The sequence below is a fragment of the Erythrolamprus reginae genome, unplaced genomic scaffold (genome assembly GCF_031021105.1).
Source record: "Erythrolamprus reginae isolate rEryReg1 unplaced genomic scaffold, rEryReg1.hap1 H_19, whole genome shotgun sequence".
Lineage (NCBI taxonomy): Eukaryota > Metazoa > Chordata > Lepidosauria > Squamata > Dipsadidae > Erythrolamprus > Erythrolamprus reginae.
This window is the reverse complement of record NW_027248472.1, coordinates 129,324-273,502: the sequence shown is the minus strand read 5'-3', so window position 1 is coordinate 273,502 and position 144,179 is coordinate 129,324. Positions and strand designations below refer to the sequence as shown.

At 41.6% G+C, this 144,179-nt stretch overlaps 1 protein-coding gene and 1 pseudogene across 2 annotated transcripts; one reads left to right on the top strand and one right to left on the bottom strand.

Moving 5' to 3' along the window:
• The first annotated feature begins 3,729 nt into the window (after positions 1 to 3,729).
• Positions 3,730 to 6,633, top strand: LOC139155442 (SS18-like protein 2 pseudogene; annotated as a pseudogene).
• A 25,614-nt stretch (positions 6,634 to 32,247) lies between these two features.
• LOC139155441 (transmembrane protein 108-like) lies at positions 32,248 to 138,364 on the bottom strand. Of its 2 annotated transcripts, none has more exons than XM_070730573.1 (4): positions 138,154 to 138,364; positions 83,981 to 85,075; positions 44,638 to 44,792; positions 32,248 to 32,516 (listed from the first exon to the last, which is right to left on the bottom strand). In XM_070730573.1, exons 1-4 carry the CDS (start codon positions 138,164 to 138,166, stop codon positions 32,394 to 32,396), a joined length of 1,386 nt encoding a protein of 461 aa, XP_070586674.1. In that variant the 5' UTR covers positions 138,167 to 138,364; the 3' UTR covers positions 32,248 to 32,393. The 2 variants fall into 2 exon arrangements, with proteins under 2 accessions (XP_070586674.1, XP_070586675.1); XM_070730574.1 differs by having other exon boundaries at positions 138,196 to 138,364.
• Positions 138,365 to 144,179: the final 5,815 nt, after the last annotated feature.

The window sequence follows — 144,179 nt, the reverse complement described above, 5'->3', positions numbered from 1 at the left end:
TGGGAGAAAGCCATTCTGGTCTACATGTATTCTATTATTTAAAATTGGTTTTAATCTGTTTGCCATGATGTTCATGAATATTTTATAATCTACGTTGAGTAGGGATATGGGTCTGTAATTTTGTATTTTATGTTTTTCTGAGTCACCTTTTGGTATTAGACTCACCGTTGCTTCTGTCCAGAATTTGGGAATTAGTCCTTTTTCTAGTACCTCATTATATAAAATTAGTAGTATTTTTCCTAAGGAAGTTTTAAATTCTTTGTAAAATTCGCTAGGAATGCCATATGGTCCTGGCAATTTATTGTTTTTCTGGTTTGTTATTCTAATTCCATCAGAGTTATTTCCTTATTTAATATTATTCTATCCATTTCTGCTAATTCTCTTATATCTGCTTTATTTATATATGTTTTTAGATGTTCTTCTATTTTATCTTCCTTTTTTTATAGTTCCTTGAAATATTTGATAACGATCTGTTTTTTTGGTTCTATTGTAGATTGTTTCCTTTATTGTCTTCTAAGGAATGTATGTATCACTCCTCTTCTTCCTTTTTTAATTTATAGGCTAACCATCTACCTATTTTGTTTGCATTTTCAAAATAGTTTTGTTTAGCAATTCTCATTTTAAAGGCTATTTCGTCTTGTGTCAGCAAGTGAATTTTATGTTTAATTTTATCTCTTTCTTTTAATTCTTCGTTTGATATGTCTTCTTGCATGTCTAGTTCTATTTGTTTAATTTTACTTTGGTATTCTTTTAACTGTTTATTTTTAATTATCTTTATTTTGGCCGAATAAGATATTGTTGATCCCCGGACATATGCCTTCATAGTGTCCCATAAGTTTTGTATTGTTGTTTCCTTGTTCCAGTTATTCAAAAAAAAAAAGTTTAATTCATCTTTTATATATTCTATATATTCTTTTTCTTTAATCAATGCCTGATTTCCACGTTATCAAAAGACCCTCCGGTATTAGCCATCTGAATGGGATTTCTCTTCTCAACAATTTGGCAGTTAGATAATGAAAGTCTCTGCGTCTTTCTCTAATTCTCCTTGGGATTTGTTTTAATATGGTTATTTCTTTATCTTTAAACATTATTTGTTCATTCCTTGTGCATCTATAAATTTCATCTCTAACTGCTTTCTTTGTGAAACAGATGTGTACTTCTCTCGGTACTCGGGTTTTTTTTTTGCATAGTTGGTTTGGATTCTATACACTTCATCTATGTGGGTCCTCACCTCTTCCTCCTCTATTTGTAGGTTTTCTGTTATTAGCTTCACTATCTTACTGGGTAGGGCTTCTGCCGTTTCTGGTACATTTTTGAAGTGGAGGAAGTATGAAGACTTCTCCATTTCTAAAACAGTGATTGCGCCCTCTAGCTCTTTGTTTGCGGCTCTAAGTCTTCCCTCTGCATGTTCGATCTTATCATCTGTTCTAACTATGTTGGTTTCTATGCTTTTAATCCTTTGTTCATGATTGGTGATGACCTCTTGTACGCCTTCCTTTCTGGCTTCGAGTCCTTCAATCTTTTCTGCCATTCTTTCAAAGTTTTTGTTAGTCTCCTCCTGGTTTTGTTTCATTGTCTCTTGTGTCATGGCCGCTGATTCTTGGCTTCTTACCATAAACTCTTGTATTAGCTCTAATGAGGCCTGTATCAAGTCCAGAGTAGGTGGCTGACCCTGTTTATCTGTTGCTGCCATCTCAGTATTTAATTTGGTGCTTGAAGTGTTCGGGGTTCTGGATGACGCTTTTTTTTAAGGTTCTAGTAAAGGTTGTTGACAGGTTAAAAGTAATTAGAAAGAGATTCCACAGTATCTTGATATCTATGTTTGTTACTGTAGTAATAACTAAACAATACTGTAGTAATAACTAAACAATAACTGTTCTGCATGTCCCAACCGCCCGTAATTACAGGGTAATTAGTCCAAAAAGACACGCACCACACTTATCTCCTGTAATAATTCTTCAATTGTTCTCTCCTATGCATCACTCTCCACATGTGTGGGTCTGTCATAAGTCCTTGTTCAGAATCCAGGGATGATAAGGAAGATTGATCTCCTCCTGGGCTGTCTGCCAAACTCCCCTCTTCCTTGTCACTCACACTTCCTTGGTCAGAGGAGATTTCGTCAGCAGATTCTATCGGGAGCAAAACAGGCCTGTGGCATGTGGATGTTTCCCCCACATCCACATCCATATTCCTTGGGGCAGGAGCTGGGCCAGAGCTAACCAAAACAGTCTGCATGGAGATCCACCCTATTAAGTCTATTTAAATCTAACATCTTGCTATTTCCAATCCCATTTGTTAATTGCATATTAAAATCTCCTGCCAAAAACATTGTGCCCTCCATAAAGTTATCCAACTTCCTCTTTGTATTTATTATAAATTGTTTTGTTTTTGCATTCGGGGCATAAATTGCCACCAATGTCAATTTCTTTTGATTTATTTTCCCTTTAACAAACTACCACCTCCCTTCTCTATCTTTCTGAACTCCAACCTCCTCAAATAGAACCCTCTGATGAATAAGAATCGCAGTATCTCTACTACTTTGCATTCCTCAGATTCATATACCCATTTCCAATTTCTATCATTAACCAATTTATCCCTTCCTCCACATCTTTTATGCATTTCTGTCAAAATCATAATGTCTACTTTATTTTGCTTAGCCATCCTTAATATTCTGTAATGTTTCAAGTCTGATCCCAAACCATTCACATTTAAAACCATTATAATGCACTCATAATATAAGAAAATAACCCTTTTTTCTTCTTGTTTTGCTCTTGGTTTACTTATTTTCCCCTTCCTCCCCCTAATTCCCCCCAAAGTGCCTCCCCCCATGCTCCCCCCACAAAGGAGGGGGAGGACAAGAATTTCCCAATCATGAGGCACTTCTGCTGGTTACGTTCCTATGTCACTGAGCTCCCCTTTCAACCACTTTTTAATATATTTTGGGGGGGAAATACCCCCTCCCACCCTCCTTTATTTAACCATTGAAAAAATACCTTATTTTACTTTTTTCCCATTTCTCCCCCAAAGAGAATAAAAATTGACAATAATTTCTGAAAACATCTCCAAAAAGAGGAGACAGAACCAGCTTCAACTCTTCACTTCTTTGCTCTCCTCTCACACTGGGCTCTTGGTTTTCTCTTCTGCTCCCTTCTAATGGCCTCCATCTGCTCCAACAACTCCTTCAACTGCTCCTCTCTTTGCCTTTCTTCCTCATCTGGGGTACCATGACCATTGGAATAATCTTCTCTTTTTCTGCTCCTTGTGGCTCTCCAACTGCATCGCTTTCTCCAAACTCGATACCCAGTTGGTTCAATAATACCTTCCCCTCCTCCAATTGTGCCTTAAACATCTTATTTTCCTGGAACACCAGAATAGCAGCAGGGAAAGCCCAAGTAAACTTTACTCCACTTTGATATAAATGGCTTGAAAAGCAGCTCTCTTTCAAGGTTTCCCGGGAGAGATCTCTGAGGACTCTTATCCGTTTCCATCTTGATTCAGACCAGCACAACTTTTCAAATACTTGTAGATCATCTCAGCTTTCTTCTCACTGGCCACTGAGGCAGCTTCACTCCAAGCGCCCTCCAACCTGCCCACCCCTTCCTCAGATGAGCCGGTCAAGTAGCTGTGGCAGGGGCTACCTCTCCCTGGCTGAGGCAGCTTCCCTGCTGAGCAGCTTGACAGCTTTAAGGCAAGTCTTTGGTGCATGAAAGCGGGCTTTCCGGCTGCGCCATGTTGGTGCCAGACAGCCTTTGTAGCAAAGCTGAGGTGAATCAGAAGACACTGCAATGGCTGTTGGATGAAAATGATCAGCTGATCCGCTGCATTGTGGAGTGTCAGAATAAAGGAAGAGTTGCAGAATGTCTCCAACACCAGCACACTTTGCACAGAAATCTTATTTATTTGGCTACTATTGCTGATGCATCTCCTTCCCCAAATGTAGAGAAGATACCAGAGTGATACCATTCTCAGCACATCTGTATTTACAGAAAATGATTAAGTGGAGGAAGGGACAGCCAGCTGCACCTGAAGAATCTCAGAACTGAGCTTCCTGTAAAAGGACATGCATTTGCATGATCAGTGAATACTGTTCGATTTCTCTCAGATAAAGAAAATGCCATTTAAGTCAGTTGTAATAACATTTCATTGCAGGAAGTCTTGGAGTCATAGTTTACACAGGCAGAAGTTTTTCATATTTCTTCATTTTGTCTTATGCCAAGAATGCTAAGCTTTGATTATAGACTATAATTTATTTATTTTTAATCTGGAATTATCTTAAATCCTTATGCATTTGGCAATCTAAAAATGTAAATGAGCTTTCAAGTGAAACTGGGATTGATGCAAAGAACAGAGTAACCTGCTTTCCAAGTGGCTTTTTTGTTGTTCTTTTTAGATCCATTGCAATCAAGTTTGAAGATCCTGAGTTAGGGGTTAGGAGTGCAAGGATCTTCAAACCTGGCAAGTTTAAGACTTGTGGACTTCAACGCCTATTCCTAAGGACTGGTGGAGGAATTCTGGAAGTTGAAGTCCACAAGTCTTGAAGCTGTCAAGTTTGAAGTTTGTAAAAAGTATACAGGGTTTTTAAAAGTATACATGTTTTTAAAAGTATACATGGCTGTAAAAAATATTCTGCTACACTGGTATTTTATTAAACAATATAATACTACACCATTTGGTTTAGAATACTTTTTTCCTTGTTTTCCTCCTCTAAAATCTAGGTGCGTCTTATACACCAATGCATCTTGAACACTAATAATATGGTAGTCCTAATTTGTCTAATTGGAAGAAATCCATTTTAGTCTGAATGTATTATCTGATTCAATTTTTTTTGTTTCTTTCTGCCAAGATGTCCATTAAAAATTGTAATCAGTGTTTAGCAGTGAGAAGTGCTGGTAATTTTGTATTAAATTTGAATCCGTACCTACTTTCAACAATGTGTTGATATGTGACATGCTCCATGATTCTGGTATTTTCCCCTTTGACAAAGCTTCATTGTATAATTCTATTTGCAAATTTAATATTGATTGGCTGTTTTATAAAATTCCACAGGGAAGCCATCTGCCTCTTAATTGCATTTTAAAACTTTTCTATGGTTATTTCTCTGTTTAACATTAGTTTATCTCCATCAGTTATCTTAGGAATAGTTGCTTGATGCAAGTAATCTTGGATTATATCCTTCTTCCTCTCTTCTTGTTTATATAGGTTTTCACAATACTCTGCTATAATATCCCTTATCTTTTCTTCATTATTTTGTGAAATCCCTGTTTTATCTTTTAACTGGTGTATTATCTTACTTCCCCTCTCCTTTTTAATTTTATAAGCGAGCCATCTACTGTCGTGTTCGCATTTTTGAACTATGTGTTAGCGAACCAAATAGCATTCTGAGAAATAAATCATTTCCACGCCTGTGCTTCTCTCAGTGTACGATTTATTAACAGCCAAGTCTGGATTCAACTTGGATCATTCCAACTCTGAGTCCCTTAGATTACATCCGGTCAAAACCCCATACCACATCACCATACCCACAAGTGCTGTCATGAGGACCAATCCTATGCAGGATTCCTGATTCCTTTCTGTGTTCATTTACTATGCATCTGCAGAAAGGAATGTGTGGTGGCATATCTCTCTCTCACTTCTCCCCATTCCTCTATCACTAGCAAACTGTGTCAGACCAACCTTTGACTTCACATAATTACTTTGGGCCTGACACTATGTTTGTTTTGCCAATCTTATATTTCTCACATATTCCTTTTACTCCAAGATGTTCAGTTTATGATTCGCCTCCACTAATGATTCCTTTACCTTTCTATCACCTGCCTTAGTTTGTAATGTACCTACCAGTTGAGTAATTTCCTTTAATATGTTATTATATTAACTCCTTTCCCTCCTATTTTTCATTGCCATATATGATATTATTATACCCCTAGCATATGCTTTCATTGTGTCCTAGAGATTCTGTGTGGATGCAGGTTGCTTCCTATTTTCAATATTAAAAAATCTAATTCTTTCTCTATCATTTGTAAATATTGATAATCCTGGGTGAGTTGTGTGTTGTAAATCCATATTCTAATGTTTTGTTTTGTGTTTTTCTAAGTTATTTTATGGGATTGTGATCCGACCATATGTTAGGGTTTCTATTGTTTCTATATTTTTACTAAGTTCCCTGGATACCCATGCCATATCTATTCTAGTAAATGTCTTGTGTGGATTAGGATAAAATGTATATTGCTTAGTTCTTGGGTGAAGAGTCCTCTATTAATCTATTAAATTAAATTATTCCACCATATTAAAAAAAAAACCCACCAACTTTTGGTAAGGTAGCTTTCCCTGTCTTTTTCTTTTTCTCCCCCACACGATTCTTTTTCCTGTCTATTATCCTGTTAAAATCTCCAACACATTCTTTTATGGTTCTGGTGGCAATGTGAGGTGAAGCAGCTGTAAGGAAGGGATCTCTCCCTCCTGAGGTTGCTTTTTCCTTAGATCCCTGAAATCCTTCAAGACACAGATCATTTGGAGGACAACGTGGACAAAGAGCGGACAACCAGGCATCAGTTGGCAGAAGGCATTCGCCTGCCAATGGGAAGGACACCCTCCCTATTGGAGATCAAAGGCGCTCGTTGTTGCCTGAAACCTTAACGGGCCATGAAAGAAGGAAGCATCTGAGACTGACTGATCAACCCGTTTGCAGTATGTTCATATCTACATCTGGATTTTTATAAGGGTGTTCATAAGGACAGACTTTTTATTATAACAACAGTTAATAATTTGATTAAGAAAAAGATCATCCAATTAGGAGATTAAGGCCATTATAATATTGTTTTTATCATTGTTGTGAGCCGCCCCGAGTCTTCGGAGAGGGGCGGCATACAAATCTAATAAATTGAATTGAATTGAATTGAGAAAGAGACTCACGAACAAAAGAGGCAGCAATAAGTGTGAGTAAGAAAGACTGTTTACCCTTGAGAGACATTCCACAAGAGAATTGTGTTGACTCCTAAACTGGGATAATATTTCATCCCTTTAGGAATTCCGGGACGGTGCGAAGCCCGTGCGACGTGCTGATTAGGGGCTCCTGATCTGCACCTGAGATTTTTCGCTTGTAACCGTTTAAACAGTGACAGTTCTCCGTGGAGAGGAGAACTAGCTTAAGGGGAAGTCTTGAACACTGGGTGGAGGTGCAAACCCCCACTGTAAAGGTCAGGATCCCCATGAACAAGTGACTCTCGGCCCATAGGCTTAGTGCGCCGATTGTGACAACTGGGAAGCAAAGGAGAGTAAGCAGTAGCAACTACAGGTTTGCCTGGTGCACCAGTTGCAGCCCTATTTGGACCGGGAGTCACTGCTCACAGTCACTCATGCCCTCATCACTTCGAGGATCGACTACTGTAATGCTCTCTACATGGGGCTACCTTTGAAGAATGTTCGGAAACTTCAGAATATGCAGAATGCAGCTGCAAGAGCAAACATGGGCTTTTCCAAATATGCCCATGTTACTCCAACACTCCGCAGTTTGCATTGGTTGCCGATCAGTTTCCGGTCACAATTCAAAGTGTTGGCCATCACCTATAAAGCCCTTCATGGCACCGGACCAGGTTATCTATGAGACTGCCTTCTGCCGCACGAATCCCAGCAACCGGTTAGTTCTCATAGAGTTGGTCTCCTCCGGGTCCCGTCAACTAAACAATGTCGTTTGGTGGGACCCAGAGGAAGAACCTTCTCTGTGGCGGCTCCGACCCTCTGAAATCAGCTCCCTCCAGGGATTAGAATTGCCCCCACCCTCCTTGCCTTTCGTAAACTCCTTAAAACCCACCTCTGTCGTCAAGCGTGGGGGAAACTGAAACATCTCCCCCTGCCTATGTAGTTGTCGGTGTATGATATGAATGTATGTACAGTAATACCTCATGATACGAACTTAATTGGTGCAAGGAGGAGGTTCGTAAGACGAAAAGTTCGTAAGACGAAACATTGTTTCCCATAGGAAACAATGTAAAGTCAATTAATCTGTGCCACCAAAAAAACCCCCCCACAAAAAACCGGCTTTCTGGCTGTTTTAAAAGGTGACAGCCGGCCTGGGGTGCTTCCCAGCACCCCCCCGAACCGGGGTTCGGGGGGGTGCTGGCAAGCCCCCCAGGCCGGCTGCGACCTTTTAAAACACCTGCGCCGCTTCCCATCTGTCTCCTGAAGCCGAACAGCAAAGCCGAACTTCCGCGTTCGGCTTCAGGAGACAGCTGCGAAGCGGCGCGGGTGTTTTAAAAGGTCGCAGCCGGCCTGGGGGGCTTACAAGCACCCTCCTTCCTTCCCACCCTCCGTCCATCCATTCACCCATTCCTCTCTTGATCGCCCCTTTTACGGCGCCACTGACAGCTAGCTCCCCCCCCCCACCGGGCCATGGAAAACTGGTCTAGCTTAAAGCCGGTCCCTGGTGCAAAAAAGGTTGGGGACCTCTGTTTTAAAAGGTCGCAGCCGGCCTGGAGGGCTTGCAAGCACCCCCCCGAACCCCGAACTTTTGCCGAATTTCCAGGTTCGAGGTTCGGGGGGGTGCTGGCAAGCCCCCCAGGCCGGCTGCGACCTTTTAAAACACCCGCGCCGCTTCCCATCTGTCTCCTGAAGCCGAACGGCAAAGCCGAACTTCCGCGTTCGGCTTCAGGAGACAGCTGCGAAGCGGTGCGGGTGTTTTAAAAGGTCGCAGCCGGCCTGGGGGGCTTGCCAGCACCCTCCCGAACCCCAAACCCGGAAGTTCGGCAAAAGTTCGGTGTTCGGGGGTGTGCTGGCAAGCCCCCCAGGCCGGCTGCGACCTTTTAAAACACCCGCGCCGCTTCATAGCTGTCTCCTGAAGCCGAACGCTAAAGCCGAACTTCCGCGTTCGGCTTCGGGAGACAGCTACGAAGTGGTGCGGGTGTTTTAAAAGGTCGCAGCCGGCCTGGGGGGCTTGCCAGCACACCCCCGAACCGAACCCGGGGTTCAGCAAAATTTTGCCTCTTCTTACGAACTTTGTTCGAGTTACGAACCGGTGTTCAGGAGGCTTCTGGGAAGCCCCGCCGCCCGGCTGTTACCTTTTAAAACAGCCGCGCAGCTTCCCAGCAGTCTCCAAACGCAGGTTCGTAACTCGAAAAAAGTTCGTAAGAAGAGGCAAAATTTTGCTGAACCCTGGGTTCGTATCACGAGTTGTTCGTAAGACGAGGGGTTCGTATCTTGAGGTACCACTGTATGTTTTTTATATATTGGGGTTTCTTGTTTTTTGGACTTTTTAAATGTATTATTGTTATTTTAGATTCTAACTATTAGATTTGTCATTATATATTGTTTTTATCATTGCTGTAAGCCGCCCCAAGTCTACGGAGAGGGGCGGCATACAAATCTAATTAATAATAATAATAATAATAATAATAATAATAATAATAATAATACAGCTAGATCCACTTACCCAGAATGAACGAAGGTGAAAATATTGGTGATAATTTAAAAAACTGTGAGTCTCCTGGTTGAAAAAAGCGGCGATCGTTGTGTGCGGAGCAAAGTGAGAGAAAGAAGGTGAAGGAAGTTGTTGATGGTGAGTGGAAGTGAATGGCAGACGGCCTGTGAGGAAGAAGACATGTGGAGAGTGGTGAACGGAGAGAAACCCAAAAAGGAGACCTGCGATCTAGATTGAAGCAATAAAACCAGGTTGGTGATTCCCTATAGAGGAGAACTTGTGGAGTGGTGGAGTGTGCGATAGTGTGGACAGAGGGAGAACCGACACCAGAGAGCAGTCAACGAGGGCGGATTTGAGGACAACAACGTGAGGGGAGTTACGGAGGCTGTGTTCGAGAGTGAGGCTGTGTTCGAGAGTGAAGAAAGACATTGAGGCTGGAGATCGTGGTTGGCGAGGTTTGCGATCGAGGCAATAGAGGCTGGAGATCGAGATAAGGCTTGGGGAAGCGTGAAGGAGCAATGATCAGAGGGGAGAACGGAGACAAACGGAGGCTAGGAGACAGAGGTGATAGAGGAACGGAGAGACTAGAGACATCATTGACACGTGGAAAGCTGAAGATCTTTCTTTTCTTAGTAAACTAAATCAACTTGATTTCAATCATTGCTAAAGGTTTGAACTAAATGAATTTGTGAACCGCTGATTTTTCTATCTACCCTTATTTACTTATCAACCCATCAATTGACTACCCCATTAACATTTAAACTGTCAATTTTAATGGGTGGGGCTGCTGTAATTAGTGCTAAAGATAAAAAGAGCAGCGTGATGGTTTAGCCTCATGGAAGTTTATCTGATTCATAGTTCGTCAAGATCGTGGTTTGTTGTTTCCCTGTTCAAAACTGTGTGTGGAATTTCTGGTCTTTTGGAATTGGACTCAATTTCCCAGTTACTGGGTGAGAAATTGGATTGCATTTAGCCTGTGCCTTGTGTGTATCAGAAAATCCTTTTGACATTTAAAAAGGGAGTTTTTTCTGCTTTTCTGTTGATAAAGACTTTTAGTTTTCCTTCTATCGTGTGATGTGTGTCTTTCTGACTAATTACCCTGTAATTATGGGAGGTTAGGACACGCTGGCAGAACACAGACATACCAAATAGCCACTCCGAGTCTTCGGAGAGGGGCGGCATACAAATCTAATAAATAAAATTAATTAATTAATTAATTAAATAAATAAATAAATGAATGAATAAATAAATAGAGGTACTTACTATTTAGCAAAATATCATTCATTTAGCTGCATTGATTATATATTAATGAATAGGGTGGGCAATATACAAGTTTAAAAAGTAGATATAAAAAGCATTTGGTTGTCAGATCATGCACCACTATTGGCAGAATTGGAAAGAGGTCAGGAATGTAATCAAAGAATTTGGAGATTCAATGCAGTGGTAACTTCTAATGAATAAGATAAAGATATACTGCAGACAGAGTTATAGAATAGAATAGAATAGAATAGAATTTTTATTGGCCAAGTGTGATTGGACACACAAGGAATTTGTCTTGGTGCATATGCTCTCAACGTACATAAAATAAAATATAAATTTGTCAAGAATCATGTGGTACAACACTTAATGATTGTCATAGGGGTCAAATAAGCAATGAAGAAGCAATATTAATAAAAATCTTAGGATGTACGCAACAAGTTACAGTCATACAGTCAACATGGGAGGAAATGGGTGATAGGAATGATGAGAAAAACTAGCAGAATAGAAGTGCAGACTTAGTAGAAAGTCTGACAGTGTTGAGGGAATTGTTTAGTAGAGTGATGGCGTTCGGGAAAAAACTGTTCTTGTGTCTAGTTGTCTTGGTGTGCAGTGCTCTGTAGAGACATTTTGAGGGTAGGAGTTGAAACAATTTGTGTCCAGGATGTGAGGGGTCAGTAAATATTTTCCCCGCCCTCTTTTTGACTCGTGCAGTATACAGGTCCTCAATGGAAGGCAGATTGGCAGCAATTGTTTTTTCTGCAATTCTGATTATCCTCTGAAGTCTGTGTCAGTCCTGTTGGGTTGCAGCACCAAACCAGACTGTTATAGAGGTGCAGATGACAGACTCAATGATTCCTCTGTAGAACTGAATCAGCAGCTCCTTGGGCAGTTTGAGCTTCCTGAGCTGGCGCAGAAAGAACATTCTTTGTTGTGCTTTTTTGATGATGTTTTTGATGTTAGGTGACCATTTTAGGTCTTGAGATATGATAGAACCTAGAAATTTGAAGGTCTCTACTGTTGATACTGTGTTGTCTAGTATTGTGAGAGGTGGAAGGGTGGAAGGATTTCTCTTAAAGTCTACCACCATTTCTACGGTTTTGAGTGTGTTCAGTTCTAGATTGTTCTGGTCACACCACAAGGATAGTTGTTCAACTTCCCGTCTGTATGCGGATTCATCATTGTCTCGAATGAGTCCGATCACTGTTGTATCATCTGCAAACTTCAGTAGTTTAACAGATGGATCGTATGAGATGCAGTCATTAGTGTATAGAGAGAAGAGAAGTGATGAGAGTACACAGCCTTGGGGGGCACCTGTGCTAATTGTACATATATCTGATGTGATTTTTCCTAGCTTCACCTGCTGCTTCCTGTCTGTCAGGAAGCTTGTGATCCACTTACAAGTGTGTTCAGGTAATGCTAGCTGATTTAGTTTGGTTAAGAGAATGTCCGGTACGATGGTATTGAATGCTGAACTGAAGTCCACAAAGAGGACCCTGGCGTAGGTCATTGGAGATGTGAATATTATGTGAATATTTTAGATGTAAGCAATATTCAACAATCAATTGTTTGGGATGCATGTAAAGCTTACATGAGGGGACAATGTATATGTATGGAAGCAGATATAATAAAGAGAAAGGGAGAGTAAGATAAGGGAAATAGATTTGATACAAGAGCATTTGAGATTAACTAAGAGCAGGGAATGGCATATCCTATTAAAATTGAAAAGGACACAAATTGAATTGCTTTTAGGGAGTTTGACGAGATCCAATGGAATAAAATGAGAATGACAATGCGATACAAAATATTTAGCAGGGGGACAAAGTCAATGCAACAAATGGCAAGATATTTGAAGAAGAGGAAAGAAAAATAATGTATATTGGCATTGAGAGACCCCAGTGGAGTGGTAGATATGGCAAAGAGCAGCTAGAGAAGATAATGAAAAAATATTATGCGGATCTGTATAAAGAGGAGCAGGTATGCTAAGAAAATAGTAAGTGAAGAAGATAAACAAATATTGAATGCAGAAACTACACAAGATGAAATTGCTAGAGTAATTAAAGGGTTAAAACAAGTCAAAGCACCGGACCCTGATGGCTTCAGAAGAGAATTTTATAAAACCTATATGAATGAATTGTTGCCGCATTTGGGGAAATTGTTTAATAATATATTGCTGACTCATGATATTCCGCAGACATGGAAGATTTCAGAGATTGTTACCATCCCAAAGATTGACCGAGATCCAAGAGAGCCAGGGTCCTACCGTCCTATTAGTTTGGCAAATCAAGATTACAAAATATTTATGAAGATACTGGCAAACAGACTTGAAAATATTTTACCAAAAATAATGGAAGAGGATCAATATGGGTTTGTGAAGGATAGGAAGATAAGTGAACCATTAGAAATGTAGTAAATGTGATGCACCATGCTACTGTTACTAAAAGGAAATTGGGAATTTTGAAATTAGATGTCTATAAAGCTTTTGATAAAGTCAACCACAATTATTTAAATAAATTATGTAAGGAATTAAACATGGGGGACAAATTTTGCGGAACTATAAAAGAGATTTATAAGAGTGAACGGACAAAGAACACAGAGAATCAAAATTCAAAACGGCTCCAAGCAGGGATGCCCATTATCTCCAATACTATTTGTAATAGCAATAGAGACATTAGCCAATAAAATTAAGACAAGATAACACTTGGGTAGAATATAAAATAGGGGATTTAGAGCTTAAATTAAATCTATTTGCAGATGATGCAATTATACTGACCCAGACCCAGACATGATTAAAGGTATAAGAAAATTTTTGCAAGAGTTTAAACAGGAATCAGGATTATTAGTCAATATAGAAAAATCAGAGATTATATGTTTAAATACAGGTCCAAGAGAGCAGATAAAAATTAGGAAGAAATCAGGGTTGAAATTAGGATTAAATAAAATTAAATACTTGGGAATTTGGTTATTGAGAGATCCAGTAAAATTGAGGGAGTTAATTATGGACAAATATGGAGGAAAATGTTAAAACAGATGAGGAGCTGGAAAGAGAAAAGGTTAAGGAGAAATAAGAGCATTAAAAATGATGATAGTTCTCAAGATGATGTATCTGTTTCAGATATTGTCAGGGGGCTTATCAGCATCAAAGTTCAGGGAGTGGGACAAAAAAATTAATTATTGGGTTGAAGAAGACAAAAGGCCAAAAGTAAGGAAAAAGTGTACAGAGAAGCATTTCAAATTGAAAGATTAATGGACAATGCAAAACTGGTACCAGTACATGGTGGATCACATTCAATTCGAGATTATGGATAAAAGGATGAATTCGGTTAATGAAACTGATTTGCGACAACTGATGGGACATTAGGACAAGGTAAGACGTTATATGGTTAGTAGAATCCGAGACCAAGCTGTAAGGAATAAATTGTAATCACTTTATAATATGTAAATACATATTTTGCTCTTGAGTTAAAATGGTATATATAAGAAACACCCACATTTTAGTGGTGGGCTGTGAATGGTTGTCTGGTGTTGGGCACTGATCACTGAGCACTTGTTTTATGTTGTGTGAGAGTTTTATATTCTATTTCTAAAAATTAATTCAATATAAAAAAAACCCTAAAAATATGACAATTCAACAATAAAAGAATTTGGAAGAAAAACTGGGTTTACAAATAGTTAAAAAAATTAAATATTTAAGTATTAAATTGACAAACAAATGCTCAACAATAAAGGACAACAATTATTAAAAATTTACATGTATCCTTTCTGGGTCGTATAGCAATCATTAAAATGAATATTTTCCCAAAAAATTATTTATTTATTTATTCATTTATTTACTTACTTACTTACTTAATTACTTACTTATTGTTTTGATTTGATTTGATTTGTATGCCACCCCTCTCTGTAGACTCTATACCTATTTCAAGTAGTTCTGGTTAAATTAGACAGATTTTTTTTTACAAATTTAGATAAAATAATCACAAGACTTATTTGGCAAAACAAAAAACCAAGAATAAATAAAATAAATAAATATAATAAAAGCAGAGGTGGCTTTGGACATCCGGATTGGAAACTTTACCAACAATGGTAACACTAATTTGGATAAGGAATTGGATTAATCTGGATGGTAAACATATTTTGACATTAGAAGGTCATGACCTATTATCGGGCTGGCATTCCTTTTTACGGAATAAAGAAAAAATTCCCAATTGTTTTTTAAGGCATTTGGTGAGAGAAACATTGATTATAACATAGTTGGAAATTAAAAAAGAAACATATTAAAGTTCCAAACTGGCTGTCAACTATGGAAGCTATGTTTTACCCGAATGCATTTAACAGGAACAAAATGTTGAAATACAAGGACATTTTAGATAAAAACAGGAAACTCAAAACAGAGAGGAATTAATCAACCAAAACATGGAAATAGACTGATGGCCATATGGCCAGATACATTCTTGCTACTGTATAAGACAAATATGAAGAATAATGGAATTGGAACAGAATCAAGTATATTAGACAAACTTTTACAGGCTCGGAAAACAAAAGTACCATATTTTCCGGCGTATAAGACGACTGGGTGTGTAAGACGACCCCCTAACTTTTCCAGTTAAAATATAGAATTTGAGATATACTCGCCGTATAAGACTACCCCTCTTCTGACTGTCTAGGTCTATGATGTACTTGCATTGAGAAAAAAATCATTTCTGAACATGATAACACAATATTTTAATTACTAATGATGAAGATCTTATTGTTAAAATTATGAATGAATTATTTAGAGAGAGAGAGCCAAGTGGGAGTACTCTTCTGTCTATCTCTCCATATGTCTCTGTCTATCTGTCTTGTCTGCCTCTAATATTTCTCCTCACCACAATTAAGTTTATTATTATAACTCATCATAATTTGTCAACACAAAAAGGTGAACCTGGCTATTTTTCTTTCTCCTACCATCTATTCTGTAGGTATCTTTCAGTCTAACATGCAGCATGCTGACACCTAGGTGAGAATCTATTATGGAATGAGAATCTGTATGTGATATCATGATATGGCAATCCAAACAGCCCATCCATTTTTTCCTCTTTCCGCACTTTCTGTCTTTATCCTCTTGCAATGTCACTTAAACAGATTTTAACTTGTCGGGTTTAATTAGTGACCCTGCCAATTTTCAGTACTGTGCAGTGTGCTATGATACAGAGCAGGGTGAATAATATGACCTCAGCTTTTAAAGTTATTTTAAAATGTTGCCTAAGAAATATGAAAAGATGATTCTTTTTGGAGGAAAAGTACATTTTCAATGGTTAAACATAAGAACAAATACAAACAGGCAGAAATAAATGCATCCAGTTTAACATTCAATCATTTCCCTGGCTCTTTTTATTGAAATGAACAAGTTCATACATTCAATTTTGCAACCACTAATAATGTTGGTCAAGTAGGTACAAAAATACCTGGGGAAATGATCAAAGTCTTTCTCTCTCCCCCTCTCTCTCCCTCTCTTTCTCTCTTGCTATCTCTCTTTCTCTCTTTTTTTTTTGCTTTCTCTCTTTCTCTCCCCTTCTCTTACTATCTCTTTCTCTCTTTCTTTCCCCCCTCTCTCCCTCTCTCTTTCTCTCTCTCTCCCTCTGTTGCTATCCCCCCTCTCTCTTTCTCTCTCTCCCTCTCTTGCTATCTCTTTCTCTTTCTTTCCCCCCTCTCTCCCTCTCTCTTTCTCTCTCTCCCTCTGTTGCTATCCCCCCTCTCTTTCTCTCTGTCCCTCTCTTGCTAACCCCCTGTCTCCCTCTCTTGCTATCTCTTTCTCTCCCCCCTCTCTCTTTCTCTCTCCCTCTCTTGCTATCTCTTTCTCTCCCCCTCTCTCCCCCTCTCTTTCTCTCTCTCCCTCTCTTGCTATCTCTTTCTTTCTCTTTCTGCCCCCCCTCCCTCTCTCTTTCTCTCTCTCTCCTTCTCTTTCTCCCTGTTGCTATCCCCCCTCTCTCTTTCTCTCTGTCCCTCTGTTGCTAACCCCCCCTCTCTCTCCCTCTGTTGCTATCTCTTTCTCTCCCCCCCCTCTCCCTCTTTTTTTCTCTCAGCAGCGGCAGCAGGGTGATCAGCTGTGAGGCGGAGCTACGGAACCGAGGCACGGACGGCGGCGGCTAGACATATCGCGTGTGGGCGAGCCTGGCTTGCCCAGCTGGGAGGCGGTGTTCTCGCCCCCCCCCAGCTGAAACTGACGTCCGGCCGGGGCGATTCTTCCCCGGCCGGACAGGCACGCTTGTGCTGCCAAAGGCAGCGTGTGGGCGAGCCTGCGCTCTGCTCAGGCTCGCCCAGCTGGGAGGCGGTGTTGTCGCCCCCCCAGCTGAAACTGAGGTCCGGCCGGGGCGATTCTTCCCCGGCCAGACAGGCACGCTTGTGCTGCCAAAGGCAGCGTGTGGGCGAGCCTGCGCTCCGCTCAGGCTCGCCCAGCTGGGAGGCGGTGTTCTCGCCCCTCCCAGCCATCGCAAATATCAGCGCCACTGTCCTATATCCGGCGTATAAGACGACCCCCCACTTTGGAAAAGATTTTCAGGGGTTAAAAAGTCGTCTTATACGCCGGAAAATACGGTATATCAAAATTTGACAATTATCTTCTATAATAAGAAAGAAATGAAGATCTAGTTAAAGGGCCCATGATAGCCTGGACCCAAAGTATAAGACATCATATCCACTTGGTGGATTGCGAACAGCTATAGAACAGAAATCTCAAATTATCTAAATCAGTATCATATAAAGAGAATTATTATAAAATGTGCTAGAGATGGTATTTAGCTCCAACACGTTGGCAGTGTAAAAAAAATTAGGCATCTTCTTTCACATGTGGTGCTTGTGTCCTTATACAAAAAGATTTTGGACTTAGATACACAAATGGATACAAAAAATCATCCAATTACAAGTAGAATTTACACCAGAATTCTTCCTCTTGGGAATATTTAGGAAAAATTACATGTATCAAGTATTTAATACTCCACATTACCACGGCAACTAAGATTACCTTTGTTCAATTTTGGAAAGAATCAGAACACACACCCACACCTGAGAATGTAATAATTTAAAAAATATACAAATGCACCAAAATGGATAGGCTAACAATTTGAATATTTTGAAATTTGGGACAGATGGTATCGATGGATCAAGCATAGAAAAACAAAAATGAAAAGAAAGAACTAAAATAGAAATATAATATATAAATAGAAATGCACAAGCATTTTAGCTATATGTAAGTATAATGTGATTAAATGTATATAAATGTATAAAATGTGATAACGTTCAAAGGAAAAATATGCAACAATGCAACAATACAGAATTACTCATTGTATTACTGTTTTTTGAAGAAAAGAATGGAAAACCAATAAATTCTATTTTTAAAAAATTCCAATTTTTTAAAAAAAAATTGTTAAAAAACAATACAGAATTACTCATTGTACTTATTGTATTACTGTTTTTTGAAGAAAAGAATGGAAAATCAATAAATTCTATTTTTAAAAAATTCCAAACTCAGTTAAGGAAATACTGTACAGTAATACCTCGTCTTACGAACTTAATTGGTGCCGGGAGGAGGTTCGTAAGGTGAAAAGTTCGTAAGACGAAACATTGTTTCCCATAGGAATCAATGGGAAAGCGATTAATGCATGCAAGCCGGCTGCCACCACCGAAGGAGGCTTGAGTGTCCCGATCCTCCCCGCCCCTTTGCCATGCATATCATCCTGGGTGAAGCACTGGGGAGAGGGAGTCAGGAAGGTCCTCCTGCTCCCCCCCCCAGCCAAAAACACAAAGGCAGTCTGCTGCTGCCCGCAGAGCAATGGGAAGCTGAAGCCGCCGGCAGTTGGAGTCTCCCTTTGCTGCATGCTGCTTCGCCCTGCCTGTGGTGCTGGGTGAAGTGCTGGGGGGAGGGAGTTAAGAAGGTTCTCCTGCTCCCCCCCAGCCAAACACAGAAAGGCGGTCTGCCGCCACCCGCGGGGCAATGAGAAGCTGAAGCCGGCGGCGGTTTGAGTTTCCCATTCCTCCACACTGCTTCGTCCTCCTGGCTCAAGCGGACGGTGGCAGACCGGCTTTGTGTTTTTGGCTGGGGGGGGAGAAGTAGGACCTTCCTAATTCCCCCCCCAGCCAAAAACCCAAAGCCTGTCTGCTGCCGCTCGCTTGAGCCAGGACAGGAGGGGCGAAGTGAGGTGGAGGGATGGGAAGCTGAATCTGGCGGTGGTTTGAGCTTTCCATTCCTCCACACCGCTTCTTCCTCCTGGCTCAAGCGGATGGTGGCAGACCGGCTTTGTGTTTTTGGCTGGGGGGGGGAGAAGTAGGACCTTCATAACTCCCTCCCCCCAGCCAAAAACACAAAGCCAGGCAGCCCCCAGCCGCCAAAGGAGCCTCCTGATTCTCCCCACCCCTCTGTCCCACTCATTGCCCGTGTCTGGCAGAAGCTGCTGCCCGAGTGCTCTTGGCCGGCGGGATGCAAAGTGCTGGGGTGGGGTTGCCAGGCCGGCCCTCCTGCCTCTCCCCCCAGCCAAGAACACAAAGCCAGGCAGCCCACAGCCACCAAAGGAGCCTCCTGATTCTCCCCGCCCCTCTGTCCCGCTCATTGCCCGTTTCTGGCAGAAGCTGCTACCCAAGTGCTCTTGGCCGGCGGGATACGAAGCGCTAGGGTGGGGTGTGTCCTGAAAGCCCCCCATCCCAGTGCTTCGCCTCTCGCCGGGCAAGAGTGCTCGGGTGGCAGCTTCTGCTGGATACAGGCGATGGGTGGGGCAGAGGGCGGGGTTAAGCCTCCTTCGGCGGCTGGGGAACTGCCCGGCTTTGCCTTTTTGGCTGCAGTGGGTGCTCTGGTGGGGACCTTTGGGTTTTTGGATGGAGGGGAAGGTTAAGCGCTGGGGTGGCCAGACCTCCTGCCTCCTCCCCCAGCCAAAAACCCAAATGTCTCCGCTGTAGCAGCTGCTGCAAGAGGCTTCCCCGCCCCCGTGGCCGGCAGAAGAGCGCTCTTGCCCAGCGGGAGGCAAAGCGCTGGGGGGGTCAGGACACTCCCCCTACCCCAGCTCTTCACCTCCCGCTGGTCAAGAGCGCTCAGAAGGCAGTTCTGCCGGCCACGGGCGAGGAGGATCGGGAGGCTTAAGTCTCCTGCAGCGGGTGCTGTGGTGGGGACCTTTGGGCTTTTGACTCTGGGGGGGAGACAGGTGGGTCGGACTGACACCCCCCACCCCAGCGCTTCATCTCCCGCCAGGCAAGGGGAATCGCTCTGTCAGTAAGAGAACCCACGAACCCGGGCTCAGGTTCGTAAGACGGAAAGTGTTTTTAAGACGAGGCAAAAAAATCTTAAGCCCCGGGTTCGTATCTCGAAAAGTTCGTATGACGAGGCGTTCGTATCTTGAGGTACCACTGTACCATCAATATAATCAATACCTGTGCATTTGCAGTCATGAGATACACAGCTGGAATAGTGGACTGGACTCAAGCAAAACTAAAAGCCTGGATAGGAAGACCAGAAAAATAATGACAATTAATTTTTCTCCTCACAGCAATATTGGCAAACTTTATTTACCAAGGAAAATAAGTGGGCCAGGAATGTTGCAAGTAAATTAAACAGTTGAAGAAGAAAATGGCATTGGAAAAATATCTTACTGAAGAGGATGCACTCAGTATGCCAGGAAGGCTTACTGAGTATTGATTGGAAAGACCAAACTGTTCCACAATTAAGACCAAATGAAGAAAGCAAAGAGATATGGGAGGACAAAGTGGCCAGAACATTTTTTTAAATTGGAGACAATAATAGATAATAAAAAGATAATAAAAAGACCTGGCAAACAGAGGGGCTGATTTTGGATGCACAAGACCAAATCTTAAGAACAAATGCATACAAAACCAGAACTGATAAGACAACAACACACAGCAAGTGCCACATTTGCAAAGAAGTTGAAGAAACAGAGGATTGTCTGGTTAACTATTGCAAGAAGACTGTACAGACTGATTACAAACAATGATAAGACAAAACAGCAACAATAATACATTGGAAGATCTGCAAGAAGTACCAGTTACCTTCAGGGAAGAACTATGGGGCCATAAAATAGAAAAAGTCATAGAAAATGAAGACTTTAGAATTCAAAGACAGGCACCTGCGACTTAATAGCAATAGCTTTAACACTGAATAGTGGATTTGGCAGACGGCAGAATAGAAGGAAAAGAACTGAGAAAAATTACAAAATACAAAGACGTAAAAAAAAGTAGAATCATAAAATGTTATATAAAGTCATATAATGTCATATAAAGTTAGAGGGAGTAGGAAGCAGCAGCAGTAGTGCGAGAAAGAGCTCCGGAGTTTTAGAACGAGAACAAAAAAAATATATAAATAACCAGGGAGAAAGACTGCAAACCGGGGAAAGAATAAAGGGGGGGGAAATGACAGATATCCTACCTTCAAGCTGCAAGGAGAGTCAAACTGCAAAGTAAGTCTTGATAACTTTCGGGGGAAGCAGGAGCGGCAGCGGGTAAACAGAGACAGTGGAGACGGTCGCGGCGGGAAGGGAAGGAGGGAGCGTCAACCTCAATATTACAAGAGGCAGGGGACTTAATCCAGGCGATCGAGGCCAGTTGGAGAGGAAGAAAGCCCCTGACGCCCTGGCTGATTCCTCTCTGAGCACCCGACATCACACAGACCCCTCCATCCCTTCATAACCCCTCAGAGGTCCCTCCAGCAACCCTACACCCTGCTTCATCCACTTAAGAGTGGTGGAGCCTCTTAAGGCCAGTTGGATCCCCTTGGAGCCCCTCAGCTACCTCCTCAGAACCCCTCCAGCCCCAACGTGACTTTTACGGACCCCAGGGAGTTGACTGGTCACCATTACGGGCAAACAAACCATGTGGCCGTCCAAGGACAAAAGCGATCACGTGACCAGAACCCGATAGAGCAAACCAGAACCCCCCAACCCATACAAAACTTTTCCTGAACCCACTAGCGCCCCCACTTACTCAGCGTTAGGAATCCTGTCAACAGCGAAAGGAATGAATAAATATTAAAAAGAATCCAGCCATTGCAAAAGGACTTCAGAAGATGCCTAACCCCCAGCTGTGCAGAGCCATAATTAATTACCTGACCTCAGCAGTAGGAGCCCAGCCTGCAGCAAAAGACCCTGCTAACGCCAGAGTCTAGCTGCTAGTGAAGGACCCTGGAAGACGCCTGATCCCCAGTAAAACGGAGGACTCTGAAAAAGCATTCCTTCCAACTTTAAAACTGCAAACTGCAATTAACTCTTACCTTACCTTGTAAGAGAAGAAACCCTCAAGCATCTCTTGCCATTCACATTCCACCGCCCCCTTCCCCAACCAGAGTGATACAAAACAATAAAGCTACAAGTGGCAAAGCAGTAAACCAAGTGAATTACCTGACCTCAGCAGTAGGAGCCCAGCCTGCAGCAAAAGACCCTGCTAACGCCAGAGTCTAGCTGCTAGTGAAGGACCCTGGAAGACGCCTGATCCCCAGTAAAACGGAGGACTCTGAAAAAGCATTCCTTCCAACTTTAAAACTGCAAACTGCAATTAACTCTTACCTTACCTTGTAAGAGAAGAAACCCTCAAGCATCTCTTGCCATTCACATTCCACCGCCCCCTTCCCCAACCAGAGTGATACAAAACAATAAAGCTACAAGTGGCAAAGCAGTAAACTAATCAATGCAAGAAGTATAATTAACAAGTTGTCTGAATTCCTCCTCTTTCTTGACACCAACTTATTGTGAAACATGGCTAAATACATCCTATCCTGACTCCATCATCACATCAAGCAACTACCTTGTCCTTTGGTCTGACCGTGAATCCCGCAGAGGAGGCAGTGTAGCTATATTCTATAAAAAATCACTCAATCTAAAAAACATCCAAGTTGCACATGATCTTATCCCCCCAGAAACCATTATATGTGATCTTTCCCTCAATACCGCACTTCACTTCCTACTATGCTACAGAGCTCCTGACTCCAACATCACTCATGCAACCAAATTAACCTCATTGCTAACATGGGTAACCTCCTGCCCTTACCCCATTATTTTCCTTGGTGACCTCAAACTATCTCACATTAACTGGACCTTAAATGAATGCAGCATGGAACCAATCCACACTACCTTATACAATGCTGTCACCAGCCTGGGACTTGAACAATTAGTATTAAACAATACTAGACTTAACAGCTGTCTTGACCTCATATTCTGTAATAGCAAAAGTGCAATCTATGGTCTGCATGTAAAAGAATCTTTTTCCAACAGTGATCATAGTATGATTAACTTCAATCTCAATCTACACCAGGATAACTGTCACCTGTATAATGTGTCACCTAAGCACAATTTTAGGAAAGCCAACTACGAACTCATACATGCCAATCCCTCAATTCTCAACTGGCGAACTATATTTTCTAACTGCAATACTATTGATGATTTCTACAACACATTGTTACTACAAATTAAAAGTCTTATCAGACTACATGTACCACTAACTTCAACCAGAAGTAAAACAAAAAATAACTTACCTGTCTCGATAAGGAAACTACAAACCCAAAAAAGATCTCTCTGGCGTAAAAATAAAAAGGGCCAAGTAACCAACTTCAAAAGATGCTATAAAAGCATTTGCCAACAAATAAAAGCAGAATGTCTCAACTACCACAGCAAACAGGAGGAAAATCTCCTTCGCACCAAATCTAACTGAGCCTTCTACAACTTTGTCAACAACAAACTCAAAGACTCTAAACCTATTACACCTCTCATTGGACTCAACAACAAAGAATACCATGATGATCCATCCAAAGCTAACCTCTTCAACTCTTTCTTTGGCACTGTCTTCGTTAAAAGTAATGGCTCCTCCCCCATCTTCACAAATCGCACCTCAAACTCTCTCAACGACTAAACCCAAGTAGACTTCACTATAGACCGTGTTGAAAAAGCAATCCGAGACCTCAAACCTTCTCTATCAGTCGGACCAGATAGTCTTTGCGCATACTTCCTAAAAAAACTTTCTTCTGCTATAGCTGAACCACTAAGCATCATCTTTCAAAATTCCTTCAGGACCAGCACACTCCCTAAGCTATGGTCAAAAGAAGTAGTCATCCCCATCTTCAAAAAAGGAGACCCTTCTCTCGTTGACAACTACAGACCAATTTTGCTATGCTGCATCCTTTGTAAAATCATGGAATCAATTATAAATCAATCAATCACCCTTTACTTAGAATCTAATAACCTACTCTCTAACAAATAATTTGGATTCAGAAAGAAATGATCCTGCAACCTTCAACTACTTCACTGCAAAAACATATGGACTACCCACCTAGATCAAGGAAAATCCATTGATGCAATTTATATTGACTTTTGCAAAGCCTTCGATTCAGTGGTCCATGACAAACTACTCCTAAAACTCAAATCCTATGTCATCTCAGGATTCCTCCACAGCTGGATTACTGCATTCCTGTCAAACAGGCAACAAGTTGTCAAAATTGGAAGTGCCATTTCCATCCCCGTCCCTGTTAAAAGTGGTGTTCCCCAAGGCAGCGTACTAGGACCTACTCTATTCATTCTCTACATCAACGACCTCTGCAATCATATCACAAGCAACTATGTTCTTTTCACCGACGATGTAAAACTTTTCAACACCACGGACAATATACCCACTCTCCAAAAAGACCTTGACTTTGTCTCAGATTGGTTTGACACCTATCAACCAGCAAAAGTTCTACCCTCCACATCGGCAAAAAGAATCCGAACCTCATATATAAACTGAATAAACAAAATCTCACAGCCAACCACCACTCAGTAAAAGACCTTGGAATACTAATATCAAATGATCTAAGTGCCAAAGCCCACTGCAACAATATCGCCAAAAAGGCTTCTAGAGTTGTTAACCTGATCCTACACAGTTTCTGCTCCGGCAATCTCACACTACTCACCAGAGTCTACAAAACTTTTGCCAGACCCATCCTTGAATACAGTTCATCTGTCTGGAATTCATACCACATCTCGGACATCAACACCCTTGAAAATGTCCAAAGATATTTCGCCAGAAAAGCCCTTCACTCCTCCACTCGAAACAGAATACCCTACGAAAGCAGACTATCAATCCTAGGTCTAGAAAGTTTAGAACTACGATATCTTAAACACTATCTAAGTATTGCCCACAAGATCATATGCTGCAACGTTCTACCTGTCAATGACTACTTCAGTTTCAATCGCAACAACACAAGAGCACACAACAGATTCAAACTTAATATTAACCACTCCAAACTTGACTGTAAAAAATATGACTTCAGCAACCGTGTTGTCGAAGCGTGGAACTCATTACCTGACTCAGTAGTGTCAACCCCTAACCCCCAACATTTTCCCTTAGACTATCCATGATTGACCTCTCCAGATTCATAAGAGGTCAGTAAGAGGCGTGCATAGGTTCACCAGTGTGCCTTCCATCTCCTCTCCAATTGTCTCTCCTTATTTCATTTATCTTTTCTTCCTTTCATATATGTTCTCCTATGCTTTTATATCTTTTCTTCTGTCCTTTTCTTTATTTATATTACTACATATCTATTCTCTTCAATGTGTATTATGTATTGGACAAAATAAATAAATAAGTAAAATAAAAATATGTGGAAAACTCTCAAAAACATCACCGGCTACAGCAAACCACCTTCCCAAGATGAAGGAGGTCAGCAATTGGCAGATGACCTGATTGTGTTCTACTGCAGGTTTGAAAAGAAACCACTACCACTTATCTGCACAACCTCCATCCCAGACACACAAACAACAAATTATTCAAAAGAAGAACCGTTGAACTTACCTGAATGGTCTTCTCGATACACTGCAAGGAGAGTCCAATGTGGGTTATTCTCTAGTCTCATTGGTAGGGACTGAGTTCAATTTGAATATTAGGCAGGCCCCGCCCCCTAGTACCTCAGTCAAAAAACAAACGAAGGAGCAGTAATCATGAAACCTTTTTCTTTTACTAAATTACCAAAGGTAACAACCAAGATAACATTAAACTCATGAACCAGATAATGAAACAAAACTAGTGGTCCCAGACCCAGCCGGGTGGGTTTGGACTCTCCTTGCAGTGCATCGAGAAGACCGTTCAGGTAAGTTCAACGGTTCTTCTCCAATGCACTTGCAAGGAGAGTCCAATGTGGGATATACCCAAGTTCCAGATCAAAGGGAGGGAGAAGGCTGGACCACGGTCGCTGGAGTTGCGCATACCCGTTGCAGCACTCGCCTCACAAAGGCTGCCTCCGTAGAGGCGAATGAGTCAATGCAGTAGTGTTTAATGAAAGTTGATGGCGAGGCCCACGTGGCCGCCCTGCAAATATCCTCAAGTGACGCTTGTGTAGCCCATGCTGCTGATGTTGCTGAGCTACGGGTAGAGTGTCCAGTTATCCCTTGCGGGATCTGCTGACCCTTGGCTCTATATGCTTCTGAAATATAGTCACGTATCCATCGACTGATGGTCTGAGACGAAACTTTAGAACCCATAGCTTGTGAGGAAAAGGACACAAACAAGGATTCGGAGGTTCTAAATGGTTGTGTTCTGCGAATGTATATTTTTAAAGCCCTTCGCACATCTAACTTGTGCCACCTCAATTCTGAGGGGTGCGTGCCATGAGTACAAAAATCAGGAACCACTATCTCTTGTGCCCTGTGGAACCATGAATTTACCTTAGGTATAAAAGATGGGTCTAATCTTAATGTGACTCTGTCTGGGTAAAATTGACAGAGATCCGGGCGCACTGACAAGGCTGAAATCTCCGACACCCTCCTGGCTGATGTGATCGCTACTAAAAAGGCGGTCTTGATATAAAACATAAGGAAATTGATCTGATTAAAGCCTGTAATACTAAAGTCAAGTCCCAAGATGGAAATCTATGTATTTTCGCTGGACGAATATTTGAGGCCCCTCTTAAGAAATCTTTGATCCAAGGATGTCGTGTTAGGAGGCGGTCGAAGTCCTGGATTAAGATGGTAGATAAAGCCACCACATGTCTCTGCAAGGTATTAGGGGCAAGCCCCTTGTCTAGTCCTGTCTGTAAGAAAGTTAAGACTATCTCGGGTGAAGCCGTCTGAGGATCTATTGCTTGTCCTTTGCAAAAGTCACAGAAGGTGGACCACGTGGCTTGATAAATACGGCGAGTAGAAGGTCTGCGCACCGCTTGTATGGTGGCAATGACTGTGTCTGGCAACTGATGACGTCTTAGGCAATCCCCTTCAAGTGCCACACGGTCAGTTGCCACCACTGAGGATCCGGATGAAGGATGTTCTCCTGTCTGAGGGAGATCCGATGGTTTGGGATTCTCCAGCATGGGGAGACAGACAGTTCGATCAAGTCCGCAAACCAAGCCCGGCGAGGCCAATATGGGGCTATTAGTAGTACCTCGGACTGTTCTTCCAGGATCTTTCGAATCACTCTGTGTATGATGCGGATTGCTGGAAACACGTAAAGTAGATTTGTTGGCCAATGTAGACGAAGCGCATCCACCCCCTCTGCTCCCGGAGAAGGAAAACGGGAGAAGAATCGGGGAAGTTGTGAGTTCTGGGGTGTAGCAAACAAGTCCACTACTGGAGTGCCGAACCGGTTGCATATTTCCCAAAATAGACTGGGTTCCAGATGCCATTCCGCTGGATCCACCGTCCTGCGGCTCAGCCAGTCTGCGCAAACATTCTCTTGACCACAAATGTGCTCTGCCGTGAGTGAGGCTAGGTTGGATTCCGCCCAACGAAACAGAGACTCCGACTCTCGCATCAACCTCCGGGATCTTGTCCCTCCCTGGTGATTGATATGAGCTCTTGTGGCTACATTGTCGGTCCATATCAACACATGTTGCCCTTGAACTAATGGAGCAAAACTGCGAAGTGCTAGAGAAACAGCTTTGAGTTCTAAGAAGTTGATGTTCACTTCTTGTAGATCTTGATATTCCCATAGACCTTGGGTCATGTGAGAAGATAAATGGGTTCCCCATCCCGTCAGACTGGCATCTGTTGTTATAGTCAGAGGAACAACGTTCTGGAAAGAGGAGCCGCGTTGTATCATCGGCGATTTCCACCATCGTAAGGAGTTCCTGATCTGTGGTCTGAGTGTTACCTTTCGCTGTGTATGTCTGGACTTCCTTCTTTGAAATGGAAGGAGTAACCATTGAAGTGGGCGCAGGTGGTGTCGGGCCCAAGGGACTATGTCTATACATGACACCAAGGTTCCCAACAACCTTGATAGGAAGGCCAGAGAAGGTTTCCTTTGGTCCTCTAGAGTTGCTAATAAGTTGAGAATGTTCTGTTGTCTTTCCTGAGAGAGAAAGACCATACATGACTCTATGTCGATGATTGTCCCTAAATGAGCCAAACGAGTCGTTGGGTTCAGATGACTCTTGCCCCAATTGACTGTGAAGCCGTGTGATTGAAGGGTAGTTAAAGTCTCCAATACATCTCGACGAGCTTGTGTCACTGATTTTGATAACACAATTATGTCGTCGAGATACGCCATGAGGCATATAGATCAATGTCTGAGGCTCGCTGTAGTGATATCTAGCAATTTTGTAAAGGTTCTCGGTGCCGAAGATAGGCCAAATGGCATTGCTCTGAACTGGAAGTGCGAACCGTCGATGCAGAAGCGTAGGAATTGTCTGTGCCAAGGATGGACTGGCACATGGAGGTAAGCTTCTTTGAGATCTATTGATGTAAGTAGATCGTTGTGACGTATGGCTGACAGGATTGATCGAAGTGAATGCATTTTGAACCTCCTGTATAGTACATAGAGGTTCAATTGGCGCAGGTTTAAAATTAAGCGACACCCCCCCCCGAGGTCTTGGGGACCACGAACACGATCGAATAGAAACCTCTGCCCCGCAGTGAACAAGTTTGATTGCCTCTATTTGTAGCAGGTGAGTAATTTCGTGGTATAGTAATGTCCTCTTTTGATGGTCGACCACTAGGGGACACATCAGAAAACGGTTCGGTGGAAGGTGGGTAAATTCTATTCGAAGGCCTTGTGACACCGTAGCAATAGCCCAGGCGTCTGAAGATGTAGTTTCCCAGACACCTGCGAAATTCTGCAGTTTGCCCCCAAGTAGGTATAGGCCCGCTGAGTCACTTGGTATGCTTGAACCCTTTATTGTTGGTTCCTCTAAAGGGTCGTCGTCCTTGCTGGTAAGGTCTACTACGGTCTCCAAAGTATGGCCTGTCTGGTCGGTAGTTGCCTTGATTGAAGGAGCCCTGGAAATATGGCCTCGAACCCTGGACCCCGGTTGAGGAGGGCTCAGACCGAAAGGGCTGCCGTCGGTTGAACGGGGTAAAGCGTCTCTCTGGTCTCTTGTTTGATTTTGGCATAACTTTCTTTTTATCTTTGTCCTCAATGAGGACATCTTCTAACACCTCTCCGAATAGCTTCCCCCCATGGAAAGGTGAGGCTGCTAAGGACCACTTTGATTTTATATCGGCCTGCCAGCTCCGCAGCCAAATTAACCTGCATGAGGGCACTGATGAAGCCATTGCCCTGGAAGCAAACTTCGCTGCGTTCACTGTGGCATCCACGGAATACTCTGTAGCAGCCAGAAGCTTGTTCAGGTCCTGGCGGAGACGAACATCATTTGGGTCCACTCTGGCTTGTATCTCTTGGATCCATAATATCGTGGCCCTATTAAAAAAAGAGGCAGCTGAAGCAGCTCGCAGTGCCCATGCCGCCATCTGATGAGTCTTCCTCACCACGTTCTCAGCCCTCTTGTCCTCGGCCTTGAGACCATCGGAAACCTCAGAGGGAACCAAGGCAGTAGACACTAGACTTGCCACCGGCTTGTCAATGGTGGGGAAGCCCAACAGTGTCTCCATATCTTCTTCAAAAGTATAGAGCCACCAGTGAAGGGCCTGGTGCTGCTGTTGGGTTTTCCCATGGGCGCTTTATGTTTTCTAAGAAAATTTGAGAAGATGGGATATGTTCTGTTTGTTTCTTTGGAACAGTAAACAAAACTCCAGGTGGAACAGCGTTGGCTGCGTTATCCATCTGCTTCCCCTCTCCCGCTTGTTCAATGGTCTGTTTGGCCTTATTTAGAAGAATTCTGAATAGAGAGTTCTTAAAAAGGCCCGAAAAGGCGGGAGGTTCTGGTGGCTGGTCATCACCAGATAAATCATTATCAGCATCGCTGTTCTCATCTTGGAAGGACATGGGTTCCCCCAGGGACTCTGGTGCTGACTGAGGGGCTGGAGCTGACCATAGATCTCTGCTTTTAGATGCGGTAGCTGTCGGTGGAGCATAATGTTGTGCTCCCGCAGCTATGCCTTGTGAATAGGCATTTGCTATGAGATCTTGCAAGGAAGAGGGCAAGTTCTGCCATGTATCTTGAGAATTGCGAAATCCTGAGAAGGTGTAAAGGTTGCTACAGGTATATGTCCAAACTGCGGTAGATTGGTCATGTGGATATTAGGGGAATAATTAGGCCAGTTAGGTATCTGTCTAAGAGTATCGTTGGGATCAGGCCTCAATACAGGTGTCAGGAGAGTAGACCGCTCTGGAGACCAATCTTTATCTGTAGCCGAGCCTACTACCCCTTCACTATTCATGGGGGAGGCCAGTGGAAGAGTAGACCCTGGAATTGTGGTAGTTGGTAACAGTTGTTTTTGTGCCTCTAATTGTTTTTCCAGTGCCCTGATTTTTTTCTCTGCCTCTCTTAGTGAAGATGCCTGAGAGGTCTTAGATTTCCCCTTTTCAGCTAAGGGTTTCCCTACTGGTGTAACAGGCTTAGCTGAAGTTGATCCTTCTGTTATGGGGATCATCGGATCTGCCATTATTCTTTATAAAACTCCTTGTTTTCACCACTCACTGTTAAATGTAAAAGGGAGTAGATTTTCCCTCACAGCCAATATCATCCGATATCTGTGCTCAGATTAGTAGGCTTCAACATGCATGCGTGTTGCCTGGGCAGAATTTACCGTTTCATTGCTGAGCTGATCTATAAATAGGGCAAAAAAATGGCATTCGTAGCCATAGTTGCCATAGTAACCAGTGAGGTTTCTTGCATAGCCTTGCTCTGCTTAACTAATAGTAAACAAAATGGCTGTGCCTCGTTGTCTAGGCAACCTTTTGGCAACAACAGTAAACTGAAGATCCTCTTGGCTGCCTGCCCGATCTGAGGCTCAGCTAAACATTTTGAGCTGATAGCCCCGCCCTCCGTCCTCTCGGCTCTGCAGTCCTTCTCCTGAAGCTTTTAAATCGGGCCTGCCATCTCTTTTAAGGGCCTCCGATGTGTCATCCGGCTGGCGGTATATTCAATGGAGCGGCGGACCCCTCCGATGTCAACCGCCTCTGTCTCTCTGGGCGAGACCACGGAGGTCAGCAACCCGGAGGCTCTCTCCCGCCCTCATTATTCCAATCTTCAAGATGTGAGTTGAGGGCTTCATGGGGGAGGAGCGGTAGTTTTGAGGGCGACCCCACGGAGGGTGTCAGCCCCCTTCTACCTTAGTTGCTTGAAGGTCTTACCTGTTAAACAGAAGAAAGAAGAAAAATTATTTTATTGTATATTAAATATGTGTGAAATTAACAAAATTATTGAGAGAAGAAACTAAAAGTCCCTATACTGCGACTGAGTTTTTTTGACTGAGGTACAAGGGGGCGGGGCCTGCCTAATATTCAAATTGAACTCAGTCCCTATCAATGAGACTAGAGAATAACCCACTGGACTCTCCTTGCAAGTGCATTGGAGAATGGAAATATTGCCTTGAATGCAATCCCAAAATATCTAAAGCACCACACATCACTGATATAGACAAAATGTCAGCTGGTCAGTTGCAAAAGACAGATTTACTTTACTTGGAATAGCTTACATATTGTGACAATATCTTTAACGCCATCAATATCTTTAACACTGTCTAACCCAGGGTTTTGGATAAAAATACATAAGTCAATCTGAACCTCTTGCAACCAGCCATAATGCCAAAGATGACAAGTGCTGGGAGTTGTAGCAACATCAGGAATTATATTCAGAAAGCCCTCTTAAAATTAGCAGGTTTGAAGAGCCAATTACTAAATAATTTGCTCCTATGAACCTTTATCAGTCACATTATATAGCAAAAAAAAGCTGATCTTACACTGAAATCAACATTATATATCATCTTTGAATATTCAGAGAAACCTTGGAAATAGTAATAATGCAACCTAACATTGCATCTAATGCACCTATAATATCTCAGGCTCACTTCTACATATCTGTACAGTAAATGTGTAATGTGCAAGTCCTACCTACACATATACTCTAAATATCTATTATTCTTGTTCACCACACAAACAAAATTTCTTTATAATTTAGTTTGTGATAATTATATGAACTCTATCTCTGCATTTTTGTCACCTCAAAGTTTTTGTATCTTATTTACTGAAAAACCTTTTTTTAATCTGCTGGCAAATTCAGTAGAAATAGGTATTTTCACTAACCACACTTGTACAGAGCAGTATAGAGAAAAAACAAAGATGTGCCCAGACTGATAGCTTGCCTAAATACAAAAATTTAAATGTAAAATGGGGGGAGGGGGACAAAGCTGAATAATAGAGGTGAGTTGCTTAGAAATAACTTTTATTTTATAAAGCTGAAGTTTGGTCTGTAAACATTTTAGTCACACTTTTAAAAAAGAGGAGGGAAGCTGAAAATGTTTCTTATATTGCATGGCTACACAGATTATATTTATAATATACATATATATTTATATTCAAAATTTGGAGGTCATAAAGATAAAATGAAGAACTGGAGCAAGGTTCATATTTCAGACACATGTTCATGTCCTACAAAGAGTGTCTCTTGACAGAAAGGGTTCACAAGAACCATACCAGTGTCCCTGTAATCCCCATTGGCTGGAGAGCGTGGCTCAGAAAGGTGGTCCTGGAAAACATTGAGGGAAGGAGAAAAAAGATATTTAAAAGTTTCATTACATATTAACTTTCATAAAATGAAATGTGTTATATTAATTCTTGCCATGTAATGGATTATAGCATTGCTTTATATAAAGAACTATATAATTAAGATTTGTATATAGATTAGCTGATTCTGAACTAATGCCCTCCAATTAGAACTTCTTCATAACAAAGCAGCTTGAGATTAAGGTAAAGGTACTTCATATACGACTGAAGGACAAAAGCCCAAATTTTATATACTATCAATGCTAACTACAGTATAGTATTGCCATTCCCATGTCTTTAAAAAATAGATAGGTTTTTGTATCATTGATAAGGGTGGAAGGTTAGGAGTTGCAAGACCAACTTTTTCATAATATTACTATCATGATAGAAACTAATTGTTGGGTATGCTTTCTGTTAAAATGTCATTGAATCTTCCTGAATTCTCTAGCCACCAAACATTCAGTAGAATGTTTACCAACAATCAAGTTGAGATGGAAAAGGAAAAGATCCAGTTGTGAAGATTGTGATACAGATATAAAAAGTGCTTTCAGATCAGGCTGTTCTGAAATAGATCCTATTTCATACATTAGTGCACTAATCTCCCATTTGTATCACTCCCCCACTTTCCCATTTTCTTTCTTTTTCACCTTCCCCTCTACTACCGAGTGTTATGGAAGAAAATGCTATAGCTACTGTATGTAATCATAATAATCAGATCATTAAGATGATAAGTATGCTTATCATCTTAATGTATCACTATGTTGCATCACATGCAAAGTCATGGAATCAAATATAAACCAATCAATTACCCTCCACCTAGAAACTAACAACCTACTCTGTGAGAATACGTGGGAACTGGTGTTGGGGTGTGCATGCAGAAAGCATAGTCTCCTTGAGCATGACATGTAAAGACACCAGTTCCCTGGCCGTTCCTCTCCTCCCTAAAACTCCTTATCTTTTTTTCCGCTTCTTAGCCTGGAAAAGTTTGCAACACTTTGCATCTTGAGGTGGGGTGATGAGGCCCCTCTCCCTTTCCTCCTTACTTTTTATCATGAATTAACACTTTGAAAATTGTTGCATATTTGTGTGGCTTTAATTGGTTGCACCAGTTGCGGCCCTATCTGGACCGGGACTCATTGCTCACAGTCACTCATGCCCTCATCACCTCGAGGTTCGACTACTGTAATGCTCTCTACATGGGGCTACCTTTGAAAAGTGTTCGGAAACTTCAGATCGTGCAAAATGCAGCTGCGAGAGCAGTCATGGGCCTACCTAGGTATGCCCATGTTTCACCATCACTCCGCAGTCTGCATTGGTTGCCGATCAATTTCCGGTCACAATTCAAAGTGTTGGTTATGACCTTTAAAGCCCTTCATGGCATCGGACCAGAATATCTCCGAGACCGCCTCCTGCCGCACGAATCCCAGCGACCGATTAGGTCCCACAGAGTGGGCCTTCTCCGGGTCCCGTCAACTAAACAATGTCGGTTGGCGGGCCCCAGGGGAAGAGCCTTCTCTGTGGCGGCCCCGGCCCTCTGGAACCAACTCCCCCCGGAGATTAGAACTGCCCCTACTCTTCCTGCCTTCCGTAAACTCCTTAAAACCCACCTTTGCCGTCAGGCATGGGGGAACTGAAACATCTCCCCCTGGGCACGTTTAATTTATGCATGGTATGTCTGTGTGTGTGACTGTTAGCATATGGGGTTTTTTAAATATTTAAATATTTTAAATTTGTCTGATTGCTTATGATTTGTTTTTACATGTTGTGAGCCGCCCCGAGTCTTCGGAGAGGGGCGGCATACAAATCTAAGTAATAAATAAATAAATAAATAAATTTTGTACGCATTTTGTATGCTTAATACGTTGTGAGTTTGATTTGGTTTTAGGGACCCATGTGAAATGTAACATCACATAACCCTGCCTTTCTTTGTTGTTTTCAATAAAAGAGGTTTCCTGGATTTGATCTGGGTTGTCTCATCCTGAAAAAATGCTTGTCCAAAGTTTTTTCTCTCATTTGGAATTTCATGAGAAACTCGCAGTTAGCAGCGCGTAATTATAACTGGTGACCTCCGATGTGATGAGTTGTGGTCTTCTCCTCAACTGATTGCGTTCCTTGACACCTCCGTACTCTTTCGAGCAGAGATCTCCCGCACCCAGGGCTGGTCGTCAGAGCACGAAGTACCCTCCCACGTGTGTATGGGGCCAGAATTCTCTAAGCCCCAGGTCGTGCACCTACAAGAACTTAGGGAATTAGTCAACGCATCAATATTTTTAAAACCTAATGGGAAAAATTCACACATTCCCTCTAAAACTGACCTTATAAGCCTTCTCAAATATATTTATAAAAATTGTCCTGCATATCCTGAGAAAGGCTCTCTTAAATCTTTTGTTTGGGCTAAATTGGGAACATATCTTAATGAGCCACCTAGGGCGCCACCAAGGGTATTGTTCACCTGGTGGGTGGTCATGGACTGTCTTCGATCTCATGAGAGTGCCATGACTGGAGGATTGGACTCTCCACCACTGTATCAATCTGACTCCAAATCTGATTCTAAATTGTCCCCTGCAACTGAAAGCTCCCTGATAGCCTCTGTAACTGCTGCTGCTCCGGAGGGAAAAATAAGAGAGGCCCCTGCAGGGGCTTTCCAACAGGCAAAGGAAAAGGGGGAGCTGTTGGGGGTTGAGTATAGTCATTGTTTTCCTGTGTTTTATGACAGCCAGGGAACTGCTAACATTGAGCCGCTTCCAATGAAATTAACTAGAGATCTTAAGCAACCATTATGTCTCAGGTCTTATTGAAACTGCTGCAAATACTTATCATATGCTACCTAATGATTGGAGAGATTTGTGTCACATGATATTAACTGGAGCTCAATATGTGGTATGGGAATCCGGGTACAAAAAGGAGGCTGAACGTAATTTTCATTTATTGGGGAGACGAATTACTCTTCAACAATTAATTGGCCCAGGTGCTTTTTCTTCATCTCTGGCTCAAGCGAAAATGCGTCCTTTAGTTTTTGGTTATTTGAGCGTGGCAGTGTGTAATGCCCTTAAAAAATTGGATGATTCTCCTTCTTCTGGTACTGCCTCTTTTGTTAAAATTCATCAACATGCCAACCAGCCATATTCAGATTTTGTAGATGAACTCCAAAAGGCTGTGTTGCGTGAGGTATGGAACCCCATAGCACAGCTAGAGCTTTTGAAAAAAATTGCTTATGAGAATGCTAATGAGGATTGTAAGTGCATAATTCAACCTTTGCTTAGTAAAACCGATGCAGGCTTGGCTGATTATATTTAGGTGTGCCGTGTAGTTGGAACAACTGTTTATAATATGGAGATACTTGCATTGGCACTGCAAAATGTGGGGAATTCGAAACATGGTAATTGCTTTAACTGTGGTAAATCGGGTCATTATAAATCTCAATGCAGAGCTCCCAGGGGGGCGCTGCTAAAGGCACTTTAAGAGCTAGCAAGCCAAAAACTGTGTGCCCCCAGTGTAAAAAGGGTTTTAATTGGGCTAGAGGGTGGGCATGCAACCAGCCCCACTCCAAAGGTTGTTTCTGTTATGTCAAATGAGCCTTTTTTTGTCTCTGTTCTGTTTGTAGCTAGTGAGACTGTAGAAGCTTCGTTGCCAGGTACACCTTATTTTCTGTCTATTGAGCCTGGTCAACCTGTCTCCTTCCCTCCTGCTTTGCCTTTACTTGTTTACCCTCATAGTGATTTTATATCAAGGGGGATTTTAGCAGCGCCATTTCTCACAGATTCTGACAAATTTTCCTCTGTGGGGTTGCGTTTATTGTGGGCAGCCCTATCTGAGTCAAGGAGGGTGACTTGGTGGCAACTGCCATCCCTGTGCCCACTGAAATGGATCCCCAAGATTACTATGATATTGACATTATTCCAGAGAACTCAGATCTGTTTACTATTGAAACAATTTTACATGAGAAGCACCCTTACTCTGAACAAACATTCTTTTTCTGGTATATTATATACCAGGCTGACGTCTCGGTTATCTGTGAAAAAGACTGGCCTGCGCATTGGTCGACAGAGTCTTTCCTAGCAGTCCAAGGAGTGGGCGGAATTCAATTTGCAAGGGTCAGTAAAGATTGGCTGTCTGTAACATGAGCTGGGGTGGCGCAGCAGGTAGAGTGCTGTACTGCAGGCCACTGAAGCTGACTGTAAATCTGCAGGTCAGCGGTTCAAATCTTATCACCGGCTCAAGGTTGACTCAGCCTTCCATCCTTCCGAGGTGGGTAAAATGAGAACCTGGATTGTGGGGGCAATATGCTGGCTCTGTTAAAAAGTATTATTGCTAACATGTTGTAAGCTGCCCTGAGTCTAAGGAGAAGGGCGGCATAAAAATCAAATAAATAAATAAATAAATCTCCTAACATTTCTGAAACTGCCTACATTAAACCTATTGTTCTGCCTTTGCCTATTAACCTGTGGAGGCGAGATCTTTTGTCTCAGCTGAGAGCGAAAGTGATTCTGCACTAATCCTGCATTTTAAAAGGGTTTCTTTTATTTCTTGTGTTTGTGGATTGTCTTAACTATGTTGCGTCTTACCTTAAATAATACTGCCCCTGTGTGGGTGGATCAAGGGCTACTCACTCATGAAAAATTAAACGCACTTGCAAAATTATTCGAAGAACAGCTTTTGCAAGGGCACATTGAACCCTCTATTAGTCTTTCACAATCTTTGTGATAAAAAAGAAATCAGGCAAATGGCGCCTCCTACAGGACTTAAGGTTCGTGAACCAGATATTAGAGCCCATGGGCACGCTCCAATGCGGCCTGCCCAATCCAAATTTAATCCCACGGGACTGGGACCTGATTAGTTGACGCCCCGAGTTCACGGAGAGGGGCGGCATACAAATCTAAATAATAATAAATAAATTATTGATCTCCAAGATGCTTTTTTCTCTATTCTATTGCATCTTGCTGACCGGAAACTTTTTGCTTTCACAGTCCCAGAATTAAATAACTTCCAATGAACCTGCGTTTTCAATGGACAGTGCTGCCTCAAGGCATGCTTAATAGCCCTACCATGTGTCAACAGTTTGTAAGCACAGCCTTGGAGACTTTTCGTAAGGCTCACCCTACCTACGTAATTTACCACTATATGGATGATATCCTCATGGCAGGTCCCGGGCCTCCTGGCACAGTATAGCAAACCTTAGAGGAATTAACAGCCATATTACATCAGCAGGGTTTGCACATAGCTCCAGAAAAAATCCAAAAATCAGAACCTTTTTCTTATTTGGGTCACAAATTGCTTGCTTCTCATGCTTCTCCTGAGTTACCTTGTTTGAAATTAACTTTGCCCACTACTTTGGTTAACTTGCAACAATGTTTAGGCACATCCCTATATGGGACTTACCACCTCTCAATTGGCTCCTTTATTTTCTGCGCTCACTTTGGGTTCAGCACCTCATGATCTCATTCAGTTAACTGCTATTCATTTAGAGGCCTTGCAACAAGTCAATGCTGCTTTGCAGCACATGTGGGTGGACAGGATGGAAGCCAATCTTCCTCTTGTCATGATCCTATTAAACACTCTGGATCTCCTCACGGCAGTTCTTGCACAAAAATCCTCAAAATTATTAATTCTGGAATGGATTCATCTTTCTCATACCCCACATAACATTGTCTCTCAGAGGTCTCATCTTTTTGCTACACGCATTGTCAAGTGTTGGCATCAGGCCAAATTGTTGGCTGGGATTGAATCTTCTGTGTTATATGTACCTCTGTTTTTATCAGTGTGGGACCCTTTGTTTGCAAACTCTGATCATCTTCAGTTTGCGCTGGCTGACTGGCCTGGAGAGGTTTCCTGTCATGCACCTCCTGACCCAAGACTGTCACTTGTTAGGACAGTCCCTTTTCAATGGTGCTCCCCGATGTCCCCTGTTCCCATTTCTGACGCTGTCACTGTATTCGCAGATGGGGGTAAAACTTACGGGGCATATGCCTGGCTACATAAGGGTCAGTGGTCAACGAAAATTACTCCCCCTCAGACCTCTGCTCAGAGGGCTGAATTGGCTGCATCTATTTTGGCATTTACATTTTTTTCTGAGGAACCTTTTAATTTGATCCTTGATAGTTTATACATAACTCAAATTGTTTCTTCCATCTTTGATTCCTATCTGTCACCATCATTGGATGCAAACCTTTTGTCTTTGTTCTTGTCCTTGCAAAAATTAATTATGGCACGAAAGTGTTTATTCTTTGTTTCCCATATTAGGAGTCATTAACCTTTTCCTGGATTTTTACAAGAAGGAAACAATGTGGCAGACACTGCAGCTTCAGCTGCAGCTGTCTCCATCTCCTTCATGGCTTTTGCTTCAGCCCCGACTCCATGGGAAAGTCATTCCTATTTTCATCAGAATAAAAAGGCGCTCATGAAACAATTTGGCATAACAGCGAATGAAGCATCTGCTATCATGGCAGGGGCACCAGCAACCACTGCCTTACGAAGAACATGAAGGAGAAGAAGTAACCGATCCACTTCCATCTATCTCCCCCAGGGGATATTCGTTGCTTCGCCAAAAAACATCTAATCATCACCTGTCATTGTGGCAAGCATTGATTAAACCTGGGGAATGTAACTTTTTTTCTTATCCTTGTATGCTTATTGCATTGCTTGCTAGTTTTACTGTTTTCCTTTTTATGCTAATATTATGTTAGAGAACAGAGGAGTCTGGTGGGTCCTAGGCTCCTCGCATACCCTGATGGGACTTTCAATGGGTTTCTCAATAGAGTAAGGAGAAACATTCCTGAACCACGCATGTTCTCTGATCCTCATGAGCTATCGCAACGCCTTACCTATAACCTGTGGGGGCATTTGGCTCAACAAGCTAATGTGTCCACATTTTGTTTAAGTGAGACTGTGGACATACATACATTGCTTGGCAATTGTTTGATTCCTGTGTGTATTCCTCTTTCTTTAATCCTTAATGACACTGCCTTGGGAATGTTTTTGAAGAACCACGAAATTCGATATGGTGATTCACCACACTGAGGTCCTATCACTAGGACCCTTCCCTCATTTGCTGTATCTCTTCATACACCAAACGTTGCCAGTGGTGCACATGTTTCCTGTGCATGTGTCACAGGTTGTGACTACTCTCCATCTAAGGCACACGGTTTAGAAACTGGCCATGCCTTATGGAACTGCTCTCAGTATGAAACCATATTTTCCAACAGGGTGCACATCATACTGCCTACTGGTTGGTTTTTCACATGTGGCCAACGGACCCTTAATTATATTCCTGCAAATCTTTCTAACACTCAGTGCTGTTTGAGTCGACTTACAGCAGTCTTGCCCAAAAAGGAGGACATTGTTGCCTGCACAAAAAGGTCCTCTAAACCAGGGGTCCCCAACCACCGGGCCGTGGACCAGTACCGGGCCGCGGGGCATGTTGCACCGGTCCGTGGAGTCAGCAGCTGCCGGCCCTCATGCCGCCACCCCCTCGCTCCAGCGCTTCGCCTCCCGCCGGGCAAGAGGCCTCGGGAGGCAGGTTCTGCCGGCCACAGGACGATGGACGGGACAGAGGGGCGGGAAGGACCAAGAGGCTCAAGCCTCTTTTGGCTTCTGCTGCGGGGCGCTTTTGCGTTTTTGGCTGGGGAGAGGCAGGAGGGCCAGCCTGACCCCCTCTCTTCAGCGCTTAGCTCCCGCTGGGCAAGAGGGCTTGGGAGGCAGGTTCTGCCGGCCACAGGGCGATGGCAGTAAAGAGGGGTGGGGAGGACCAGCACCCCTGTGCTTAATCCCGCCCCCAACCACACCCCTTTCCGCCCCCACCGGGCCATATAAAAATTGTCTTGCTGAAACTGGTCCCTGGTGGAAAAAACGTTGGGGACCACTGCTCTAAACCCCTTGATGCTTCATGTAATGATGAGATAAAACTATTGAGCAAAGCTGAGTACGTTTCACTTTCAGTATCCCTAGTGGGGATACCTGGTTTGGACACAGGCAACCAACAAACGGCGCATTGCATTTAGAAAAAACCATTAACGATATATCAATAGCCATTGCTGCCTTAACACAAGAGCAAATAGAACTCCAACATGCAACTTTGGAGAATAGAGCTGCAGTAGACTTTTTGTTATTGTTATATCATCAAGGCTGTGAGTCTGTAAAAAACATGTGTTGCTTTAACATCTCAGACAACTCATATCTGGTGAAAAAGCAAATGTACAACTTAAAGGATCTTGCATCTCACATCCGAGAGGATGTGTTACATGCCTAGTGGGATGCCCTATAGTCCTGGCTTCCGGATGGTTCCTGGCTACGTATGATCCTAACTACTGTGATTGTTATGGTAATAGTTCTTATTTATTTATTTATTTATTTATTAGATTTGTATGCCGCCCTTCTCCGTAGACTCGGGGCGGCTAACAACAATAATCAAAACAGATATAACAAATCTAATATTTCAAATAGTTTAAAAACCCTTATTAAAAAACCAGACATACACACCAAACATACCATGCATAAATTGTATAGGTCTGGGGGGAAGGGATATCTCAATTCCCCCATGCCTGATGACAGAGGTGGGTTTTAAGAAGCTTACAAAAGGTGAGGAGGGTGGGGGCCATTCTGATCTCTGGGGGGAGCTGGTTCCAGAGGGTCGGGGCTGCCACAGAGAAGGCTCTTCCCCTGGGTCCTGCTAGTTGATGGGACCCGGAGAAGGCCAACTCTGTGGGACCTAAACTGGTCGCTGGGATTCGTGCGGCAGAAGGCGGTCCCAGAGGTATTCTGGTCTTATAACACTTTGTTGCTGTATTCAATGCATTCCATCATTGTTACAAATCTTTTAGGAGTTTTCTACCCTCTAATAGGAAGGTGATTCTCACTAGGGAAGTCAAACCCCTTCTGGACTTAGAGGCCCACTTGCACCAGCAGGAAGCCATACCAAAGAAACAACCTTTCTCTCTGCCCAGCAATGAGAAAGAGTCTGCCCTTTAAAAAATAAAAACAGGGGAGACGTGGGAATACGTAGGAACTGGTTTGGGGTGTGCGTGCAGAAAGCATAGTCTCCTTGAGCATGACACGTAAAGATACCAGTTCCCTGGCCGTTCCTCTCCTCCCTAAAACTCCTTATCTTTTTTTCCGCTTGTTAGCCTGGAAAAGTTTGCAACAGTTTGCATCTTGAGGTGGGGTGATGAGGCCCCTCTCCCTTTCCTCCTTACTTTTTATCATGAATTAACACTTTGAAAATTGTTGCATATTTGTGTGGCTTTAATTGGTTGCATTTTGTACACATTTTGTATGCTTAATACGTTGTGAGTTTGAATTGGTTTTAGGGACCCATGTGAAATGTAACATCACATAAGCTTGCCTTTCTTTGTTTGTTTTCAATAAAAGAGGTTTTCCTGGATTTGATCTGTGTTGTCTCATCCCAAGAAAGTGCCTGTCCGAAGTTTTTTCTCTCATTTGGAATTTTATGAGAAACCCGCAGTTAGCAGTGTGTAACTATAGTACTCTAACAAACAATTTACTCTATATGGACAACATATCTCAATCCGGTCAAATCAATAGATGCAATTTACATTGACTTCTGAAAAGTGTTCAGTGGTTCATGACAAACTACTTCTAAAACTCAAATCCTATGGCATCTTAGGATCCCTCCTTAGTTGGATAACTGCATTCCTATCGAACAGACAACAAGTTGTCAAAGTAGGGAGCACTATATCTAATCCTGTTCTAGTGAAGAGGAGCATACCTCAAGCAGTGTACTTGGACCAACACTCTTCATATAAAATAAATTACTGCTATAATGTCTTTCCTGTTAATGATTACTTCAGCTTCAACCACAACAAGACATGAGCACACGACAGATACAAACTTAAAGTAAACTCTGGGACCGCCTTCTGCCACACGAATCCCAGCAACCAGTTAGGTCCCACAGAGTTGGCCTTCTCCGGGTCCCGTCGACTAAACAATGTCGTCTGGCAGGACCCAGGGGAAGAGCCTTCTCTGTGGCAGCCCCGACCCTCTGGAACCCACTCCCCCTGGATATCAGAGTTGCCCCCACCCTCCTTGCCTTTCGTAAGGTCCTCAAAACTCACCTCTGTCGTCAGGCATGAAGGAATTGAAATTTTCCCTTCCCACTAGGCTTATAGAATTTATAAATGGTATGTTTGTATGTATGATTGGTTCTTTAAATTGGGGTTTTTTAGATTATTTTTAATATTAGATTTGTTTACATTGTCTTTTTATTGTTGTTAGCCGCCCCGAGTTTGCGGAGAGGGGTGGCATACAAGTCTGATAAATAAATAAATAAATAAACTGTTGTAAACTAGAAAATACTACTTTACTAACCGAATAGTTGATGCATGGAACTCAGTACCAGATGCTGTAGTATCATCATCTAACCCCCAAAACTTTACCCTTAAGACTATCCACTGTTGACCTTCCCGATTCCTAAGAGGTCAGTAAGGGGCATGCATAAGTGCACCAGAGTGTCTTCTGTCCCCTGTCCTAATGTTTCTCTTTTACTAGTACCATGTATCATATTATTATATCTTTGTATACGGTGATACCTCGTCTTACGAACTTAACTCATTCTGTGACAAGGTTTGTAAGGTGAAAAGTTCGTAAGATGTAGGAATCAATGTAAAAGTGAATAATGCGTGCAAGCCCAAAACTCACCCCTTTTGCCTTATGCCGCTGGGAATCCCCATCTCCGGACTTATGTTGCCAGCCTTATGTTGCCAGAAGTGCCCGTTCTTGCGCTGCTGGGATTCCCCTGAGGCTCCTCTCCCTGGGAAACCCCATCTCTGGACTTCTGTGTTCTTGCAATGTTGCGATTCTCCTGAGACTCCCCTCATTGGGAAACCCCACCTCCGGATTTCTGTGTTTTTGTGATGCTGCAATTTTCCTGAGGCTCCCCTCGCTGGGATTCAAAGCAACGCCAGCAAAAATAAAGGGAATCCCAGCAAGGGGAGCCTCCGGGAAATCGCAGCATCACAAAAACACGGAAGTCCGGAAGTGAGGTTTCCCAGCGAGGGGAGCCTAAAGGGAATCCCAGCAGCGCAAAAACCGGCGCTTTGCTGGCAACGGAGGTCTGGAGATGGAGTTTCCCAGTGAGGGGAGGCTTCGGCTGGCAACGGAAGTCCGGAGGCGGGGCATCCTAGCGATGGTGGTTTGGGTTCATAAGGTGAAAATAGTTCAGAAGAAGAGGCAAAAAAATCTTAAACATCGGGTTCGTATCGCGAAAAGCTCATTAGCTGAGGCGTTCGTAGGATGAGGTACCACTGTATCACCAATACATAGTTGACAAAACAAAATAAACAAATAAATAAATAAGTGTCATTCATATAGAAACATCAACTGATCCTCAAAGAGCCTCGGTGGTACAGTGGTTAGAGTGCAGTACTGCAAGCTACTTCTGCTGATCACCAACTGCCAGCAGTTTGGCAGATCGACTGCCAGCAGTTTGGCAGGCTCAGGGTTGACTCAACCTTCCATCTTTCCAAGGTTGGTAAAATGAGGATGCAGATTGTTGGGGACAGTAAACAGATTAGAGAGGGCTGTAAAGCACTGTGAAACGGTTTATAAGTCTAGATGTTATTGCTATTGCTATCCTGTCATTAATGAACTTCATTAAAAAAGCATAAGATAAGGCTGGCTGAACCCAAAAGAGCAGATAATGAACTGAAATCAGAAGCTGAATGTAAGGCAGATGCAAAATAAAGAACTGTAATAAAAAAAATAAAATGAAATGAGAAAAAACAGGTTAAGTTGTGGTGCAATGTAGAAACCAGGTGGGCAAAGAGGGATAAGTTAAAGAAGTGGGGATAAGAGAAAGGAGTGGGGTTTAAAAGCAGGGGAAAGGATAGTAATGTAACAAAACTACCTGGAGTCGTATATCAAAAACTATTGATAAAGAGTAATTAAATCTAGGAGGAAGAGAAAAGCATATGAAAAGGAATTATAGTTCAGGAAACCAAGGGATGATGAATCAATGTCATTTTTTTGTCTTTAAAGAACTGTGTGAAAATAAACATTTTTCTTGGTTCCCATCACCACAAGAAGAAAACCATGGGATATACATTAATGTGAACTTCCCCAATACTGCTTTGCCAAAAGGGTTGTAATCTCACCTCAGATGTATGAAAGGACTGTATTTCTCTTGGCAATTCTACTGCATGCCTGTTGAAGTATTCCATGGTGATTGCATTGTTCCAATAACTCAGGTTGTTTTCTGGATTTGATGTTTTCTTTTTTCGTCGCATGCAGCACACAGTTAATAGCACAGCTGTAAATACAAATATTTGGGTTTCTGTTGTGAATCAAGTGGACTTATTTTTGATATGAAACATCTAGAATCTTCTACTTTATCATTGGGCTCTTTCTAAACTCATCCATAATAACATTACATACTACAGCAACTTGATGATGAGATACCTCTGGAGGCTTCTATTTTATTTTATATCAAATAATTATTTACTGATTTAGTGATTGTTTTATTATAAAACTAGACAACATATGACCTATTGGGTCATCCTTTCAGAGTTATTTTCTTACACAAAAAGAGAATATTTAAAATAAATTATTCATAATAGCATTTATATTATATCACCTCCTTCTTTCCATATATAATATAAACTGGTGCTGTTCCCTTTCTTCTCAAAACCCTCCGTAGAGTCCCAGTTAAGCAGCCTCCTCCTCTCCTGTTGGAAAGAGGAAATGAGCTAGGGATCAGGAAGAAAATTACTCTGTCCCCATCCCATCTGAGATTATATCTAAAGGCCCCCTACCTCCAGGAAGATAGCTGCTGTGTTCTCCCACTTCCAACTGAACATCCAGCCCAGTCACTATCTCCTTGTCTTTTGCTGTCCATTACACTTAATATATTTCAGATTTTGCTCTCAATTCAAAATCAGCTAGTTGCCAGCCATTTGGGCACAGGAGTCAGAGGAAGATGAAAAAGAAAGCAAAGGCATACCTCTTCAATGCTCTCCTTTGTGCCGTGCAAGCTACAGGTTTCTGAAAATGTAGTTGGGAATCATAGTCATGTAGGAGTAATAGGACAGGAGTAATAGGGTCCAGATTTTTGTACCTTGATTCAGAAATGTTTGTGCTTTGATGCATTATTTGATTGATTGAAGGTTATAAATAGATGAACAAGCAGGAGTGTTTTAGCAGTGTACTGTATACTGTATTTTTGAGACTATAAAACACGCTCCCCCCTCCAAAAAAAGTGGGTAGAAATGACTGTGTTTTCTTATAGAGTGAATGTTGCTGAAGCCCTGCCCACCCATCAGCCCCCACCTTTCAGCCTCTGCGTCCCAGCAATTTGGCACCTCGCAACAAACAACAAACAGCCTGGTCAGCTTCAGTACAGCCTGATTTAGCTTGAACAGATGATTGGAGGTTAGATCTGCCTCCAGAATACCACTGATCAGCTGTGGGGATCACCGCCACTACCTATCACTGTCTCCATATGCATTTTTGGCCTCTGTGGACCCCATTTTTGGCTTCTGTGCATCCCGTTTTCAGCCCGTTCCAGGCGATGGGGATAGGCAGGGGTGACAATTTCATTTAAAATTGAAACCAACCACTTGATGTTACAAATATGAGTAAAGAGACCAGTGGAGAATGGTATTGGCCTTTCTCCTCCATCCCAGGTTTCAGATCAACTCTACTCCTCCAAGTGAATTTTGAGTAGAAAATGAGCAGGTGGAAATATTAAGCTGCCTCTCCTTTTCAGCAGTTCTCCTTGCTGCATTTCCCCCAAAATATGTGTTTTTCTTGAGGAAGGCAATTTGATTTTCTCAGAACAACCAGCAAGCTAAGTTATTGTGGTTGTTTCAATAAAAGATTTGGTTTGAGATGGCTTGCTGGTTGTTCTGAGAAACAGTAGAATAATTGGAAACGAATTGCCTCAGCCATGCTCTGACAGCTCTTTTTTATGTGAGATGTCGGGTACAGCAGCCAATAGCAGGCATAGGAGCTCTCGCTTCGCACAATGGCCAATCAGAAGGGTCTTGGCTGTTGTTAGGGACACTGGGACACAACATGTTATATAGTTCAATCTAAATATTGGTCTTCAGGTCTTCAGAAATGTTGATGTTCAAGTCCTAAACTTGAATGACTAAGAATATAAATGTAATCTGATTTCACAGCATGTTGTTTTCTCAGTTAAAATTAGCAATGTGTCTGCTAGGATAGACATTACAGTTTTGATTTGGATTACTGGAAGGTTTCTCTTTTTATTACCACTTGCGAATGGCAGCCATTTTGAAGGTTCCAACAGGGCAGCGGCCATTTTAAAAGCTTCATAGTAAGGGCAGTGACCATTTTGTTGTCATAGTAACTTGAGGCCTATTAATTTTCCTCTAATTTTAAGACCAAGACCTAGAAATTTATAACAAAGGTTTCCATTGCTGATTATTGCTGGCCTTGCTGAATTGCTGATTATGGCTGAGGTCAACAAATCACCTAAGCACAGGCCTGCCAAGATGACCTCATCTAAATCATCAGCCCATGGGGCGGATCCTGGTGCCTAAGGCGACACAACGGCTTTTCCAGGGTCCTGGTTTAGCCTATCGAACCACAGCTGTTTATGAATCCATTTGAGGACTGATCCTGATCTGGAGGGTCAGGTGAGAGAGGAGCTTCTGGTAAATCTGCAGGATATCACAAATCCTGCTGGTAGCCAGTCTTTTGATCTGCAGCTGACTGGAGGTGTTAAATCACCCATAGCCTCAGGATGGGATTTTTCCCCCGGAGGAGATGACGGAACTAGTAATTTCTGGTTTAGCAGCAGGGAAAGTGTTGTGGAATGGCGTCTCTTTCTATTTTTTGTGTATTGGAGTGTCTGTGAGTGGCTGGCTAAACAGACAAAAACTGCTTAAGATCTTGGATTAAGGTTTCATTTTTCATGACTTTTTCTTAAAGAGAAGGAGATTAAAGCATGTATTCTTATTAAAAGATTTTTCTTTTCTTCTTTTTTAGCTATGTTGTGTTTTTGAATTTAAGAGTTCTTTGGATTCTTTATTTTAATCATATATTTTGATTCTGTTTATATTTTATATATTTTGCAGTCACTTTGTAGCTAAAAAGGTATATGGGAAAGAAGATCTTTTGCAATGTGGGAAAGCCTTACTATCTAGCTTTCTAACCTTGAAACCAGATAATAAAGCCAGCTGCAGTTTATTTACACAGCCTAGCTTGTGCTACAAATTTGATACTATTTTTTACTTTTGTTTAGAGAATCTATTTTGAAGATACATAGAAACCTCTTTCTGTGATTTTATAAACAGAATATTGAAATCTATACTTTTTATTTTTATGGGTTTTAAAAATTTTGAGTCGGAGTTTGATTAGGAGAGTGACTAAAACCTTTTAGCATGATAGCTATATTCATATAGGTATAGATATATAATTAGATACTTTTTCTTTTTTCATATTTCTTGTTTTTTATTCAAGTTTTTTATTTAGATTTAAATCATTATAGAAATTTAAATTTATAAATGTTTTATTTTTATTTTTAATGCCTTAGTTATTATTTCCTTTAAAAAAAATTTTTCTGGTTCAGTTTTTCCACTTTCTTCCTTCCTTTTTTGGGTGGATGATTGCTAAATTTCTTGGGTTTTTTTTAGTATACTTCCCCCCCCCCCCCCGCACTTTTAAATATTTATCTTGGAAGATTCAATTTTTTGGAGGTTTTTTTTATTTTTTTCTTCTCCTTTTCATTGTCCTTTCCCTATTTTTTAACGCTTTTTTGGCCTTTTTTTCCTTCTTCCCCTTTTCTTCTAAATCTTTTTTTGTAACTTTTTTTTCTCTTCTGGAAAACTGGATTTATAATCATTTATTATTTTATTTTTATTTGGTCTCTTTTTGAAGACCTGATCACTGATTCATAATTTGGATTGACTTTAAATTTTTGGTTTTTTAAAATCTTATTATTTTCTTTTTAAAAAAAAAATTGTTGGCTGTTTTTTACAACTGGTTTTTATACCCAATTTATTCGAGTATTACCTGACTGTATTACAATCTGACTGAACTATGAAATGGCTGCAAAGAAACCTCCCTATGCTTCAAGTACACTGGCACAATCTTCAAGTATTTCAGAGAAATTGGAATTTGCTGAAATTAAAAATGCCATAAAGGCTTTAAGAGAGGATGTCAAGTTGAGTAGAGAAAGTGCAAATCAAGAGTTCAATGTAGTCAAAGAAAACTTAAATGAGGTAATAAAAATTTTAGATCAAGTTAGTTGAGGTGAAAGAAATGAACAAAAGAATGAACAACATATTCAAAAAGCAGGAAAAAAATTTGGTTTCATGATGAAAAGATAGAAGAACTGATAATGGAGAGGAAGAGACAAGAACGGATTTCCATAATTTTAGAAATGGATTGTGCTGAATTTTACTTATGATTTCAGAATATCCCAGAAGAGAAGGGGGAGAATTTACAAGAAATTTTAGGAGATATTTTAGCAGAACCATTGGAAGAAAATAAAGGGAAATTTTTGACTGACATCAATGAAGCTTTTAGGGTGAGCATGAGATATGCTATGAGACACAATTTACCTAGAGAAATTCACATTAGATTTACAAAAAAGTCTCATAGAATTCAAATATTTCAGAAGTTGAGAGTTGATATTCTTAAATACTGCAAAAAAGAGATTACTGTTTTAAAACAGGTACAAAGGAAAGTAAGAGATCTTCGAAAGGAATATAATTTTTTAACAAGAAAATTACATCAAAGAGGAATCAATTTTAGATGGTTGTTGCTGGAAAGCTTGTTCTGGTTTGGCAAGGACAAAGATATAGATTAGATTCAGTTAATAAAACACAACTATTCTATTGGTAGAGGTTTGAACAAACAGAGGAAGCTTTGAAGGAGATGCATGTTTTAAAAGAACCAATTGAGGGGGGACTTATAGAATTGAGAGAACTTACTGGATGTGGCAACAGGAAGAGTAGAACCTACATCTCAAGGGCAGGAACTGATGTTGATTGAAGAACAACTCTTTGCAATGGAAAGCAAGGAACAAAGAGTGATGACTAGAGCGGCAAAAGAGAGGCAGAAGCCATAACATAGGAAGACAAATACAATTAAAAATGAATGAAAACATTAAATGGATTTCAATAAATGTTAATGGACTTAATTCACCAATTAAGAAAAACAGAACTTTTAATAAACTCAAAAAATTGAATTTGAATATACTGTAATTTGCCTCCAGGAAGTTCATATTAAAAAAAACCATAAGAAACTTTTAGAAAATAATTGCTTTGGAGAGCTCTATACTACACTGATTGATCAAGCTAAAAGAGGAGTAGTCCTCTATATACAGAAGAAAATTGACTCTAAGCATATTTATTCAGACAAAGAAGGAAGAATATTGATGGGGGAAATCAAATTAAATTTGCAATTTTTTTAACTGATTGCTATATATGCTCCAAATGATAATCGATAATCTTTTTATTAAAAACTACACAAGAAAATTAATGAATTAAACTATTAGAATGTTTGCATATTGGGGGCTTTCAATGCAATAGTAAAACCTGACTTGGTCTATAAGACTAACAAAGGAAATAGACAAAAAAAAAAGACATTGTGTCAGCGAACCAAATAGCATCTGAGAAATAAATCAGATTCCACTCCTGTGCTCACACACAAGGTTCGGATTTATTAACATGGCCATTTTGGCTTCGAGGAACGTCATTCCAACACTGAAACTCCCCCCCCCCCCCAGTTCCAGGCAAAAGTTCATTTCACATCCCCACACCCACAAATGCAATCATGTGAACCAATCCGGTGCAGGGATACTAGCTTCTTCATTTTTTCAGTTGACCTCAGACTCTGCATAAAGGAATGTGTGTTGGTTCAATCTCTCTCAAACCCCTCCCGTTTCTAATTGCTTCTGGCTGTATCAAGCCAAAAACCTCTAGTTTCACATAATACTTTGGGCCTGACAGGAAACCCCCCCTTCCACAAAGACTCATCTCCTGGAACGACAGAATATACATAGGGTATACATTCTAGGTTTGGGGAGAGTTGCCCCGGTTCAATTCTATCACACAGTCTGTGGGTTTGTGAGAGGGCAATTCATTGCAATCTTCCTCACTGAAAATTTTTCCCAAGTCTCTGTATTCCAGGGCACCTTCTTTAGATCTGGAAGTGTTCCCTCCTTCATCACAGCCGCTACTAAGGACCCATCTGGCCCATCCTGGGGAGGGGGTTTTCTCCTGTCAGTTTCTGAAATAGGGTTAGAGCCCAGGGGGAGGAAAAGCTTGCGGTATCCCCCCTTGCAATCAATGGTGGGGGTGAATGGTGTCCAGCCAGGCCAGACCCAATATGATTGCTTCCGACATCTTGGGGGCGACTATGAAGCTCAGGAATTCACAGTGTCGACTTATCTGCAGCTCCACTGAGTCAGGAGTGTAGCAGGAACTCCACCCACTAGAGAGCTGTTCATCTGTTGGAACCGGATGGGTTTCACTAAAGGCCGTGTCTGGATTTTTAACTCCTCCACTACAGTTTTACTGATAAGACATCTTGAGCACCCTGTGTTTATCAGAGCTTGTATTTCTTCCTCCTCTCCCATGGTCATTACTTTAATCCTTGCTTTACTGAGGAATGGATAGATGGGCTCACTCACCATTGGGTCGTCTTCTCCACCGGGCTCCTCATTCCAATTGGGGCTGGTTCCTGAAGGAATAGGTTCTTCACCCTCAATAAAACCCTCAGGAGGGCACAGCTCTGTTGTTTGAAAGGCCCAGCGACCCTGCAGAGGGGCTTCTTCAGATCCTCTTTCTGCTACTGGGCATGGCTCAGGCTTGGGGGGAGAGGGGGCATGAAGCAGTCTGTCCCCTTATGGCCAGTCTGGTCAGATCGGTAGCAATTTGTTCCCCTCATAAACCCTGAGCAAGAGGAGCCCAGCTAGCAAGGGAAAAGGCGGCATCTTAAAGGATCATTTGGTGCATGGAGGGGTTCCTTCTCAGCAGGAATTACATAGATTTAAAACCACTTTAACTAGTACTGTAAAAGCCATTTTCTATTTCTGTTGCTTGAATTCAAAGGGGCTGGTGAGAAACTAGTGGCCTGCGCACCTGATGGCGTGCAAATCATATAGCTGTAAACCAAAAATAGTAATAATGCATTCAGGGGTAGTGCGCTTGAGAATGTGATTCTATTTTACTTAAAAATTAATGACTTAGATCAGTGTTATACTTGTTTTACAGCTGTGTAAAAGTTCCTTGGTAAGTACTTGTTTTTTCAATAAATTGTTAAGATGTCTGGCTTGGTGCAGTCTAAAACTTGTTTGGCTGTTGTGTTCTATAGTACTTTGTGGAATTTGGGGTGCTGCCCTCTTTGCATAAGGACATCTAGTTTATATGGTGAGATCTGTAGGTTGCAGTCCCTAGTTTGTACCCTGCAGTCAGAAGAACCGTTGTACCTACCTGAACGGTCTTCTCGATGCCCTGGAAGGAGAGTCCAGCATGGGTTTAGCTCAAGTCTTATTGGTAGGACTGAGTTTCAATATTAACATAAATACATAATAATTAGGTACCGCCCCCTTGGTGCCCCAAGTACCCAGTTTTAAAAAACGAAAAGAGTAAGAATGATCAACTTTATTCAATACAACAATTATAACAAGAACTAGAACTCCCCTGGTTCAGGGAGGGTTTGGACTCTCCTTCCAGGGCATCAAGAAGACCGTTCAGGTAGGTACAACGGTTCTTCTCCCATGCCTCCTGGAAGGAGAGTCCCGCATGGGATATACCCAAGTTTAATGTTCCAGGGAGGGAGATTGGTGAACCATGGGCTGCACCTCCCCGCACACTTTCTGGAGCACACGCCTGCCAAAGGCCGCTTCAGCCGAAGCGAAGACATCTAACTTGTAGTGGCGAATAAAGGTTGTGGGTGAACTCCACGCCGCGGCTCTGCAGATATCCTCAAGGGGTGCTTGCGTCGTCCAAGCTGCCGAGGAAGCCGCACTCCTTGTTGAATGAGCCTGTATGCCACACGGCGGATTTACTTGAACTCGCCTTGTATGCCTCGACTATGCAGAGTCTTACCCACTGGCTAATGGTATTTGAAGAAACCTTAAGACCCAGTCTACTAGAGGCAAATGATACAAACAAGGCCTCAGATTTGCGTATAGTGTTGGTACGCCTGATGTAAAGCTTCAACGCTCTGCGTACATCTACCTTGTGCCACTTAAGTTCCAACGGGTGAGTACCACGGGTACAGAAACTTGGCAGCACTAACTCCAGGGCTCTGTGAAAGTGTGTGTTGACTTTCGGAATAAAGGTGGGATCCAGACGTAAACAAACTCTGTCAGGGTGAAACTGACACAAATCTGATCTCACCGATAACGCGGATAGTTCCGACACACGCCTTGCTGAAGTAACGGCAACCAAAAAGGCCGTCTTAAAGGAAAGGTAACGTAATGAAACTGTCCTTAACGGTTCAAACGGTGGGCCCGTGAGGGCCTGAAGGACCAAAGTCAAGTCCCATGTGGGAAAACGCCGAACCGGAGGAGGGTGTGTGTTCGCAGCCCCTCTGAGAAAATCTTTAATCCAAGGGTGATAAGTTAAAGATCCCCCATCGTCCCGTTTAATAATCGTGGCAAGCGCCGCCACCTGGCGTTTCAATGTGTTTGGCGCCAGACCCCTCTCCAAACCGTGCTGTAGAAATTCCAAAACAAGGAGGACTGAGGAGTCCTGTGGCCTCAGGTTCCTGCCGGTACAAAAGGATTGAAAGGCAGCCCATGTCGCCTGATAAATCCGAACAGTGGAAGGGCGTCGAGCCGCTTGAATGGTTGCTATAACATTCTCGGGAAGGTGACAGCTCCTCAACCTGTCCCCTTCAAGTGCCACGCGGTTAGGTGGAACCATTGGGGGTCCGGGTGGTACACAAACCCCTGGCTGAGGGAGATTTGGTCGTCCGGGATCCTCCACGGTGGGGAGATGGACAGGTCCCTGAGATCCGCAAACCAAGGTCTCCGAGCCCAATGAGGCGCTAGCAGGATCACCTCCGCCTTCTCCATCAGGATCTTCCTTATCACTTTTGGAATAAGTGGGATTGGAGGAAAGGCATACAGTAAGGTCTTTGGCCACTGGAGGTGTAGGGCATTGACCCCTTCGGCTCCCGGGGATGGAAACCGGGAGTAAAACCTCGGGAGCTGGGTGTTTTGGGGTGTGGCAAACAGATCCACCACCGGATACCCGAACCGCCGCGTAACCTCCTGAAACAGAAGCGGATCAAGACTCCACTCCGATGGATCCAGCTCCTGGCGGCTGAGCCAATCCGCCTGCTTGTTGTCCTCTCCCGCAATGTGTTCTGCCTGTAGAGAGGAGAGATGAGCCTCCGCCCAGTCGAAAAGCAGAACCGTCTCTTCCATCAGTCTGAGAGACCGCGTCCCCCCCTGGTGATTTAAATGCGCCCTGGTCGCCACATTGTCCGTGCGTACGAGGACGTGATGTCCCTCCAGTAAAGTGGAAAAGGTCAGCAATGCCAAGCGGACCGCCCGCAACTCCAGAAAATTGATGTTGATTGGGTGCATTTCCTGGGGGCTCCAGGACCCCTGAGCCACCTGGGCGTTGACATGGGCGCCCCACCCCAGCAGACTGGCATCCGTGGTGAGGATGGTATGACGGAATTGGCCGAAGGGGGTGCCCTGCCGTAATGCCGGGGATCTCCACCATCCCAGGGAAAGTCGTAGTTCGCGTCCCACGGAGGTTAAGCGATGTGTATGGCTTAGTTGTCGGCGCTGGAATGGAAGTAAAGTCCACTGAAGCAGTCGGTAATGGTAACGGGCCGAAGGAACAATGTCCACGCATGATACCAGGGTTCTCAGTACCTTGGACAGAAATGACAATGGAACCCGCCGTTCCCGTTGAAGGTTGCTTACCAGAGAGCAGATGTTGAGCTGTCGCTCGGGGGAGAGAAACACCTTCTGGGAGACCGTGTCTATCACTGCACCCAGGTGAATGAGCCTGGTGGCAGGAGTCAAATGGCTCTTTGATATATTGATGGTAAAGCCGTGACGTTGTAGAACAGACATTGTGGTCTGCAAATCCTTGTGCGCCGTCCTGCGGTCTGGAGACAGAAGTAAGATGTCGTCCAAATATGCTATTATTCGAATTGGTTGGGACCGTAGACCGGCCAGTAGCGCATCCAATATTTTGGTAAAGGTGCGCGGGGCCGATGACAGGCCAAAGGGCATTGCCTTGTATTGGTAATGGACGTTGTGAAGGCAAAACCTGAGAAACTTGCGATGGGCCGGATGTATGGGGACATGCAGGTAGGCCTCCTTCAAGTCGACAGAGGTAAGGAGGTCCCCTGCTCGAATGAAGGCCAGGATGAAGCGGAGGGAGCTCATCTTGAACCGTCGGTAAAGAACATATTGGTTCAAACGCTTGAGGTTCAAGATGAGTCTGCAACCCCCGGACGCCTTGGGTACGAGGAACACCGTTGAGTAGAATCCCGTACCCTTGAAATTGTCCTGAACAGGCTCGATCGCTTGGATCTGCAAGAGGTGTAGAATTTCCTGATCCAAGAGAGCCCTCCTTGCGGGATCCCTGGGCCCAGGGCAAGATACAAAACGATCCGGAGGACTGTGTAGAAGTTCGATGCGTAGGCCCTGGGATATGGTTGCTAATACCCAGGGGTCTGAAGTAGTGACCCGCCATTGCTCGCTGAACTTCTGCAACTTGCCCCCCAAGGGAAGGTCGTCTAGCCAGTCACTTGGAACGCCGGGCGTTCCGTTGTTGGTATCCACGGAAAGGTCGTCTTGTTTGGGAGAAACCTCTACCCCGATCCTGGGAGTAAGATCTCTCATTCCTATATGGTGTTGCGAAGCCACCTTGTGAGTAGGGCCTGGCCGGTTGAGAAGAGGCCGACCAGGAGTCCCACCGAAAGGACTGTCGACCGGAGTACGGACCAGTTCTACGGTCCTGACGACGGAAAGACCTTGGAAGGACCTTCCGCTTATCCTTATCCTCCACCAGGACAGGATCAAGAGACTCCCCGAACAACTTTGTGCCTTCAAAGGGAGCCGAAGCCAATGTCCACTTTGATTTGGCATCCACTTGCCAGTTTCTTAGCCAAAGTAAACGCCTAGACGAAATGGTCGATGCCATGGCCCTTGAAGCAAACTTAGCTGCATGTAGCGTGGCGTCAGTGGAGAATTCCGCCGTCGCTAGGAGCTTGTTTAAGTCCTGCCGCAAGCGGGTCTCGTCGGGGCCCAACCTTGCCTGGACCTCCTGGATCCACATGATGGATGCCCGAGTGAAGAACGAGGCAGTGGAAGCCGCCCGAAGAGCCCATGTGGCCATCTGATGGGTCTTCTTGAGAAGAGTCTCTGCCCTCCTCTCATCCGGTTTTAAGTTGTCAGCCGTCTCCGATGGTACCACAGCACGGGAGACCAAAGTGGCCACCGGTTTGTCCACAGGGGGAAACTGTAGGAGATTCTTCATGTTGTCATCAAAGGTATAAAACCGGCGCTCTAGGTTTGAAGGCCCCTGCGCCGCCGCCGGATGTTGCCATGGGCGTTTAATGTTCTCAAGAAATATCTCCAGCGCAGGAACGTTGTCTGATTCTCTGGTAGGTTCCTTGCACAATGCCGCGGAGGTGCGAGGGCCATCTCCAGGATCCACCAGATTTGCTGATCCCGGCACATCTAAGGCCTGTTTTGCCTTGTGTAACAAAACCCTAAACAAGGAGGGTTTAAACAGGCCGGCCACTGCTGGCTGCTCGGGAAAGGTGAACTCATCATCCGACAAGCCATTCCCGTGGTCACTGTCCTCCTCGAAGATGGAGTGGTCAATTGACATAGAACCCAACCCAGTAGGGGGCGGTGGAGCTGACCAGACATCTCTGGGTTGGGCAGATTGAGAAGTAACGGCCTGGGCACGCTGGGTTGCTGCTGCTATGCCTTGTGTATATGCATTAGCGACAATGTCCTGTAAAGTAGGTGCAAAGGCCTGCCAAGCGTCTGTGCGGTCCCCAAGACCCGCTGCCGTTGGTGTGAAGGTAGATGAAGGAGTATAGGGCGTTTGCAGCCCAACCTGAGGCAGCGCCTGGCTACTAGATGATAAAGGCCGATCAGGCCTGGTTGCGTGTGGAGGCACTGGAGGAGGAATCTGTGGTGTCTGTCTATCAGGGGACCAGTCTCTCTCTGTAGCTGTGCCCTGGAGCCCCACTGAACCCGCAGGTGAAAGAGCAGATGGAGGGAGAGGTTGAAAAGGGCCTATAGTCAATCCTCCTACAATGGGGGGGGACAAGGCCGCCTCCAAACGCTGCTCCAGGGCTTTAATCTTCCTCTCAGCCTCACGAAGAGAGGAACCAGACTGGGAGGATTTACTTTTAGGCTTGTTTAGAGCCTTGTCCTTCCCTTTTGGAGGTGTCTGGACAGCCTGGGCCTGCTCCTCCCTGATGACAAGTTGATCTGCCATATTTATTTAATTATATAGGGGCAGCGTACTCACTAATCCACAAATGAAGCACTCAAAAACAGCCGCTGGTGTTTAAGCAAAGCTCTCACTCGCAAGTGAGAAATGCAGGCAAACTGACAGCTAAGGTGCTTTCCAATTGGCTGTCAGCGCACCACGTGACTCTATCGGCTGTCACTAGGCAGAGCTGCAGGCCTTCGAAGTTGGCCAGCTGCCCAGTTCGCGCCGTTTTTAAAACGGCGATAGAAGCCGTTCGCGCCCTCGGCTTTATGCAAACAACATGGCGGGCGCGATGAATCGCCTCAGGAATTTAAAGCCGCCAGACGCTTTCCCGCCAGACGCCTCGGCGGTTGCGAAACGCTGTCTTCGGCTCGTGTAAGCGGCAATCAGCTGTCTGGCGGCCGGGAATGGCCGCCGCGGCTGCGGCAATAGCGTTTATTTCCTCGCCGCCCCCGACAATGGGAAGGGACGGACCCCTCCCATCTGGGGTGAATTGGGCTAAGTCTGACCGCTGGGGTCAATAATAAATGCCCAGATGCTCCTCGCTGGGCAGTACCCACTGAGAGAAGAGGCCCCAAAAGGAGTAAGGTGGGGGTGGTGCCCGCGGAGGGCAGAGACCCCAGATGAACTGCAAACCTGCAACGAGAAAGGAAAAAAATTAAAAGGTTCAACACAAGTATTTATTTATCACTGAAAACATACTCAACCTAGAGAGAAAAAACTCATGTCCTTAACCTCGACTGAGTTTTTTAAAACTGGGTACTTGGGGCACCAAGGGGGCGGTACCTAATTATTATGTATTTATGTTAATATTGAAACTCAGTCCTACCAATAAGACTTGAGCTAAACCCATGCTGGACTCTCCTTCCAGGAGGCATGGGAGAAGTGGAAAGATTGTCCCAGCCACGTGCTGTAATGCAGCCATGTGTGCAGCCTCCACTTCCTCAGCGCCCCTCGAGGAGAAGGACTGTGTGGACAACTGTTGGTTCAGATAGATTATGCGCAATGGAGCACAGACACAACAATTTTGGTCTCTCTTTATCTAATTTATCTAATTCCTGTAATGTTCTTGCAGACTTAAACAGTGAGGTTGCTGCGGACATTAGTGACCCCTCCCCCGGTAGAGGATGAGAGGATGTTCCAAAGGGAAGTTGTTGTAAGAGAGGTGCATAGTGTTACCAAACCATCAGGTGCAGTTAGTGGAAATAAAAAGAGAATGCATCTTCTTGTAGGTGACTCAACTGTTAGAAGTGTTGATTTGGGACGGAGTAAGGATGTGGTGAGGGTGATGAAGTGTCTCCCAGGGGCCACTGCCAGCAGGGACAGGAGGCAGATTACAAATATTGTGAAGGCTGTAAGTAAAGGGGGCGGGGCCTGGAGCCTGAGGCAACACGTCTTTCCCAGGGCTCCTGTGTTAGCCTGTCAAACCACAGCTGTTTACGTGTCCATTTCAGGACTGATCCTGATCTGGAGGGTCAGGTGAGAGAGGGGAGTTCTGGTGAATCTGCAGGATATCACAAATCCTGCTGGTAGCCAGTCCCTTGACCTGCAGCTGACTGGAGGTGGTAAATCACCCTTAGCTGCAGGATGGTTTTTTTCCCGGCAGCAGAGAGGCTCTACAGGAGATGAAAGATTCCATCTGGGTGAGATCATTTTCTGTCTGATTTAAAACTTAACTTGGGAAGAAGAAAATATAACTGAAGTTGCTTTTTTTTTAATGTTTCTTTTTTAAGACTTTGTAAGAAGAAAGAGATGGGGAGATTCCAGAACTTGTTATTTCCGGTTTAGCATCAGGGAAGGCATTGTGGAATGGCGTCTCTTTCTGTTTTTTTGTGAATTGGAATGCCTGTGTGTGGTTGACTAAACAGACAAAAACTGCTTAAGATCTTGGACTAAGGTTTCATTTTTCTTGATTTTTTTTTTTAAAAGATAAGGAGATAGAAGCATATGTTCCGGACTCTCTATTTCAACTATACACTTTATACTTTATATTTACTTTTTTATTATTAGACCTTTATTACAGTCAAAGACCATCAATATAATATTAATAATAATTTTAAAAAACAAGAAAAAACAAGAAAAACAGAACATCCAAGAACCGTTTCAGATTCTTAGAATCTAGACATTTTAGTATCTCTTTGATCATAGTAGCAGATTCTTGGGTGATAAATGTAGTCCTTGACTTACAACAGTTCGTTGACCATCCAAAGTTGGTCGTCACCAAAGTCAACATAGACATGCTAGATGTTGAGTTTTTTGAACATCTGGAGACAAATGACTTACACAATTCATGACTTTTGGCTGAGCAACCAAATTTGACCCATTATAAATATACAGTCATACCTCGTCTTACGAACCTAATTGGTTCCAGGGGGAGGTTCATAAGACGAAAGGTTCGTAAGACGAAACATTGTTTGCCATAGGAAACAATGTAAAATCAATTAATTCGTGCAACCAAAAAAACCCCCGCAAAAAACCGCTGCCGCCCGGCTGTCACCTTTTAAAACAGCCTGGGGGCTTCCCAGCACCCCCCCGAACCCCGAACCCGGAAGTTCGGCAAATGTTCGGGGTTCGGGGGGGGTGCTGGGAAGCCCCCCAGCCCGGCGGTCACCTTTTAAAACAGCCGCGCGGCTTCCCAGCTGTCTCTGAACGCCGCACGCGGAAGTTCGGGTTTGGCGTTCGGCTTCGGGAGACAGCTGGGAAACTGCGCGGCTGTTTTAAAAGGTCACAGCCAGGCTGGGGGGCTTCCCAGCACCCCCCCGAATCCCGAACTTTTGCCGAACTTCCGGGTTCAGGGTGGTGCTGGGAAGCCCCCCAGCCCGGCTGTGACCTTTTAAAAGAGCCGCGTGGCTTCCCAGCTGTCTCCCGAAGCCGAACGCCAAACCCGAACTTCTGCGTTCGGCATTCAGAGACAGCTGGGAAGCCGCGCGGCTGTTTTAAAAGGTGACAGCCGGGCTGGGGGGCTTTCCAGCAACCTCCCGAACTGAACCCGGGGTTCAGAAAAATTTTGCCTCTTCTTACGAACTTTTTTCGAGTTACGAACCGGCATTCGGGAGGCTTCTGGGAAGCCCCGCCGCCCGGCTGTCACCTTTTAAAACAGCCGCGCGGCTTCCCAGCTGTCTCCCGAACGCCGGTTCGTAACTCGAAAAAAGTTCGTAAGAGGCAAAATTTTTCTGAACCCCGGGTTCGTATCATGAGTTGTTCGTAAGACGAGGGGTTCGTATCTTGAGGTACCACTGTACAAGAGATGTACATATCTCCCTATGAAGGCACACATTTGTGACTAATCCCCACTGCTGCTGCGCAGAATCTGGCCACCTGTGCTGTAATTATGGCCTGTTCATCTTTAAGGAGCCACTGGAGATAGGTAATGTCTGAGTGGCCAGGATACCTTGCAATTAGTGGTAAAATATGTTTTTTCCTAATGTCTATATAAAAGGAGCATCTCAGGAACATGTGTCCCTCAGTCTCCACCTCTCCTGAGCCACAAAGGCAAAATCTTTCAGTGGATGGTATTCTTTTTTACTTGCTGTACAAAACGGCGGCTGGAAGCGCACGGTATCGTACAAGAGCAAATGCCCTTCGGTGGCCTGCTGATTCCAGCTGTCCAAGGTATCTGGCAGGAGCCACAACATATCTAGTGGCATCTGGGGCCAGAAACAGTGGTGCTTTACTTAAGTCCTCCTGCCTCTCAATGTCCTCCACCCTTTGTCGCAAGGTTTTTCTTGCTAAATCATAGTTCATCTCAAGTATTGAAGCTGAGGAGAAGCCTAATTTGTGAAGATTGAACTCGATGGCCTTAATCCATGAGGAGGAAAATTCGTCGTGACCTTGCAGAAAAATATTAAGCTTTAACCACAGTCCAGTCTCCAGGCGCAGAAGTGCATTTGAAACGCAACATGGTATCTGGAGAATTGCTCTAATAAATTTGGATTGAACTAATTCTAGTGTTGTAAAGTGTAAAGCTGAAGCTGGCGGTCTAAGCAAGGACCTGTAAAGAAGCTGAGTTAGTGACTTGGCCTTAAAAAGCTTAATAGCAGCAGGAACATAATAACCTCCCTTTGTGCGGAAAAAATTGAGAATGGAGCTCACTGATATTTGGCCCAAGGCAGCTGCATATTCTTCATGTGCTTTCCTTGAGCTATTGGCCTAAAAGACCAATCCCAGGTATTTAAAGGTGGTTACCTGCTCTATTTTGTGCCCATCAAGATACCATGAGTAAGTTTTTGGCCTTTTTGCAAAGGCCATGATCTTTGTTTTTTCATAATTTATACTCAGGTTATTGTTATTACAGTACTGAAGAAGGGCTTGCAAGGCTCTTTTAAGGCCTACTGGCGTCCTGGCGTCATCTGCATAGAGCAAAAGGGCGATGTTTCGGTCGCCTATTTGGGGGGGGGGGTGATTTGGTTTGTTCAACCAGTTTGCCATATCATTTATATAAAAGTTGAAAAGTAGGGGGGCCAAGATGCACCCCTGTTTAACCCCTCTTTCAGTTTTAACTGCCTTTGAGAGGAACCCTTGCATATTACACCGTTTTGGTATGTAGGGCACATAGTAGGGCACATAGTAAATGAAGAAGCCTTTGGTCAATGGAGGCAGCTTCCAGCTTTTCCAATAATTTAGTCCTAGTAACTGAATCAAAGGCTGCCTTGAGATCTATAAATCCAGTATATAGTGATACAGGACTATTTGAGATATATTTTTCAATAAGGTGGCAGAGAACTAAGCACTGATCAATAGTGCCTCTTCCCTCTCTAAAGCCGGCTTGTTCTTCAGTGATCAGATTCTCAAAATCCAGCCACTCCTTTAGCTTGCCTTGTAGGTGTTTGGCGTAAAGTTTACTAATTATATTTAATAGACTTATTGGTCTATAATTGGCAGGGTCATCTCTTTTCCCCCTCTTAAAAATTGGGATCACAATTGCCAAGCCCCAATCCTCTGGGACGTAGCCAGTGGAATCAATATACGTGAATAGCGCTGCCAAAACTGGTGTCTACCACTCCAAGTTATTCTTTAATATTTCTGAGGTAACCGAGTCAGCTCCCGGGGCTTTGCCAGACCTGAGTTGGCCGATGAGCGATTTGATTTCAGACTCTGAGACTGGGGGCCAATTTGGCAAGTCCTTCATTGTAGATCTTATACTCTCATTAGATGGGTCTTCGTACATCCTCTGAAAGTGAAGTTCCCAGGTGTTAGGATGTATAGGAACATCTAATGGAGTATGTATTTTATCTGAGTGTCTAGCTATTAAATGCCAGAATAGAGAGGAGTTCTTTTGCTTTGCGGCTCCAATAAGCTGTTCGCAGGAGGACCTTTCATCTTGTCTCTTCTTAAGGGCAATTGGTTGCTTATACTGTTTTTTGAGGGTAACAAGATGGTTTAGGCTTGTTTTGTTGCCATTCCCAGTCTCACCTTTGTACAGCTTATAAGCCAAGGTGAGAGCTTCCTTGGCTTCCACACAATCCTTGTCAAACCATTGTTTCGAGGTAGTATAAGGACCTCTTAGCTGAAAAGTTTTGATCATATCCTAGAATTGGTTGAAGCTTATAGATTATACTTGTATATGATTCTAGTAGGTTTTGAGAAGGGTTGGCTGTGATAAAGGCTCAGCAAAGTTTTTGAAGATTATCCTCTGATAGAGCTTTTTTCACCTTTTGGTCAAGTTGTTGGGACCATTTGACTCTACATCTTGTTGGGCCTGCTGGAGAAATTGCAGGGATAAATTGGTCTGCGAAGGGCATCTGCTTGATGAGAGACTTCATGTATATACATAAAGATGATCGCTTTCCAAGTAAGGAAGGACTTCAAAATTTTTTACATAATGTAATAAGTCCATCGAGATTAGAATATAATAAATGGTGCTGGTTTTGGACCCTGCCATAAAAGTGATCATGCCAGGATAATCTCCAGCCCAGGATCCATTGGCTATATACAGATTATGTTTATTCGCCATCTTTGCAAGACAGAGGCCAGCAAAATTTGCTTTCTTGTCTTTGAAGAGTCGTGTGAGGGAGGAGTTTGTCCTTATGGGAGCCTCTGCTGGTGGATAATGATGATATTTTGCATATAATGTGTAATCATCTGGTCCCAACCTAGCATTGAAATCTCCCCCGAGTAAGACTCTAGCTTTTTGATGGTCCATGTGTAGTTTATTAATATAATGTTCCAACTCCATCCATACTGCAGTGATTTCAGCTTTTCTTACCAATGGCAGAAGATAAATGTTAATTATTAAAAGGAGGACTGAGTCTATCTTAAGGAGAAGGGCCATGGCCATGTGTTTTAGTGGGGCAATAAGAGTAGTCTCTGCTCTCAAATTGGTAGAAATGAAAATACCCAGCCTTCCCTTCAGTCTTCCTGGGCCTCTACCTGCCCTTGCTTCTAGCTTATATGAGTGATATCCATTTAACAGAAGGTCATCCCTGGTCCACCAAAATGATATCCTTATCTATCAAAGGATCAGGATGATTTAAACCTCTAAAACAATACCACTCAGCTATATTCCATGACATAGTACTTAATGTGATTTTCTTACACTGGGTCTCTACTTTTACAGCTCGTCAGGATATTTGATTTATACAGAGGGAATTTGTGGGGCTGTTGCAATGGATTGAGGTGTCATCACACTCAAAGTTGGCCTTCTCTAAAAGAGGGGTGGTCCCATCTAAATCCTGTATAGACTCCTGGGGAAATTGTTCAGGGTAAGAGTTTTTAACACCAGCTAACATGGCTTGCCATTCAGATACCTCCTCACTAGATGTAGAAGAAGGGGTTGTTAGATCATACACCATTCGGCTTTGAGTTGATGACACTGACGTGGGGCCTCTCTCACTAGCTTGTAGTACTGAGGGCATCATTGGGTAGTTACATAAGGATGCTAGTATCTCCTTCTCTGCTGGCCCCTGTGTGTCTTGGCTTCTCTTTTCCATAAGCTCACATTCATGCAAACCCCTCCTTCCTGGAGGAGAAGCAAGAGGCACAACCACCGTGGAAACCAAATCTATAAGTGGTTCGGCTGTGTCCACTATGGTCAGTAGAGATTTCCTTAAATTTTCCAGTTTAAGTAATATATTATCTTGTTCTTCCCTTGGGAAAGTACCAAAAGCGTTAATAAGTCCAGTTTCTGAGATGTTAAGTGCATCATCACTGAGCAATGCTGGCTTACTTCCACTTTCTTCATCTCTCTTTCCCAAGGTTGAGAGTGTGGAAGAGACAGCATCTTTAGAGGCTCCCATGTTGACAATTAAGGGTTTAACATTTTCCTCACAGAAAACTCTGATTGGAAAAATTTGGAAGGGGGCTAGATGTGCCTTCATCTTAAGTAACAATAGTGGAATGGTGGGCTGTTTAAAAGTCAGAAGTAATCTCTTCCAATTTGGGGGCTCTGGAAGCCACTCCACAGCACGGAGATCAATCTGCCCCCTCTGACAATGGAGAAGTTGGCTTAAGGAATTTAGTATGGCATTCTTAGTATTCCAATGTCCATAATTAATTCTAATGAAATGAATTCTAAGAGCAAAATGGTGTGTTTGTAGTAGGGGAGATACTTTTCTGTCTTCTAATAAATCTTTTCTATTAGTGCCTCCCCCTCTTGCAGCCCTGCCTGGTGAAGGCCTAATTTTCGGCGTGGGCTGCCTCTTTTTTGTGGGCTCTTTAAATTTCTTCTCTTCCTTATCCTGACTATGGGGTTTATCCATATCTGCTGTGAGAACTTTAGTGTGAGTGACTGTAGCCTGTCATTGAGCCTGCAGAAAAACAGCCATATACTTCTTCATTGTCTCTATATCATGTTGAATTGTTATCAGTTGCTCAAATATTGAAACAACTGTTTGCGTTGTGAGTAGGCATTGTTTCGCCATAAACTCTGTTGTGTTCTCCCATGGTAAGTTCTCCATATTCTGAATTAGTTTATTTCTTGCTCTTTTTTTAGTCTTTTCCTCAGCCTCCATATCAGCTGTCGCTGTAACTGGACTCCTTGGTTGTAGAAATTGTTGGCTGTTTGGCAGGACCTGTTCTGGCCTCTCTAGATTGTTACAAGTCTCTTGCCAGCAAAGAGCTTTCAATTTTAGGTTGTTTTGCATTCTTCTCTGGTGGGGGAGATCCTGGGCTGGTTCCACGGTGCTTCTTTCTTTTCCCCATGCCTTATTAGTCCGCAACCACCAAAGCTTGGTCTGTCTCCAGGAAATATTATTTAAATAAAATATCCAATAAAAATTGTTTAAAAGATTGTTAAAATAAAATTAAAAATGTAGGAGGAACTGCTAAAAACACACCCCGCTTGATATAGATTTTTAAAAGTTGAAAAGTTAAAAATAAGTTAAAAGTATAAAATATTTTCTTAAAATGTTTAAATGTAAAATAGAGTTAAAATTTACAAATAAATTAAAAGTATAAATATAAATGAGTTTTAAAAAAAGCCTATTTACTTTTGGAGGAGCTCTTTACAGCCAGTGCCACCTGTGGGGAAAAAAGTAGTATATGGGAAAGAAGTTTGTTTGCAATGTGCAAAAGTTTTACTATCTAGCTTTCTAACCTTGAAACCAGATAGTAAAGTCAGCTGCGGTTTATTTATACAGCCTAGCTTGGACTACAAATTTGATACTTCTTTTTTTTAACTTTAGTATAGAGAGTCTACTTTGAAGATACTTAGAAATCTCTTTCTGTGTTATTATAAACAGAATATTGAAACCTATACAGTGATATCTTGTCTTACAAACTTAATTGGTTCCAGGACGAGGTTCATAAGGTGAAAAGTTCGTAAGACGAAACAATGTTTCCCATAGGAATCAATGGAAAAGTAATTAATGTGTGCAAGCCCAAAATTCACCCCTTTTGCCAGCTGAAGCGCCCGTTTTCGCGTTGGTGTGATTCCCCTGAGGCTCCCCTCCATGGGAAACTCCACCTCTGGACTTCTGTTGCCAGACGAAGCACCCATTTTTGCACTGGTGGGATTCCCCTGCAGCATTGCAAAATCCAGAGGTGGGGAATCCCATCAGCATGAAAACGGGTGTTTTGCCTGGCAACGGAAGTCCGGAGGCAGGGCATCCCAGCGGCAGCGGCAGGTTCATAAAGTGAAAATAGTTCAGAAGAAGAGGCAAAACAATCTTAAACCCCGGGTTCATATCTCGAAAAGTTCATATGAGAAGGGATTCGTAAGATGAGGTATCACTGTACTTTCTATTTTTTATCTCATGTTTATGCCATTTTTAATTACTATTTAAAGTTGGAGTTTGAATAGGAGAGTGAATCTTTTTAGCGTGATACCTATATTCACATGGATATAGATATATAATAATATAATTATTTTCTTTTTTTTCTATTTCTTGTTGTTTTTTTTTAAGTTTTTTATTGCAGATTTCCGATGTCTTAGTGTGGAGCTGGGCAGAATAACTGATTCAGTGACGTTCTCAGAGGTTTGTGGTCAGGAGGATAAAACAACTTGTATTGCAGAGTTGAATGAGTGGTTAAGGCAGTGATGTAAAGCTGAAGGTTTTGGGTATGTTAGTCATGATGTTAGTAGGTGGTCTAATTGGGAGTTGTTTAAGAGGGATGGTTTGCATCCATCACACCGACGTACCCAGGTGCTTAGTGAGGAGTTCAGAACTTTTTTGGACAGGCATTTAAACTAGGTAAAGGAGACAGAGATGTAACCGATGTGGATGATTACTGGGTATAATTTTTTAATTGTTTTTCACACCTTACAGAGATTCCAATTTATATACCTCAAATTATTTATCCAATTATTTCTGGTATATATCATTCATCCTGTGCTACCTCTTTTCCAAATGCTATCATCCGGATTTTAGATAATGTTCTTCACTTTCATTTATATTTAAAGTGCTATAGCTATCTAAATTTATCTTGGCTATTTGCTATTTTTCCTAACTGTGCCATCATGCTTCAGTCCCTTTCTAGTGTTCTTAGAAAACACATTCCTACTTTCATTTGAAAAAACCCACATTTTATCGTAGCTGCCCTTGACAATAGAAAATATCCAAATTTACGTCTCTTTAAAAGCCCAGGACGGAAAGAAAATAAAAAATTTAAAAAGAAAAAAAGAAAAAAGTAAAGAAAAAAAAAGAGGAAAAAAGAAAAAAGAACACTATTCATATTGTATCTTAATCTATACATAGGAGGAAGGATTGTTGTTAGAAAATTTAAAATACATTTCCTACTCAATTCATTTATTTCACTTCTTTCATTATATCAGTATATCGTTCCTACTTTAACAGATCAAATATATATAAATCATTATTATTCCATTATTTTGTGCAAAAAGTATCTTTCATTAAAAAGACCAAAATATTAATACTTTCCCCTAATCTAGCTATTTTCCACTGCCGTTCTTAGTGTGATAATCTACCCTAATCTATAAACTCCACTGCCAATCCCAGTGTAATAATCTTTCCTAATCTATGTGTCACTGCCATATCAGTGCAATAATCTTCCCTATTCTAATTATTTTCACTGCTAAATGCAGTGCCATAATCTTCCCTAATCTACATATTTCCCTAATCTATATATTATCCCTTATTCTAAATATCTTCCACTATCGAACTCAGTGTGATAATCTTCCCTAATCTATTCATTTTAACTCTTAGTTGTTTCATCTGTCTTTCTTATGATGCCTAACATAATTAGTGCTAGTTATTATATCATATTAATCCTACTCCTGTTATTAAAGCTCTCCTCGCTTTTCTTTTCCCCTTTCCTCCTATTTTGTTTATCACCATGAATCAAATAGGCAATTTATACTTCAATCAATCAGAATAATTAAAAAAGAAAGAAGAGAGCAAAAAAGAAAAGAGGAAAAAAAGTCATCCAAAATTAATCATTATCATTATCAAATATCTCATCTATATTATGCACAATGATCAAAGCTATTTTCAATTTTCTCATTTATAAGCCATTACATTTTCTCCTCTTATATAATTCTTCCATTTTACACTTTATACCACTTGCTTATATATTTGTATATACAGTGGTCCCCCGATTATCGCGAGGGTTCCGTTCCAGGACCCCTCGCGATGATCGATTTTTCGCGAAGTAGTGGTGCGGAAGTAAAAACACCATCTGCGCATGCGCAGATGGTGTTTTTACTATCGCCGCAGCAGCGAGGAGCCGAAGATTGGGGTTTCCCTGCCGCCCACGCAAACTCCTCGCTGCTGCCGCGCCCACCGCTTGTCCGCCGCCTCCGCCCTTCGCCCGCCGTTCGTTCGCGCCGCTTCCCAGCTGGGAAGCGGCGCTGGGATCTTACTGGCCCCCACGCTGACCCAGGGAAGCCACCCAGCAGCTGATCTGCCCGGCGGGGAACACCATCTACGCATGCGTGGCCATAGAAAAAAAGGGCGTGCATGCGCAGATGGTGTTTTTTACTTCCGGGTTGAAAACTCACGATATAGCGTTTAGCGAACATCGAGATCGCGAAACTCGGGGGATCACTGTATATATAAAGTATATGTATTTTCATTAGTAAACTCCCATAAGATTAAAATATTAATAAATCCAATTCAATATCTATACTAAATTCCTTTTATAATTTATAACTTTGGGAGAGAAGAGAAAAAAGAAAAAGAAAGTGCTAATATCTTTTAGTAACTTCTAGATATTCTTACAAGTATTTTAATTTTAATTTTCTTAATCGTATTTAATTCTTAAGAGTATTTAATTTCAATTTATATCATTCAATTTAATTTCAGTCAGATCAGGCAGTCCAAATGTAATTTCAGTCAAATCAATCAGTCCAATTAGATCAAATGAATTCAAATCAGTTCAATTCAGTTCAGATTATTTCATCTTGAACATTTTCTTCCTTCCATGCATTAGCTAAACCATCTGCTCACAGCAAGAATATCAATGTCTTTAAACATATAGCAAACCGCTATATTTCCTCCAGCCACACGATGTCGGTAAGTGATCAATTTTCCAAGTCTTCTCTGAATAGCTCTTTTATAGTTCCTTCCGGTTTTAGTGATTTGCTCTTCTGGTCTTACGTTACTCTTTGTTTATAGAAGAAAAGAATAATAGGGATTCCACAACAGAAGTTTAGAATTCCAAATTCCAAAAGGCAAATTTCAAAGAAAACTATTAGGTAGTTAGAAAAAATCGAATGATGGACAATTTCCTACTTTTCAAAGCTTCTGCTGAAATGCCACATCGCACAGATTGCTGCCTTCTTCAATCTCCGTCCAGCAACCAATTGCAGAAACAAGAGTCTAAAATCCCACTGAGGCACTCTCCACTTACCACCATAGACAGGAAATCCCTTCTTCCCCTCTCTTAAGTTAACTCCTACAACTCTCTTTCCAGATGGAATTGTTCGGCTACTATCCTGGCATTGCATAGTCTCTGCAGCTGTGTTGGCACAGGCATGGCTGCCTGTCCGGTTTCACCACAGCCGGTGCGAAACGAGCCAGTTCGCGTGGCGGGGCATGCAAGCCCCTGCCAGGCTCCTGGCAGCGTCCCATGCATCACTCTCCCTGCAGGAGAGATCCGGTCAGGTCCATGAGAATCCCCCCCCCAATACCCCTAGACATCCCTAGACAACGAGGATAATTTGTTTTGTTGAAATTTATGAAAACGGAGCTAAATGAAACAGATGTAGTCGTTGAGGATAAGGGACAAACAAATAATGATAATAATGTTTTTCAGGTAATGTGCACAAATGCTCGAAGCTTGAGCAACGAGCTCTGTGAGTTAATGGCCATAATATTTAGAGATAATTTGGATCTGGTTGCCATAACTGAGACATGGTTTAAAGATTTCAATGAATGGGAAATATCCATACCAGGATATACAATGTATAGGAAGGAAAGAGTAGAGAGAAAGGAAGGTGGAGTAGCCATTTATGTTAAGGAAAGTCTAAAAGCAACACTAATTCAAAATACATGTAAAGAGCTGGAGACTCTCTGGGTTAGCATGCAAACTAAAGAGGATTCTGTCAATAGATTTTATTTATTTATTAAATTTCTATGCCGCCCCTCTCCGTAGACTCGGGGCGGCATATGGACTACTCATCTTGACCAAGGAAAATCTATAAATGCAATTTATATTGACTTCTCCAAAGCCTTCGACTCAGTGGTCCACAACAAATGGCATCTCAGGAGCCCTCCACAGCTGGATTACAGCATTCCTGTCAAACAGACAACAAGTGGTTAAAATAGGAAGCACCATATCTACCCCTGTCCCTGTTAAAAGCAGTGTCCCCCAAGGTAGCGTACTGGGACCAACTCTCTTCATTCTCTACATCAATGACCTTTGTGATCTCATTACAAGCAACTGTGTTCTCTTTGCAGGTGATGTAAAACTCTTCAACACCACCGATAACACAACTACTCTCCAAAAAGACCTAGACTCTGTTACTGATTGGTCTAACACATGGCAACTACAAATTTCAACAAGCAAATTCTCTGTCCTACACATCGGCAAAAAGAATCAGAACTCCAAATACAAACTGAATAATCAAATTATCACAGATAAGAACCGTTGAACTTACCTGAACGGTTTTCTCGATGCTCTGGAAGGAGAGTCCAGCATGGGTTTAGCTCTAGTCTTATTGGTAGGACTGAGTTTCAAATTAACATAAATACATAATAATTAGATACCGCCCCCTTGCTGCCCCCAAGGAGTCAGTTTTAAAAAACGAAAGGTAAGAATAATAACAATTTATTGAACATCATAAATTTGAACAAGTAATTGAACCAAGAACTCCCCATGGTTCCAGGGAGGGTATGGACTCTCCTTCCAGAGCATCGAGAAGACCGTTCAGGTAAGTTCAACGGTTCTTCTCCCATGCTTCTGGAAGGAGAGTCCAGCATGGGATATACCCAAGTTCAGTGCTCTAGGGCGGGAGTCTGTTGAACCATGGATTGCGTGTGTCCACACACCCTCTGGAGCACCCTTCTGCCAAATGCCGCCTCCGCAGAAGCAAAGGTATCTAATTTGTAGTGACGAATAAAGGTCGTGGGCGTAGTCCATGTTGCAGCCCTGCAAATATCCTCAATGGGCGCCTGTGTCGCCCAAGCCGCAGATGACGCTGCACTCCTGGTCGAGTGTGCCTGTATTCCAGTAGGCGGACTGATCGAACTCGCCCTGTAAGCTTCGAGTATACATAATCTAACCCAGTGACCAACAGTGTTGGAAGAAACTTTGAGACCCAGTCTAAGGGAACTAAAAGACACAAACAAGGCCTCAGTCTTACGTATCGCCCTTGTACGTCTGATGTACAACTTCAAGGCTCGGCGAACGTCTACCTTGTGCCACTTAAGTGCTAGAGGATGGTCGTCCTTGGCACAGAAATCCGGCAGTATTAACTCCTGAGCCCTGTGAAAGTGAGTATTTACTTTGGGAATGAACGTAGGGTCTAACCGTAACACTACCCTGTCCGGATGGAAAATACACAAATCCGGTCTAACCGACAGGGCAGACAATTCGGATACCCGCCGGGCCGAGGTAACCGCTACTAAGAAAATCGTTTTAAGAGAGAGGAAACGTAACGAAACTGTCCTCAAGGGTTCAAAGGGGGGTCCTGTGAGGGCCTGAAGAACCAAGGTCAAATCCCATGTGGGAAAACGTCGAACCGGAGGAGGGTGTGTATTTGTCGCCCCCCTGAGGAAGTCCTTTATCCATGGGTGATGGGCCAAGGGGCCTCCATCCTCTCTTTTAATAATAGTCGCCAAGGCCGCCACATGTCGTCTCAACGTGTTGGGCGCTAGGCCTTTGTCCAAACCTGTCTGTAAGAATTCCAGAACCACAAGAACCGAAGAATCCTGAGGTTGCAAACGCCTGGCGGAGCAGAATGATGTGAAGGCGGACCAAGTCGCCTGATAGTCGGGTCGTAGAAGGACGTCTAGCAGCCTGAATTGTGGCAATGACGTCATCCGAAAGTTGACACCTCCTTAAGCTGTCCCCCTCAAGTGCCAAGCGGTTAGATGGAACCATTGCGGGTCCGGATGGATTACAAACCCCTGGCTGAGGGAAATCTGGTCATCCGGAATCCTCCATGGTGGGGAGACAGAGAGTCCCATGAGGTCCGCGAACCAAGGTCTTCGCGGCCAATGTGGTGCCAACAAGATTATGTCTGCCTCTTCCACAAGAATTTTCCCTATTACCTTCGGGAGAAGTGGAAGAGGGGGAAAGGCATAGAGTAGTGTCTTTGGCCACGGGAGGTGAAGTGCATTGACTCCCTCGGCACCCGGTGATGGAAACCGGGCGTAGAACCTCGGGAGCTGGGTATTTTGGTATGTGGCAAACAGATCCACTGCTGGTTCCCCAAAGCGATGGACAATTTCTTGAAAAAGAAGGGGATCGAGTCTCCATTCTGCCGGGTCGAGTTCCTGACGGCTGAGCCAATCCGCCTGCTGGTTGTCCTCTCCCGCTATGTGCTCTGCATGCAGAGAGGCAAGGTGAATCTCTGCCCAGTCGAAGAGCAGGACAGTTTCTGTCATGAGTCTGAGTGACCGCGTCCCGCCCTGGTGATTTAAATGTGCCCTGGTGGCAACATTGTCCGTGCGGACGAGAACATGATGCCCCTCCAGCAGGGGTAAAAAGGCCTGGAGTGCCAAACGGACCGCCCGCAACTCCAGGAAGTTGATATTGATGGGTCGAAGGTCCTGGGGTGTCCAGAACCCCTGTGTCACCTGAGAGTTGACATGGGCGCCCCAACCCAGGAGGCTGGCATCTGTGGTAAGAATGGTACATGAAAGGTGTCCGAAGAGGGAGCCCTGACGAAGTGCCGAGGACCTCCACCACCTTAGGGAGGATCGTAGCTCCTGTCCCACGGAGATCAGCTGGTGCGTATGGCTTAGGCGCCGCCGCTGGTAAGGGAGTAGGGTCCACTGAAGCATGCGGTAGTGGTAACGGGCCCAAGGGACAATGTCCACGCACGACACCAGCGTTCCCAGCACCTTGGACAGCAAGGACAATGGGGCTTTCCGGTGTCGTTGAATCCTGTTCACCAGTGCGCACACGTTGAGTTGTCTCTCCGTGGAGAGATACACCTTCCTGGAGACTGTGTCTATTACAGCGCCCAGATGAGTGAGCCTGGTCGCAGGCACCAAATGGCTCTTTGGCACATTGACCGTGAAGCCATGGTGTTTTAATAAGGTCAACGTGGTCTGTAATTCTCGATGTGCTGTTCTTTGGTCGCCGGACAGAAGGAGAATATCGTCCAAATATGCAAGGATCCGGATGGACTGGGATCGTAGCTTTGCCATCAGCGCATCCAATATCTTTGTGAAGGTGCGCGGGGCCGATGAAAGGCCGAAAGGCATTGCCCTGTATTGATAGTGCGCGTTGTGCAGGCAAAACCGAAGAAATTGACGATGTGCCGGATGGATAGGGACGTGCAGATAGGCCTCCTTCAGGTCGACTGAAGTGAGAAAGTCCGCAGGTCGAATGGCGGCCAGGATAGAACGGAGGGAGGCCATCTTGAACCTTCGGTAGACAATGTATTGGTTCAGACGCTTGAGGTTCAAGATGAGCCTGCAACCCCCTGATGACTTGGGTACGAGGAACACCCGTGAATAAAACCCCGTACCCACCTGACTGCACGGCACCGGCTCGATTGCCTGAATCTCCAAAAGATGTAAAATATCCTGTTCCAAGAGAGTCCTTTTTGAGGGATCCCTGGGTACAGGACAAGCCACAAACTGGTGAGGAGGACTTTGCAGAAACTCGAGGCGCAGACCCCGAGATACGGTTGCCAGCACCCAGGAATCTGTGGTAACTGCCTGCCAGGATCCGCTGAAGTGCTGCAGCCTGCCCCCCAAAGGGACGTTGTGTAGGCAGTCACTTTGACCGGCGAAAATTCCGCTGCTGGGATCCTCGGAAGGGACGTCTGGTTTGTTGAAATCCTCTAGACCGATCCTGGAAGTAGGAACGGTCACTTCTATAGGGGGTTGAAAAGTTACCTTGGGAGTAAGTCCTGGCCGGTTGTGTTGTGGGCGGGGTCTGGTCCCATCGAAAGGACTGGCGACGAGAATATGGTCCAGTTCTTCGGTCTTGGCGCCTGTATGATCTAGGGAGGACCTTCCTCTTATCTTTATCCTCCACCAAGACGGGCTCCAGGGCCTCCCCAAACAACTTAGAGCCCTCAAAGGGAGCGGAGGACAATGCCCACTTTGATTTGGCGTCCACCTGCCAGTTCCTCAACCACAAAAGGCGTCGGGACGATATGGTGGACGCCATAGCCCTGGAGGCGAATTTAGCGGCATGCAGGGTAGCGTCCGTCGAGAATTCCGCCGTCGCCAGGAGTTTATTTAAGTCCTGCCTCAATCGGGTGTCCTCAGGGCCTAGCCGGGCCTGGACTTCCTGAATCCACATGATGGACGCCCGACTGAAAAATGAGGCGGTAGATGCAGCTCGAAGAGCCCAAGCAGCCATTTGGTGGGTCTTCTTTAAGAGAGTCTCCGCCCTTCGCTCGTCAGGCTTGAGGCTATCTGCATTGTCTGAGGGCACAACCGCCGTGGAGACCAATGTGGCCACCGGCTTGTCCACGGGTGGAAACAGCAACAGATTCTCCATGGCATCATCGAATGTGTAAAATCTGCGCTCCAAGTTCGAAGGACCTTGTGCCGCAGCCGGATGTTGCCATGGGCGCTTAACGTTTTGAAGAAATATCTCTAACGCCGGCACCTTGTCCGACTCCTTGACGGGCTCCTTGCACAAGGTGGCCGATGTGCGCCGGCCATCTCCCGATTCGGCCGGGGCCGCCGCTCCCGGCCGTCCAGGGCCTGCTTGACTTTGTGCAATAGAACCCGGAATAAGGAGGGCTTGAACAGACCTGCCATAGCCGGCTGCTCAGGAAAGGTAAACTCGTCATCTGACAGATCCATTCCGTGGTCGCTGTCCTGCTCAAAATTGGAATGGTCATCCGTCATGGAATCCAACCCAGTAGGGGGCGGTGGAACTGACCAGAGGTCTCTGGGTTGAGTGGCTTGCGAAGGGAAGGTATGAGCGCGCTGGGTAGCTGCTGCTATGCCTTGCGTGTAGGCATTGGCTACCATGTCTTGAATAGCAGGTGAGAAAGCCTGCCAGGCATCTGATTGCTCTCTCAGCCCAGCTGCTGTGGGTGTGAAGGTAGCAGAGGGAGCGTAAGCTGTCTGCATTCCAATCTGAGGCATGGCCTGACTATGAGAGGATGATGGCCTGTCAGACCTGATGGTAGGAGAAGGCAAAGGAGGAGGAGGACACTGTGAAGCCTGCCTGTCAGGTGACCAGTCTCTATCAGTTGCAGACCCTTGAAATCCCATGGACAGACTGGGTGAGAGGGAAGATGGAGGAAGAGGCTGAAATGGGTGTATAGTCAGTCCCCCTTGTGTGGGGGGGGACAAGGCCGCTTCCAAACGTTGTTCAAGGGCCTTAATTTTCCTCTCAGCCTCACGAAGCGATGAAGCTGACTGGGAAGACTTGATCTTAGATTTGCCAGAGGATTTCTCTTTGCCCTTGGCAACCACCTTGCTTGGCTGGGCCTGTACTTCCTCCCTAGCAACCTCAATTTTATCAGCCATCATAAGACAGGGGCAGCGTACTTACAATCTCGAACGCAAGCAATTAGTAAAACAAGCTCTGCACAGAGAAGCTCACTCGCAAGTGAGCATATGCGTGCATACTGACAGCTAGTTACAATTCTATTGGTAGACAAGCCTCGGTGTCAGCCTCAGCGACAGTATCGAGGCAGAATAGGAGCCCTGCGACAGCTGGCAGCCTGCCAGGTTCGCGCCAATTTAACAGCCGATGTCCTGAATTTCGCGCTCTCAGGGGCTCAAAAATGGCGGGCGCAACAATTATTAGCCTCAGGAGGCGAGGCAGACACCACAGGGACGCCAAGAAGCCTCTTCCTGACAGGCGTCCACAATCGGCTTTAAAACGGCTTCAAACGGCTTTAAAACGCCGCCGCGATCCTCCTCGCTGCGCTCGGAGCGATCAGCTGTTAAGCGGCTGTCATTTGGCCGCCGCGGCGGCGCCGATCTCTTGCCGATCTCTTGCCGCCCCCGTCGATGGGGGAGGGCGGACCTCCCCCACCTGGGGTGTTAGGGCTAAGTCTGGCCGCGAAGGTCAGTGACTTGAAGCCCCGTTGCTCCCTCTCAGGGCAGTACCCGCGGGGGGAAGGGGCCCCATAAGGAGGAATGGTGGGGGCGCTGCCCGCGGAGGGCAGGAAACCCCAAGCTGATCCGAACCTGTGGTAAAAGAAAAGAAAAAAGATTACAAGGTTCAAGCACAATTTAATTATTTAAACATTAATTTTTTTACATATACTCATCCCGGAGGAGAAAAACTCAAGTCCTTAACCTTGACTGAGTTTTTTAAAACTGACTCCTTGGGGGCAGCAAGGGGGCGGTATCTAATTATTATGTATTTATGTTAATTTGAAACTCAGTCCTACCAATAAGACTAGAGCTAAACCCATGCTGGACTCTCCTTCCAGAAGCATGGGAGAACGCCCATTTGGTTAAGGAACTCGGAGTACTAATTACAAAAGACCTAAGTGCCAAAGCTCACTGCAACAACATCGCCAAGAAGATTTCAAGAGTTGTTAATCTAATTCTAAGTAGCTTCTGATCTGGAAATCTCGCACTACTTACCAGAGCATACAAAACTTTTGCCAGACCCATCCTAGAATACAGCTCATCTGTTTGGAACCCATACTGCATCTCAAACATTAACACCCTCAAAAATGTCCAGAGATACTTCACTAGAAGAGCCCTGCATTCCTCCTCCTGTAACAGAATACCATATGAAACTAGAATTACAATCCTGGGCCTAGAAAGCTTAGAACTAAGACGCCTTAAACATGATCTAAGTATTGCCTACAAGATTATATGCTGCAATGTCCTGCCTGTCAATGGCTACTTCAGCTTCAACCAAGCGCACATAACAGATTCAAGCTCAATATTAACTGCTCCAAACCTGACTGTAAAAAATACGACTTTAGTAATAGAGTTGTTGAAGTGTGGAACTCAATACCGGACTCCGTAGTATCATCCCCTAACCCCAACATTTTACCCTTAGACTGTCCATCATCACCTAACCCTAACATTTTATTCTTAGACTGTCCACGGTTGACCTCTCCAGATTCCTAAGAGATCAGTAAGAGATCACTAGAGTGTCTTCCGCCCCCTGTCCTATTGTCTCTCCTATATCCCATATATCTTCCCTTCTATCCCTATATTTTTCTTCTATTCTCTCATTGATTATTTTATCCTATACTCTCTCTTCTATTCTTTCTCTAATTCTATTTCCTCGAAGGTGTCCTCTATTATCTTCATTTTGTATTATTGTGTATTGTATAAAATAAATAAATAAAAATAAATAAAATAAATAAAGATTTTTGGATGAGAAGCGAAATGTCTCCTTTAAAAAAAAAAATAAAGTCCAATTGTCTCTTGAAAAAGCACCTTTGGGACAATCAGGACCTGGATTATAGAGAATCTCCATAGAAATTTTATTTGTGACTTCCGGGTGGTGACGGAGCTGTGGCGGGAGATCGGGGACCGAGCTCCATCTCCGATTCTCCTTTTTTTTCTTCCCAAAGGTCGCAGTTTGCGATTTGATCGGGCTTGGAGGGCTTGATCCAGAACTGGGGGTCTCCTGGATCCCAAGGGGCAGAACGCCACTGCCCTGGAGGGAAGGGATTGCCACGCAGCTTTGGGAATGAAGAACCGTGCCTCATCCATGGCTGGTGCGCGGCCATAGCAGCACGACCACATAGGAGGAAGGGAAGACACATTATAAAAAGTCAATTGAAAATAAAGATCAACAGAGAAGAAGAAAAGAAAAGGACAGAGTAAGTAAAAATCTTGGATTCCACAACCTTTGACCAGTTAAAGAAATTGAAAATAAATAAGGTGAATAAAGAGAAGTTTCCAGAATTAAATCCTTGGGTGAGTGGAAAACTACCAGCTGGAACTTCTTTTTCCGGCTGGTAGCTGGTGAATGAATTGTAAGAAATAAAGAAAAAAGGATTTAAGGAAATTTCGTCTCTACATGTGATCCTATCACTGGAAAGAATAAAAGAACTTGTCTTTTTATATTAGAACTAGGGGATGAGGATTCGTACGTTGAGAAATTAAATCAAATAAAATTAAAAAAAATTGAGCAGCTGCTGTTTTCTGGATTTTGGATGAACATTTTTTTAAAATAATAAGTTCAGCTTTAAAGAGACTATGAGAAAAAGTGTATAAAAGTTAAAAGGATTAGAATATATATAGTGAAACAGATGATTGGACATTGAAAATAGAGGACTGAGCTTTGATGGATTAAAATGGATCTTATAAAGTTGATATATGTAGCTGGAATAAATACACAGGAGTGGACTATTTTGAAAAAGACCAGATCGTAAATGGATTAAATTGCATACTTTGGATTATTTTGATATACAATTATTTGAGTACTTGCATAAAAAATGGACAGAAATTTTAATTTGGATTACAATTGAAGATTAATTTTTTGGGCTGAAAGACTTTTGGACTCTTTGTTCATTTATTTGGAATAGTTTGAGATTAATGGACTAAACAAAGATTAAGGACTAAGGACAAAGGGAACAAGGAAGAAAAGAAAAACTAAAAAGGATTTAATTAAGAACTCTTGAAATAGACTGCACAGAAAATATAGTATAAGTATATTCATTGTTATTTCCCCCTATTATATCCTATGGTCTTTTTGGGTATTTTTCTTAGTAGACTGTTAAAGTATAGAATGAAGTGCTAATTCCCTATTTCCTCCCTCTTGGTCTGGTATACCCCCAACTCCTAATAACCTCGCTGTTTTTGGAATTGCTGTTGCTCTTGTTTTTTTCTCTTTTTAGTTTTCTGCTATTTTAATAGATTTGATTAAGATATTTAATAATTAATTAACTGTCTAATTAGTAATTACTAGTTTTCTTTCTTTCCTTTGTTCGTCTTTTTTTCTTTTCTTTTTTTGCGTGTGCCATTTTATAATTAAGTTTTATATTACATTATATTATTATATTATAGACATATTCTCTTTTTACATATTAATTGATTATATATCAAGTATATTGATAAATATAAGATTTTTATTTGGAGTGGTTTTAATTAGACTAAGTTGCAACAATTAATTAATTGTGTAATTTGATATAATTTGTACAAACTTTCTGTATGGTTTTATAATCAAGTTTTAAAATTATAGTGATAAATATAGGTTGTTAAAATAAGATTTGAATAACTAGATTTATAGGTGAAAATTAATTTACCGCATTTTTAACTTGTGTAGCAATCTGATAATTGATAATTTTCTCTTTGATTTTGGAAATATCTATTGAGGTAATTAACAAGGATTTTTTAAATAATAATTTTCTATACTTTTTATATAATAATCATAAGTTAAGTTTTCTAACTGTAAGTAAATAAGTGAATGCCATTTTGGAAAAAAATTAGTTTCACTTTAGATACAAAGAATTTTAGAAATACATTCAGGATGTCAAGTACATCCACCAACATAAAAACATCAAAAAAACAGACTTCAACCTCATCTTTGACATCACAAGAATCTCCACTGCCATCGCCAGTTCAACAAAAAATGATAACAAGTATGCTAGCAAAAGAGAAATAGAAAGAAAAGGGAAAAGCCCAACCACAACCAACACCGCAAACAATTCAAGATTCATTAGTAGTCATTCAGGTTTTTATGCAGAAAACTCAGATTTCTATTGACACAAATAGAAAAGAAGCAAGACAGCAGCATAAAGATTTGAAAGCTGAAATGGGCGATCTAAAAGTTGATACAGGAGAAATGAAGTAAAGAATAAAAGAAATAGATGGAAAAATTGTAGAAATACAACAAACTTTGAAAGAGAATGAACAAAGGATTAAGATAGTTGAAGGAAAAATGGAAAAAGTAGAGCAGAGAATGGAAGAATTTGAAGATCATAGTGTCATAATTAATAGAGGATTTGACGAGGCAATAACCCATTTAGAATTGCAACATGCTTTTTATGGACTGAGATTTCAGAATATTATAGAAGAAAAAGACAAAGATTTAAATGCAAAAATGGCAGAGATAATTGGTGAGATTCTTCAGGTTGATCCTCAGGAACTCAAAAAAGAAATTGATAAACTTTACACAGTACAGACAAGTTTTGCCAGAAAACATAATTTACCGAGGGAGGTCCATATTAAGTTTATAAGAAAGACTACAAGAGATGATATTTTAAAATGGACAAGAAATCAAAGTCTGGATTATAAAGGGAAAGAAATTATAATCCTTAAACAGGTTCCAAAAAGAGTCAGAGAAAGCAGAAGGGAATATTATTTTCTGACTAAAATCTTAATTAAGGAAAATATAACCTTCCGCTGGTTTATTCCCGAAGGTCTCTCATTGTATTGGCAAGGTGCAAGAATAAAGTTTGAGAATGTTGATGATGCCAGAGAATTATTTGAAGCAAGTGGCCTCAATAAATCCAAACAACCACGCAAGGAAATTGCTAAAAGAAATGGTGAGGAGTTGGGGGCAACAAGCCAAGAGAAAGAGGAATTCTTAGGTGCAAGAAGAAAACAATCACAGATTCAACAAGATTTGATTCTAAGCAGCAGATTACGTGAATATAAGGATACCAAGAAATACTACAAATAGCTATGTTGGCGGATACAAAAATATTTTCTGTCAACGTGAATGGATTAAACGAACCAAGAAAAAGAAATCAAATATTTTCAAAACTTAAAAAACAAAGAGCACAAATAATTATTTTACAAGAAGTTCATATTAAAAAAACCAATAGAAAATTATTATGTAATTCGAAATTAGGGAATATATTTACTAGCTTAGCAGATCAGAAAAAAAGAGATATTGCAATGTACATCGATAACTCAATAGATTCAAAACAACTATATAGCGATCAGAACGGTAGAATTTTAATTGTACAATTGAAAATAGATCAGAAACCTCTCATCATTGTATCCATTTATGCACCGAATGACAATCAAAAAGAATTCTATAAGCAACTACATGATAAGATAAATGACTTGGCCATTGAGAATATGATCATAATAGGTGATTTTAATGCAATTTCAAATAGATCAATGGATCATTCCGGTAAAAAGAAAGATAAGAAAAAGAAAATAATTTTATCAATAACGTTTCGGAAAATGAGTTCAGAATTATTATTGAAAGACATTTGGTGGGAACGACACCCTTTAACTAAACAGTATACAGTACCTTTTATTTGAATCCTCATAAAATTTGGACAAGGATAGATATGGCTTGGGCTTCGGTACAAACTGCAGAATACATTAAAGATACTGAAATAGATATAAATAGTTGGGCAGATCATAATCTCTTGGTAATTTATTGGAAAGAACATAGGAAACAAATTAAATGGCAAATGAATAGGAATATTTTATGAGACTCACAATATATTGAATGGTTGGGAAAAGAATTAGAAATTTTCTTTAAAATAAAAAAAAACTCAAAAACATCCCCACAAAATTTATGGGATACAACTAAGGCATATATCTGGGGCTTAACGATTTCTTACACTGCAAAAAAAATAGAGAAAAAAGGAAACAATATGAACAATTAGAGTAAGAATTAAAAGATTTAGAAATAGCATTACAAAATAATTCATACGATGAAAAGATAAAAAGAAAAAGGGATTTGGTTAAACATAGAATAAACCTTATAGAACAAGAACAAATAGCTTAAAAAATTAAAAGAGCAAAACAAGAATATTTTGAACATGCAAATAAACTGGGACGATGGTTAGCATTTAAATTAAGGAAACATAGAGAATCAAAAATGATAAAGAAATTGGTAGATAGTAAAGGAGTGCTAAGATTCAGAATAGAGGAGAAAATAAAAATAGTCAAGGAATTTTACAAGAATTTATATAGAAAAGAAGAAGTAAAAGAAGAAGAGATTTTTAAATTTTTAAATTAAATAGATCTACCATTTCTGTCAGAAGAACAACAAGGAAGGCTTAATGCCCCATTTACTATGGCTGAATTGCAGTTGATGTTGAAAAACCAAGAAAATAATAAAGCTACAGGCCTGGATGCTATACCGGCTGAATTTTATAAAATAGAAAGTAATGTACTCACTTTGAACATGTTAGAGATTTTCAATAGGATTATAATGAATGGTAAAACTCCTAGATCTTGGTTGGAGGCTCTAATAACTTTAATACATAAAACAGGTACAGAGAAAGATAAATTACAAAATTATAGACCAATATTTTTATTAAATGTGGACTATAAAAGTTTTACTTCTATTTATGCATTTAGACTTAAATTTTTTTAAATGAAATAATACATAAAGATCAAAATGGCTTCTTACCGGGCAGACAAATAAAAAATAATTTAATATTTAATATTAATACATTAGAATTTTATGAACAACATCCAGAAAAACAAATGTCATTGGTATTTTTGGATGCAAAAAAAGCTTTTGACAACATTGATTGGACATTTATGAAAATACAATTAAACAAAATGAAATTTGGAACAAAATTTGTCAATTTAATAGATGCGTTATATTCAAATCAAACAGCTAAAATTATATTGAATAATGATCAATTAGAAAGTTTTGAAATTTTCAAAGGTGTTAGATAGAGTTTCCCTCTTTCACCTTTATTGTTTATTTTAACTTTGGAAGTTTTGTTAATAAAAATAAGAGCAAATAATAAAATTAAAGGATTAGAGATTGGAAAAGAAACTTACAAAGTTCAAGCTTTTGCTGATGATGTGGTTTTTATTGTAGAAAATCCCTTAATATCAATTCCAAATTTAATAGAATTAATAGAAGAATATGGATGTATTGCAGGTTTTAAAAGTAATAGAAATAAGACGCAATTAATAATAAAGTAAATTGGTTCATTTAATTCAGCGTTAGCTATGCTGAACCTCAGTGCCTCATAAATTCCCAGAGAGTCAGATAATGAAGTTTTCCAATTCTACCAAGAAATGTTGTAGTTCTTCTATAGGAGGTCTACAAACCTGTGCATGTAAAAAGTGTAATAAATTAGGTGCTCTACCACTGACATGTCCTCTCCCAATTATAGGACTTTGTTTGAGAAAGTACCCCAAATGCCAGGTTGTTCCTTTGCTTATTCCAACACTTCATTAGCATCACAGCACCCTAGAACATTGCAGCAAACAAATTGGGTCAGTGCAGCATATTTACTACTTAACAAAAAGAACTGTGAGTTTGCTGGGAGAGGGGAAATGGCATGGATCAAGAAAATTTGGGAATTTTTGGCTTATCTGTTCGAGCTGCTATTACTGATAAAGTTAAATAGTCTTGTAAAGGTTGACATCTGCAGAACAGATATCAGAACTTCTGTCTCTGTCTCTCATCCCCAGATGGGATGCAAAGTCTGATTGCTATTCTGATGAAAGAGGTGACATAAAAAATACTGACATTTCAGCAGACGTTTAAGAGAGTTGAAGAACATACTAACTGAAAATTGAAATATCAATGATACAAATAACTTCACTGTCAATTTCTTAATCTTCTCTGATGAACTAGCAATTGGCTATAATTAGCTTCAGTGCCATAATATAAAAAAATAAATTACACCAATTGTTTTCCACAATTATTAAATAAGGTTTCCCAACCAAAGCTTTTCTCCTTTTCTCAAGGAATAAAAGGGTTATAATAGAGACAATGAGAAAGCTGCATCTAAGGCATTATGCAGATGAGTGCTTATTTCCAGATATGTGGGAACTTTTCATGGCAAAATTATGAAAGGATAGTAGATTACTATCTGCTGTGATTTCTCATTTGATCAAAATTATATGCCAAGGAGGGGGGGGGAAAGGGATGCTCCCTAGTAGAAACACCATGTTTACACTAGAGACCAAAACATATGCTTAATTCTGCTGTGTCCCTAACCCTGCATGGGTGTACAAATATAAGAATGCTGAAATAATTTAGGATAATTATTAATTATATGGAAGTCATATTATGAGGACCACATAAACTTTATAATTAGATTGTTCAATCTTTTTTCTTCATTATCAATATTTGACACATGTAATATTCCACAGGGCATAAATTTATAGATAAACATTCAACTTACAGCATGAGGATACAGGTACACTGATGGCCAAGATGATCCATGCTATATCCACTTTGCTGAAACAAATAGTTGCTCTGTATTGGGGCTTGTCCTTTTCTGTGACATGAGAAACATTTCCTGAGACATCAGGCTTTCTGGTACCAGCAGGTACCAATCTGTTTAGGAAATTCTCTGTAGCTGTTGAAGTGGAACTTGGAAGCCATGTAAAAGATTCCTTAGATGGTGTACTGCTTGGCAAGTAAGCATTATGTTCAGAGGGATGCAGTGTGGTAGCTGGTTCCTCAACAGAGTTCTCTTTTGCATATAAGGAGGAAAGACTGGCATCAACATCATTTTGACTAGATTGTTCAAAGTCTATTTCTGTTGCTTTTGTCCCAGGACCAGAAAAAAAGGCTACCTGATCTGTACTCCTGCTTGGATTTATCCATGAGTTCTTTTTCCACAATATATCTTGTATGCTATACTGTGTAGCTTTAAAAGGCATAGTCACCATTTCAGGAACAGTTGACGGACCAATTGTTGGGGTAATGAGACCAATCTCCAGTGTAATCAGTTCTGATGACCTTCCCTTCTTTATTTTATTTAGGTCTTCCAAGGTATGAATAGAATCAATTAAGTCTGGTGTGGTTCCCTTCAAAGTATTTTGATGACTGGTGTGAATTGTAGGCTGGGTCTGAAAAGGATATTCTGGGGGCCAATTTTCTGTGGTAACAGCAGAATAGAATTCTGGTTTTAGATAAGGTTCTGTAAATGCTGTGAAATTGTCATGGACACCCAGAAATTTTTTTTGTTTATTAAGTGACTTCCTGGACAATGAAGCATTCTGGTTGTATAAATTATAAGATTCTGTATTGCCAACAAAATGACTGCTGTTTAATTCCTTCTGGTCAACAGAAAGAAGAGTAGTTTCTGCTATACCACTGGAATCAACATTTGTAAGAGTTGTTGTGGGCAAGGATTTGGTAGTGTGATGGCCTCCAAGTCCGGGAGTGGTCTCCATTGCTAAAATACTAATATTGTCCATCAGGAGGCTCTGAGTCAGTACCTGAACAGCAAACAGTAATTCTTCTGTTAGCACCAAGATCAATAGAACACCTAGAAAAAATAAATGAGGTATTAATAACATGGAAAATCTGAATGCCATCAAATTCTAAAACTGAAGTGCATTACAATTATACAAAATTATATATGTGTTTATATTATGTTATGTCTGTACAGGAATGCGCAGGCTTGAATTCGTTCAAGAGGTTTATTGTAAAATGGTTATAGGCAACGGCCCTGGAACAAGTTAAGACAACAACAACAACGCCCGTGCCTGGCAGCTATTTATAACCTTGCTGCCAGGCTGAACCAACCAATCACATTCCTGTATTTTCCCGCCCGAGGAAAGGGAGCAGTTTAACCATATCAAACTGTCCTCTAGACACAACATATTATATATTATATTATAGTGTACTGTATAACATTATATTATATTATAAATATTATATTATATATGATATGGCATAGATCAGAGGTCCCCAACCGCCGGTCCGCGGACCAGGACCGGGCCGTTGGGGTTTTTCAGCCGGTCCGCAGCGCCAGGGCCCCCTCGGCCTTTCCGCACCACCAGCGGCGCTCCCCCCGCCAGCCAGCCAAGCCCTGCGCCCGCCGGAACCGGCTCCTCGCTCTCCCCCCGCCGCCTGCCGCGTTTGCAGGAGGTGGGGAGGGTCGGGCGGCCCGCCAAGGCCAGGAAGGACGCCGCTGCCCCCCCTTCCCTCTCTACGCCCGCCGCTGCGCCTCCTTGATGCCGAGAGGAAATGCCGGCAAAGGTTTTTCTCAGCGGAGGCCGGCAAAGGTGATATTCAATGTCGGGGGCGCACGGGCGGTTGCGCGCGCTCCCTATATCCCTGCTAGCCCACTCGGAATATTCAAAATAAGAAAAGCCTTTGCCGGCGAAGGCTTTTCTTATTTTGAATATTCCGAGTGGGCTAGCAGGGAGATAGGGAGCGCGCGCAACCGCCCGTGCGCCCCCGACATTGAATATCACCTTCGCCGGCCCCGCCTCTCCTGCAACCCCCTTGCTGAGAGCCCGGGACGAAAGTGCTCTTGGCAAAGGTGAGGCGGGCAGGGCGTGCGCGCGTCACCGTTGAGAAGAACGGAGAGAGAACGAGAGTGAGTGAGAGCAACAGACAGCAAGATAGAGAGAAAGTGAGAAAGAGAGAGTGAGAGAAAGGGGGGAGAAAGAGATAGCAAGAGAGAACAAGAGAGAGAAAGAGCGTGAGAAAGAAAACAAGAGAGAAAGAGTGAGAGAGAGACAAAGCAAGAGACAGAAAGAAAACAAGAGAGAGAAAGTGAGAAGAAGAGAGAGAAAGAGGGGGAGAGAGAGAGAAAGAGAGGGGGGAGAGAGAGAAAGAGAGGGAGAGGGAGAAAGAGAGAGGGAGAGGAGGAGAGATAGCAAGAGAGGGAGAGAGAGAAAGAGAGAGGGAAAGAGAGAGAGAGGAAAGAGATAGCAAGAGAGGGAGAGAAAGAGAGAGGGAAAGGGGGAGAGAGGGGGGAGAGAAAGAGAGAGGGAGAGAGAGAGGAGATAAAGGAAGAGGAGAGAGAGAAAGGAAGAGAAAGAAAGAGGGATAGAAAGAAAGAGAGAGTGAGAGATGCTCAGTGAGCCTTTCTTTGAAGTTGCCTTTCTTTCTTTCTCTTTCTTGCTTTCTTTCTTGCTTTTTCTTTCTCTCTTTTACCTTCCCTTCCTCTATTTCTTCTTTTCTTTCTCCTTCCTACCTTCTTCCCTTACTCTCCCCTTTCATAAGTTTCCTTGCTTCCTTCCTCTGTTCCTGTCCCTTCCCCCTTTCTTTCTTTCTTTCTTTCTTTCTTTCCTTCCTTTCCTCCCTCCATTTCTTGCTTTCCTTTTCCTTCCTCCCTTCTTTCCTCCCTCATTCCCTTCTTTCACTCCTTCCTCTCTTACTCTCCCCTTTCACACCTTTCCTTGCTTCCTTTGCCCCCTTCTTCTGTTCCTGTCCCTTCCCTCTTTCCTTCCTTCCCACCCTCCGTCCATTCATTCACCCATTCCTCTCTTGATCGCCCCTTTTACGGCGCCGCTGACAGCTAGCTCCCCCCCACCACCAGGCCATGGAAAAGTGGTCTAGCTTAAAGCCGGTCCCTGGTGCAAAAAAGGTTGGGGACCTCTGTCATAGATGATGTATGATATATGATATTGGCATAAAATGCATGAGTCTGAATTTAAAAAGAAATACTACATTATAAAGAGAAATAAAATACTGTACTATGGTAGCACCATGCCATAATAGGCCGGGAAGCCATGCTTTTGTCAAGATCATCTTTCTCAACTGGAATACTGTGGAACCGTACATTTTGTAAGATGTTGATAGAAGTTCCATGAGATATTGTAATTGATTTTTTAAAATTTTGCACGCTGCAAGCCACTGCTTACTACCCTGTTTCCCCGAAAATAAGACAGCATCTTATATTAATTTTTGCTCCCAAAGATGTGCTACGTCTTATTTTCAGGGGATATCTTATTTTTTTTCAATGAAGAATTCACATTTATTGCTGAACCAAAAAAAAGGAATATTTATTATATACTGTACAGTAGTTGTCATCACAAACCAGCATAACCAGACAAACTGAATCCTATCAAGAATTTATTACTACAACTATACCATTATTTCCATGTACAACAATTATACTTTCTTCAAATACATGTTACATATGTTCTGTTCGGGAATGCTATGAAACGAAGCCTCTCCTAAGTCTTACTCTCGGGGGTGACTTATTTTCGGGGAAACAGGGTATGATGACAGTTTTTATGTGCCATGACTCAGCATGACTCATATTGTTATTATGCTATGTGTGGATTAGAAGTGAATTGAATTCTAAAATTTTCCAATTTTTTGCCATTTTCATAATTCCCCATGACCTGTAAATTATTTCACAGTTTCCTCCAGAATGAAGAACTAAAACTCACAATTTATTTGTTTGTAGCCTTGTGCCTTAACTACTACATCACTCTGACTCTTAAAAAATGGAGAATCTTTTTAAAATAATGCATATATTTAAAGAGTTTGAAATTCCATTGGCTCAAGACCCTTTTTGGGTTCCATTCAACTGGAAGTGTTGAAAGTCAGTTCCTAAAATAGGGGGGTGGGGGCAGGACCTTGATTCTGAGAAGTTTTCAGAATCTTTCCCCCCCACAAGTACAGTGGTACCTCGAGATACGAGTTTAATTCGTTACGGACCTGGGCTCTTAAGTTGAGCAGCTCTTATCTCGAACGACTTTTCCCCATAGGAATTAATGTAAATAATTTTAATTGGTTCCAGCCCTCAAAAAACTCACAAAGTTAGTCTAAATTATGCAGAAAGACATGTTTTTAATGAAGAAATGTACATGTACATATAAATGAATAATGAAGTTTCTTTCACTTAACTTGTAAACTTTCTTAAACTTTTAAATTTACATATGTTCAACTTCTCTGCCACCCAATCCTGTAGGACAGAGGTCCCCAACCCTTTTTGCACCAGGGACCGGCTTTAAGCGATCAAGAGAGGAATGGGTGAATGAATGGACGGAGGGTGGGAAGGAAGGAAGGAAAGAGGGAAGGGACAGGAACAGAGGAAGGAAGCAAGGAAACTTATGAAAGGGGAGAGTAAGAGAGGAATGAGTGAAGGGAGGGAGGGAGGGAAGAAGGTGGGAAGGAGAAAGAAAAGAAGAAATAGAGGAAGGGAAGGTAAAAGAGAGAAAGAAAAAGAGCAAGAAAGAAAGAAAGCAAGCAAGAAAGAAAGAAAGAAAGAAAGAAAGGGGGAAGGGACAGGAACAGAGGAAGGAAGCAAGGAAACTTATGAAAGGGGAGAGTAAGAGAGGAATGAGTGAAGGGAGGGAGGGAGGGAAGAAGGTGGGAAGGAGAAAGAAAAGAAGAAATAGAGGAAGGGAAGGTAAAAGAGAGAAAGAAAAAGAGCAAGAAAGAAAGCAAGAAAGAAAGAAAGAAAGAAAGAAAGAAAGGGGGAAGGGACAGGAACAGAGGAAGGAAGCAAGGAAACTTATGAAAGTGGAGAGTAAGAGAGGAATGAGTGAAGTGAGGGGGGGAGGGAAGAAGGTGGGAAGGAGAAAGAAAAGAAGAAATAGAGGAAGGGAAGGTAAAAGAGAGAAAGAAAAAGAGCAAGGAAGAAAGCAAGAAAGCAAGAAAGCAAGAAAGCAAGAAAGAAAGCAAGGGGGAAGGGACAGGAACAGAGGAAGGAAGCAAGGAAACTTATGAAAGGGGAGAGTAAGAGAGGAATGAGTGAAGGGAGAGAGGGAGGGAAGAAGGTGGGAAGGAGAAAGAAAAGAAGAAATAGAGGAAGGGAAGGTAAAAGAAAGAAAGAAAAAGAGCAAGAAAGAAAGAAAGAAAGAAAGAAAGAAAGAAAGAAAGGGGGAAGGGACAGGAACAGAGGAAGGAAGCAAGGAAACTTATGAAAGGGGAGAGTAAGAGAGGAATGAGTGGAGGGAGAGAGGGAGGGAAGAAGGTGGGAAGGAGAAAGAAAAGAAGAAATAGAGGAAGGGAAGGTAAAAGAGAGAAAGAAAAAGAGCAAGAAAGAAAGCAAGAAAGAAAGAAAGCAAGAAAGAAAGAAAGCAAGAAAGAAAGAAAGAAAGAAAGAAAGAAAGAAAGAGGGAAGGGACAGGAACAGAGGAAGGAAGCAAGGAAACTTATGAAAGGGGAGAGTAAGAGAGGAATGAGTGAAGGGAGGGAGGGAGGGAAAAAGGTGGGAAGGAGAAAGAAAAGAAGAAATAGAGGAAGGGAAGGTAAAAGAGAGAAAGAAAAAGAGCAAGAAAGAAAGAAAGAAAGAAAGAAAGAAAGAGGGAAGAGACAGGAACAGAGGAAGGAAGCAAGGAAACTTATGAAAGGGGAGAGTAAGAGAGGAATGAGTGGAGGGAGGGAGGGAAGAAGGTGGGAAGGAGAAAGAAAAGAAGAAATAGAGGAAGGGAAGGTAAAATAGAGAAAGAAAAAGAGCAAGAAAGAAAGCAAGAAAGAAAGAAAGAAAGGGGGAAGGGACAGGAACAGAGGAAGGAAGCAAGGAAACTTATGAAAGGGGAGAGTAAGAGAGGAATGAGTGAAGGGAGGGAGGGAGGGAAGAAGGTGGGAAGGAGAAAGAAAAGAAGAAATAGAGGAAGGGAAGGTAAAAGAGAGAAAGAAAAAGAGCAAGAAAGAAAGAAAGAAAGAAAGAAAGAAAGAAAGAAAGAAAGAAAGAAAGGGGGAAGGGACAGGAACAGAGGAAGGAAGCAAGGAAACTTATGAAAGGGGAGAGTAAGAGAGGAATGAGTGAAGGGAGAGAGGGAGGGAAGAAGGTGGGAAGGAGAAAGAAAAGAAGAAATAGAGGAAGGGAAGGTAAAAGAAAGAAAGAAAAAGAGCAAGAAAGAAAGAAAGAAAGAAAGAAAGAAAGAAAGGGGGAAGGGACAGGAACAGAGGAAGGAAGCAAGGAAACTTATGAAAGGGGAGAGTAAGAGAGGAATGAGTGCAGGGAGAGAGGGAGGGAAGAAGGTGGGAAGGAGAAAGAAAAGAAGAAATAGAGGAAGGGAAGGTAAAAGAGAGAAAGAAAAAGAGCAAGAAAGAAAGCAAGAAAGAAAGAAAGCAAGAAAGAAAGAAAGAAAGAAAGAGGGAAGGGACAGGAACAGAGGAAGGAAGCAAGGAAACTTATGAAAGGGGAGAGTAAGAGAGGAATGAGTGAAGGGAGGGAGGGAGGGAAAAAGGTGGGAAGGAGAAAGAAAAGAAGAAATAGAGGAAGGGAAGGTAAAAGAGAGAAAGAAAAAGAGCAAGAAAGAAAGAAAGAAAAAAAGAGGGAAGGGACAGGAACAGAGGAAGGAAGCAAGTAAACTTATGAAAGGGGAGAGTAAGAGAGGAATGAGTGGAGGGAGGGAGGGAAGAAGGTGGGAAGGAGAAAGAAAAGAAGAAATAGAGGAAGGGAAGGTAAAATAGAGAAAGAAAAAGAGCAAGAAAGAAAGAAAGAAAGAAAGAAAGAAAGAAAGAAAGAAAGGGGGAAGGGACAGGAACAGAGGAAGGAAGCAAGGAAACTTATGAAAGGGGAGAGTAAGAGAGGAATGAGTGAAGGGAGGGAGGGAGGGAAGAAGGTGGGAAGGAGAAAGAAAAGAAGAAATAGAGGAAGGGAAGGTAAAAGAGAGAAAGAAAAAGAGCAAGAAAGAAAGAAAGAAAGAAAGGGGGAAGGGACAGGAACAGAGGAAGGAAGCAAGGAAACTTATGAAAGGGGAGAGTAAGAGAGGAATGAGTGAAGGGAGGGAGGGAGGGAAGAAGGTGGGAAGGAGAAAGAAAAGAAGAAATAGAGGAAGGGAAGGTAAAAGAGAGAAAGAAAAAGAGCAAGAAAGAAAGAAAGAAAGGCAACTTCAAAGAAAGGCTCACTGAGCATCTCTCCCTCTCTCTCTCTTTCTATCCCTCTCTTTCTCTCTCTCCCCCCTCTCTCTTTCTCTTTCTCTCCCCCTCCTGGACTCCCGGATCGCTCGCTTCTCCAGCCAGCAAGCCGGCTGCCCGGAAAAGCATCACGCCTTTTCAATGCCCTTCCCTGTGCTTCGGAAGCCGCCGAACGCTGTCAGAGGGGCGCGTCAGTGGCTTCCGAAGCACAGGGAAGGGCTTAAGCCGCCGCCTTTTCCCTTCCCCGTGGGAGCAAACATGCTTTGCACCTTCCTAACTCCCTCCCCCCCAGCCAAACCCCCAAAGCATGTTTGCTGCCACACGATTTAGTCAGGACAGGAGCGAAGTAACGTGGAGGATTGGGGAGCTGAAACCGGGCGGTTTCAGCTTTCCAATCCTTCACGTTACTTCGCCGCTAACTCCTGAGGCGCAGAAGTTCGCCTTTGGCGTTTGGCTTCAGAAGCGGCGCGGCTGTTTTAAAAGGTCGCTGCCGGCCTGGGGGGCTTTCCAGAAACCCCCCAACCCCCAACCCGGGTTCGGGGGGGGGCTAGGAAGCCCCCCAGCCCGGCAGCGACCTTTTAAAACAGCCGCACCGCTTCCGAGCTAACTCCTGAGGCGCGGAAGTTCGCCTTTGGCGTTTGGCTTCAGAAGCGGCGCGGCTGTTTTAAAAGGTCGCTGCCGGGCTGGGGGGCTTCCTATCTCCCTGCTAGCCCACTCGGAATGTGAAATTCAAAACAGCGTTCGGATCCCCCCACCCCCAGCAGAAGCCAAGGACCCCCAGAGTGGGCCGGCAGGGGAGGCGACCGCCTCTCCACTCACCAAGTGCCGGGATACGAGCCGAGAAGAGCCGGGCTGGCTTACTTTCCTTCCTTTCCGCGCTGATGCAGAGCCACTCGAACAAAGTGTCACGCCCCCCTGACGCTTTTGGCGGCAAAAGAGCCCAGCGTCGCTTCGGAAGCCGCCGAAAGCGTCAGAGGGGCGCGATGCTTTGTTCGAGTGGCTCTGCATCAGCGCGGGAAGGAAGGAAAGTAAGCCAGCCCGGCTCTTCTCGGCTCGTATCGCGGTTTTGAGCTCGGGAGACGAACAAAAATGTCTCTCCCCTCCCAGCTCTTATCTCGAGTAGCTCGTAAGTAGAGCAGCTCGTATGTCGGGGTTCCACTGTACTGTAGTTGTTTAATGCTAATATTATTTAAATTGAATATATTTCTGGTACATTTGCACAGCTATCTTTTTTTTCCAAAAAACTTTATTAATTTTTAAATAATTTCTTTAAATACAAAATTACAATCATACTTTTAGTAATTCTTCACTGTTACATATAAATATTTAATATCTATTTATTATCATGGCACTCTTATGTAAACCTTATTACTTTAGTATAACTATACACTTCTTTTTGCATATATATATTTACATTTTAACTAATTTTGAGAGTTATTTATGATCTTGTTTCTTTTCCTTAATTCAATCCATTTCTGCCATTGTTCCCACGTCTCATAATATTCTTATTCTTTTTGGCCCCTTAATTCCAAGGTAAGTTTATCCATTTTGGAATAGTCATAAATCTATTAATTATTACTGTATAGGGTACTTGGTGTCATACTTATTTCATGGTTTTTTATATCCGTTTTGTATCTGCATTGTATTTGAACGTATGGCTACCAATCTATAATTATGTTTTGAGTATGTAATTCTTCCCAACTTTTCAACTTCCCAATTCCATCTAGTAAATCTTTATAATTCCTTATTTTATCTTTATCAAGTACATTGGATATATCATTGCTTCCATCACTGAAAGCCAATTCGGTACTTTAATAGTGTTTCCTTTTTATCTCTGTCCAGACTAGGTGGTTCCGCCCCAGACACCTGATGGATCCAGAAGATTTCCAGAGGGTGCTTGGGGTTTTACCGGATTCGCTCATACACAACTCAGCGGAGTCTCTTGCTGTGGCCTGGAACAGGGCTGCGACGGAGGCTCTTGACCAAATTGTGCCATTGTAACCTCTCTGTGGCATTAGACCCCGTAGAGCTCCGTGGTTCACCGAGGAGCTCTGGGTGTTGAAACGGCAGAAGAGACATCTAGAAAAGCAATGGAGGAAGAGTACATCCGAATCTGACCGAACACTTGTAAGAGCTCATATTAAGACTTACAAAATGGCGCTCAAGGTGGCAAGATGTGCATACTATGACGCCTTGATCGCATCAGCAGAATCCCACCCGGCCGCTCTGTTTAGGGTGACCCACTCCCTTCTTAATCGGGGGGGGGGGACTGGGGAACCCTTACAGAGCAGTGCCTAGGACTTTATCAGTGAAAAATGAGTTAAAGTCCTAGGCACTGCTCTGTAATGACTTTAACTCATTTTTCACTGATAAAGTCGCTCAGATCCGGACAGACCTCGACTCCGATTGGATAGCAGTGTTGACTGACGAGTCAGTTGAGGTGATTGGGGCCCATCCTTGTCCACCTGTCTGGGTGAAGTTTGACCTAGTGACACCTAATGAAGTGGACAAGGCCATTGGAGCTGTGAATTCCGTCACCTGTTTGCTGGATCTGTGTTCCCCTTGGCTGGTTTCGGCCAGCAGAGAGGTGACACGGAGCTAGGTCCAGGAGATTGTCAATGCCTCCTTGAGGGGTTGTCTTTTCCGGCTCCTTATGAGGAGGCACTTGTGCACCCCCTCCTCAAGAAGCCTTGCCTGGACCCAGCTGTACTTAATAACTATCGTCCAGTCTCCAACCTTCCCTTTATGGGGAAGGTTGTCAAGAAGATGGTGTCACTCCAGCTCCAGCACTCCTTGGAAGAAGCCGATTATCTAGGTCCTCAGCAGTCTGGATTCAGGCCCGACTACAGCACGGAAACTGCTTTGGTCGCGCTGATGGATGATCTCTGGCGGGCCCGGGACAGGGGTTTATCCTCTGTCCTGGTGTTTCTTGACCTCTCAGCGGCTTTCGATACCATCAACCATGGTATCCTTCTGCGCCGGTTGGAGGGATTGGAAGTGGGAGGCGCTGTTCTGCAGTGGTTATCCTCCTACCTCTCTGGTTGGTCGCAGTCGGTGTTAGTGGGGGGGCAGAGGTCGACCTCTAGGTTGCTCCCTTGTGTGGTGCCTCAGGGGTCGGTCCTCTCCCCCCTGCTATTTAATATCTACATGAAACCGCTGGGTGAGATCATCCAAGGGCATGGGGTGAGGTATCATCAGTATGCGGATGATACCCAGTTATACATCTCCACCCCATGTCTAGTCGGTGAAACAGTGAAAGTGATGTACCGGTGCCTGGAGGCTGTGAGGGTCTGGATGGGTGTCAACAGGCTCAAACTCAACCCTGACAAGACGGAGGGGCTGTGGGTTTTGCCTCCCAAGGACAATTCCATCTGTCCATCCATTACCCTGGGAGGGGAGTTACTGACCCCCTCAAAGAGGGTTTGCAACTTGGGCATCCTCCTCGATCCACAGCTAACATTAGAGCACCATCTTTCAGCTGTGGCGAGGAGGGCGTTTGCCCAGGTCCACCTGGTGCACCAGTTGCGACCCTATTTGGATCAGGAGTAGCTGCTCACAGTCACTCATGCCCTCATCATCTCGAGGTTCGACTACTGAAAAACTCTCTACATGGGGCTTCCTTTGAAAAGTGTTTGGAAACTTCAGATCTGCCCACGTTTCGCCAACACTGCACGGCCTGCACTCCTGTAGGAAGCTTTTGGAGAGGTGATTTTAGGAGCGATTTGGGGTGGCATAGGAAGCTTTTGGAGAGATGATTTTAGGAGTGATTTGGGGTGGCACAGGAAGCTTTTGGAGAGGTGATTTTGGGAGTGGTTTGGGGTGTAGGAAGCTTTTGGAGAGGTGATTTTGGGAGCGATTTGTGGTGGCTTACCAAAAGAGACTAGAAGTACCAGGGCAACTAGACCAAAATACAGATAACCAAAACTTAACACAAAATCCATCTAGCAGGGGAATTGAGCTATACTCAATTAAGATAAATGGACTGAACGCGCCAAAAAAAAGAAATCAAATTTTGAATAAAATTGCTAAATTAAACTTAGATATTATTGCAATGCAAGAAGTGCATATTAAAAACAAATTTGAACATCTTCTTAATAGGAATAAAATTGGGAATCTGTTTACATCTCTAGCCTCCGAAAAAAAGAGAGGTGTAATTTGTTATATTAATCCCAACATTCAAGCTAAACTGAAATATAAAGATAGCGAAGGCAGAGTTTTGATATTAGAACTACAAAAAGAATTAGAAACAATAACTTTAATTAATATCTATGCCCCGAATGAAGGCCAAGAAAGATTTTATAAATAACTACTTAATACCATAAAAGAATATGCTACAGACAATATCTGCTTATTGGGGGATTTTAATGGAATAATCGATAAGGAACTGGACTACAATAACGATAAAAGAAATAAACACAAGAAAAAAATATTACCTAAAGCCTTTTTTGACCTAATTAAAGAATTAAAACTTAAAGACAGTTGGAGAGACAGAAATCCTAATCTCAAAAAATTCACTTTCTATTCAGACAGGCACCAATCTTGGTCAAGACTGGATATGGTCTGGACCACAATAGAACTCAATACCAAACTTCAATCTGTAGAGATAGAACCCAGCCTTATTTCAGATCACAATGCGCTAAAAGTAACATGGAAAGGAAATAAACAATGTCCTAGATGGACACTTCAAAAATCTATTCTTAACCAGGAAAGTTTTAAACAGAAGTTACAAACAGAAATGAAATTTTTCTTTCAAGAAAACCTTAAAGAGCACACTAGCCTTCAAAATGTATGGGACACAGCCAAAGCCGTAATCAGAGGAATAGCTATTTCGTATATGGCTAAAGAACATAAAGTAAAAAAACAGAAATTAACTAAACTTGAAGAAGAATATAGATCTTTAGAAGAAAACCTACAAAAATTTCCCCCAGAAAAAGAACTCAAACAAAAAATGATACAAATAAAACACGAGTTAAATTTAATAGATCAACAAAACCTGGCACAACAAATTAAAAGCTGTAGTCAATATAACTTCGAAAATGCCAACAAACCTAGCAAATGTTTAGCTAATAAACTCAAAAAACAAAAAGAAAAGAAACTCATAAACTGCCTCAAGACAACAAATGGGGAAATATGCCATGACCTGGAGAGGAAAAAACAGATTGCTAGGGAATTTTACAGTAAACTTTATGATAATCCTGAAAATATTGCTAACATTGAACATGACCAAAAAATACTAGAAATCTTAGAACAGGCTAATCTCCCCAAAGTACCCCAGGAAATGATAGATACAATAAATAAACCAATAACTGACATAGAATTAAAAGAAGCAATTAAAGGGCAAAAAAATAATAAAGCCCCAGGTCCTGACGGCCTCCCACCCGAACTTTATAAAGATCTTCCCAAAGAAATGGAAAAGGCCCTGCTAGAAACTTTAAACGAAGTCCTAGATAGAGGCATAATTCCAACATCCTGGACTGAAGCAAACCTAGCACTAATATTAAAAAAAGATACAGACCCTACAGACATAGCTAATTACCGCCCTATCTCTCTTCTAAATGCCGATTATAAGATTTACAGCTCCATCCTAGCTAGTAGAATTAAAGGATTCCTAAATCAATTCATACATTCGGACCAAAACGGCTTTCTTCCCGGGAGACAGTTAAAGAATAATATCAGAATAGTACTAGATACCCTAGAATACTACGAAGCCCATAGTGAAAAACAAGTGGCATTAATCTTTCTTGACGCACAGAAGGCTTTTGATAACGTGTCCTGGAAATTTATATTCAAACAACTTGAATATATGGATTTTGGCCCTAAATTTATAAATGCAATAAAAGCCATCTACACAGACCAATCAGCATATATCATTCTCAATGGAGACATATCGACAAAAATTTCCCTTTACAAAGGAATGAGACAAGGCTGTCCACTGTCCCCACTATTGTTTATCCTAACATTAGAAGTTCTAACTAGAATCATTAGAAAAAAGGAGGATATAAAAGGGCTAAAATGCAAAAACGAAATTTATAAGCTACAAGCTTTCGCGGACGACCTGGTATTTATCATTGAAGAACCCTTAGCATCAGGACCCAAACTACTGGCCGTCCTAGAAGAATATGGCATAGCAGCAGGTCTTAAAATAAACAAAACTAAAACTCAAATTTTAACTAAAAATATGAGAGAACCGCAGAAAGCTATCTTAACAGCTAAACTTGATATCCAAATAGTTAAAAAAAATCAAATATCTAGGCATTAATTTGACAAATAAAGTATCCAGTTTAAAAGAAAACAACTACAATAAACTAATAGATAAAATACAACTCGACTTGTTGAAATGGAAAAATTTACAACTCTCCTTACTTGGGAGGATCGCGGCTATAAAACTTAGCATTTTGCCTAAAATACTGTTCCTATTTCAAACAATCCCAATTCATTTGAAACAAGAATTCTTTATAAAATTGAACAAAATTACTAGTAACTTCATTTGGCAGAACAAACGCCCTCGAATTCGGCTAAAGTACCTACAGGACAGGAAAGATGAAGGTGGTCTGGCTGTCCCAATTTGGAAAGATTACTATATTGCCGCTTCACTAACCTGGATGAGAGAATGGATGAGCCTAGCTAACATCAGATTACTTACTTTAGAAGGTCATGACCTCCACTTAGGATGGCACTACTATCTTTGGGATGAGAAGCCGAGGACCCATAAATATTTTTTTTTAAAAAGTGTTTGGAAACTTCAGATCTGCCCACGTTTCGCCAACACTCCACGGCCTGCACTCCTGTAGGAAGCTTTTGGAGAGGTGATTTTAGGAGCGATTTGGGGTGGCATAGGAAGCTTTTGGAGAGATGATTTTAGGAGTGATTTGGGGTGGCACAGCAAGCTTTTGGAGAGGTGATTTGGGGAGTGGTTTGGGGTGTAGGAAGCTTTTGGAGATGTGATTTTGGGAGCGATTTGTGGTGGCATAGGAAGCTTTTGGAGAGGTGATTTTAGGAGTGATTTGGAATGGTGTAGGAAGCTTTTGGAAAGGTGATTTAGGAGTGATTTAGGGTAGCATAGGAAGCTTTTGGAGAGGTGATTTTGGGAACGATTTGATGCGTAGGAAACTTTTGGAGAGGTGATTTTAGGAACGATTTGGGGTGGCGTAGGAAGCGTCTGGAGGGATGATTTTGGGAGCAATTTGAGGCAGCATTAGCCTTTGTTAGGACCTCCATTCCTTGCTTCTCCTCGCTGTCCGTCTCCACTCCGTTAGCCTTCACTTTGTCTGCCCGCCACTTTTTTTAAGCCTTAACGTTTGGGTTTTCCTAACGGGTTTGCACGTATTATTTGCTTTTACATTGATTCCTATGGGAAACATTGTTTCATATTATGAACCTTTCCATTACGAACCTTGTCACGGAACGAATTCAGTTTGTAAGACTGTATTCTGTTATTGTCTAGGTTAATCCAGTCTCTAGCCCAAACTAATGTTGCTGCCATCTGATATAATTTCCAATCCGAAAGGTCAAGACCTCCTCTAGTTTTGTCATCTTGTAGATCAATCTTCGTTATTATAAATTTTTTATCTAATTTAAGTGGGATCATTTGAAATAAATATAATATTTTGGGAGGAATGCTCATTTTAATTATAGCTATCTGTTTCAAAACTTCCCCATTTTTCAAAATTCAAGTCTATTTGTTCTATCAATTTTTCCACTTTATTTTCATTGATTATATTCATTTTAGTTTCCATAATTTCAAATTGAATGTGTTCCACCATGTAAATCTCAATCCTTTTTTGGGATGATAACAATCTCTACTGTCCTCCAGGTCTGTGGGATACTATATGTTTTAAGTACATCATTAAACAACTTCCCCAAATGCAATATCAATTCATCCATATATGTCTTATAAAATTCCCCTGAATACCCATCAGGGCCCAGTGCTTTGGCTGGTTTCAATCCTTTAATTACTCTAGCTACTTCCTCTTGTGTAATTTCTGCATTTAACATTGGTCTATCTTCCTCATTCACTTTTTTCCAACATTAATGACTCCAACATTAATTTGTTCTTTTTTATAAAGGTCTTCATAATAGTTCCTCATTATTTTCTCCAACTGATCTTTACCATATCCCACTTGGGTCTCTTAATGCCATTATACAGGATTTTTCTTTTCTCTTCTTTAGATACCTTACCATTTGTTTAATTGATTTTGTCCCCCATCCCATAATCATTTGTCTCACTGCCATTCTCATTTTATTCCATTATAGCTCATCAAACATTTTCAACTGTTTCTTCTTTAATTTCAGTAAGGTATTCCACTCCATTCCTCTTGTAACTCTCAATTGCTCTTGTATCAAATCTATTTCCCTTATCTTAGCCTCCTTTTCTCTCCCCCATCTCTTCCTTATATCAGCTTACAAGCTTGTGCAATGTTCCGTCATAACTGCTTTACATGCATCCCATACAATTGATTGCTTACTCTGGCCTACATCATTCATTCTAAAATACTCACATAATTCCATTAGCAATTTAAGTCTATCTTGTTTGTTTGCAGTTACTATCATGTTATATCTCCAAATTCTTTGATTCTTTTCCTGACCCATTGTGACCACCACTATTAGTGGGACATGATCTGACAACCATATGCTTTTAATTTCAGATTTTTTAACTTGCACATTCCCCATCCTATTCATTAATATATAATCAATGCAGCTGAATGTATTATGTCTTGCAGAGTAAAATGTATCTCTATTTGGAAGATCCCGATGAAGATCAACCATATTAAGTCTATTTAAATGCAGTGATCTTCTATTTGCCATTCCCATTGTCAATTGTGTATTAAAATCCCCAGCCAAAAACACTGAGCCCTTCCCAAAATTGTCTAACTTCCTCTTTATATTCAATACAAATTTTTTCATATTAACATTTGGTACATAAATTGCTGCCAACATTATTTTTTGTTGATTTATTTTCCCTTTAACAAATACCCATCTCCCATCTCTATCTTTTTGTACTGCCACCACATCTATAGGAAAGCTTTGATGAATAAGGATTGCTATCCCTCTACTATTTTGATTACCCCAGGATTCATATATCCATTTCCAATTATTGTTATAAGTTTATTTTTTTTTTGACGTTTATGTGTTTCTGTTAAAACCATGATATCCAACCTATTATCCCTAGCCATTCTGAGAACTCTGTGATGTTTCAAATTCGATTCCAGTCCATTCACATTTATTTATTTATTATTTTATTCGACTTTATGCTACCCTTCTCCTTAGACTCAGGGTGGCTTACAACATGTTAGCAATAGCATTTTTTAACAGAGCCAGCATCAGGCAGAATGTGGCCGCGAGAGCCATCGTGGGGCTTCCCAGATTCGCCCACATTTCTACAACACTCCGTGGCCTGCACTGGCTGCTGATCAGTTTCCGGTCACAATTCAAAGTGTTGGTTATGACCTTTAAAGCCCTACATGGCAATGGACCAGAGTACCTCCGGAACCGCCTGCTACTGCACGAATCCCAGTGACTGATAAGGTCCCACAGAGTTGGCCTTCTCTGGGTCGACTAAACAATGTCATTTGGCAGGCCCCAGGGGAAGAGCCTTCTCTGTGGCAGCCCTGGCCCTCTGGAATCAACTCTCCCTGGAGATTAGAATGGCCCCCACCCTCCTTGTCTTTTGCAAATTACTCAAGACCCACCTATATCACCAGGCATAGGGGAACTGAGAGACCTCCTCCAGGCTTTTATATTTTATGTTTGGTATGTATGTGTTGTATGGTTTTAATTGCTGGGGTTTTATATATTTTTTCTTTTAATATCAGATTTGTCCACTGTTATATTTTTTTTATTATTGTTGTGAGCCGCCCCAAGTCTTCAGAGAGGGGCAGCATACAAATCTAATTAATAATAATTATTATTATTATAATAATAATTATTATTATTATATTACCCCCACAATCCGGGTTCTCATTTTACTCACCTCGGAAGAATGGAAAGTTGAGTCAACCTTGAACCGGTGATGAGATTTGAATCACTGACCTACAGATCTACAGTCAGCTTCAGTGGCCTGCAGTACAGCACTCTACCTGCTGCGCCACCTCGGCTCTATATTTAAAGTCATAATAGACCAATCATTCATTGCAAATAAGTTCCGTTTGACCTTTTGAAATGTTCCTAGTTTACATATTTTTCGCTTATATACCCTATTCACACCCCCAGTGCCTTCCACCCTGCTGCCTCCCCCCCTTTATTGGGAAGGACGACAAGTTAAATACTTGTCCTTTCACGAAGGCACTTATTGACTACACCTCCCACAACTGGCTCCCTTAATAGCGAATTTTTTTAAAAAAATTATGTCTCCCCTCCCAACTCTCCTCAATTTCCCCCTCAAAATTCAACTCTTCTTGTATTATGCTTATAATAAATTGTTTTCTTTTTCCCATAAAAAGTGGGAAGGAAATTAACCTAACAATAACAAAAACAATAAAAAAGGGAAAGAGAGAGAAAAAAAGTTCCAAAAAAGGGGGAGGAAGAAAGAAGATTACATAAAAATAGAGAGAGGAGGTCATTAAAAATGCTTCATTTCAACATTTTTTTCACGCATGAATGTCTTTGTTCCCTTTCTTTCCTCAGGGCGGCCACTTGGCTTTCAAGGTGCTTGGGCTGGCTTTCGTTTTCCTGCTGCTCCAAATCAATTTGGAAGGGATCTTTCGGTGTCCCTCTTCCGCTCGACAAATCTGTTGCAGTATCTTCTTTTAGCAGAAGCTGCAGCCGCTGCCCTGCTGGTTTCACCACCTTCTTCAAATGCTATCACCAAGTTTTGCAGCAAATCTTTGCCCTCCTGAAGGCATATTCTGAAAGACTGATCACTCTGGAACCCCAAAATAGCTGTGGAGAATCCCCATGTAAATTTGACTCCGTTTTGAAAAAGAATGCTTGTGATTGGTCTCAGGGAAGCCCTTTCCAGGATAGTCTGGCTGGAGAGATCTCTCAAAACTCATTTCATTTTCTCCATGTTTTAAATCAGCCAGGCTTCAGAATGTCTGTAAAGTCTCTCGGCTCTGCTTTCACTTGAAAAAGCAATGACTATATCTCTCCATTGCATATCTCTATGGCCATAAGCCCAGTGGGCTCTTTTGATATCAGACAAATCAATATCAACATGAACAGATTTAAGCCACACCTGAATGGTAATTTCAGGTAATTTCACTCCTTCTCCAAACTGTTGCTTAAAGTCAAGAAAATGTAAGTTGCGTCTCCTCTGGTGATCTTCTAAATTTGCTATTCTAAAGTTTTTTTGCTTTGTGATATCACTAACTTTTCTAGCTTGGACTTCCAACTCCTTTTCAATTAATTGTACAGTATTTTCTCTTTTTGCTCTTGTGAGCCCTTTTTGCGCTCCTTTACATCTTTAGGAAAACCTCCAAATGCATCTTCCATGGCTTTAAATCTCTGCTCCACCGAACAAAACATTGGTAGCAGTTTATCTATCTTTCCTTCCATGCCCAATTTGTCTCTGCCCTCGACCATATTCCCTTTGTCTCTTACTCACTATTTTTTAAATTCCAGAATCCAGCGACATCCAGTAGCCACTTGCTTTTCCAAACTTCTTCTTCACCTCTCTTTATTCTCCTTGGGTTTCTCTCTTCTTCTATCCAACTTTTGAGAAGTTTGATGGAGTTTTTCGGGGTTTCTATCAACTTTTCAAAACCTTTTCAGGGAGTCTCCTGTGGTTGCGTCTAAAACCTTTGGTGACGCATGTGCAGACCTATATGATCTTCTTCAGTGGCTCTTTTATAAAATTCTGCAGGGAATCCGTCAGGCCCAGGCGATTTATTATTCTTTTGTCTTTGTATAGCATTTCTTAATTCCTGCATAATTATTTCTTTATTCAACATTAATTTATCTTTCTCTTTTATTGTGAGGTGATTGCTTGTTGTAAATACTCATCTATCTCATCCTTCCCTCTTTCTTCCTGTCTGTATAGATTTTCATAGAATTCCACTTAATTTTTCATCATTATTTTGTAAATTCCCAGAACTATCTTCTAACTGATGCATTATGTTATTTCCTCTTTTTAAAATTTTATATGCCAAACACCTTCCTGGCTTATTAGCATTCTCAAAATATGACTGTTTGGCAAATTTAAGATCTTTAATGTACTCTCTTTGTTCATTTACCTTTAATTTATGATTAGCTTCAATTAATAGTTCCTCCATTTTCCCAACCTCTTGTTTATTTTGTAATTGAATTTCTAAGTTTTTAATATCCTTTATTATTTCATTATATTCACTCTTTTTTCCCTTATTTTTTTTAATAGTTTATGATATTATTACTCCCCTAATAAATGCTTTCATTATATCCCAAAGGTTTTGGTTGGTAGTTGGTTGCTTTATATTTTCTACCAGAAATATCTTTAATTCTTTTCCTAACATTTGTATAAATTGATCATCTTGAGTGAGCTGTGTATTAAAGTCCATCTTCTATTGTTTTGTTTAGTATTTTTACATTATTTTTATGTATACTGCTTTGTATTAGCGTGAGATGTTCTCCATAAATTATTAAATTAAACTCTTCCACCATATCCCAAAAGGTTTTTGGCAGTATAGATTTACTTTCTTTTTCCCTCCCACATGGTCCTTTATTTCATCTATTGTTCCATTAAAAACCCCAATTACACAAATATTACTTCATTCCATTTGCGCTATTTCTGCATGTACTTTTTTATAGAATTCCTTTTGGTTCTTATTGGAAGCAAATACTGTACATTTGCAATCCTTATACAGTGGTATCTCTACTTAAGAACGTCTCTACTTAAGAACCTTTCTAAATAAGAACCGGGTGTTCAAGATTTTTTTGCCTCTTCTTAAGAATCGTTTTCTACTTAAGAACCTGAGCCTGGAAAAATTTCCCAGGAAATTTGAGAGCAGCACGAAGGCCTGGCCAGTTTCCTGCCATTCCCCCTTTAATCCCGGCCATCTTGGGGCTTTTCTGGGCTGCCAGAGGAGCCTTTCAGTGGCACTTAAGAAGGCTTTGGCCTGTGAATGAATCATTTTCCTTTCTCTGGCTGCCAGTGCCCAGAGAAAAGAAATGCTCCCTTCGCTCTGGGCAGTCCCTCTTTTTTTTTAAGCCTTAAAGTTTTGGATTTTTTTGATTCCCCTCACCTCACCTTCTTTCTTCGGCAGCGACTGTCGTCATCCTCTTCTCCCTCCTCCTCCTCCCACCCAAATTCTGAGCTTTTATTTCTTTCCTAATTGGTTTTGCATGCATTATTTGCTTTTACATTGATTCCTTTGGGAAAAATTGCTTCTATTTACAAACTTTTCTACTTAAGAACCTGGTCAGGGAACAAATTAAGTTCTTAAGTAGAGGTATTACTGTATTGGTTTTTCCTATTTCTGCTTCTATCATTAACATTCTTCCTTTAGGGTCCCTATACATTTCTTTGCTTCTTATTTCTTTTTTAACATAGATTTTTTCTGCTGAAATTATATATACTTTGCCCAACTTTGGAAACTCAAAATATTTATTTTCATTTTCTTTAATATGTGTTTCTTGTAGACATATCATTTTTTTGCTTAGTTAGTTTTGTTAATACTTTTTTCTTTTAACTGTACCATTTAACCCTTGCACATTTATCAATATTAGTTTGTAACTCTCTTTGCATTTTCCTGCTATGTTCTTTTTACTTGGTTTTACTTTGCTTTCTGCGCCGTTGTTCTCACTTCTCTTTCTTGGAATTTTCCTTCTGTTTGTTTGGTCTTATCTTCCCTTCTTTCTTCCTCTGATTCTTGCTCTTCCTGCATTTCTAACTCTTGTTTTTCACTTGTCTAGGAGTCTTCTTCCCTTCTTATTTGATCAAACATTCCTGTTGGTTTTTCTATGTTTTCAATTCAATTCTATTCTTTCCCTCCCAGAATATTGATATACCTTCTGGTATTAACCATGTGAAAGGGATGTTTTTTTTATTTAGTAAATTTGTCAAAAATTTATACTTCCTCCTTTGCTCCCTCGCTTGCCTTGGTATTTGTTTCAATATTATCTCCTTTCCCTTATATGTTATTGTCTCCTCCCTCGTTGCTATATACACCAAGACTTCTTGGTGTATATAGGTGTATATACACCTTCTTCCTCGTGAACCTTAAGTGTATTTCTCTAGTGTGTTTATGGTGCTTGGCATAGTTTGTCTGTACCCTGTATATTTAATCTATTTCATTTGCTTCATCCTTTATATCTTTTCTGAGCACTTCTGCAACTATGCCCACCATGAGTTTCTCTAGGTCTTCATCCCTCATTTCTTCCACATTCTGAAATGGGAGGTAAAAAGCTGAACGTTTCATCTCAAGATGAATTATGAAGTCCTCCAGCTCTTTTTTCATTGTTACAAATTTCTGATTGATGTTTTCCACTTTTTTCTGTACTTTCTACTTTGGCTTCTATTAATTGCATTTTTTAAACATTCTTGACATTGTGCTCTATATCACTTCCATTCTTCTAACTTCTGAATATTCAAGTTGGTCACTTGCGTTTCTTGAAATTTAACCATTATTTCTTGCATCATCACTAATGTATTATTCATTATCTGAATTAGTGGTGTGCTACTCATTTTTTCCATCATCAACATATCATCAATGAATCTCTGGCTAAATGAAGTGAGGGTACAGACTGTTAGATTGGAGGCAGCTTTTTTTGTATCTTAAGAATAATAGTTGTCATCATGGTTGCCATTTCACTGATAATCTTGTTTTGTTCTCCTATTATTTTAGAAATTCTAGCCCAGATCACCATTCAATATTTTTTTATTTTTTTATAACTACTTATATATATCCTACATTATCAAAGCTATGGTTAAACCATCTATAGCTCCCTAATACCAGTTAACACTAATAAATATTAATAAATAAATATAATAATAAATTAATACTAAAGAATTAATTATATACTTACTACTTAATACTTTAATACTTATTACTTACTTCAATACTACAATCATATCTTCTCTTATCTATCAATTTTACCACTGTTATATTATACAATCAACGAAGCAGTGGAAGTGATGTGCCGGTACCTGGAGGCTGTTGGGGCCCGGATGGGTGTCAACAGACTCAAACTCAACCCGGATAAGACGGAGTGACTGTGGGTTTTGCCTCCCAAGGACAATTCCATCTGTCCGTCCATCACCTTGGGGGGGAATTATTGACCCCCTCAGAGAGGGTACGCAACTTGGGCGTCCTCCTTGATCCACAGCTCACAGTAGAGAACCATCTTTCAGCTGTGGCGAGGGGGGCGTTTGCCCAGGTTCGCCTGGTGCACCAGTTGCGGCCCTATTTGGACTGGGACTCATTGCTCACAGTCACTCATGCCCTCATCACCTCGAGGCTCGACTACTGTAACGCTCTCTACATGGGGCTACCTTTGAAAAGTGTTTGGAAACTTCAGATTGTGCAGAATGCAGCTGTGAGAGCAATCATGGGCTTTCCTAAATATGCCCATGTCACACCAACACTTCGCAGTCTGCATTGGTTGCTGATAAATTTCCGGGCACAATTCAAAGTGTTGGTTATGACCTATAAAGCCCTTCATGGCATCAGACCAGAATATCTCCGAGACCACCTTCTGCTGCACGAATCCCAGTGACTGATTAGGTCCCACAGAGTCGGCCTTCTCCGGGTCCCATCAACTAAACAATGTCAGTTGGCGGGCCCCCAGGGGAAGAGCCTTCTCTGTCGCGGCCCCGACTCCCTGGAACCAGCTCCCCACAGAGATTAGAACTGCCCCTACCCTCCTTGCCTTTCGTAAACTCCTCAAAACCCACCTTTGTCATCAGGCATGGGGGAATTGAGATATCTCCCCTGGGCCTATATAATTTATGTATGGTATGTTTGTAGGTATGTTTGCTTATAAATGGGGTTTTTAAACTATTTTAAATTTTAAATTATATATTATTAGATTTGTTATGAATTGTTTTTATTGTATTGTGAGCCGCCCCAAGTCCACGGAAAGGGGCTGCATACAAATCTAATAAATAAATAAATAAATAAATAAATAAATAAATAAATAAATACTTGTTAAGCTTTAACAATCAGTCAGTCAATGCCTTAATTTCACTAATACACTTAATAGTTATTAAACAAAGTAATATTATAAGAATAGAAACAATAAAGAAAAACAAGATAGAAAATAATAAATAGCAATAATACTTCAGCTAAGGTTCAATATATATAAAATATATAAGTTATTAACTACATAAATAATTTGAGATGGATGGGGTCAATGGCACCGGTGGCATGGAGTTCCCCTTCACCCGCGGGGGAACTCTGAATCCCTCTTTCCGGGGGGTTTTGGTTCTGATGGAACCAGGCCAGATCCTCCCTGAAGGGGGAGGGCATGCTGGGGGGATGCTGCTAGGGGTCTGGTTTGGGGTCAGCATACCTCTCCAAATGAACCGGCTTGTTTTGCTGCAGCAGCAGTGTGAAATCGGCTGGGCTGCCATGCCTAAGCTGACGAAGCTGAGCGGATACTGCAACAAAAGGGTCTAAAAGTAAGCTGGAAGTCACCTGGACAGAGGAACTAAGAAACATGCTAGAGCAAGAGAAACAGAATTAAGAATGGTGCTAATGAGTGATTTGGCCGATCGGATCTTGGATTGTTTTTTGTTTTTTTTCAATTTTTAAATGGGACCAAAGATTGGGGGGAAAATGGAGAGGAAGCAGCTAATTGACAATGGATAAAATAGTGGAAAGCTTCTGAAAGGATAGTAAAAGGCCATGATTGAGGATTTTTAAAATTTGATTATTTTATTACTGAATTATCTTCATGAATTTTAATAAATTGGTTTTAATCAGCTGAGAAAACTAAATTTTTAATATATAAATACAGGGTATATACAAGAAAAATGGAAACACCTTGAAAAATCATCAAAGTATCTTTTAATATGGTGTTGGTCCACCTTTTGCAGAAAATACAGCCTCAATGCTCAGATGTATTGATTCATACAAATTACTTGAATCTCTAAAATTGACCATAAATGCTCAATAATGTTGAGGTCTGGTGATTGTAATTACCAGATGAGATGCTGAACTTCATTAGAATGTTCCTCGTGCCATTCTTTAACAATTCTTGCTGTATTGATTGGTGCATTATCATCTTGAAAAATGGCATCCCCCTCTGGAAACAGTTTTTGAACCATAGGATGAATTTGGTCAGCCAAAAGTCCTAAATAGTGATGGCTGTTAATTCTTCCACGAAGGGAAATCATTGGCCCAGCAGATTTTCAAGAAATAGCACCCCAGATCATCACTGAACCCCCGCCATGTTTGATGGTTGGGAGAAGGCAGTCTGGATGAAATGATTCTTTTGGCTGTCTCCAAACGTAAACACGTCTGGAGATCAGAAAAAGGGTAAACAATGATTCATCAGAGAAAATCACATTTTGCCACTGCTCGAGGGACCATTTCTGGTGGTTTCTACACCACTCTAAATGCTTTGAAACATTTGTCTTTGAGAGCAGAGGTTTTCTAATTGCAGCTCTTCCATGGAATCCAGATTTGTGAAGCTCCCTTCAAACAGTTTTTGTGGAAACTGGGTTCTGTACGTGTCTATTGAGCTCTGCAGTGATTTTAGGAGCTGCATTATTGCGATCCGCTCTAACAATTCGCTTTAGAGTCCGACGGTCTTTCTCAGACAACTTCGACTTTTGACCAGACCTGTGCTTGGCTGAGGATGTTTTCCCTTCTCTTTCAAAAGCAGTCATTACTTTAGAGACATTACCTCTTGAAACGCCAAACATTCGGGCACTTTCTGTTACACTAGCACCTGCCATTCAAGCACCAATAATTTGCCCTCTTTGAAAGTCTGAGAGGTCTGCCATTTCTAGAAGGTTATAACCAATTTCCTTAAATTTCTGTAAAAAAAGGTAGTTTAAAAAACATATCATATAACAGAATTTTTAAAAGAGCATTAAAATATGTCAAGTTTTTATTGATTTGAACATGTTCAAACATTATGCCAAAAATTCAAGTGTTTCCATTTTTTTGTCCAACCCCTGTAAATGTTGTGGTTGGCTCTGGGCCAGCTCCTGCAATGGGGAATTTGGATGAGGCTTTAGGAGAATCCTCGGGTTCACAGAGACTTGTTTTATTGGCAGCAGACTCTGATAGTGAAGTTGATTCACGGCCAAGGACAGACAGTAGGAGAGAGGAATCAGACGGAGAGATGGGTGCAGCCACTCATCAGTCGGTGCTTCAATTAGTGAGATGTCAGAGTCAGAGGAGGATCCACATGTGGATGCCTGTGTGCGCAGACTCATGGAAAGAAGGGACCAGCTGCGTAGGTGTCCTAAATATAAGGGAGAACACCTATTTCAGAGACAATTAGGTTAATGTGTTTGGTGATAAATTACGGTTGTTGGGGAGTGTGTGTGTGGGCGTTTATCCGTTGGAGAAAGACCATTGCTACTGTTTGGATTATTCCAGGACTTCTACTGAGTTTTGGACACTTCACAGTTAAAGAACTTTTGTGGACTCATTGACGTGGGTGGCTGTGAAGTTTCACAACTGCCTTATCTGCTCATTTGTTTTGACTTTTTTTATCATCATTATTATTATTATTATTATTATTATTATTATTATTATTATTATTTACTACATTAGTATGCCGCCCCTCTCCGAAGACTTGGAGGGGCTTACAACAGCAAAGCACAATACAAATCTAATGATTAAAAAATAGTGAAAACCCTTAATATAAAAACAGACCTACACCACAAACAAACCATACATAAAATGGAACAGCCAGGGGGAATCAATTTCCCCATGCCTGGTGGCAGAGGTGGGGTTTTAAGAGTTTGCAAAAGGCAAGGAGGGTGGGGGCAGTCCTGTTCTCCAGGGGGAGTTGATTCCAGAGGGCCGGGGCCACCACAGAGAAGGCTCTTTCCCTAGGTCCAACACTTTGAATTGTGACCGGAAACTGATCGGCAACCAATGCAGACTGCGGAGTGTTGATGTGACATGGGCATATCTGGGAAAGGCCATGATTGCTCTCGCAGCTGCATTCTGCACAATCTGAAGTTTCTGAACACTCTTCAAAGGTAGCCCCATGTACAGAGTGTTACATTAGTCGAACCTTGAGATGATGAGGGCATGAGTGACTGGGACCAGTGACCCCCGGTCCAGGTAGGGTCGCAACTGGTGGACCAGGTGAACCTGGGCAAACGCCCCCCTCGCCACAGCTGAAAGATGGTTCTCTAATGTGAGCTGTGGATCAAGGAGGACGCCCAAGTTGCGGACCCTCTCTGAGGGAGTCAATAATCCCCCCCCCCAGGGTTATGGACGGACAGATGGAATTGTCCTTGGGAGGCAAAACCCACAGCCACTCCGTCTTCTCAGGGTTGAGTTTGAGTCTGTTGACACCCATCCAGCCTAACAGCCTCCAGACACCGGCACATCATTTCCACTGCTTCGTTGACTGGACATCAGGTGGAGGTGTACAGCTGGGGATCATCAGCATACTGATCTCGCCCAGTGGTTTCATGTAGATATTAAATAGCAGGGGAGAGAGGACCGACCCTTGAGGCACGGCACAAGGGAGAGACCTAGAGATCGACCTCTGACCCCCCACTAACACCGACTACGACCGACTGGAGAGGTAGGAGGAGAACCACTGAAGGACAGTGCCTCCCACTCCCAACTCCTCCAGCCACCACAGAAGGATACCATGGTCGATGGTATCGAAAGCCGCTGAGAGGTCAAGGAGCACCAGGACAGAGGATAAATCCCTGACCTGGGCCCGCCAGAGATCATCCATCAATGCACTCAAAGCAGTTTCCGTGCTGTAGCTGGGCCTGAAACCTGACTGTTGAGGGCCTAGATAATCGGCTTCTTCCAAGGACCACTTGAGCTGGAGCCACCACCTTCTCAACAACCTTCCCCATAAAGGGAAGGTTGGAGACTGGGCGATAGTTGCTGAGAATGGCTGGGTCCAGGGAAGGCTTTTTGAGGATGGGGCCCCCTCCCCAAAGTAGCATTGACAATCTCCTGGACCCAGTTCTATGTCACCTCCCTGCTGGCTGAGGGACACTGATCCAGCAAACAGGTGGCAGAATTCACAGCTCCAATGGCTTTGTCCACTTCATCAGGTGTCACCAAATCAAACTCCTCCCAGACAGATGGACAAGGATGGGCCCCAGTCACCTCAACTCACTCATGTCAGTTGACTCTGCTACCCAATCAGAGTCGTGGTCCGTCCGGATCTGAGCGATATTATCAGCAAAAATATGTTAAAGTCCTCGGCACTACTCTGTAAGGGTTCCCCAGCCCCCCCCCGATTAAGAAGGGAGCGGGTCACCCTAAACAGAGTGGCTGGGCGAGATACCGCTGATGCAATCAAGGCGGCATGATACGCGCATCTTGCCACCTTGAGCGCCACTTTGTAAGTCTTAATAAGAGCTCTTACAAGTGTTCGATCGGAATCAGATTTCCTTTTCCTCCATCGCTTCTCTTGATGTCTCTTCTGGCATTTCAACTCCTGGAGTTCCTCGGTGAACCAAAGAGCCCTCCAGGGTCTAGTGCCACAGAGAGGTCCCAATGGCTCAATTTGGTCAAGAGCCTCCGTCGCAGCCCTGTTCCAGGGCATAGCAAGAGACTCCACCGAGCTGTGGATGAATGTATCTTGTATAACTCCAAGTGCTCTTTGAAAGCCCTCTGGGTCCATTAGGCGTCTAGGGTGGAACCACCTAGTCGGTTCCGCCTCCCTGCGGGGAAGGATTGCAGCCAAGAAGTCAAGCCGCAGCAGAAAATGGTCTGACAATGACAAAGGCATGACATCTAAGCCCCTTAGTCTCAGACCATTACTCAGCTGCTCCGAGAGGAATACCATGTCGGGTGCATGCCCCCTCTCGTGAGTCGGACCCTGAACTACTTGAGTCAGGTCCATGGCTGTCATGGTGGCCATGAACTCCAGTGCTAACCCAGAGGATCCACCGAGTGAAGGCAGATTGAAGTCCCCCAGGACAATGAGTCTGGGGAACTTCACTGCCAACCCGGCCACTTCCTCGAGCAGCATAGGCAGGGCTGTTGACACGCAGCTGGGAGGCAGGTACATGAGCAACAAGCCCACCTGAACCCCTAAGGCCAACTTCACAAGGAGGGTCTCATAAACTGCAATCTCGGGAGCAGCGAGTCTACGTAGGCAAAGGTTCTCCCAATCACAAATTTTTCATTTTTTCTCCAACAAAAAAAACAATACATAGTTTCCAACACAAAGTCCAGCTTATTGTCAAACATATACAAATTTTTTCCTTTTTACCTTGTAATCATTCAATGGAGGATCTTATATCTCTTTCTTTCACAAAGTACAGTGGTACCTCGTGATACGAATCGCTTGTCATACGAACTTTTCGAGATATGAACTGGGGGTTTAAGATTTCTTTGCCTCATCTTAAAAACCCTTTCCATCTTACGAACCCGAGCCGGGGTCCGTGGGCTCTCTTACTGCACCTGTGTAGTAACTTGCTTCGTATCTTGCGTAAGCCACCCCAAATCACTTCCAAAGTCTTCCAAACTCACCTCTCCTTTCAAAATGCCACTTTTCTCCTTGCTGCCTTTCTTCACTCCATTTGCCTTCGTTAGGACCACAATTTGGCTGGCATAGGAAGCTTTTGGGGGAGCGATTTTTGGAGAGATTTGGGGCAAGATACGAAGCTTTTGGGGGAGTGGTTTTTGGGGAGATTTGGGGCAAGATAGAAAGCTTTTGGGGGAGCAATTTTTGGAGAGATTTGGGGCAAGATACGAAGCTATTGAGGGAGCGATTTTGGAGAGATTTGGGGCAAGATACGAAGCTTTTGGGGTAGTGATTTTTGGAGAGATTTGGGGCAAGATAGAAAGGTTTTGGGGGAGCGATTTTTGGAGAGATCTGGAGCAAGATAGCTTTTGGGGGAGCGATTTTTGGAGAGATTTGGAGCAAGATGGGAAGCTTTTGGGGGAGCGATTTTTGGAGAGATTTGGAGCAAGATGGAAAGCTTTTGAGGGAGCGATTTTTGGAGAGATTTGGAGCAAGATGGGAAGCTTTTGGGGGAGCAATTTTTGGAGAGACTTGGAGCAAGACGAGAAGCTTTTGGGGGAGCGATTTTTGGAGAGATTTGGGGCAATATACAAATAATAATAATAATAATTATTATTATTATTATTATTTATTAGATTTGTATGCCGCCCCTCTCCAAAGACTTGGGGCGGCTCACAACAATGATAAAAACAATATTATAGTGGCACAAATCTAATATTAAAAGAAATAACTAAAACCTTATCATATTAAAACCAGACAACACATACGTACCAAACATAAATTACAAGGAGCCTGGGGAAAAGATATCTCAAATCCCCCATGCCTGGCGGTATAGGTGGGTCTTGAGTAATTTACGGAAAACAAGGAGGGTGGGAGCAGTTCTAATCTCCCTGGGGCCCGCCAGACGACATTGTTTAGTCGATGGGACCTGGAGAAGGCCAACTCTGTGGGACCTTATCGGTCGCTGGGATTCGTGTGGTAGCAGGCGGTTCTGGAGGTACTCTGATCCAATGCCATGTAGGGCTTTAAAGGTCATAACCAACACTTTGAATTGTGACTGGAAACTGATCGGCAGCCAATGCAGGCCACAGAGTGTTGCAGATACGTGGGCAAATCTGGGAAGCCCCACAATGGCTCTCGCGGCCGTGTTCTTCACGATCTGGAGTTTCCGAACACTTTACAAAGGTAGCCCTATGTAGAGAGCGTTGCAGTAATCGAACCTCGAGGTGATGAGAACATGAGTGACTGTGAGCAATGACACCCTGTCCAAATAGGGCAGCAATTGGTGCACTAGGCGAACCTGGGCGAACCTGGTTCTAAAGTCAGTCTATTCCTCTCTACACAATCCATAATTTTCTTTAAAACTTCGCTTTCAGTTGGTATTCTATTCAATTTCCAATTTTGTGCGTAGACAATTCTCGCAGCCGTTACTATGTGTACAATTAAATATATTTCTTCTTTACTGAAACCTTCCGGTAAAATACCCATCAGGTATATTTCAGGTTTCAATTCAATAGGCTTTTTCAGAATCTTCTGTATCCAGTGTTGAATCCGTTTCCAATATTTTTGAGCTTCTGGACAAGTTCACCGCATATGGTAAAAAGAGCCAGGTAAATCATCACATTTGCAACATTTCATCGGCAAACCTTTAAACATCTTAGCTAACTTCTCTGGTGACATATACAATCTATAAAACATCTTATACATATTTTTTTTAAATGCAGTTGACATTGCCATTTTATAATTCCGTTCCCATAATTGCTGCCAACTATCTATATCGATTGTATAGCCTATATTTCTCATCCATTTTATCATTGTGTCCTTCACCTGCTCAAACTCTAATGCAATAGATAAGAAGTACTTATAAATTATTTTAATTAAAGTGTCCTCTTGACCAAATATAATCTGATCTAGCTCAGTTTTTTGTAAATTGATACTCTCTATTTTAAAATCTTTATCTGTCCTTGATGTCTTTTAAGACATGTTCTTTCAGCCTCATAATCACTTGCATCTCCTTCAAGCTTCTTCTGTTTGTTCAAACTTCTGACAATAGAATGGTTGTGCTTTACTAATTGAATCTAATCTACATCTTTGTCCTTGCCAAACCAGAAACAAGCCTTCGGGCACCAACCATTTAAAATTAATTCCTCTTTGGTGTAATTTTCTTGTTAAAAATTGATATTCCTTTCGAAGATCTCTTACTTTCCTTGGCACCTGTTTTAAGACAGTAATCTCTTTTTCACGATACTTAAAAGTAGCAACTCTCAACTTTTGAAGTACTTGAGTTCTATGGGACTATTTTTGTAAATCTAATGTGAACTTCTCTAGGTAAATTATGTCTCATAGCAAATCTTGTGCTCACCCTTAAGGCTTCATCGATGTCAGTCAAAAGTTTCACTTTGTCTTCTTCCAATGGTTCTGCTAAAATATCTCCCATTCTCTTCTGGAACATTCTGGAATTGCAAATAAAATTCAGTATGGTTCATCTCCAAAATTATGGATATTCGTTCTAGTTTCTTCTCCTCCATTATCAGTTCTATCTTTACATCATGAGACTGGATCTTTTCTTCTGTTTTTTGGATATGTTGTTCATTCTTATGTATAATTTCTTCCATTTCTTTCACCTCAGCAGTAACTTGATCTAAATTTTTAATTACCTGATTTAAATTTCCTTTGACTAGATTGTACTCTTGCTTTGCATTTTCTCTACTTAATTTAATATCCTCTCTTAAAGCCTGTATGGCATTTTTAATTTCAGCAAATTCAAATTTCTCTGAAATACTTGATGCTTGTGGTGGTGTGTTCAAAGCATAAGGAGGTCTCTTTGCAGCCATTTTGTAGTTCTGTCAGATTATAATCCAAACAGGTAATAATCAAAAAAATTGGATATATATATAAAAAAGCAACTGTAAAAAACAGCCAACAAAATTATTTTTTCAAGAAAATAAGAAAAAGAATAACATAATTAACACCCCCCCCCAAATTAAAAATCAATCCAAGTTATAAATTGGTGATCAGATCTTCAAGAAGAGGCCCAGAATAAAAAATAAGTGTTAATAAATCTTATTTTCCAGAAAAGGAAAAAATTTACAAAGAAAGATCTAAAAGAAAAAGGGAAGGAGGGAAAAGAAAGGCCAGGTATAACTTTAAAAATAGCTTTAATAAAAGGAGAAGGGGGAAAAAACTCCAAAAAACCCTTGAAGCTAGATACTTAAAATTTAAAATTCAAGTTAAAATTTAAATTAAACTTACCGTATATACTCGAGCATAAGCCGAGGCACCAGTTTTTGCCAAAAAAAACCTGGGAAAACTTATTGACCCGAGTATAAGCCGAGGTTAGAAAATGCAGTGGCTACTGGTAACTTATAAAAATGGAAGCCAATAAAATTACATTAATTGAGACATCACTAGATTAAATGTTTTAGAATATTTATTTTAAAGAAAACCAGTAAACTAGCTCTGTAAATTTAAAAGAGGGTAAACAAAAGCAATCTGGTAATAACAATAAATTAAAAAGTAAAAAAAGTAGCTCAATTAGCAACCAAGCTAAAACCTATTTCTAACCCTAACCCAGGGATCTTTAAACTTGACAGTTTTAAGACTAGTGGACTTCAACTCCCAGAATTCCTGCACCAGCCATGCTACTTCAGGAGTAGGAGTTGAAGTCCACAAGCCTTAATCTTTTCAGGTTTGAAGACTCTTGCATTTTTAACCCTAACCCAGTTTTTAGAAGCCTGGAGAGAGTTCATGCCGTCCCCCCCCTTTAGTTTGCTCACTGGCTCGCTGGCTGGATCTCCCTCCCACCCTGATCCTCCCTCCTCCTCCGTCTCCCTTTATTGCTCCATGTGTTGTTCGGGGAAGCAGATTTGCTAAAGAGATCCACTTGGGACGGCAGCAGGGAAAGGAGGAAGAGAAGGAGGAGGAGAGCCAGAGTAGACTGCAACTGCGAAGGAAAAGGAGGAAGAGGAAAGAAAGAAGAAGCCTTGCCTCTTTCCTTTCTTCCTCCTCCTTTTCCTCCATGACCGCAACTGACAGGAGAAAACAAAAGAGGAGAAAGGGAAGCAGCCGACAGCATATTTATTTACCGGTATTTAAATATTTTAAAAAGAAAGAAAGCAAGTGAGGAAGTGAGAGAGATGAGCTGCAGTGTCCTTGTAGCAGGCAGGAGAGCGAGAAAGAGAAACGAGCCTTCTCAGGTGGTTGTTGGGAGCTCCGACGGGAGGAGCAGTAGCCTGGCCGATCAGAGCTGCCCTGCTGTAGTGCATATGTGAATTCGGCACCAACTCTTCTTCCTTCAGGCAGGCGGAGAAGGGTCGTTTCTTTCTCGCGCGCGGTCTCCTGCTGGCTACAAGGACACTGCAGCTCGTCTCTCTCGCTTGCTCACTTGCTCTCCTGCCGGCTACAAGGACAGGGAGGCAGAGCATCAGGACTGTCTCCCCGCGGTGTCCTTGTAGTGGGCAGGAGAGCGAGAGAGAGAGAGAAATGAGCCTTCTCTGGCGGGCATTTGGAGCTCTGGCGGGAGGAGCATTAAGCTGGCCGGGCAGAGCTGCCCTGCTGCAACGCACACGAGGATTCAGGACCAACTCCTCTTCCTTCTTTCTGGTGGCATCTCTGCAAGAATGGTCTCAAGTGTCCCCCTCCTCAAGCATCCCCCCCTCCTGAAGACAACCCTTTCTCTTTCCCCCGCCAGCATTTCTGTCAACGTCTCACCCGGCTCCAGTTCTTCAGGTGGCTCAGTTTTTGAAGCAGCGGTAGATTCCTGCTTCTGTCTTCTTGCCGCCCCCCCACCTCACCAGCTTCCCATTGCCCTCCCCCACCCTCTCTTTTCTGAACCTCGGCGCCGGCATCATTCCTCCACGCCACCGTTCTCTCCTAATTGAAAGTTGGAGCCGCGGAGAGTGGAAAAGTGCGACCTCTGCAGCCCAGTCCCGGTGTCCGGCTGTCAGAGATGGCATTACGTATTTACACAGACAGCGATGCCCTCCCAAAGGTGCCCCCAAAGCTGCCGAAGCCAGGAAGAGGCGGCACCTGCCATAGCTCCCTCACCCTCCCGAGCCACCAATGCCTGCCGAGCTCCCGCGGGGCGCCCTCTTGTGGTGACTTGTCAGTGACCCGAGTATAAGCCGAGGTCGGGTTTTTCAGCCCATTTTTTGGTCTGAAAAACTCGACTTATACTCGAGTATATACGGTAAGTATAAATTTAAAAATCTAAATCCAAATTTAAAATTACAAAATATGTAAATATTTTAAAATAGGAAAAAAATATGTCTACTCAAAAAATGAAAGGAAAAAAACCCAAAAGATTCAACGAAGAAGGAAAAACGATAGTTAAAATAATAGTTAAAACTTTAAAAATAAAATAAAATTTTAAAAAAGTTTAAAAGTTTTAAAATCTATAATAGTTTCAATCTAGAATAAAAAACTTGAAAAAGCAAACAAGAAATAGAAAAAAAGAAAAAATCTATTATTATATATCTATGTCCGTGCAAATATAGGTAACACGCTAAAAAAATTCAGTCACTCTCCTAATCAAACTACAGCTATAGATAATTATTTTAAAAATGACATAAACATGACATAGTTTCAAGTCCAAAATCTTAAGCAGTTTTTGTCAGCTTAGCAAGAAAGAGGTTTCTGTGTATCTTCAGAGTAAATTCTCCATACAGAGGCAAAGAAAATTTTTAAAATCAGATTTGTAGTCCAAACTAGGCTGTGTAAGTAAACCGCAGCTGGCTTTATTATCTGGTTTCAAGGTTAGAAAGCTAGATAGTAAAAACTTTCGCACCTTGCAAAGGATCTTCTTTCCATATATTATTTTTTCTGCCCACAAGGTGGCAGCAAAGTAAATATAAAGTATAAGGTGTACAGCTGAGATAAAGTCCAAAAGTCCAAAGTCGGGAAAAAAATCTCAAAATTTCACAATCTCAAAATCCAAACCACAACATAGCTTTAAAAAGAAAATGAAAAGAAACCCAGAAAGATGAAAACTTAGCCCAAGAAATTAAGCAGTTTTTGTCTGTTTAGCCAGCCACACACAGGCACTCCAATTCAGAAAAAAAACCCAGAAAGAGACACCATTCCAAAATGCATTCCCCGCTGTTAAATCAAAAATAACAAATTCCGGAGTCTCTTCATCTCTTTCTTCTCACAAAGTCTTAAAAAAGAAATGTTAAAAAAAAGCAACTTCAGTTGTATTTTCTTCTTCCCAAGATAAACTTTAAATCAAACAGAAAATAATCTCACCCAGATGGAACCTTTCAACTTCTTTATAGCCTCTCCGCTGCCGGGAAGAAACCCATCCTGATTTACCACCTCCGGTCAGGTGCAGGTCAAGGGACTGGCTACCAGCAGGATTTGCGATATCCTGTGGATTCACCAGAAACTCTCCTCTCTCCCCTGGACCTCCAGATCAGGATCAGTCCCCAAATGGACACATAAACAGATGTGGTTGGACAGGGTAACCCCGGAGCCCCGGAAAAGCCATCGTGTCACCTCAGGCTCCAGGCCCCGCCCTCGGCAAAGGTTCTCCCTGGCTATAATAGCCACTCCTCCCCCCCCTTCCCTGGGGTTGATGCTGATACCATATCTGAAACCTGGCTGGGCAAATTTCCGAGAGAGGAATTCCTCCTTCCGGGCCAAACTAGGTTTCAGTCACACATGCCAGGTCACCTTCCTCCTCCAGGATTAAAAGCCGCATGAGGAGAGCTTTATTTACCACCGACCTGGCATTGAGTAGCAGCAGCTTGAGTCCAGGACCTGGATTACACTCGTCACCAGTACCCGGGGTTGAGTTCATGGTACCGGAACAAGGGATCATTTTTAAGCAGCGATCTCTTCTTCCCCCAGGATGACCCAGCCTCTCTGTCCAAGTCCTTCACCTGGCAGATCCTCCGATGCTGAGAGCTCCCACCAAACAGCGCACCAGCATCTTGGGTCCATCCGATGGGCCCGGGCTGTTCTTCTCAGCATCTCTGGTGTTTTAAAGAGATGCTAGCAGCCCCATCCGGCACGCTCCCCCGGAAGCCTCCTCTGGCGCCACCCAAGTCCCAGCGGCTCGCACCCGCTGCTCCCCTGGGTGCCTTTTTGCTCTCAGCGTCTTCAGTGTTCTTTAAATAGACACTAGCAGGCCCCTCCCCATGCACTTTCAGGAAGCCCAAGGCAGCAGCTGCTTTCACGCTCTTTATGACACACTTTATCCCCTGCCGCTGAGTGCCCACGGTTCAAGTCATTGTCCAGTTATTTATACAACATGTTTTCCAGCTCCATAGCCTTCCGGACCGGGTGATGTCGGACAGGGGGACCCAATTCACAGCATGGTTCTGGAAGGAACTGGTGTCAGCTTTGCAGGTGCAAGTCTGTTTAGCATCTACGCAGCACCTCAGACCGATGGTGGCACCAAGAAGGTCATCAGCATTCTTGAACAGTACCTGCGCTGCTTTGTGTCAGACCGGCAGTCCGAATGGTCACACTGTCTCCCAGTGGCCAAGTTTGCCTTCAATAACTCCCGCCCTTTTATGCTAATTATGGGTTCCATCCCCGTTTTTCTCGCTGACCCTTTTGGATTCCCCAGTCCCAGCTGTGGAGGACTTTCTGTCTGAATTACAGTCAATTATTTTACAGAATTACAGAAACATGGACATTACAGATTTTATTTGCAGCACAAAAACTGAATTGAAGCAGATGGAAGGAGATCTGGACAATGATAAAGCTACAAATTTATAAAAAAAATAGTTTATTGAGTTATTTAAAAAAAAGAAAGGAGGAAAGGGGGAAAGGGAAAAATATACAAAAATTAAAAAGGACACAAAAAGCACATATCGGAATAACATGAGGAACTATATATATTAAGCTAGGATAGTAAAGTATGCATAATAAAGTAACATTTCTGTTCAAAGTCGAGATTACACAACTATAGCAACATAACTTCAAGTCAAATACATTTACGAGTTCAAAAATGGGTTAGCTTAATTAATTGTATTAGGGGATGAAAAGGGTAATGAGAGATATATAAGAAAATGAAGTTTAGTTAGGGGAGAGAGAGGAAAAGGGAAGACCTGTGTGGTAGCAGGCAATTTTGACTTGACGACTTTTGAGTTGTGACGTATGGTGGGTGTATATAATAAAAAGAAAACAGTAGGATTGTAAGTGTTTGCAGGTAGATATTGTTGATTAGTAATAATGAATCAATATCAATGGGATTCAGTTCAGACAGCCTATGAAACTGATGTACTTTAAATTGAATGTGAACAGTATTAAATTTTGTAATTACAATGTGGTCTGTTATGAGATGGAAACGTGCGTTTTAATAATTTATTTTGTCTTAATGGTGGTTGCTTCATATTTTTTTGTTGGATAACCATCGGTACCACTTTTCCCAAGCCCCGTAGAACTCTGAATCATTTTTGTTTTGTAATTCCATCGTCATTTTAGATAGTTCAGCACAGTCCATAATTTTTGTGATAATATTTATAGTAGTAGGGATATTTTCCTGTTTCCAGTGTTGGGCATAGGTAATTCTAGCAGCTGAATGATAAGGTATCTATCTTCTTTTGTAACTTTTTGCCTGAAGATGCCTAGCAAGAATAGTTCAGGTTTAGGTACCATTGCTATCGATATGGCTTGGTCTATATTTTTTTTTAACCTCTGACCAGAATTTTTTAGCATATATACAGGTCCACCATAGATGACAGTAGGTTCCTTGTAGTTTTTTACATTTCCAGCAGGTAGAGGGTATACGAGGGTACATTTTTGAGAGTCTAGCTGGTGGTAGGTGCTACCTATAGATCATTTTAAATAAATTTTCTTTGTACAATGTCGCGAGCGTCATTTTATAATTAATTGTGTATATTTTTCCCATTCTGATAGATTTATTGTATACCCAAAATTTTATACCCAAGCAATCATACAGCCCTTAACTTGTTCCTCTATAGTATCTTGTCTTAGTAACTAACTATATATTTTAGAGATCATTTTTAAGGTAGGTCCAAATAAGATTACATCAAGGGGGTTTGTGTTTTGGAAGCCAAGGGTGTTCTTCTGTTGTTTGTATTTAGAATTTATCTGCATATAGGTAAACCAATCTAGAGTTATTCCATTCTCATATAGTTGTTGTTTTGAAAGTATAGTGTTGTTATGGTCTAGTAGTTTTGAATAAGTTAAAATTTTCGAAGAAGAGAAAATTTTCGAAGAAGAGAAAATGGGTAAGTAAGTGCTTCATTGGGAGATAACCATTTCAGAATTGCAAGGTTTTTCTTAATCTGGTACCATATGGATATTAAAGAGTTTCTTATATAATGGTGCTTAAAGTAGCTTGGGATTTTACTTAATTGCATTGTTAAGAATGAGTGCCACCCAGACTGCAAGTCAAAACCATCTTGGGTCAGTAATCTTGTGTTTTGAAGGGTTATCCAGTCTTTGATCTTTACTAAGATGGCGGCTTGATAGTACAGGTAAAAGTTAGGGAGGCCAAAGCCTCCTCTAGATTGATGGTCCTGCAGGTTATTCAATTTTATTTTTGCCTCTTTTTTTTGACCAAATGAATTTTAGAATTATCTTATGCAAACGTTCAAAAAATGATTTGTTTAGTTTAATAGGGGCTACTTGAAATAGGCATAGATATCTAGGGAGAATGTTTGATTTGATTGCGGCAATCTTTCCCATCAAAGATAGTTTTAACTTTGTCCATCTTGCTAAATCTTTTTGTATATCGTGTGAGTTTATCAAAATTGTCTTTTTTAAAGCTTTTTGAATTTGAAGAATTTGAAGAAATCCAAATAGATAGATATTTAAATTTTTTGACTATTTTTAGGGTAAGAATTTGTTCTAATAGAGTATTTTGAGGGTTTTTTTCATATTTTTAGTTATAATTTTGGTTTTGTCTACATTGATTTTAAAGCCAGCTATTTCTCCAAATTTGTGAAGTTCCTCTAATAAAATGTGGGCTGAATCTAATAGGTCTTGAATTATAAATACAATATCATCTGTAAAAGCTTGTAATTTAAAATGTTCCCTTTCTATTTTGATTCCTTTGATTTGTGAATTGTTTCTTATATTCTTTAATAGTTTCTATCGCAAATATAAAAATTAAAGGTGCTAGAGAGCAGCCCTGGCGGACACCTCTCATTATTGATATATTTTCAGTGCTGTGATTATTGAAAAGCAGTCTGGTGTGAGTAGATTGATTTGATTAAGTTAACAAAGTTATCTCCAAATTTCATATATTCTATTTGAGCTGTAAAATATTCCCAATATAGGGAGTCAAAAACCTTTCTTACATCTATGAATATAAGAGCAATTGGTTTATCAGAATTTTTTATCATAGTACTCAAGAGTATTAAGTATGATCCTTGTGTTAGAGCTAATATTTCTTGCCGCTAAAAATCCATTTTGATCTGAATGAATAATATTATTTAAAATATTTTAAAGTCATTCTGCAATTATTATGGAAAATATTCTATAATCAGTATTTAATAAAGAGATAGGTCTGTAATTTTTGAGGTATTTTTTGTCTTTATTTTCTTTCGGAATGATAGTTATGTAGGCTTCGGACCATGTTTTGGGTAGTTTACCTTGTGTAAAGGCTTCATTGTAGATCTCTAGCATAATTGGTTCTAGTAAATCCTGATGGTATTTATAAAATTCTGTGGGAATATCATCAGGTCCCAGAGTTTTATTATTGTGCTGTTTTGTAGTAGCAAATTTAAATTCGGTTGAGGTAATATTCTTGTTTAGTTTAATACATTCTTCATCCGTTAATGTAAAGGTTTCGTTTTCAAGTAGGTAATCCTTGATTGCACAGTTATCTATTGCAGGGGTCCCCAACCACCGGGCCGCGGACCAGTACCGGGCCGCAGGGCATGTTGCACCGGTCCGTGGAGTCAGCAGCTACCGGCCCTCATCCCTCCACCCCCTCCCTCCAGCGCTTCGCCTCCCGCCGGGCAAGAGGCCTCGGGAGGCAGGTTCTGCCGGCCACAGGACGATGGACGGGACAGAGGGGCGGGAAGGACCGAGAGGCTCAAGCCTCTTTTGGCTTCTGCGGTGGAGCGCTTTTGCTTTTTTGGCTGTGGGGAGGCAAGAGGGCCAGCCTGACCCCCTCTCTCCAGCGCTTAGCTCCCGCTGGGCAAGAGGGCTTGGGAAGCAGGTTCTGCCGGCAACAGGGCGATGGTGGGAAAGAGGGGCAGAGGGGACCAGCACCCCCATGCTTAATCCCGCCCCCAACCACACCCCTTTCCGCCCCCACCGGGCCATAGAAAAATTGTCTTGCTGAAACTGGTCCCTGGTGGAAAAAACGTTGGGGACCACTGATCTATTGTGTCTGTTTCGTATAGTTCTTGGTAGAATTGCCTTATTATCTGTTTCTTCTCTTCAATGTTTGATTTTAGTGTGCCTAAGCTATGGTAAAGGACTTCTATGGTTTTTTCAGCTTTTTGTTGTGCCTATTTAAAGGCTAGCCAACGACCTGGCTTGTTTGCTGATTCAAAATTTAACTGTCTTATTGTTTTAATTTTATCAGTAAGTTGTTGGGTTACTAAGTTTATTTCATGTCTTATGGATTTAGTTTCAATTACGGTCATTGTGTCATCTGGATTTTGTTGGAGAAACTTTTCTGCAATCTGAAGTTTTGTGTTAAGGTTGTTAAGTTTCTTTTTTTGTTGTTTTCTGGAGTTTGCCAGGTAGGAAATGTATATTCCATGGATGTAGACTTTTGTTGTATCCCAGATGGTATGTGGAGATGTAGCTCCATTGCAATTGAACTGGAAAAAAGTTGGTAATTCATATTCTATAGAGTTTTTAAATTGTTTTTCATTTATGGTGGACTGATTCATTTTTGCCATGTTGTGGTATTCGAATTTTTAAGAGTTCGAAGTTAGGGTTGTGGTCAGCCCAGGAACCAGATAAGATCTGTATATGTATTATTTGATTTGTGATGTAGGAATTAGACCAAGCCATATCGATATAGGACCAAGATTTGTGTGGATAGGGAAAAAAGGTACATTGTGTCTTATCTAGATAGTGTGCTCTCCATATGTCTTTTAATGAAAATTCATAAATTAAGTCATCAAACATAGTTGGGAGTATTTTTCTTAAGTGGTGTTGTTTATTGCTCTTGTAGTCTTTTATTTTATCTTGTACGGAATTAAAATCGCCTATAATGGTGAAGTTAGACAGGTTCATTTCCAGTATGTTTTCGTGTAGCTTTGTGAAGAATGTAGATTGTTTAATAGAAGGTGCATAAATTCCTATTATTATTATTTCTTCTTTCCCAATAGTTATCTGGACCATTAATATTTGACCGTCAGAGTCATTGTAGATGAGTTTTGGTGTGTATTGGGGTTTAATATACATAGCTATTCCTCTTCTTTTAACTAGTGCTGAGGTGGTAAAGAGTTCGCCAAGACTTGGAAGAAGTAGCACCAAATTATCTTTTTTGGTAATGTGAGTCTCTTGTAGGCATGTTATATGGAAATTGTAGTTTAGTAAATTGTGAAAGATTTTTTTCCCCTTCCTGTCTGAATTTAATCCATTTATATTGGTTGAAAATATCGTAATGTCATTTTCATGAATAGGTATAGATGAGTTGTTGTGACTTTTATTTTCTTGCTTCAGCCTTTGCTCTTGTAATCGGCCCCTGTCTTTCATAATTGCCTTGTGTTTGTCTCAAATCACCATCATGAGCGTGTCTCAAATGCCATCCTTATCTGGAGGGTTGTCATCTGAGCTTAGTTCTTCCATGCTCATTTTATCTTTACTATCTGCTTCTTTCATAAATCAGACTTCTAGGGGTTTTAACAGTTATTCATAAAAATATTTTGTGTCTTCTGGGGTGTTGATTTTATATTTCTTATCGAATAGGTCACCAGCATTCCTTCAGGCATCAACCATCTAAACATAACTTTGTTTTTATTTAGTTTATTTGCCAAAGATTAGTACAGTTTGCGTTTTTCTCTTACGCGTCTAGGAATCAGCTGGAACACAGTGATCTCTTTTCCCCTATGAGAAATTACGTTTTCTTTCAATGCTCAATAGATTTCATCTTGAGTGTTTCTTTTAGTGAATCTAATATGGACCTCTCTCGGCAATCTGTGGCATCTTGCAAACAAGGTTGAGATTTGATAAATTTCGTCCATTTGTTCTATCATTTCCTGTGTCATTTTCCTGTTATTTTTGCCAAAATTTCAGACATAATTTGAGGGAGGTCTTGGTCATCTGATTCTGTTACATTTTGAAATCGAAGATAGAAAGCCAATTTCTCCAGTTCCAAATTCATCACCACTTCTTCGAGATTTTTATTAATATATTCAGATCTTGCTTCCGCAAATCGCAGGTGTGTCTCCATTTGTTCATTAATCTCTTCTATTTTGTTAATTTTTTGGTCATTATTTGTCAAAATTCCATGGACGTTTTCCATTTTGTCATCCAACTTTTCCATTCGATCATCCAGATTACCAACATGATCCTGTATTTTTTTAATGTCCTCTTTCATTATTCCCATATTTCTGGACATGGCTTCATAGTTGCAGTCGATGGATTTTTGCATCTTTGTCATCATGTCAAATAATGAGACCAATGTGATGGTCTGAGGTGGTTGCAAGGATTGAGCCGTTGTTGTTTTGTTGTTGGGAAACATTTCAGATGAGCGTTGGGAAGACGGTGTAGTCAGTTGTGAGACATTTTTTCCCCAGGTCTTCATTAATGTTGTCTGGTTTTTCGAAGACATTTTGAATATTTTCCAAAAGTGGTCCATGTTAGTCAATATTCTCTTCAAAGAGAGTTCAAGTTTTGGGTTAGAGGAAAAGATTGATCAAAAGTAACAGATAGGGTGAGTAGTAAAAGATAAGATTATCATAAAAAATAGATTAGTTATCCAATAAAATAGAATAACATTAATGGGTTAATAGGGGATGGATTCAGAAGCCAATATAGTCAATCTATATTAAATATATAATCAATCTATATACTATAATCTATAATTCTGTAATCAATCCAGTCAATGAAATATAGTCAAAGTATTAAGCAATCAATAGTGAAAATAATTAGTCAGTTATTTCAGTCTAGTGCTGAATTAATAGGGGATAGACTCAGAAAGAACAATATAATCAATCAATATTAAATATATAATCGTTCTATCTGCTGTAATCTATAATTCTGTAGTCAGTCCAGTCAATGTAATATAATCAGAGTATTAATCAGATATTTCAGTCTAATACGTATGCAAATTAATTGGATAATTAGTTTAGATCTAGTAACATTTCAAAGAGAAAAAATATCTTTAGTATACTTAATCAGTCCTTTATAAAACAACTACTGAATATAACTAAGCGTTGTTTTTATCTCCCAGTTGTATAACAATAATAAATGTTATTGTTAACTTAATTTTAAGTAATATTAGAATTAGAATTATATGAAAAAGAAATCAATCAATGATTAGATACAATATAGAGCTTATATATAGTATCAGCCACCAAATATTAAATTAATTTTTAAGTTTAAATTAAGGTTAAGTATACAGAAGGATCACAAAGAAAAAAAAAGATACCGTATCAGAATTATATATATCTAAATCCTTTATATAATCAGAAAAGGAAGAAAAAATCTTTTGTTGGATTTTCCACTGTAACCCCCTCAGTGTACTTATAGAGTTCCACAAATTGTAGATATTGTTCTTTCTTTTCTTCTTTTGTAAAAGCGAAATATGGAGTCCAAAGTCAGGTTTAGTGGGTCAGATATAAAGAGGGAATTTGATTTAATTAATTCATTCAGTCATTCAAACAATCAGTATTCAGTCAGTAAGTTGATGCTTGCACTAAGTTTACTATAAGTTGATATAGTCCAAGTTCATAATATGTCCATATAGAAGATAAATCCACCAGTGGGGCAAAAGAAAAAAATATGGAGCGGAAAAAAAGAGGGGGAGAAATTGAAGCAAGTCCAAAATTTCACAAAGTCAAAAAAGAGCACAAAACAAAAAATAGACAATACAAGGTTCGAAAGAAGAAAGGCAGAGGGGAAATAGGTTCTGGTTGATAGATAGTCTCAGTCACCTCCGACTCAATTCACTTCTCGATAGTTCAAAACGACATCGGTAAACTTTTAAAAACACCTTACACGTTCCTTCTACATGTTCCAGGTACCTTTCACCTTTTGTAAAGAATATCCAAAGTTTTTTCTTTCCATCTCTGTGGCTACGATCTTTTAAACCGGAGTCCAGCAAGCATGATCAGTCACGATCAGTCAAGGTTTTTTGGCTGTCCCAGCGAATTACTGCTTAGTCACTGCCACCATGCCAGTTGGTAAAGATCGTTATTTCCGCCATTTAATTTAGCTGGCACAATCTCAAAACTCTCAAAGCATTCAGTTCTACAAAAGGGATACTTTCTTGTCCATTCGAAATACCAATCACTCACAGTCTTGCTCTTACTCTCAAATCCACCAATGCTTCAGTCGTCCTTGCGGCTTCCATAAAAGTGTCAGGAACGTTTGCACTTCCGGATCGGTCTGTAAAGCCGATCTCTTTGAAAGTCAGCAGAGGGAATTTCCCCACTGTCTGAGGGGCTCGCCGGCCACCTCCAGGTGCGCTGGAGATTCCCCTATCAGATTGTGGGCTCTACGGGCCTACAATCGCCCGCAGAAGCGGCCGAAATCTTTCAAAAGCCAAATCTACCTTGGAGCGGCCGAGAGAAGCCTGGCACCAGTGCAACGTCACTACCGGAAGTCTCAAATTTATAAGATAGACTTTATTTGCAATATTAATATTATTAAAATTGAATTGTGAAAATGTAGCAGATATTTGGTAAATTTAAACAAGAAAATAAAAGAAGAGCTGAAAGAAGAAGGAGCAGGTGGAAGAAGATTTGGACAATGATAAATTTATAACTGTATATGGTTTTTAAATGGATTTCTAGAGATAAATTTGAATTTATTGATTATCTGAATTATAAGATTATTATAATGGGAATTATATTGGAAAAGAGAAGCAGGCGAAAAGGGATATAATAAAGGCATGATTATTAAAGGAGGACTAATTTGAGAAAAATAAACAGCAATAGACTATGATAAATATTTTTGTAAGTATCTGGGATCTTAAATGAACAGATTAGGGAAGATTATTATTTTGGGAATTATGGTAAAATCAAATTGATGAGGGAAGATTGTTACACTGAGATGATTAGTGAAAAACAGGTTAGGGAATATTATTACACTGGGCATGCCAGTGAAAGATATATAGAGCAAGATTAGGGAAAATTATTGACAGTGAATATAAATAGATTAGGGAAGATTATTACACTGAGTTAGACAGTGGAAGATAAATAGAATAGGGAAGATACATAGATTAAGGAAGATGCATGGATTAGGGAAGACTATTACACTGGGAATGACAGTGAAAAATGTATAGATTAGAGGAAATTATTATACTGAGATTAACAGTGAAAATAAATATATTAGAGAAGATTATTATACTGGGATTGACAATGGAAGATACTTTCAGTGAAAAACAAATAGAAAAATATGTTATATGATAATTATTTGCTAAATTTGAAATGATATATTTGTAAAATGAAAGAAATGATATGTTTAAGCACAGAAATAAGATAATGCAATTTAAAATTTGAATAATAATAAATTTAATAAACTCAATAATTTTAATAATAAATAAAATAATAAACAAATAAACTAATAAATGTAATAATGCATTTAATAAATTTCATTTCCCCCCTCTACTGTTATTGTTATACAGTGATACCTCTACTTACAAACTTAATTCATTCCATAACCAGGTTATTAAGTAGAAAAGTTTGTAAGAAGAAGCAATTTTCCCATAGAATCAATGTAAAAGCAAATAATGTGTGCAATTGGGGAAACCACAGGGACGGTGGAGGCCCTGTTTCCTCCCAGGAGATTCCTTGAGAGGCCCCATGGAGGCTTCGCCCCGCTTTTTCTGGCCCTGTTTCCTCCCAAGAGATTCCTAGAGAGGCCCCACAGAGGCTTTTCCCTGTCTTTTACGGCTGTTTCCTCCCATTAGATTCCAAGAGAATCCCCATGGAGGCTTCTCCCTGCCCTTTTGAGTTACAGTTTCAGAGGCTTGGGTTTGTACATGGAAAATAGTTCTTGAGAAGGGGCATCTTGAACACCCGATTCTTATCTAGAAAAGTTCATCAGTAGAGGCATTCTTAATTATTTATAATAATAATAATTTATTAGATTTGTATGCCACCCCTCTCTGCAGACTCGGGGCGGCTTAGGTAGAGATGCCACTGTAATTAGATATAAGGCATGATAATTGATATTTTGTAGTTGTATGTTGTAAATTTGGAATTTTCCTCTTAAAGGACAGTTATATATAAGAAATGGATTGAAGCACTATGGCACAGAGTTAGTAGAAAAAAGCAAATAGCCAAGATAAATTTCGATAGCTAATAGCATTTTGAACCTGAATGAGAACAGAAAACAATCTTTGAAATCCGGATGACAAAATTAGAAAAGGAGGTAGCATAAAATAAATGATATATAGTGAGACAAATTAGATAAATAATTAAGAATTTTAATTAAGAATTTGGCAATTGATACTGTATTGTATTGTTTTGAAATTTGAAGGTATGTGAATTTGTATTTCTGTAAGGTGTGGAGAAAAAAATTATACCCCCAAAAATCTTATATAAATAATTTATATTATCTTTCTAATATTTAATACTTAATATATTAATATATAGTGGGGGGAGTTTTTAGTCAGACACCAGTTGTGCAAGTTCCCCCACTTAAAAAGATGAGAGAGGCCTGTAATTGACATCATAAGTAGACCTCAACCATGAGAGACAACATGAGAAAACATATTCAGAAAATCACATTTTCTGATTTTTAACTAATTTATTTGCAAATTATGGTGGCAAATAAGTATTTGATCACCTACAAAAAAGCAAGATTTCTGGCTCTCACAGACCAGTAGCTTCTTCTTTAAGAGGCTCCTCTGTCCTCCACTCATTACCTGTTGTAATGGCACCTGTTTAAACTTGTTATCAGTATAAAAGTCACCTGTTCACAAACTCAAAACAGTCACACTCCAAACTCCACTATGGTGAAGACCAAAGAGCTGTCGAAGGATACCAGAAACAAGATTGTAGCCGTGCACCAGACTGGGAATTCTGAATCTGCAATAGGCAAGCAACTTGGTATGAAGAAATCAACTCTGGGAGCAACAATTAGAAAATAAAAGACATACAAACCACTAATAATCTCCCTCAATCTGGAGCTCCACACAATATCTCATCCCTTAGGGTCAAAATGATCACAAGAACGGTGAGGAAAAATCTCAGAACCACACTGGGGAACCTAGTGAATGACCTGCAGAGAGCTGGGACCAACATAACAAAGGCTACCATCAGTAATACACTATGCTGCCAGGGACTCAGATCCTGCAGTGCCAGATGTGTCCCCCTGCTTAAGCCAGTATATATCCGGACCCATCTGAAGATTGCTAGAGAGCATTTGGATGATCCAAAAGAGTATTGGGAGAATGTCATATGGTCAGATGAAACCAAAGTAGAACTGTTTGGTAGAAACACAACTCGTCGTGTTTGGAGGAGAAAGAATGCTGAGTTACATCCAAAGAACACTATACCTACTGTGAAGCATGGGGGTGGCAACATCATGCTTTGGGGCTGTTTCTCTGCAAAGGGACCAGGACGACTGATCCTTGTACATGAAAGAATGAATGGGGCCATATATCATGAGATTTTGAGTGCAAACCTCCTTCCATCAGCAAGGGCACTGAAGATGAAATGTGGCTGGGTCTTTCAGCATGACAATGATCCCAAGCACACCACCAGGGCAACAAAGGAATGGCTTTGTAAGAAGCATGTCAAGGTCCTGGAGTGGCTAGCCAGTCTTCAGATCTCAACCCTATAGAAAACCTTTGGAGGGAGTTGAAAATCCGTGTTGCCCAGCCACAGCCCCAAAACATCACTGCTCTAGAGGAGATCTGCATGGAGGAATGGACCAACATACCAGCAACAGTGTGTGGCAACCTTGTGAAGACTTACAGAAAATGTTTGACCTCTGTCATTGCCAACAAAAGATATATAACAAAGTATTGAGATGAACTTTTGTTATTGACCAAATACTTATTTTCCACTATAATTTGCAAATAAATTCGTTAAAAATCAGATAATGTGGTTTTCTGGATGTGTTTTCTCATGTTGTCTCTCATGGTTGAGGTCTACTTATGATGTCAATTATAGGCCTCTCTCATCTTTTTAAGTGGGAGAACTTGCACAACTGGTGTCTGATTAAATACTTTTTTCCCCACTGTAAATTTAGATAAGGGAAACGAGAGGTAAGAGAAAGAGGAAAACCTTTCTTAGTTATACTGACAAAAATATTCAAGATCCAAAGTCAGAAATCCATTACCCATGTTAATTCAATAAAAGATTAAAGTTGCAGTTTCACTTTTTCACCTTAGTCCTGTTCAGTTTTTCACGTTATTCTTCCCCCCCCCCCCTTCAATTCCTTTGGGCTAATCAGTATTAATCAGCACAAGGTGTTCATTAATGGAGTCAGTTGGTGTCCCCCCGCCCCCCGGCTCCAACTACAAAATATTCTGTTTTGCTCTCTTCTTCACCCTAACCCAATCCAAAAATTAGTAAATCACCACTAGTCCAGCAAAATCAGGATCTCTGAAGATTCTATAGTCTCTTGTAGTTTCTTTCCCCTTCTTGTCTTAACTCCTCACCTTCGGTTTATTCAGCTGTCAAATCAAAGATCTCTGTCTCTCATTCAGCATGCTGGAAACAGTCCTTGCACTCGTCCTTTTGCTGACCGCCAAAGTTAGTTTAGAGCTATAATTAATGGTCGTTTTGCTTTCAATTCCCTTTTCTCTCTGTACTTTCAATTTTTGGGGAATCTGGCACTAATTTTCTTTAATCTGATGCAGAATACTATAATTAAGCGCTCCTTTTTATGCAACTCGCCGGAGTGCCATGTTCATCATGCAGAGCACCCACTAACAATTCAGGATCAGGTTAGAGAGAGTCCCTCCGCCACCAGGTACCTCCGCCACCAGGTAGCTGCCACCATCACAGCAGCTCCTGGAACACCTCTCCTTCTCTGCTAAGTCCTTCGCACTTTTCATATCTTGAAGGGTCCCCGATTGCTGACCATTTCAGACTTCGAAGAGGGAGAGACCGTCCTCTGCCTTCTACCTCACTCTGTGCCATCACCAGAAGTCCTAAGCTTTTAGGATCTTAAACCACTGCTATGATGGTCTTTGATTGTAATAAAGGTTGAATCTTAATTTTTTAAAGGTCCAAATTTCACTTATGGATGTAGCATTATTGTGAGTTACATATGACAGAGGCAGAAATGGGAAATGCAAAACCATGGTAGAAGTCGCTTGATAGTGAGATGGATGGCATATAAATTTAATAAGAATGATGCTTCTTGTAAAAACTTATACAGTGGTACCTCAAGATACGAACCACTCGTCTTACGAACAACTCGTGATACGAACCCGGGGTTCAGAAAAATTTTGCCTCTTCTTACGAACTTTTTTCGAGTTACGAACCGGCGTTCGGAGACTGCTGGGAAGCCGCGCGGCTGTTTTAAAAGGTGACAGCCAGGCGGCGGGGCTTCCCAGAAGCCTCCCGAACGCCAGTTCGTAACTCGAAAAAAGTTCGTAAGAAGAGGCAAAATTTTGCTGAACCCCGGGTTCGGTTTGGGAGGTTTCTGGGAAGCCCCCCAGGCCAGCTGCGACCTTTTAAAACACCCGCGCCGCTTCCCAGCTGTCTCCCGAAGCCAAACGCGGAAGTTCGGCTTAAGCGTTCGGCTTCAGGAGACAGCTGGGAAGCGGCGCGGCTGTTTTAAAAGGTCGCAGCCGGCCTGGGGGGCTTGCCAGCACCCCCCCGAACCCCGGTTCGGGGGGGTGCTGGGAAGCCCCCCAGGCCAGCTGTCACCTTTTAAAACAGCTGCGCGGCTTCCCAGCAGTCGCCGAAAGCCGTTTTTTTGCGGGGGGGGTTTTGGTTGCACGGATTAATTGACTCTACATTGTTTCCTATGGGAAACAATGTTTCGTCTTACGAACCTTTCGTCTTACGAACCTCCTCCTTGCACCAATTAAGTTCGTATCATGAGATATTACTGTATTCTGCTATCAAACACCAACATTGGCCTATCCCAAATCCTTGGGAAAGATTCATTAGCTTAGGTGTTGGCAACCTGTGGCTCCGGAGCTACTTTATTTATTTGTCTGTCTGTTTGTTTGTTTATTCATTTATTTACTTGAGTTGGAAGGGACCCTGTAGCTCATCTAGTCCAACTCCCTTATCAAGCAGGAGTCCCTATAACATTTCAGACAAATGGCAGTCCAATCTCCCCTTGAAAGTCTCAAGTGTTGGAGCCTTCACAACCTCCATAGGCAAGCCGTTCCATTAGTTGATCGCATCACACTGTCAGAAAGTTCCTCCTTATTTCCAGATTGAATCTCTATTTGGTCAGTTTCCATCTATTATTCCTTGCCTGGCCCTCTGGTGCTTTGAAAAACAGCCTGACCTCCTCCTCTCTGTGGCAGCCATCCAGGTATTAGAACACTGCTATCATGTCTCCACAGGTCCTTCTCTTTGCTGAACTAGCCAACCCCAGTTTCTGCAACCTCTCTTTGTATGTTTTAGCTTCCAGACACCTTATCATCCTGGCTGCTCTCTTCTGTACTTTCTCTAGAGTTTCAATGTCTTTTTTGTAGTGTGGTGACCAAAACTGAATACAGTACTCTAGTTGTTGTCTAACTAAGGCTTTATAGAGTGGTATTAGTACCTCCCTAGTCCTAGATTGCTTCCCTCTGTTCAGGCAATTTAGGATTGTATTGGCCTTTCTGGCTGCTGCTACAAATTGCTGGCTCATTTTTAGTTGGTTGTCCACTAAGACTCCAAGATCCCTCTCACAGTCACTGCTATTGAGTGTGATTTCACGCAGTTTGTATGTATGTCTTACAGATGCCTCCAGGAATATCAACCCTATTGCACACTTTAGAGTCATCGGCAAATAGGCAAACCTTCCCTACTAAACCTTCCCCTATGTCACTCACATATTAAAAAGAATAGGACCCAGAACAGACCCTTGTGGCATACTACTTGTAACCAGTTTCTGCTCAGAATACTGTATTCGCCATTAACAACAATCGTCTGATATCTATGCTTCAGCCAGCTGCAAATCCATTGAACTATCCATGGATTAAGTCCAATCTTCACTAATTTATCTAATTTATGATTGTCTAAGCAGGGGCACAAAACAAATTGGAAGAACTTCTGGCTAGAATTTTTCTAAGCTCAGCTACACAACTATTTATGTTGTATCATAATCATGATTTTTGCTGAGATTTTGAAAGAAAAAAATACTTCACCTTCAAATGTAAGGTAAGTAAGTTAATTCTGGGCTTTAATGGGCTATTAGCTTGTCATAATCTTTTTAAACAAGATGTTTATCCAAATCTTGTGGCTTCCTGATATACTGGTGCACATTACCTAAAGTTCAAAGTCAGAGAAATATTATTCTAGAGAGCTTCCATAGAATCAATGGCATCACGTATAATGTCCTTTTAGGATGCCCTCTGGTTTAATACTTTAACTCTTTCATGTTCTAGGCAGCCCTACCAAAATGCACCGGGAGCGCACCCTGCGCCTGCCTACACCCAGCACACGCACGCAATTTCAATGTTTTGCTTCCCGCATACATGAAAGCAAAAAACCCTGAAAATTGGAGACAAGAGTTGCTGTTGTGAGTGACCAGCAAAACAAGGTAAGAGCGGCCAGCTCCCACCACGCCACACACCCTCACTCTCCCTGCCACTCCCCCCACCGTGCCGCTTGCTCTCACTCCCCCGCTGTGCCGCTCACCCTCACTCCCCTGCCATGCCGCTCGCCTTTGCTCCCCCTGCCGCACCCCTCACCTCTGCTTACCTGGATCACCTCCTGCAAGGGTCATGGCATAGGGAACAGGCCAGGTGGCCCCAATTTTGGCCGTGCGGCCTGTTCTGTGCTCTCCCGCATTGCAGGCATCTCTCCTGCAACCCGGGAGATCAAAGAGCTTTTTGCAGCCTGCCCCAACTGCTGCTTTAGGCGTGACAGTGGGATTCGGCTGCTGCACATGCACAGCAGCCGAATCTCGCTGCTGCGCCTAGAAATCTCTTTCCAGCAGCTGCTGCACCAAAAAATCTCTTTCCGGCAGCAAAATAGCATGGAAGCAAAAAGCCATAATTTTTACCTATCTGCTCAATTTCCGTCAATAATCATAATCATAACCATCATCATCATCATCATTTATTAGATTTGTATGACGCCCCTATCTGAAGACTTGGAGCGGCTCACAACAACATAAGCAGTGTACAAATCCAATTTTAAAAAATACAATTTAAAAACCTTATAATAAAATAATCACACAATCCAATCAAACCATACACCAACCTTGACAATTGGGGTGTGTGTTAATTTTCCCATGCCTGGCGGCAAAGATGAGTTTTTAGTAATTTACGAAAGGCGAGGAGGGTGGGGGCAGTTGTTCTCTTTGCTGAGCAAGGACATTTTTCATTTGGAAGGATATTGAAGGAGCCTCTTTAAATCACAAGGAAGTAAAAGGAATGCTCCCTAGTAAATCTTTGGATTACGTTTTAATCGTGTGAATTTCAGTGGAAAAGGTTACTGCTTATGCAGCCATTTTCTGTCAATGTCTAAATGACATTCCTCATGTACCCAACCTTCCGTCACCATCAATCTTGACTGTGATTACAAGATTACAGCCTTTTTATCAGCTAATATAGCTTGAAAAGCAAAGGCAGAAGCAAATTCTTGTGCTCAGACCTGCTCAATCTTTATTTCTTTGCTTGAGCTAAGAAAGCAAAACTCATTAGGCTTCTTCAAATTAGAAAAGCATAAAAAAGCATAAAAGTGGAAAGGAAGATTATTAACTAATCTCCCCAGAGATACGGAAGGCAAACAAAATAAAGTCGTATCTCAACAAATATTCTGATGCATTACTTAATTTGCAGGAATGAAATATCTTTTAAGAAGGCACATAAAACTTTTTTTAATGAAATCTGTGTTACACCATCTTTTAAAATGTAAACATTATTTGTTTTAGAGTCTAGATGTGTATTTGTTTCTGAAATGGGAAACGTTCAATACATCTTTTATTGCCTAACTTTCATGAAGATAACAATTAATCAACTGTCAATATCATTGTACAACAGATTTCAAATATTCCAAAGTTAGTGGTGTAGTGTGGTTTTTTCCATTTTATCCACTATTTTGGAGATTTCAATGGTGGACTAGCAAACATACCAGCCTTCCCTTGTCATGTCAGACTGATTTGGCAAATAATCTTTATTTTTATCAAATCATCAGAGCTTCTCCCCTCTTTCCTGTATTACTTCATTTTGTTTCATTTTTTAGGAACCATTTTGCCAAAATACAAATAGATTTTTTACACTTTTGGGATTAAACATCAGGGGAGGCTATTGGAATGTTATAGTTTAGAAGCATTATTCAAAGTATAATCTCCTGGGAAAGACATTCTGCTTTTTAAATATAGCATGAGGTTAATGCCTACTTCGTAAGGGTAGGTGCACTAAAGGAAGAGATGAATACATAAAACATCTGATCCCAACATTTGTTGCTTCAAAGCACAATTTTTAGCATCCAGGTCCACTTATCATGTTTGAGGCTGATGGGAATCCTATCCAAAACATAGTTGAAATTAGGGTGCATTCAGTAGAAGCCTTTTAAAAATCTATTTCTAAAATATATGGAGAATTAAGGACTGGGTCATGAGTAAAAACCACTCAATGAGGCATCTAACAGATTGACTTGTTCCTTAGCCATCTATAGTTTAACGGAAACCACCCAATCAACCCATTTGTCACTAAGATTTGTTTCCACAGAAGCCAATTCAGTCCAAGAAATAAGAATCGTAGTTTACTGTCGGCTTATCAAGCCTTCGGAACAATAGTATAAACAGATTTTTTATATACGATCAGCCATTCAAGCGGTTTTCATTGTCGTGCAAGGCGAGATTTCTTTATAGTCAAGTGTAGCTGCTATAGGCAAACACTTCCAGACAATCGCCTTTACTTGGAAATGATCACCTGGACCATTTAATAACCCATTGAAAGGAGGAGCGACGGGAATAAAAATGGGTTGCGGCCGCGGCGGGAGGCAGGGAAAGAGGACTGCATTTTAGCATAGCTGGGGAATGAGGGCTCACCTGAAAATATCATTTGGACTCAACGTCAGCAGACATTCTCACCTGCCGGCCTCATGCGGACTTCCAATCAGCTTCATAGCAAGGCGTCGAAAAGCCAGACTCAGAGATCGCCCTCTAATGCTAGCGTCTTTTGGGGAGTCGAGGGGATGGGAACCGAGGGTGTAGGCGTGTCTTGCAAAAACAGATAGCTTCGCGGCGGCTCTTTTGCAGAGGTTTGGTAAGGCGAGGACCACGCACTGCCTATTTTTCCCCGCCCCCAGAAAAGCTGCTTTGTATTCTACTTTGAGCGATTCTGCCCCCCCCCCCCCGCAATTGTCCCCGCCCAATACGATATTGGTCTTCTACAACAGTGTTGTTCTCCGATCCTACGGGCATCTCGAAGTGCGCTTGTTTGCAAGCGGCGAATCCTGTCCCTCCTCGTGCCAGACAATTGCGGGAGGTGCCTAAATGTTCCCTGGGTAAGGCGGCTAGCAGGCAAATTTGGTTACATCTTGCGAGAGCCGCTCTCTGTTAGAAGACCAGATTTTTTAAAAAATAAAACAGTGTAGGAAACGGAAAGCAGTGCTGGCAATGATCTCTGGAGTGATCCTTTGGTGGACCTCAACAATTTCAGTAAGCTAATAATTCATTTAAAGAATGCAACAATGTCCATTTAAGCTCATTGATCTCTACGCCAGGCAACCAGATCTTAAGTGGTCAAAATAACCAAGGGTAAACTGATCCATTTTATCAGAGTGAGGAAGCTCTTATTTAGCATTTAGCTTTGAATTCAGTAACTTCATTCAGTCAAAGCAATCAAGTTTAGCTAATGTTTAGTTTATTATTTATTTAATCAGATTTCTATGCCGCCCTCCTGGCACTCAGGGCAGCTCACAGTAAACAACTATAGAATATAAAGAAATGTAATATTAAACTACATTAAAATCTCAATATTAAGACAAATATCTAAACATAAGTTATACTCTAAAACCCCTAAATGTTTAAAAACCAATTGTTCCCATTCATTCCATCATTCTTCATTCATGAGCCAAGAGTGGGTGTTGAAGTTTCAGTGGACCCAAGCCGGTGGGCAGAGATGCATCTACAATGCCTTACAGAAGGCTGGGGGGGTGGGGACGCTATGAATCTCTGAGGGAAGTTGATTCCAGTGGGTAGGGGCTGGGACATAGAAGGCTCTTCTCCTACGCCCCGCCAGACAGCATTTCCTGGTTGACAGGACCTGGTGAAGGCTAACTCTGTGGGACATAACTGGTCACTGGGATACGTGAGGCAGAAGATGGTCTGATAGATAATTTGTTCTCATGCCATGTAGGGCTTTATAGGTCATAACCATTGTTCCCTCTAAGGTGCGTGGGCGCGTGCCTGCGCAGACATCAGGAACCCACTGCGCAGAATTTTTTAAAGCCACACAAAGCCATGCAGTCCCAAATTGCTCTGCCGAAGAAGAAGTTTGGCCCCACACAGTTACCGACCCAAGCAAGATGGCGGCATATATCAGGCACTTCCGCCCCTCTTCCTCGGAGTGATACTTTCAGCTGGCTTCACTGAGTCCGGGCGGCAACAGCAGCGGCAAGTAGGGGCGGAGGGATGGATGCTGCCGCTACAGATAGGAAGGAGCCAGGCAGCCAGCTGAGAGTGAGGTAGGAGAAAGTAGCCTGCTTTCTCCTGCCAGGGTGCCCGGCTGCGCTGATTCTCGGCGATGACATGGGAGGGCAGCTCTGCCCTTTTGATTTAATATTAACCACACTAGCACAGAGATTTCTCTCTCTGTGGTAATGTGGTTAATGTTAAACTAAAAGGACAGACTGCCCTCCCTGGTCATTGCCGAGAGTGAGTGCAGCTGGGCACCTGGGCAGGAGAGAGAGGAAGGAAAGAAGAGAGAGAAAAAGAGAGGCGGGGAAAGAGAGGGAGAGAGAAAGGGAGGGAGGGAGGAAGAGAAAGAGAGAGAGAGAAAAAGAGGAAGGAAAAGAGAGGAAGGAAGGAAGAGAGAGAGAAAGAGGGGGAAGCGTGGAAGGAAGGAAGAGAGAAAGAAAGGGGGAGAGAAATAGAAAGGGAAGGAGGGACGAAGAGAGGGAGGGAGGGAAGGAGGGAAGAGAGAGATGGAGGAAGGAAGAAAGAGAAACAGAGAAAAAACAGGAAGGAAAAGAGTAGGAAAGAAAGGGAGGAAGGGAGAGTACAATGCAGTCAGGCGGTAGGGAAAGCAAGTAGAATGCTTGGCTGCATAGCTAGAGGTATAATAAGCAGGAAGAGGGAGATTGTGATCCCGCTGTATAGAGTGCTGGTGAGACCACATTTGGAATACTGTATTCAGTTCTGGAGACTTCATCTACAAAAAGATATTGATAAAATTGAATGGGTCCAAAGACGGGCTACAAAAATGGTGGAAGGTCTTAAGCATAAAACTTAACAGGAAAGACTTAATGAACTCAATCTGTATAGTTTGGAGGGCAGAAGGGAAAGGGGGGACATGATCGAAACATTTAAATATGTTAAAAGTTAAATAAGGTTCAGGAGAGAAGTGTTTTTAATAGGAAAATGAACAGAAGAACAAGGGGGCACAATCTGAGATTAGTTGGGGGAAAGATTAGAAGTAACATGAGAAAATATTATTTTACTGAAAGAGTAGTAGATGCTTGGAACAAACTTCCAGCAGACGTGGTTGGTAAATCCACAGTAACTGAATTTAAACATGTCTGGGATAAACATATCCATCCTAAGATAAAATACAAGAAATAGTATAAGGGCAGATTAGATGGACCATGAGGTCTTTTTCAGCCATCCATCTTCTATGTTTCTATGATTCTGTGAGAGAGAAAGAGAGAGAAAAGAAGGAAGAGAGAGAGAGAGAAATCAAAATCTAGTTTGAATCTAGTTCTACTGTTAAGGTGGCATTTTGATACTTAGCAGAGGTGTCATCTAATTATCTGCTATCCAGGGTTTTTGTGGAGGATTTACAAGGCCATGTATGTAATCAAAAGCAAATTGATCATGTTTAATGTTTCTATGCAAGATAATGACCAATTCCCTTCTAATTTTATTGTAAATGTATTGTACAGATGTCATATTTTCAGTTTAGAAAAAAAAATTAGCAACCTATTTATGTACAAATGTTTAAAAGTATGGCTTTTTCTAATTGGATATTGGGGGTTTTTAAAGTCTCATTCAAGGCCCATTTATTTATTGATTGATTGATTGATTGGATTTGTATGCCGCCCCTCTCCGCAGACTCGGGGCGGCTAACAACAGCAACAAAAACAGCATGTAAATCCAATCCTAAAAACATCTAAAAAAAACCCCTTATTTGTAAAACCAAACATACATACAAACAAGCATACCATGCATAAATTGTAAAGGCTTAGGGGGAAAGAATATCTCAGTTCCCCCATGCCTGACGGCAGAGGTGGGGTTTTAGGAGCTTACGAAAGGCGATGCTAAATGATGTTGCTTTTGCTTTTGCAAAAAACAAATAACAAAAACAAAACAAAAAAATCAAAACAAACTCCTTAAGGCGCAAGTCAGCTGAAAGTTTTAGAAAGATTGTTTAAAAAAAAATTATTTACATCTATTTAACAGACATACAAATTATATACAGAAAAAGACAAAAGTACATCCCCTCCCCCAGACACTGGCTGTCTTGTCCACAGCCTCCTTCTATACTCTTTTTCGGTAATGTTACCATTGGTTTTGTCAATAATGTGTAGTCTATATCTATATATGAAATATATTTAAGTTCTTAATCTGTAATTTATGGAAACATAACAGTTGGAGAAACAGTTGTATTTGAATCTTTAAGAATTTTTGACTTAATTTGTTAATTAATTATGCAGCGTTGCTAATATTTGTTCTTTGATTTAACCATATATAGAAATCATTCCAAATCTGGTAGTATTTTGTGTTTTCCTGTTCTTTTAGCTCCAATGTTAATTTATCTGCTTCTGCACAGTCAAGCATTTTTTTAAATCAGATTTCGATCATTAGGCATTGATTCATTTTTCCAGAATTGAGCTATGGATATTGTTGTTGCTGTTATTAGGTGTTGAGTCAAATAGTATTGTTCTTTTTTCATATTTTTTTCAATAACACCAAGTAAAAATATTTCCAGTTTCATTTTTAATTTAATATTAATTATTTATTTTATCCATTTTTGTAGTTTACGCCAAATTTCTTTAACTTGTGGTCAGGTCCACCACATATGGAAATAGGAGCTATGTTTCTTGCCACATTTCCAGCAGTTGTGTTTGAGATTTTCATACATCTTGGCTAGTCTGGCTGGGGGCATATGCCACCTATAAAACATTTTGATTGCATTTTCTTTGTAAGAGGTAGATCTGGTCATTTTGTAATTTGTATGCCACATTTTTTCCCATTGATCTAATTGTATGGAATGTCTGATATTCTTTGCCCAGGCTATCATGTTACCTTTGACAATTTCTTCTAGGTTATTATTTTCTAACAATAGTTTGTATGTATTATTAATTGCTTTGTTGTTTGTTCCTAATAAGATTTTGTCTAGTGGTAGATCATGTTTCTCGATTCCATACTTTTCTTTATCAATTCGTAATCTAAATTTTATTTGATTATAAGGCCACCAGTCTATTTGAATTCCTTCCTCTTTTAGCTGTGCTAATGGTTTCAGGTTTGTCTCTTTATCTAATACAGTACTTGTGAATATTTTACCATTTTCCCTAGACTTATAGTATTTGGGAAAGTTAATGCCTCCATACTTGAGAACCATAATGGTATTTTGATATAAAATTGTTTATTAATTGTGTTCCAGGTATCTAATAATGATCTCCTGATCAGGTGTTGTTTGAAATATGAGTGTGTAGTGGACTTGTTGTCCCAGATAAAACTATGCCAACCAGTTTGTATATCGTGACCTTCTAAGGCTAATAATCTTACATTTTTAAATTGTATCCATTCTTTGACCCATACTAAAACTGCCACTTGGTAGTATATTCTAAAGTCGGGTAGTCCCAGTCCACCTTGCTTCTGACTATCTTGCATCCATTTGAGTCTAATTCTTGGCTTTTTATTTTGCCATATGAATTTAGATATTATTTTTTCTAGATTTTTAAAGAAAGTTCTTTCTAATTTAATTGGGATCGTTTGAAAAAGATACAAAAATTTGGGTAGTATGGACATTTTGACTGCCGCAATTCTTCCTAATAATGAAATTTGGAGCTTAGCCCAGCTTTCTAGTTATAGTTTTGTATTATTTATTAACTGATCGTAATTATCCTCTTTTATGGTAATACATTTGGGTGACATATTTAATTCTTTCTGTAATTTCCAAGTCTAGTTCTCTAGCCAAGTTTACTTTGTCTTTCGTTATCATACTTTTGGTCGTAATTTTTGTTTTGGATTTATTAATTTTAAATCCTGCTAGGGCTCCATATCTGTTTAATTCTTCCATTAGTTTTGGGCCTGCTTGGGTCAGGTTTTCAACAATGAAGGCAATATCATCAGCGAAGGCTTGTAGTTTGAATTCTTGTCCCATGGACTTAAGACCTGTTATCTCTTTGTTGTTACGAATTTGATTTAATAGTGTTTCAATGCATAAAATAAAGAGCAAGGGTGACAAGGGACATCCCTGCCGAACTCCTTTATATATTTGAAAGGCATCCGTAGTGTCTCCATTAATTATTATTTTGGCTGTTTGTTTTGAGTATATAGTTTTGATTGCTCTGATAAAGTTTGATCCAAATTTCATCTTATTTAATAATTCAAGTAAAAATTCCCAATTTAGGTTGTCAAATGCTTTTTGTGCATCCATAAATATTATTGCCATGGCTTTTTCCGAGTGTATTTTGTAGTATTCTAAAACATCAGGAATTATTCTAATATTATTTTGAATATGTCTGTCTGGAAGAAAGCCATTCTTATCTGAATGTATCCATTTGTTTAGAATTAATTTAAGTCTGTTAGCAATTATGGCAGAAAAAATTGTGTAATCAGTGTTTAATAATGCAATGGGTCTATAATTTTCTTTTTCTTTTTTTTCTTTGGGGATTAAGGTTATCAAG

Bases quoted from the DNA above. Each gene is read 5' to 3' on its own strand.
- LOC139155441 (XM_070730573.1), bottom strand. The intron at 44,793-83,980 runs GTAAGTTGAATG...TTGTATTTACAG, and splicing joins TGTACCTGTATCCTCATGCT to CTGTGCTATTAACTGTGTGC. The intron at 32,517-44,637 runs GTGAGATTACAA...AATGTTTTCCAG, and splicing joins AGTCCTTTCATACATCTGAG to GACCACCTTTCTGAGCCACG.